A 121896-nucleotide genomic window follows, 5' to 3' on the forward strand; every position below is an offset into this window, starting at 1 on the left:
GAGAAGACCCCATGTGGGTTAGGATGTGGGGAAGGGACCCTTCCCACTGCAATGCAGGGAGCATTGGACACGGGCCTGTTCTGGATCCATCTCATGGTTCGCAATGTGGCTGGTCCAAATCCCCACACGGTTCTGTGTACTGGCACCTTCTCTTTGTCTTTGCTAGTCAGAGATCAGCTGGGCAAATGTGCTTGTTAGGATAAAATCTGTAAGTTAAATGTCGGGGTGAAGTGTGCCTACCATGTAGTGTGTGGCTCTCTGCTGGAAACAGACTTAGGCTTGGGGCGGGGGAGCTGGGAAACAGAGCCTCAGAGAAGCGCACCCATTACAACTCACTCTTGCAGATGCCGGAAACGAAACTGCGCATCACAAAACAGAAATCTGAATGACCTTCAGCAAACTAGTGTTCTTGTAGAAGAAATGAGATCATAGGTGCGGCAGGGAGATGTAATCTTCAGGGAAGAACTTTACATTCTTGCTATTTGTGTTGTCTTTGATTTTAAGAAACTCCAATTAAAAATATTCAAGCTGGAGAGCAATAGGTGGAGATAACTCCACTTAAAACTTTTTCGAAGGCCAATTCTTAAATGCATATACTCTTTCCTTTGCCCTGAAGTGGGAGGTCATAAAAAGGATCCTGTAATCTGAAGCCATGAGCAGAAAGTTCAACCAGCAGTGGGAGCATCTCTTCTGACGTTCTCTGGGTCCTGGAAGCAGACTTGGTTCTGGATGCTTCACAGCATACCTTCTTGTTTAAAATGGAAGAAAGTCATACACAAGAAAGGGAACGTGATTGAACAACAACGACAAAAAGTGTTTTAAGATGTTTAAATACATACAAGTTAGAATACTTCACTAGACTGTCGGTTGTTTTTATTAGTTTTTTTTTTTAATTATGAAGTAATACACATTCATGACAAGTGAGTCAAGCCAGAGGTGACGAAGGAAATATTAGCACTTCTGACCACTCGGTGGCACTGACCTGGGAAGATTTCTATGTCAACGCCATTTTTCTGTGCAGATGTTTTGGTAAAACCATTTTCAAGAAGCTTGGAATATTGACTGGGGCAAACGACTCCCCTAACATCATTATTTCTCCAAGTGTTCTGGGCTAGCTAGAGACTTTATTATTTTGTATTACCATTAAAAGATATTTGGTTCAACATAGGGCATTGGAATTACATTAAGAATGGACTTCACTTTTGTCTTTATACAATTTTAATATATGTATATTAAATAAGTCCATCCCTCAAGCCCACAGATTTGTTTTTATACGTCTCTTCAGTTTAATTTCTTTTAATAATCTTATTTAATTTTCTCTGATGGGCACTATATATATTTTGCTGTGTTTATGCAAATAAATATTGTAGAATTATCTTCAATGACATTGAAGTTAGGACCTTTCTGTTCCCATTTTTACATTTTGTTAGTAAAAAGAAAAGCATTTCATTTTTTTTTTTTTTTTGGATACTTACCTTGTGTCTAGCAAGCTTGCTAAGATTTCTTGATCAATACCAATTAGCATTCAGTTTGGGGAGCTTTAAAGATATGCAATCAACCATGACAATTGAATAGCAAGATAATTTTGTGTTTATTTCAGGTATTTTCTACTTTTAAGTTTAATTTTTATCTTAATAATAAAAGCAAAGCTTTTTAAAACAAACAATACTAAAAGACATAATTGATAACAGCAGATCTTTGCTACAGTCACTTGTTTTTAACTGAGGACTGAGCCCAGAGCCTGTACTTGCAAGGCAAGTGCTCTGCCACTGAGCTCTGAGCTACCCTCCAGCCAGACACCCCGATTTTTGCCACATTCACTTTTGATGTAGCATCCTCAGCTGTAGCCACTTTGACCTCTGTTTGACTATTTCTTTTAACCATTTATTTTATGATGCTATACTTTTTATATGCATATGAGAGAGTGTGTGGGGTGTGTGTGTGTGTGTGTGTGTGTGTGTGTGTGTGTGTGTGTGTGGTGTATGCACATGTGTGTGAGTGTGCATGTGTACTTTCCTATGTGTGCATGCAGAGGCCCGAGGAGGGTGGCAGATGTTCTCCTCTATGACTCTCCAACTTACTCCTTTGAAATAATCTGTCCCTGATCTTAGAGCTCATGTTTTTCAGTGGGGCTGGTGACCAGCAAGTTCTGGCCATCCTCCTGTCTCCACTCCCAGCAGCACCGGACTTACAGGTGTGCGGGTCACACCCACATTGTTGTATCTCACATCCTCAGGGTTGGGTAGTAGGTATTCTAAGCACTGAGCTATGCCTCCAGCCCCCCAACACTCAATGCCTGTGTTACAAGCTTAGACTGACTCTTCTAATTTTAAGTTTAAACATTATGCACTGACCTCCTACAATAAGAATTTAGTTCTCTTACACTGTCCCTCACCCTTGTGCATATTCTATTTCCCTTAACATGGTTTTATCATGTTAAAACAATTTTTATAATCACTTAGTCATGCCTGTGTTGTAACCAGTATCTGTAGCCAAATCATCTGCGCGATGACTAATTGTCTTCCATTCGCTATGTAGATATTCTTCTTGCTGGAATTGAGAATGGCTGTAATCTTTTTGTTTGCCTAGTTTTGTCTGTGGGTAAATATATGTCAATGTTATTTATTGTGTTGTTTGCTTATTCATTAGTATCTCTGAGGGTAGCCCAAGCTCAAAGAGTTTAAGCACGGGTTATATCAACTATCGATTTTCTTTGTTTTGTTTTGTTTTGTTTTGGGGCGGGGGAGGTTGTTGTTGTTTGCTTTTGTTTTTGTTTTTGTTTTGTTTTGTTTTTGGTGGTCCCTTTCCTGTGGCCATGTATCTTCTCACTCCAAGTGGGACCTGCTATTCTGGGAGGCAACAGGGCTGTTATCCTGTGCTTCTTTCTGTTCATGGGAATCATTAGAAACATCCCTGTGCCCATGGGTTGTGTCTTCTTGTTTACTTAATTCCTACCCCTCATAGCCTTTCTTTTTCCTGGTTTATTCCTGTTGTAGTTAGTAAATGAAACAGTGAGAACAGAAGGCTATTCTCCACACTTGTTGGAAAGGTATTCCCATGAAAATAGAAACACAAATGATTATCCCCAGAGAGCAAAAGATAGAGACTGTGGTCACCCAAGATGATGTCATGAGCAGCAGGGAAAGCTAAGGACAGACTGTCTCTGGATTTTAGCAGATATATCATATGGGGTAACTCTTGGTTTACAAACAATTAACAACAGCATCTAAGACAGAAGGTACCCCAAGGTTGTCTGAAGGTTGAATTTATTAGATTTGTCTTCAGGTAGAAAACAGAAACAAATGTACAAGAAGGCCTCAGAAGACCAGCCCATCAATAATAATTCAACTCCAGGATCCAGTAAGCTAAAAATGCAGGAAAAAGAAGAAATCCACCCACCTCACCTGAGAGGTCAGATCAGTACTCATGTTGCTTTTGAGGGCACTTGATCATCCAATTGATTTGCATTTTGGTCTCTGATAGGAAGAGAGTGAGCAAAAGTTCAAAGTGCGATGTATAAGTGACAGTCCAACCTCACATTGTGAGTCTTTGTTAAAGTTTGGATGTAAACTCTCTTCAAGAAGGTTCATGCTGTGAAGACTCGGTCCTCGGCTCCCAACAGTTGAGAGGTAAGTGGAATGTAAGAACTCTGATCTAATCTGTGGATTGATTCATCTGTGGGTTGTTGGATAATTCTGGATGTAGCATTCATTTCCTCGCTGCCTCAACTCTCTCTTGGCAGCCATGAATGAGCAAGTCCCAGAAAAAAAAATGGAGCCAACCAACTAGACTGTAATCTCTGAAACTATGAGCACAAATAAAGCCTTCACCCCTTCAGTTGTTCATTCCGATACTTTTTCACCCCTACAGTGATGACTGAGTGACTAACACAAGCCTAGGGAGTGATGCCTTCAGAGTCTGAGTGAGTAAGTAGTCGTCATCTCCCACCCAAATCAGGAACTTAACAGAAACTGCTTTGGCAGAGCTCTGTGGAGAAGAGCTATGCCACTGAGCCACGTTCCCACCCAAAATACAGAATGGTATTTGAAGCTTTTAAAAAAGAATAGTAAACTATTAAAGCACCATGGGAAACTTGATAGAACCAAATGGAATTGCCAGGAAATAAGCACCATGATCAAACTTTGTAACTCAGTCAACAGTTTTACAAAAGGCAAGACGAAGTCAAAGAAAAAGTTGGGGAATGGAAAGATGGGTCCATAGAAATCATATAGAATGGAGTAGAGATAAAAAACAAAATGAACCAAAATAAAACAGGGCTGGAGAGATGGCTCAGCGGTTAAGAGCACTGGTGGCTCTTCCAGAGGTTCTGAGTTCAATTCTCAGCAACCACATGGTGGCTCACAGTCATCTGTAATAGGATCTCATGCCCTCTACTGGTGTGTTTGAATACAGCAACAATGTACTCATATAAAAGTAAATGAATCTAAAAGGGGGGAATGACTGCCAGTGAAAACCTTGAAGTCTCCTCATCTGTCACCCAAGCAAATAAATGTCCTTAAACAATAATCCAGGGTAACAGAACTATGGAGCTATGGAGGACAGAGTTTAGACAGAAAAGTCCAGCATGTATTAGTGAGAGTCAGAGGAGGGGGGAGAGACTGTGACAATGTCAATATTTGAAGGCCAAATATTTTTGGCCAAACTTTTTCAGAACTGGCAAAAGCTTGGAATACATCCAGGGACGGCGCTCCTTAATAAATCCATAACAAGATTTCTTTGGCTGTCATATCATTGTGGGTGTTTGAAAGACATAAGAAATTTAAAAATTGTATTAAACAAGATCTACCCCACCCCTCCCTGGAGTGTAAATCCAATGCCAATGTGATAAGACACTTCAGGATAAGCCCCACTCAGGGACGGGGGAGGGGGGAAGACCATAACCTGAAGCCCAGCCGACAGGGCGTGGAGGGTGTTCTTGAGTTAGAATCTTTTCAATCTTCCCCAAAGAGGCATGAATTCTCTCTCTCTCTCTCTCTCTCTCTCTCTCTCTCTCTCTCTCTCCTTCCCTCCCTCCTTCCCTCCCCCCTCTCTCTTTCTTTCTCTCTTTCTTCCTGTCTTTCAAGTCAGTATTTTGGTAAAAATGTGTAATTTCCTCAGAGCATGAGAAAGAAAATCCCACACGGTCCTATATCAACAACACGAGCTAAGGCGCCAGAAAAACCTCACATACTCTGTCTTGTCATGAATTACAATCATTGTTCTGGGAATTTTCTCAAGGGTTGGCTTTTCTTCCTTATAAACAAAGCTACATATCATTCTTGAGGCTGTCTGGTCACTGGGATGCAGGCAGTTGCAGCAATTTTATTTTTCAGGCCAAAGAGTGATGCCCAAGTTGTCCCCAGTAGAGCTCTCCTCATCGAAGACCCATACAGACACACATTTCTCTAGTCTGTCCCAGACCTTTTAGGGGTGGACTCAGAAGTCCTCCTTCTCCAGCTCCACAAGACTGTACTTCTCTTTGCCTAAACATATCACAACAACACAGCTAAGGCTTCACAGAGCTATGAGTAGGGACGGAGCTCCTGAGACGCCTGGCTCAAGGACCGGTACGGTCTGTTCCCAGTTTGCAAGTTAGCCCTGCAATGAAGTTTACAAGACAAAGTTTAATGACCTCTTGGATAAAGAGAAGGAGGCTCAGGGACAGCTTAAACAAACCGGACTGAAAAACAAAGGAAATCATTGTTGGCAAGGCTCTGAGTCATCTTCACCCCTGCTTCCCCACCCGTTTCCTTCCTGTTAGTGATAGCCAGGGGATTCAACCTTTCCCATAGGTGGTCTCAACGTCCTACTGCTAAGGTGGGCATATGGTTTAGGTGTGTGCCCCAGGGGCACATATGCTGAGAGCTTGATTCTCCTCAGTATGAGGATGTTAACAGATCAGTAGACAATTCAAACTTGGGGCCTAGCGGGAAGGTCTTAGCACTTTGAAAGCATGCTTTGGGGAAGGGTTAGTGTAGTTACCCTGTATCCTCAACTCCTTCTCAGTCTCTAGAACTGACTTCCTTTTTATCTATCTATCTATCTATCTATCTATCTATCTATCTATCTATCTATCTATCTATTATCTATTCATTTATGCTGCCATGTGTCCTCTCCCTCTCTCATGAGCTCCCACCAAGATGTCATCTGTCCTGTTACAATATAGCCAGATAGCCAGACAGGCCCTGACCAGAACTGAACCTAAGCTGTTTGGACATTCATCATTCAAAGTGAACCAAATAAACATGGCTTTATATACCACCTGGACTCAAGTGTATTTACTACAGCAACAAAAAAAGGACTAATTCTATGACCTGAGCAGAGGCCCTGGCTCCTTTAGAGCATGGTAGGGGAGCTCCACCCCCTTCAGTTTTATTACCAGTTCTGCTGCTGGTGATATTGGGTTATTTCTCCCATGAAGACAAGACTGACCACAGCAGATAAACAGTCTATGACTCACAGGGATTGCCAGCCACCTTGAGAGTCTGCTGTCTACAGTGTCTGGGCTCTCCCCTTTTCTTGCCCTCCCCACCACACACTCTTCCTTGCTCATCAACCTTCAGTGGCTTCTCATTATTTCCAGTCTCAGGACCAGACTCAGTTGGTCTAGTTTTCAAGGCCTTTCTTCATCTAATCCCGATCACAGTCTAACTGGACTCTCAAAATTCATTTTCTCTTCTGGTTCTGAGCCTGGGGTGCCCGAAGGGGTGTTTGGAAATGCGTGCAAGCATTGAGTTGATACAAGGGTGGAGGTGGCAACTGGCACTGGGTGGCAGGGTCCAGGTGTGAGAGTTGCCCTCTGGGGCCCAAGACAATCCCACACACTGATTGCCATCCATGATTCCTGCTGAGGAATGCTGCTTGATACTGGCCAGTCCCGGTCACTTCCCACCCATCAAGCCCATTACATCCACTTCTTGTTGCCATCCCACCCCCATTTCTTTGTGTTCTACCAGTTGTGAAGACCTGCTTGCTGGATGTCCATCTGAAACCACCATCTCCTTCAGGCCTCAAGCCACTGTCGACACGAGAGTCGAGTGGGCAGACCTGAAAGGTATGGATGTTGGACTCATACAAACCCATGTGTGAATCTCACGTTACCATTTTACCCATGTTACCCAGGGAGAGAGCCACTTCCTCCAGCCAACCCTCGCCTCTAAAACAGCCATGGTGACAGTACCTGCCATCATGTGAGAAGGATCCATGAGAGTTGAACATTACAAGGTCAGGTAAAGTGCTTAGCATTACGTAGCACGTGGTCAGAACTCCAGTGAAGCCATTATTTAAAAGACTCCTTTCAAATGAAGTTCGTACTCAATATGCCCCCACAGAGTTGCTGTTTACCCTACTAAGACTTCGAAGTTTCTTTATTCTAGACAAGGACTGCACAGAAAGTGTTATTTCTGTTGTTGTTCTTGTTATTGTTATTTTTGATTCTTTTTAAAATTCATCCACAAAAGCTGCCATCAGATATAAGCTACTAAGAAACTACAAAAGAAGAGTGGTCTCCTTCTGCATGGCCCCTGGAATCCTTCTTGTCAAGGTGCCTGGAGATCATGCTTGGTTATGCTCCACAGGTGCACAGCTCCAAGGAGACCAAAGAGTAGAAAGGTGGCTCTCTACATCTCCTTGAGGGCAGAGACTCCCTCTGAGGAACGGTGCCCGATGAATGCTAAATGTGAGATGTCACATCCTGGCATGGACCGTTCCTTGCCGAGACCCTTCCAGTGTCTTTCTCTTCCTTATCTGCTTCGGCACTAATGGAATTCTGTTGAGTAACACATGGCTGTTCTCCATGGTTTTCAGAAAGGCTATTGTCTGCTCATCAAGGAATGGCTTCATGGCATGTCCCCAAGGCTATGAGGGTCACAGATATGCAAGGATGTATGTGAGTGTTTGGGACTGACTGGCCTGGGCTTACTGGCCACAACCTAAGTCTCTATTTTCTTTGAGCTGGCTCTCAGCCCATATCGAGGGGATGACTGATGAAAGGTAAGGGTGTGACTTTCTCAGCAATCCTTAATGATGAAAGTTGAGGAAATCCCCAGTAAGAGGTGACCAAGAATGATACAGAAAGGAAGGAGGCCCAGTGAACCCTTCTTTATGAGATCCCCAAAGTCTAAAGGGAGGTCTGTAGAGAAGACATCTTCCTCTAAAACTCAAGTTGAAATGGACCAGCCCCTGTGACCACAACAGGAAGTGTTCAGGTCATGAAGCTCTTCGGCTGGAGCAGAGCTGTTGTTATAACAGAGCTGGTTATTAGTAGAGTGAGTTGTTATTTTAATTTTCCACCATATTGTACCCTCTGCCATGAAATGAGGTAGCAAGAAATTCCTCACCAGATGCTGGTGCCTTGATCTTGGACTTCCTAATTTCTAGGGCTGCAGAAACAAGTTTATTTTCTTTATAAATCACCCAGTCTGTAGTATTCTGTTATAGCAACTGAAAATAAAGATACTGGTATTCTAAATGCCCTAGAGAAATAGTTTACATTCAAGGCATTGAATTTTCTTTGTTTCAAGAAAACCTACAGAATCAACTAACCTGGACACATAGGGCCGCACAGACAGTGAACCATGTGGAACCTCTAACAGCAGGAGCAAGGAGCTGTCTCTGACTCAATTGTCTGCCCTTAGATCTCTTTCCCCTAACTGGATGGCCTTGTCTAGCCTCAATAGAAGAATATTTGTCCATTCCAACTACAACTTGATATGCTAGGGGTTTGTTATGCATGGGAGGTCTCCCCTTCTCTGAGAAGAAAGGGGGGCATAGAGAGAGGGGAGGTGAGAGGAAAGAATTGGAAGGAGAGGAGAGAGAGGGAGCTTTGATTGGGATGTAAAGTAAATTAATTAATTAATGGAAGTGAAGAGAATTTTCAGTGTTTGGAGATAAAGAACTGGTACAACCAGAACCAGGTCAATGAATGGGCAGAGTAGCCTAGACCATTCTGGTTGAAGGAACAAGAAACAAACACGAGAAATCACCTTGGGTCCAGCTCTGGTTCTGGCCCTGCGAGGCCAGGGGATTCTGAGTCTCTCACACAGTTGCTCTTGTCCTCTATCTTCTTGCTTCTCCATTGACTAATGGTCAATAAGAGCTAATTCAATGAGTACAATGATCCAGTTAGAAAGTCAATAGTTTTACTCAATGAACTGATAGGTATTTATGATGTTCATGCTGTTAGGTTTGTCTGCTAGCCCTTTCTAGGGAAGATTTTATTTCACCCACCATTCACATCCACCATCCACAAAGTCCTCTTGAGGATATCTAGTACTCCAGGCTTACCCCAGATGTACTGAGGGCTTCCATCTGCTCAGATGTTGCTTACATCCTGGCCCTAGGCTCTAAGCCCTCCTCCTGACTCTTTAGCATCTCCTCTGGCTCATCTCCCAAGCCCAGGGCAGGAGTAGCTCCATCAGAAGTGTGGGTCAGAGGTGCTTCTTTCCAAAAGCCAGCCTCATGTTGGCCGCAATGTTTGCTTCTCTTGTTCCTCTAGGTTAATGGTGCTCAGCCCTCCTAGTGCTGCACCCCTTTAATACAGTTCCTCATGTTGTGATAATCCTCAACCATAAAATTATTTTCATTACTACTTCATAATTGTAATTTTGCTAGTTATAAATCGTAATGTAAATAGCTGTGTTTTCTGACGGTCTTAGGTAAGACTGAAGGTTGAGAACTGCTCGTCTAGGTAATGCCTGCTATTCAGACATAGAAGGAGAGTGAGACTGACCAGGGCCACCTGGAGTTCCTCTTCTCTCGGAGGGGGGTGGTGATGGGGGCTGTAACTGCAATGGCCTTGAACCTAAGAGTCACAGGGAGGTTTTGAGCAGACCTGCATGTGAGCCTACAATGGGTGGCACACCTCACAAAGCAGAATCTCAGAGAGAGCCCTGAACAAAGCTCGTGAACACTGTCACATCCAGAGAAAAGGGTTGGCAGGGACGTCCCTCCCAAAACCAGCACTAGCTTACGACCCTAGAAGCTGGAGAAGGCAGGCTTCCGTGAGGAAAACCACATGCCCTTCTCTAGCTACGCCCAGCCCGAGTAGACAGACATCCCTGCCGGGATCGGCTGTACACTCTCTGCAAGCCCTCTTCTCTGGCATCTCCCCTCAGAGGTTTTACTCCAGCACAAAAATCTTAACAAACCAGTAAATAGGCAAAAAAGTGAAATGTATTATCCAGTCATTCTGTAAGATTGTAGCAATTAGGAATTTAATGGATCACAGTCATACACCGGTCCCTATCACCCCTAATCAATATGACCTAGAGCTCACCATTGACCAAAAAAAAAAAAAAAAAAGCAACCTTAAGATGGTGGCCCTAAGGCCAACAATTCCCAAAGGCATCATGCCAATTGTCCAAGCAAAGTGTCAATGCTGGAGAGGAACACTGTTTTCCAGGCAGAGAACAGACGCACTTGCCTGCCGAGGGCTGCTATCGATGAAGTAACTGGGAACATGTCTCATTTTGGTCTCTGGATTCACTCAAGTAAATGAGATGACTCAATTCTAACCAGTTCTTGAGCATCTTGGGCCTTGCTTGACCATTTTAGTGAAGTGACATTTGTACCCCACACAAAGTATTCATGACCCTGCTTCCTGGCCCAAACCCAGATATTTCAAATCCTCTTTAGAACTGTGGTACCAGTAAAATAAAATATGAACAGAATTCAGCAAAAACTCTACCGAAGGACACGGGGAGGGGACGTATGGAGACTTGGGTTACCCTTCCAGGACGACCCTTTGGAGGCTTGGAGCTGGCGTGGATAATCCCAAATCCTGGTTCTGGCTACCTTCCCGAATCTGAGTGGCACCTGAAGACATTTGGAAGAAAACACCAGTTGGCCAGGGAAAGCGGTAACGAGGGAGGATTTGCGGCCAGGCACTCCAGGGAAAGTAACGGTAATGTTCATCGAGTGACTAGAAGTGGTTTCCCACAGGCTGTCACAGAGACAACTGGCAAAGATTATCTTTCTGTTTTTAAGCACTTTTGACCAAACTCCATCTTCCCCAGAATTCATTAACTCCTCATCTACTTGCTCTTAAAAATCTGGAGGTTTTGGAGGGAAGTAAGCATTATACCCCATTCCGCTAGAATCTCCTGCAGGCACACAGTTTACAATGCATTTGAAAGGAACTGAAGCCAAGCCACAGACCCTGGCTTGGGATGGTCTGTGATAGTGCAGGCTCTGTGTAGTACATACACTGAGTGGGTTCAGGTCCACATCCTGACTCCAGGGGCCCATCCACTAAAAGGACTGATGGGAAGAGTCTAATTGTCAGGAAAGGACACCTTCATGGCTCCTGGGTTTTCCTGGGTGAAACATCTGTTTTGTGGAGACAGGGCCAACTCTCTCAGGGGGCGTTCAGGCATTGGTGGAGCATATTTCCAGGACATGGGAGGTTGAGGCAGGCAAACCTGTGTACTATATTGAAACATATAGTATATGAAACATATCCTGCATTCACTCTCTCAACATGGGCGTTCTATCATATTCACTGACATGACCAGTTAGGGCAACCCAGTGGTGCAGAGCTTAGGTTCCATCCTATCCCTGCTGCGTATGTCTGTAAGCATATACTTGTGGGATGGGGAATCACTAGGTCTACCTGAACCAGATCATTAGATTCCACCATTTGTTCAAGTGAATTGGGAGGCTGGGGGAAAAAAAAAAAAACAACCAACAGACAATACCATGACTTCCTGCAGCAGTGGTCCATGTGCTCTGCCCAATGACTCTGCCTCTTAACAGTCCTAGTACCTTAATTAAGAAGGTAGGAAAATACAACCTGGCATTTGACCAAAAGAGCAGAGAATTAAGGTGTAGGGAACTCTTGTCCACATGTCGCTGATGTGGGTCTGAGATTATGACCCTTCAATGCTAGGCTGAAGGTCACAGATCTAGAAATGGCTATGGCAAGACTTCAGTCTAGGTCTGTGGTACTCAGTATCTTTCTATAGGCCAGAGTCCGAATAGAAGAGGGGAAAAGAGAAGGTGCGAGAAATGAGTCCATTTCTCCCCTTTGCAATGCATTTGGAGACCACAGGGTACTTCCTGCATCCCGAGGACCACCTCCACAAGGGCATCATGTCCCATCTCACCCCTGAGGTTCCTACATTCACTACAAAGCCTCATCTGATGCTAGCAGTGGCAGGTGGATTTTCATCTGATCTCTGACTAGGTAATTACCCTCAGGCTCCTGACCCACTCAGGTTTCCATGGCCCCAGTAACACTGAGGCACACAGACAAAGCATTTCAGCTGCTCCCAAACAGCTCTGCCTACAGTCTCTCCCAGCAGGGCCCCTCTCCCTACAGGAGTCAGGGAGTCAAAGGAAACTCCATTCACTTTTCTTGTAGCCCCCAAACAGGAATCAGTGGTTCTCAACCTGTGGGCCGCCACTCCTTGGGGTCAAACAACCTTTCCACAAGGACCACATATCAGACATCCTGCATATCAGATATTTACATTACAATTCATAGCAGTAGCAAAATTACATTTATGAACTAGCAACAAAAATAATTTTTTTGTGGTTGGGAGTCACCACAGCGTGAGGAATTGTGCTAAAGGGTCACAACCCTAGGAAGGTCACTGCCATAGAGTCTGGCTGGGAGCCGCGAAGGAGATTTGCTGAGGTCTCCTGGTTTCAGACATAGAACTCACATCCTGACACAGCTCCTTAGCTGGATGATGCTAGGGTTGTTGGGCCCAGGCCTGCTCAGGCCTCAGACTCGGAGCCAAAGAGCCAAGTGGGAACTGTTCAGGGGGTATAGGACGATCTATCCTTTCTTTATCTGAGCTACAGCTTGTGCTCATAGCAATAGCTGAGTTAGGGCTTGGACCCACGAAGGGACCCCACAGTACTAGCCCACTAAGAAGGGCTTGGGTCAGGGCTACCCCGCTGGTCATATTCTTTGTCTCTCTTCTGTAATCTGTTCCATTTTTCTGGGAGTACAATAACTTGAGAAGGCCCCAGCACCTCATACCCTAGGTATCTCCCTAGCTTCTCTGATATCCCCCATCTCTCCTACATATTCTTCCTCATTGCTGGTGGGAAATCGGCTGGACAGAGTCAGCCATGGTAGATGGGCATCCTGGTTTGTGGGGAGAGCTAGAACTCTCTGTCGGGAGTTGGGCTACTTTCTTCACTGAGAACAGTGAGGAAGCAGGCCGTGGAAAATGCCTCTCCTGCAATACCCTCTTCCTGATCTTGAAACCCAGATCTCCTGGCATGAGCCTCCCTGCCCACTGTGTCAGCTCATGATTTCTTTAGCTGTCCCTGTGGAGGCACTTCCAGTTCTCCCTTCCCATCCCCCAGTCACTCTGTCCTACAGTGTCTGGCTCCCTGGCCCCAGCGAAATGTGGGTCTGCCTGAGAAACTCACCCGGATGATTAGAGCGTTGCTAAACTTTTGGCAGAGCACATGTTTGCCCACTTAACTATCGTTATTAAGTTTCTCTCCCACTCAGATTTTCAGCCTTACATACTATATTATTTTTGGCTCTCTCCCCCCCACCTCTCTGTGTATGTAAAGGTAAAAATGCCTTTTTTTTTCTGTTTAAGAAATCATACTGTGTACTTAAATGTAAACTTTTCTCCCTGGGATGAAGGCATCCATAGGGCTATCCATAATATTAAGTAAATATTCCTGTCTTGAAACCAGTTTTCTGAAGGAGTTTCCCCGGTTCCTGCCATGTTATCTTTCCCATGCTGCCCTCACTTTTCTCTTGAGTTTAGATAGTTCTTCTTTAAGGAGTAATCTGACATGTCTTTTTGCACATCCAAGATGCTGAATGGACCTCAGAAAGATTAACCCCCTGTTCTTCAAAGTGTCAGCCATTGGCTTTACTCCTGAAATGCATGGATGGATTGACATCTAACTCACAAATCTGTGTTCCCAAAGTCTCATCATCCCACTTCGTTTCAGAGTCCGTGTCTGGAACCATCTCCCCCACTCCATAGGAGCTGCCTTTGCTTAGAGGATCTGTTCAAGCTACTATGGAGGGAAGACAATAAAGCAACTGTGACAGCCACACGGGAAGACTCACAGATGGATCTATGTCCCACCGAATCCAGGATTCACTGGCTCACAGGACTGCTGTCTCCAGGAGAGGACTCATGGAACTACTGTTGAGGAGCCTGTGACTTAAAAAAGATATCTGATGAATCAGTAGAGGGGTAGCCCCAAACCTTTGATGGACCCAAAACAAGTGTCACAGCACTATACTCTAAAACCTAACCAGCAGGGTTCCTCTAAAGACACTTTGCATCAGAACCCCATAGCATTCAGCCAAGTGGAAACCTGGTTAGACAGCATGATTGCTATAATACAGACATAAATTCCTAGGGGCATTCCTAACATCTGAAACCATCACCCATGGGTAGGAGCATCATTTGCAAATGGATTCTGGAGGAGCCCCCAAAGGTGTGACTGAATCTCTGAAGGACCACTCAATGATCAAACCAGCTGACCTCAACCTTGCAAAGGATAGCCCAGAGGTACAAAGGGCATTCACAGACCAACCTCTGCAGACCCACCAAGAGGACTCACAAGGATCAATGTGAACCAATACATGAAGGACTACCAATGGATAGGAGCAGCATCTGTGACCTGACCTTGGAAAAGGACATCCAGAGAGTGACAGGCATCTGGGGGATGGGCAGCAACTCCGAGAGTTGAAACTGGAGCCAGTGATCAGGCAAGACCATTCAGACAGGATACCTGTACCCAGCTCTCTCCTTTCCTAGCCATTCCTCCTTTATGTAAGACACAATGTCAATTGAGTGAACAGCCTGGGTCTTGTTATGTTCTTATCCTTTCTCTCTTTCTCTTTTATTTTCCTCTATTCCTTACCTTTTACTTTATTTTAGAAGGCTTTCCCAAAGAAAGTATCTTTGTCTAGTGTGTAGGGTCTCTGTGGCTCATTTCCTGTGAGCTGTGCCTGTTTAGATGATCTTACTGCATTTCTTTACCTCCCTCATTTCATTCGACTTTCATCCAAAATGGCCTCATCTCTATCCTTGTCCCTACTTCCCCACTTCCAATTGCTTTCCTCTTCCTACTTTTTCTCTGTCAACCCAATACAAATCACCTATCTTACTCTGATTTTTTTCACTCATATTCACAGTAACTAATAGCTTAGCATACACTTACAATTGTGGTTTTATCCCCCCCCCCAAATGGTGGAGTTTAAGGTTGGTTGTGTGCCATTTCTACCTTCAGGGACATAATGGGGACTGAGCCTGATACCCTGGCCACAGTCCAGCAAATAAAACTACTGATTATTTTTCCTGCAAACTCATCCTTTTTAAATGATGAAAACACTTGCACTAAAAGAATAAAGGCTATTTAAAAAACCCAACCAACATCAGACCACAAATGTGCAAGTCCCAGTGTAAAAACAAGTGACACAAAACACAGGAGCAAGATGATTCCTCCCAAATCATTAACCCCACAGCAATGTCTTGCAGTGATAGAGAACTGGATGAAATCCCAGACAAAGAATTCAAAAGAGTAATTATTAATTACGTACAAAGAAATCAGAGGGTACACAAATATTATTGTGAATGACTTACAAAAGAATACAAGGAGCTAAATGAAACAGGGATATGGAAGCAGGCTTCAGTAAAGAGAAAGAAACTCTAAAACAAATGAACTGAAATACTGGAAATGAAAAATTCAACAAGTCAAATACAAAATTCTGTGGAAGGACTTGTCAAAGAGTGGACTATGGAGAGGATGAATATCAGGAACATAAAATAGAACAATTGGAACACACAAACTACAGCAAAAGTAAATTAATAAGAGGATACCAATAGAACATTTGAGATCTCTGAGGACACACACACACACACACACACACATAATGAGCATAAAAGATAATTTTTTATGCCAAAGGCATAGAAAACATATTCAATAAAATCAAAGTAGAACTATTCTGAATTTAGATTATGAGATACCAATATAGGTATGAAAGTCATTGAGAACATGGATCACAAAATAAGAAGAAAGAAAAAAATGAAGGGAGGAAGGAAGAGAGGAAGGGAAGAAGGAAGAAAGGGAGGAAGAAAGGAAGGAGAAAATAAAAATCTATGTATGAAATCTAAAACCATCACCAGAAAACTCTTAGATCTGATAAATATTTTCAGAAAACTGTCAAGATACAAATTTAACATAGAAACCAGCACTTTCCCCATATACTTAGAGTAATCTTCATGATGAACATAGATGCAAAAATTCTCAGTAAAATACTTGCAAACTGAATTTAAGAGCACATCAAAAAGACTGTCCATAATTTCATTGCAGAGATGCTGGGATGGCTTAACAAATGCAAGTCAACGAGTGCAAACATAACGCACAGGACAGAATTAAAATGGCCACCTAAACAGATGCAGAAATGGCTTTGACAAAACCCAGCATCCCTCCCCCCATTATAAACGTTATGAAGAAGCAAGGAAAGAACATGCCTTGACATCACAAACCTATAGCCAACATTATACAAAATGCAGGAGACTCACTGGGACCGTGAACAAGACAAGAGTGTCTACTTTCTAGTCTTATTCAATATAGAATTGAAGTCTTAGCTAAAACAATAAGAAAAGAAAATGAGAGAGATACAGGAGAAGAGGTGAAAATGCCCCATTTACAGGTGATATGGCTCTAAAAATAGGAAAACCTAAAGACTTCACAACACAAAAACTTTCAAATACGGAAAACACTTTTGGCAAAAAGGCCAAGTGAAAATTTAATCTGCAACATCGATAGTCTTCTTATGTGCCAATGACAAAAACATCGAGAGAAAAATGAGAAAGCAAGTCCATTCATAATTGCCTGAAAAATACCTAAGAACAAACCTAATCAAGGAAGTGAGAGGACCACATGATGAAAACGATTAAAATACCGAAGAAGAAATCCCCCAGTTTCCTATGACTCACTCCCTAACTTCTGTGAGTAGTCCTACTTAAGCACACACACTTAAAGATTCAAAGCTGGCATCTACAGGAAACACAGTGTTTGTCTTTCTAGGTCTGTGCTACTTCACTCAGAATTATTGTGTCCAGCTCCACCTTTTCATTCTTTCTTCACAGCTAAATAATATTCTACTGTATATATGTACCACATTTTCATTATCCATCATCAGTTGATGAACATCTAAGGTATTTCCTTTTCCTGCTTATTGTTGATAGAGTGGCAGTGAGCATGGAGGAGCAGGTCTTTATATAGTAGAATATAGAATCATTGGGGTATATGCTCAAGAGTGATACAGAAAGATCTGCTTTTTGGGGGAACCTGCACATAGATTTCCATATTAGCTGCACCAGTTTGCTGACCCACCATCAGTTTTAAATGTTTCCCTTTCTTCACATATACACGGTCATTTGACATTTGTTGTTCTCCTCTTTGTCATTCTGACTAGGGTAAGATGAAGTTTCAAAGTTGCATTTTCTTGATGGGCAAGAGTTATGAACATCTTATTAATGATTACTCAGGTATATGGGTGTTCTGCTTGCATATATCTGAGTAAATTGTGTGCATGCCTGGTTTCTGTGGAGGCCAGAAGAGGGTGTTGGGGTACCTGGAGCTAGAGTTATAGGTGTTTGAAAGACGCCATGTGGGTGCTGGGAACCAAACTTGGGCCCCCTTGTAAAGCTGCAAGTGCTATTCATCACTGAGACGTCTCTCTAGCCTAAATGTCGAGCACCTTAAAAATATGCCTCATCCATTTGTAGTTTTTCTTTCAATAATTCTGTTTAGGTCTCTGCCCTGATTTTTAATTGGGCTATTTGTTTTCTTGGTGTTTAATTTTTCTTTTTCTTTTTCTTCTTTTTCTTTCTTTTTCTTTTTCTTTTTCCTTTTCCTTTCTTTTTCTTTTTCTTTTTCTTTTTCTTTTTCTTTTTCTTTTCTTTGGTTTTTCGAGACAGGGTTTCTCTATGTAGCCCTGGCTGTGCTGGAACTCACTCTGTAGATGAGGTTGGCCTTGAACTCAGAAATCCAACTGCCTCTGCCTCCCAAGTGCTGGAATTAAAGGCATGCGCCACATGCCTGGCGGTGTTTTATTTTTAAGTTCTTTGTATATTCTAAACCTAACCTTCTTATACCCATAGGTTGATGGGGTCCTTAGCTCTAAATGTGACATCTATATCATATCCTCACCCCCAGCACTTAGAAACATCAAGAAAGGGGGTTGGGTTGTGAGAGACAGAGGTAGAGGGTACCTGCAGCAAAACTGTTTTCCAGACATGACAGAGCCATTGCACACATGATCCCACAGCCCTAGGATTGTGCGCACAAGACTTTCTAGAACTTCCCCGAGACTGCTGAGACATTCAATCTTGTAAACTAAACTGCTGGATCTTTGGCCTTCGCACCAGGAAACATTCATCAGGTGACGTCCATTGTTGAACTACTTAAAGCCTGTAAGTCACTCTAATAAATCCCCCTTTACTATGGCAGTTTTGTTCGTCTAGAGAACCTTGACCATTAAAATGTCAGTCTGTCAATTTCTTAAACAAACAAAAAACACTGGTAAAGAAGTTGAAGAAGACATGGGAAGATGGAAAGACTTTCCATGTTCACGGATTTAATGAATTAATGCTACAAAACGCTATACTACCAAAAGCAATCTATAGATTCAATGTAATATCCATTAAAAGTCATTGCTAACTCTTCACATCAAGGGGACAATCTTAAAATTCATTTAGAAGTGTAAAAGACCCAGAGTAGGCAAATTAGAATAACCAAAAAGAATACTGCTAGTAATATCACCATACATGATGGTTTGGTTTTACTACAGAACCATAGTAACAAACCAGAATTTATCAGCACAAGAGCAACCATTATCTCATTAGAATAGAATAGAAGACTTAGCTATAAGCCCACACAACCACAGCTACTTGATTATTATTCAAATATAACACACACACCACACACACACACACACACACACACACACACACACTACACACACACACAGAGAGGAGAAAAGATAGCCTCTTAAAATGGCACTGGTAATGCAAATATTCATCTGTAGAAGAACGAACCAAATCTCTATCTCTCATCTTGTACAAAACTCAACCCTAAATGGATTAATATCTTAATGTAAGATCTGCAACTTTGAAGCTGGCAAAGAATGATGTAAGAAATACACTTCAAGGTACAGGCATAGACAAAGACTATCTGAACAAGACTCTAGTGGCTCAGAAATAAGCCCACAGGTGGCAAATGGGACATCATAAACTTCAAAAGCTTCTGTACAGAAGAAAAGGAAGCAATGGAGTGAGAGAATGGAGTGAGAGACAGCCTATAGAATAGAAGAAAATCTTGGCCAGCTCTATATCTGACAGGAGATTAATATATAGCTGTTGTGAGAATTTTTGCCTTGGAAGGGGGTGACGAAGCAACATCTCTGCTATTCACTGGAGTGGAAGTTTCTGGGTATGTCATGTGATTCAGACTCACGTGATTTTTTTTTTTTTTTTTTTGAGGCAAGACCCGTGGGAGGATATGTAATGTAAACAGGACTCAATGGACAGTGATGGCATGCTTGCATAGCTAGCTTTGCAATGCTTTGTTGATCTTGTGGCTTTGCTTCATTGAGAGAGGGAGGGCAGAGAACTTCTGGGATCCAAGCTGATTGGTGCCGATTTGGTGGAGGCTTGGTCGTTTCTGTTAGATAATGCAAACAATGCTGATTCGTGTTTGCTATCCTGACACTAATGAACTGGACTGCTGGCAGAGATTGGAATTGCCCCCAAAGAACTATTTCTAAACAGGTCCACATTCCCTTGTCCTATTTATCATCTTTTCTCCTCTACCTTTGAATGATGGGCTAGAAGCAGGGTCAAAGCCTTTGAGAACCTTTATCAATAGTTGAAGGAGGCAGTTCTGATAATAAGGTCTTATTCCCCAGTTAATTCTTGATTTATCAGTAAAGAAAGTTGGGAGTCAATTGCTGGACAGAAGGTACAGATGGGACTTCTGGGTCTCAGGAGAAGAAGGAGCAACAGGAAAGAGAGAGAGTGCTTTTCTGCCAGGCTTTGGAGGAAGGAGAATAAAACAATCATATAAGGTCTTGGTGGCAGAGGGGGGAGCTTGGGCCTGTGGCCTCTACTACAGGTGGGTGGCCAAGGATGTTTGGCAGGGTCTAGGTGGGACTAGCCACTAAGTTTGGGACAGATGGAGAGATGGAGATAATAAGTTAGTAATGGCACACTTTTCCAGGCAGGAGATAGTAAAACCCATCAATTGTTCCAAGAAGGCAAATTGTGGAGAGCCGTGCCGTGAGCAATCGCCATTATAAGATGGCGCTGGCTTCCACTGCTCCTAACTAGTAAACAAGCCTTATGCGCAAGTGCAAGAGTAAATTCACGCCCAGTCACTGCCCATCTCGGGGCATAGTAATGGGGTGATGGGCGAGCAACTAATCAGGTGCTGTCACGCCACATCAGGTGCTGAAACGTCACGCTTCGGGCTATATAAGCAGCGCCATTTTCCGGGTTCGGGGTCTTCCTTATGTTGAAGCAATAAAAGCTTTGCCGTAGAAGGATCCGGTTGTCCGAGTGAATTCTTGCCGGCGAGATATTAGCTCGGGCAAGAGCAAATAATAATGGAGTTAACTGTGTGTGTATGTCTTTTATCCAAGGATTCAAGGATCTCAGGTGGGGGCTGGTAGCATGGTCACCTGCTGGAGCTAAAGCAGGTAGAAAGGGGAGCCAGGAGAGGCTAAGGCCGATCCTGGGCAGAGGCAGTAGCATTTTAAAACTACATGTAGCAAAAAGTAGGTTTAAAAAAAAATCTAAGCCTACACTTCAAGCCTAGGTCCCAATGACAAACCAAAGTTCAGTTTCACCAAGTTCCCTCCTGGGGAGCTAATGAGTTTTTAGTCTCCCTTACAAGCCTAGATAAGGGCTGACTGCCAGGAGCATGGGTGGATTTAAAGCAAGCCACCCTGGTAAGACTGTATCCAGCAAGGATAACTTCCCTGTAACTTTAATTTTTTCAATGCCTATTTTTTTAATGACGGCTCTTAAACCTTGTATCCTCCCTTTTAACACACTACTCACCAGAGGTAGTAGAAAAGAAAGGATATGGGGGAAGTAGATCTGATTAGAAAGGTTCCTTGAAGCAACTCCCATCTGTGTTGTCTGGAAATCAGTAGTTCAGGTCACAGGTCAGCAACAGCAGTTTGATCAACTCGTCAACACTTCATGGATGTACCAGCAGCCCAGTCTGGTAGAGCTGGGCTAGCAAACATGAATCAGCAGTGGTAGCACGACCTAGCAGAGTCAGCCAGGCCTCAGCCTTGGCACAAGTCAGCAGGAGGGACCAGGGAGGACCGCCAGGAAAAGTTCTCAACTGTACCTCTCTCAGAAAAACAAAGATCAGCAAAGACACCAGACCAACAAGTGTTACTACAGCTAGCTCTATAAGTAAGCCAAGCTCAGCCCCCATCATGGTCTGTCAAGTCCTTTTTATACTCCCTCCAAACATCACCTTTCCTCCACGGGTCTTGCCTTAGCACACAAGTCTGTCTCAGCTGACATCACTCTGCTGGTCAGCCCAAGTTGGAGGAAATGGCAAGAACTGCAGCACACCACCAAAAGTTTTTCGGTGCATTTCTCTCTATGGAGTCACAACAAATGGAGCTCAACTATACAATGCAAGGCAGACCAATACATGCGTGTCATTAGGGAAGAATCCCTCATCACATGTCCTTTCATGTGCTCACTTTAGCAGAGCCTCCTTTTACTTGTGCCTGTTTCAGCTAAACATTCCTTCAAAGTGTTTGCCCAGCAAAACACCATCTGACTTTCCAAAGAACCGTTGTTTCCATTTCACTTCCCCATGGCTTTGGGAATGGAACCCTGTCCTTTTAGTCTTACCTAGCCTATATAACTTCTTCTGGTGACACTAAGGCCTGTGCAAATGGGGAAGAATTATACATAGCTGGCTGGGAGGGACATGTGGACACTAAGGGGAGAGTCCAGTGGTCCTCCCCACTCTCCTCTTGGGGGATGCCAACAAGCCCAACTAGAGTGACCTCTTGGAAAGCAGCTGGGCTGATGTGATGAAGATGGGAGCAGTTTGGCTTGGAGGATAATCCTGTACAGCACTACAACAGACAAAAAAAATTAGAAACTAAATAATAAATCAACCCAGGCAATAGCTGGGCTCATGAAATAAACAGTCAATTCTCAAAATATGAAACGCAAATAGTCAACAAACATATGAAAGAATTCTCAACTTCCCATGCCCCTGGAGAATTGCATTTCAAAGATGCATTGAGGGCCCACCTCATTCTAGTCAGAATGGAACGGATAAAGACAAATAGTTGATCAGAATTCAGGTCAAAATGAACTCCTATTTACTGCTGATGTAAAGTAGTGCAGCTGTTATGGAAATCAATGTGAATGAGTCTTACAAAAATGAAAACTACATCTACCATATGAGGCAACTATACTATTCTGTCATATTGACTCAATGGACTCACAGAGATATCTACCCATCAGTGCTTTCTGCCTGCAGTGCTGTTCACAAAGCTAAGTCTAGGTGTCTATCAATAGAGGACTGGATAAAAGATATATACACAATGGCATAGTACTTAGCCTTTTAGAGAAATTTTTCCATTCATAAAAATAAGCATGGAACTAGAGACTATTATGGATGAAGGAAGCCAGGAAAAGAAAGATGATAAAAATAAAAGATGATAAAAGATGACACATTTTTAGCTTGATAGTATTTAGAAACATGCATGTAACAATTAGAAAGAGGCCATGGATTTGAAGGAGAACAAGCGGTACATGGGGGGGAGGGATGGTGATAAGGGATAATAATTGGTTTGATTTAATTATTCTATGCTGTGCTTGTGTGTTATAATATTTTGTACCCATAATGATACACAGCTATAATTTAATTTATAATTAAAATACAAACTTTAAAAAATCCAGATAAGCATTCTTTAAATAGGGCATGGGATTGGAAGGGGCAGTTGTGTTATCTCTAGGACAGGGGTCACTTGAACTGATGAGCTGCCCCCCTAACACATAGCTGTCTTTATAACCTTCAATGCAGCAGTAATCCCCAAACTATCAGAGACCTGCTAACATGTCTCTGACAGTGGATGTATGTGGGGCATTGGGCTATACACAGACAGGCTGGTCTCCAGTCCAGCTGAGGTCTGAACCCTGGAGAAACCCAGCGGTGATAATTCACCTACATGGCACACACGGTAGGCGTTCCCTCATGTCTTCTGGAACCCTGGCTCCTGTCGAAGTTACTGCCCCCACAACCTCCACAGGAGAAGCTGTGGCTAGTAGTCATGTAGACAATGTCCCAAGCTTCTGACCTTCAGGCTAGACTCCTCCCAGTTACCTAGCAACAACAAGAAACAGCCCACCATAAGAGGGGCTGCTTGCCCCCCCCCCCTCTCTCTCCTCTCTCCTCTCTGTCTCCTCTTACTCTCTCTCCTCATGCTCTCCTTGTTCTCTCTTACTTTCCTCTCACTCTTTCTCTCTCTTACTCTGTTTCTTAATCTCTAGCCTTTCTTCTCTCTCTGTCCTTTTCTCCCTTCTCTCTTCTTGGCCATGGCCGGTCTCTCTCTTTTACCTTCTCTCTTTCCCCCTGCCTTTCTACAATAAAGCTCTAAAACCATAGACTGTCTCTGTTCATTAAGGCCCGCTGTGCTTGGAGGATGGGATAGGCTTTCTCCTAATGAGACGTTTCTAATCTCCCGATAGAAGGCCTTCTTGTGCTCCAGTCAAGGCCCGGACTAAGGACTCTAGCCTGCGTGGGAACCTCTCTCCCTCTGCCCTCTCTCCTGTAACCCCGGGGTAGAAGGTGTCACCCTAGGGCCCCTGGTATCAGGGGGCTGCCCCTTGTCCACTCCCTGCCGAGTGGAGTCAGTGGCTTAGATGCCCACCTGGGGCTGACTGGAAAGAGTCTGGCAGCCCTCCCGTGTCTGCCTGCCCAGAGCATAGGAGGAACTCTGGCCGGATGTGGGCTCTTTCCCTCCCCCCTCCTTCCCCTACCCCCCATATTTTCCACAGATGTATAAAGTCAGAGTTTTGTAAAGGAATAGAAAGAACTGCTAGAATGAATATATTTATATATCTATCTGTATATATGTATATGAGAGTTCAATAGATAGGTAGATAGATTATATGTATACATTACACACACACACACACACATATATATATATATATATATATATATACATGAATGAGATTTATTAGAGTGCCTTATAGATTGTAGTCCAGGTAGTCCAACAATGGCTGTCTCACAATGGAAAGGTTGGGAATCTGGTAGTTTTTCGAGCCATGAGGTTGATGTGTTAGCAGACCAGATCTGGCATGGAGTCCTGGAAGACTCCCTAAGGTCTGCTGGTCTTCAGTGTACAATGAAATCCTGAAGAAGTTAAATTTAATACCATACATTAGCACAGGATAGATGGACTTGCCAGCTAGAGTGAGGGCAAAGCTTCCTTCATCCATGTCCTTTTGTGTAGGCTGCCACCAGAAGGTGTGGCCCCGATTTAGTTTGGGTTTTCTTGATTTAAATAATCTGATCAAGAAAATTTCTCACAGGATTATGTGGCAGCTTGGGTTTTAGTTAATTCCAGATGTAGTCAAGTTGACAACCAAGTTTAGTCATCACGATGCATGTATTCAATGTTGTGGCAAATTTTCCTCTTGAAAAGCTAGGAATTGGATCATGGTACCCTGACACCATTTCACCATTGAACTATAGACTCTTGGATAGTCAGTAATTCAGTAATCCATATACTCTTGTGACCATAACTCATTTTACACACACACACACACACACACACACACACACACACACACACACAAAACTTCTCTTTTATGTAATTCAATAGAGTACAGATGCTGCTGGGGAGGCAAGGATGGCCCCAAAGAGCAGAGGCTCACACTTTGATAGCTGCCATTCACTAGGCTTACCAGCTGTCATTTGATGGTGCCTGTTGACAGGAGACCTGTGACCATAGTCTAACTGTGGAAACTGAGAACCGGGAGGTTAGAGGACTTATGCATGGCCAAATGACATGACCATAAAAACTGAATGCAGATGCATTTAAAAGCACAGATCCCCAGAGAAGAGCATGAATGGCATCCCCAGATCACAATCCAGCAGACACACCAGCCTTCCTGGAAGTTCTTCCCAGTAGATGCCATCATGGGGGATTCACTTCCCTGTCCCAGGAGCACTCTGCTTTTAAAACAGTTATTGGAAATGAGAGGGAGGAGCCATGACACTGGCTTTCCATCTGGGGACCAACTCTGCTGAGAATACCCTCTTTCAGAGTACTAGCTGGCAGGCTCAGAGTTTCTGATAGATCTCCACCCCCCCCCCCAATTACCATTGAAATAATACTAAAATAGTGCAGTCCAGATTGACATGACACCCTCCTGCCCTGCTTACCTGGGGGCTCTCAAGATGTCTTGCAAGGACAGAGATCCCTTTCTAATAAGAAAAGTCACCCCTTCTTTCGATGTGGGCGCCATGTGTCAAATCCCAGATGGGGCGTTATACTGAATGCATCCAATCTTAGTCCATTTTGCTACTGTAACAAAATTCCATGGAGTAGATAATTTCTTTTAAAAAGTAATTTCTTGCTCACAGATCTGAAGGCTGAGAAGCCCAATAACTGGGCACTGGTTTCTGGTAAGGACCCCAGGTGGAGAACACCATGTGAGAGAACGTTCCAGTAGCAGCTTTACAGCGATCTCCATGTTCCAGGAGACGCCCTGACCCATGTAGGAGAGTGGAGCCCCAGTACTAGTTATTTCTCAAAGATCTCAGGTTCTTGAATTAACACAGTATCAGTCATTAGGAACCCTGGAGGGAGTACTCAAAGCATAACATGCCCTAAAGCTACCCAACCTGGGGTTGTATGGCTGCTTGGACATGTCTCAACCCTGTTGGATGTTGTTGGATGCCACTGGATCAAATGTCTAGTATTTTCTGAGGTGACAAAAGTAGGCTGATGGGTTCATCCAGGAGGCTTTGACATGGCCTCCTGGCTTCAGTCAGGATTATCAAGGAAGAAGAGCTTGGTTTGTTTCCTTGGCCTGTGTTGCTGCAAGTTAGCTTTCCAGCCATTACCTGACTCTTCCTTGGCACCGCTGGCATTGATCCAAACATCTCACACAGCACTGGCAGTGATGCCAGAGTTGGCCAGAAGTCTGTAAGCAGAGACAGCTTACTTCCCTAGAAGCCAAACCAGGATGGTCAGCACCTCAAAGCCCACACCTGGGCCAGGGATGAACAGCTTAGTGATGTCCAGAGACCTGAGATACTGTTCCTTCTTCAGAAGAGTCAGTCCCTGAGAGTAGCTAGGACAGATGGGCACAGGCCACCATCTCACTTCCACTGCTTCCGGTGTGACTTGGAGCCTCTGTGTGCCTCAGTCCAGTGGCTTGAATAGGTTTGGCCTCCATAGATTCATGTATTTGAATGTTTGGCCCACAGAGAGTGGCACTATTAGGAGGTGTGGCCCTATTGGAGTGGGTGTGGCCTTGTTAGAGGAACTGTGTCACTGTGGGAGTGGGCTTTGAGGTCTTCTAGTGCTTAAGCTCTGCCTGGTATGGAATTCCCGTCTCCTCCTGACTGCCTGCAGAAGATAGTCCCCTTCTGCTGCATGAGGATCAAGATGTAGAACCCTCGGCACCTCCAGCGCCATCTCTGCCTGCAGGCCGCCATGCTTCCCACCATGATGATAATGGACTGAACCTCTTATAAGTTCCTTTATAAGAACTGCCTTGGTCATGGTGTCCCTTCACATGAAACCCACTAAGGCACTCAGTTTCCTTTTTAGGGTTAGATGAAACAGAGTAACAGTGAGCCTGTAATGAGCACATTCATGGTCAGTCCGGCTGGGCTGCGCAGCACTGCTGGTCTCCATGATCAGTTGTTTAGGATCAGACAAGGAAACAATGACCTCCCTGCTAAGAGAGGGGCAGAGCTAAAAGTAGTCCTCAGGCCTCACCACTCCCAAGATACCTCTGGGTGGGGCTCATCCCCATGGGCAGGGCTCATCCCCATGGGTGGGGCTCCATCCCCAAGGGCGGGGCTCCATCCCCATGGTTTTCTTTCAGATCCCAACAACTCCAAACTTTGGGAAAAAAGTTTTCCTATAGCCTTGGAGACTACAGCAGTAGTTCTAAACCTTCCTAATGATGCGACCCTTTAGCATAGTTCCTCGTGTTGTGGTGACCACCAATCATAAAATTATTTCCTTGCTACTTTGTAACTGTAATTTTACTATTGAAATACTGTTATGAATTGCAATGTAAATATCTGATATGCAGCCCCCCCCCAAAGAGGTGGTGACCCACATAGGTTGAGAACCATGGCTCTACAGGAAGGAAACAATGTTAAAATGGCATCTGGAAATAACCATGTAGGTTAAGGGGAAAACACAAGAGCCAAACTGATCATCAATCCTCCATGTTCCATCCTCTGTGAGGAGTGTGTGTGTGTGTGTGTGTGTGTGTGTGTGTGTGTGTGCATGTGCACACATGTACATCTGCTTAAAATAAACAAAGCTGTGTCGCAGGCAAGTGAGAGCGAGGGGAAGGGAGTTTCAAGTGTGTCTTGTCAGCTTCCATTTGGTCAACCAGCCAACTTGGGCCACCTATTTACTTTGTTATTAAGTTGTTGGCCTGAGGGGAGAGAGGGTAAGAGGGAGAAGAGACAGAAGAAGGGAGGGAGGGAGGGAGGGAAGGAGAGAGAAGGAAATGAACAAAATCTTTTATTCTTTGGCCTCTTCTGGAGGTGCCAAGGGTTTCCCCTTACTTCAAGTGAAGTCCATATCAAGGCAGGAAAAGTTGAGTCAGATAAAGTGTCACTGTGCGTTGTCCCGCCCTTAGTTCCAGGAAAGGACAAAGCATTTCCCAGCTGCTGCAAATGGGCCAGATGTTTTCCCCATTAGGGCCTTCCTGGGGCAGAAATGATCCTTGCTGTTTAGTGCTCAATTACACTAGTAATCGTCTTGGAAGCCTGGAGTTGCTTGACTTCAATTGCCTTTAGAGACAGAACTTTCAATATGTGCTCTTGTTAATATGTGCTCATCAGCTAGGAAGCACACTTGCCAAGAATGTTTCACCCAACCAGCCTTGCTGCCACTAACCTCTGGTTCACAGGAAATACCAAAGGAGGATAAACAAGCTCAATAGCACAAGAATAAACACAAACCCAGCATGGGGGACATTCTCCAAGACAACTCTTCTGGACTCTTCAATAGATCTGCTCATCCTAAGTCTGTCTGTCTGTCTGTCTGTCTGTCTGTCTGTCTGTCTCTCTCTCTTTCTACTTTTGGGGGAGGGGAGTAAGGAGATCTTGTAGGACAAAAGCTACGCACAATGTATACATTGAAACTAGAACCTGGTTTGATTAATAGACTAATAACATCAAAACAGGATTAATACCATCAAAACAAAAAAGAAATAGTTTTAAGCCAGCTGGAGAAATTTGAACATGGAGAAATTTGATTGTGAAATTATCATCATTTTCTTAGGACTAATACTGGTGCATTTGCTAGATCAAAGAATGTCTTTGTTCTCTGATTGACGTACCATGCTATCCATGACTTTTAAAATAACACAGGAAAGCTGGGGATGCAGTTCAGTGGTGGAGTGCTTGCCTAGAAAATGCAAGGCCGGAGATTAATCCCCACATCCCCAGCACTGGAAACAAACAAAGTTGCTCTGGAAAGGTCCATTTGTGTGCATATGGAGATGGAGCAGTGATGTGAAAATCTTAAGTCACTAGAACTGCATGAAGATGCTCACTGTGCATGAATTTAAAATCAGGGAAAAGAAAAACAAAAAAATAAAGTGAAAGATTTGTCTCTTAACTAAAAGTCACACACCTGAATCTGGGGAAAGATTTTTTTTTTTTAATTAGAGGCCATTCACGTCATGGCACAATGGAGGAAAGGCCACCAGCACGAACCTGGGAAGGGAAAGAGAACAAGAGTGTGGTAAAGGTAAAGACACACAGTGTGGCATCTCAGGAGCAGAAGGGTCAGTGGGAGGCACTCTCTGTATTCCACCTTGGGGGCTGGTGGAAGCTTCATGTGTATAAAGTATAATTAATGAATGAAAAAGCAAAGCTGAAGAGAGCCATGTATGGACTGCTGAGGTGGACTCACAAGTAAGTAAGAGTGCCTATTCCCTGTTGTTTCTGTGGTAACACGACAGACTCCCATATCAGTCTGCAGCCCTGTGGGTGCTGGAGGAAAGAACTGAATTCATTGTTTCCATTTACCCATCTATTCATTCCACATCTACTTACTGGGGGCCTGCTACTGTTTAGGCATATAAAATAGAGAGGGATGTGAACAGATCCACATGGGGAAGTAGGAGGTAGATTCAGACAGAAACAGAATAGACATTTGTGGCTTAGCTTTATGTCAACCTGACATAAGCTAGAGCCATTTGGGAAGGGGACATTTCAATTGAGAAAATGTCTCCATAAGCTTTGCCTATATCTGTGATGCATTTTCTTGATTAACAATTAATGTGGGAAGGTCCAGCTCACTGAGAGCATTGTCACACTGGGAAGGCGGTCCTGGATGGTATAAGAAAGCAAGCCGAGAAAGCTATGAGGAGCACACCACTAAGCAGCATTTCTCCATGGCTTCTGCTTCAGTTTTTGATTGGAGTTTATGCCCAGTCTTCCCTCTGTAATAAAGAGTGACCTGAGAGTTGTAAGATGAGGTAAACTCTTTCTTTCCCAAATTCATTTTGGTCATGGTATTTTATCACAGCAGTAGAAACTCAACTAAGACAACAATATAGATAAACAGGTAGCCAGACAATAAATTCAGATAGAAAAAAATAGATCGTGGGTACTGATGAATGACTGAGAGTAGATACAGATGAAAGATGATTTATAAACACATAATAGATAGGTAGAAGAGAGTTAACAAAGAGACATATTTATCTTCATATAAATAAATTCTGGATATATAAGAGATGCTCTTTAGATGTATATGTAACATACACACATGTTATTGTCTTATTCAGAGTTTCTATTTCTGTGATAAAACACCATGACCAAAAGTAACTTGGGGAGGAAAAACTTTCTTTCCTTTTTTAAAGATTTACTAATTTTATGTATGTGTGTACACTGTAGCTGTCTTCTGACACACCAGAAGAGAGCATTGGATTCTATTACAGATGGTTGTGAGCCACCATGCAGTTGCTGGGAATTGAACTCAGGACCTCTGGGAGAGCAATCAGTGCTCTTAATTGCTGAGCCATCTCTCCAGCACCCGAAAAACTTAATTTCAAGCTTATAGTTCCATATCACAGTTCATCATCTTCAAAGGATGTCAGGGCAGGAACTCAAGGCAGGAGCCTGGAGGCAGGAACTGAAGCAGAGACCATGGAGGAGTGCTGTGCTGTTTACTGGCTTGGCTTTCACAGCTAGCTCATCCTCCTTTCTTACAGTGGCCAGAACCACCAGCCCAGGGATGACATCATAGTTAGCTGAGCCCTCCTGCACCAATCACCAATAAAGAAAACTCCCGTACATATTTGCCTACAGGCAAATAGAATCATTTTCTTCTTTAAGACGCCTTTCCCCCAGACGATCCTAGCTTGTGTCAAATTGACATAAAAGTACCAGCACAATTGACCCCTTGCCCAGTTGTCATGCAAACCCATCAAAGTTAAACCATAACCTTTCTTATCTTGCTATCCCTAGGATGTCCTACTAATATCAATATCACAATATACAACATATTCTGAACTTCAAAAATTCAAATTCTTTAGGAGTTCAGCCCCTTTAAAACATCCAAAAATAACTCAAATACACCAAATTTTATTTAATACTCTAAAGTCTCTTTAAAATACCCAAAAGTTTCTCTAAACTTCCAAAGTATCTTAATTGTGGGTTTCTGAAAAAATAAAATTAAGTTAGATGCTTTCTTATGCCATAGAAAAGAACGAAGGCACAGTTACCTCAGAGTGAACCCCAACTCCAACACTAGAAAGCTCAGTTCGGAGCTTCTGGGACTGTGATTTGCCAAGCTCCCCGGGACTCGCCAGAGGGTAGGCACCATAGGCTCAGGCTGGCTTCTTTCCACAGCTGCTGCTGCTGCTGCTGCTGCTCGTGGTGACTGTACACGGTACTGGTATCTCTGAAATGCTAGAGCCTCTGCTGCAACTGGCCTGCACCTTCACCAATAACCTTTCCCAGGCTTTCTTCAGGGACTCTAACCCTGTCACATGGCGTCACGCCTCAACTTCTCCCCATGAGCTTGAACTCTAGCCGAGATTGCACATTTGCCCATCTACTCCTGTGAACTTTCACAGGGCCAAGCATCAGTTGCTCCATGACCCCTTCATGCCTTCGAAACCAGGACTGCAGGAATGACGCTTGCATATTACCAAGTTCAGCTGCCAACATGAGTGGCAGCCTTGGCCCCCTCTGGACCACAGCTCTCTGTGATGACTCTGAGGAAATACTGGCCAGAAGATTTCCACTCAGTGATGTTGCTCCCTTTTAAATGATCAACATAGCTTCCCCCAGGAAAACAAGTGTTCTGCTTTAGTGGTTCTGGTCTCCTCTTCATCACAGATGACTCTTTAGCTCCAACTGACCAGTACCACAGATTAAAAATTCAAAGTTTAGGGTGGCCCCCATAGAGTCTTTAAGGGACTCTTGAATTTCCCTAAGAACTTCACAAGCCAGGCCTCCATCACCTGTACTGCTGTCAGCATGATCTCCTTAGCTTCCGTAGCAACTCACTAAGCTCGGGGCACTTCCAGCCCAGAGACCAAATGCCATCACCATCCTCCTGAAAACCTAAGGTCATGTCCTTCACACCAATACCCCCACAAACCTGGTACCAATTTCTGTCTTATGGGTTTCTATTCCTGCACTAAAACACCATGACTGAAAGCAACTTGGGGAGGAAAAGGCTTATGTCAAGCCTAAAGTTTCCTACCACAGTCCTCATGACAGGAAGTCAGGACAGGAACTCAAGGCAGGAACCTAGAGGGAGGAACTGAAACAGAGACCAGGGAGGGGTGCTGCTGACTGGATTGCTCTCCGTGGCTTGCTCAGCCTGCTTTCCTGTAGTACACAGGAGTACCTAGAGTGAGTTGGGCCCTCCCAGATTAGTCATGAATCAAAAACATGCCATACAAACTAGCCCACAGGCAATCTGATAAAAGTGTTCTCTCAATTAAGATTCCTTCTTCCCAGATGACCCTTGTGTCAAATTGACACAGAACTAGCCCGCACAGTCATAGATTAAAAGGTCTGCTACACTCCAGGACACACAGACACACACACACAAAATCAAATATTGTGGGAAAATATGTAAAGAATAAGATAGTTGGAAGCACAGAGTCCGATTTTAGGCCAGTGGGACAGGGGACAAGTTCTCTGGGAGGGTGGTCTTAGGGCTGAGCCTGAACAACCATGCAAGGGTGAATTATTACGCACAGGCTCTGTGCTCTAGCAGAGAAACAGCATGTGCAGAGGTTTCAGGGAAGGGGTGCACTGAGTCTGTGGGAACTCATGAGCTCAGAGCACTCTCCTAACATGCTATGGCTCACAAAGAGTTTTTACAACAACCTTAACATACTGGGTGGGTCAGAAGCAATTGGTGAGTTTTGAGTGGAGTGGTGTTTTTAATGTGAAAGCTGAATGGTTATTTTGAAGAGTGGATCAGAACATGATCATACCCATGAAGGATAGTCTATGTTCTAAACACTGAGCAACTTGTGAGACAAAGGTTGGACCAGACAGAACTAGTGCTGGTTCTGGGAGACACCTGGGGTGAAAGAGGAGCCCAACCCCAGTTTAAGTATGGTCTCTGAAGGCCAGGAGGCCGGGGCTGAGCTGGAAGGGGAGCTGGAAGGCTCAGGACATGACAGATTTCCTTGGGGAAGAAGTCAGTACTGTAAACATAGGGATAGATGAAACTGTATCAGTATACAATGACCACAAGAGTAAGTCATGCTTCCACTGAATTGCCAAAGCAGTTCAGGATGAGATGGGAGTTTAAAGATACACAGCCAAGGCTATCAGTGAGGAATTCTACGTCTTCTCCAGCTGCTTTCATCCGTGGAAGGCATCCCTTCATCCATTCATCACAGTTCCACCCACCCACTCCTCACCTTTCCAACCACCCATTCCACCTATCAATTCGTCTGTCCTCTTAGCTATGCATGAAAAAATAAACAGCATTATTGTGTGGTTTCTTAAAGTTTTAAAAACTGTTATGTGTATGAGGGTTTTGCCCACATGGATGCACGATGTCTGCCAAGGTAATAAGAAAATGTCAGATCCCTTGGAACTGGAGTTACATGAATGGAGCTATATGGTCGTGAGCTGCCACAGATATGCTGGGAATCAAAATCCTCTTCAAGAATGTGCGCGTCAAGGCTGAGCCATCTGCAGCCCAGTAAAAGCAATTCTGTTCACTTTTAAAAACCCTCTTATTGCCTTGCTTTTATTTATTTACTTTAAAAGGACACAATCTTGCTCTGTTGTTTAGAAGTTGCTTGTGAACTTGCAACTGTCTTGCTTTAGCCCCAGAGTCCTGGGATCTAGGTGTGTGCCACCATAGCTGCCTGGAGAAATAGCCGGTTTTTGAGCTGCTGGTGTGGGCAAATACCATCTTAATGCTGGGGATCCATCAGTAAAGAGACTAGGCAATGCCAAAGATCCTTGCGGTTTCTATTTTAATGCAGATGATTGGTGAGTGAATAGACATAGCAGGCAAACTTCATCCTGAGAAAAGAAAAGCCTTCCATCATTAGGAGAGAAACGGGAACGCTGGTCATGAAGGCTGCCCACAACAAAGTCACTTTGCAGATGACACCTCGAGCATCCAGGGGTGGCTAGCTCATTACACACTGCTATCATCCAGCCTCCCAGATGTTCCTGAAGCCTCCTGCCTCCAAGGAGAGAGCAGGGCCAACCACAGCAGATTCTAATGCTTCTCCATTTAAGAAACACAGGGCAGAAGGCAGAAGAGAAAATAAAGAACTCCAAGTTTCTAGCCTCAGCATCCTGTTGGCTTCACCACAACAAGGAACTGATAGTATTGTGCAGCCATTGAATAAACCAGGTCAGAACCATGGAGGATGGCTGATACTGCGTTGTGAATAATGCCCTAATGAATTCTGTGACCTCTTTCCAATAGAAATAAAGGGATGGGATCTGGCCAGCCCTTGGGCTTCTCACTAGGGATACATACACCTGCTGCATGTGGGAGCTACTAAAAACCCAATAACAGGGCACTTGGCTGTATCTAGAATGGAACAGGAAGGCACGAAAGGGACTACAGATAACAAGCATGTCCTGTATATTTCAAAACAGCTAGAGGATCTTTGAACGATTTCATCATAAAGAAATACCAAGTGTTTGAGAAGATAAATATGCTAGCCCTGGTTTGGATTGGTAATATATTTATTATGCATGCTTGCATGTAGGTATATATCCAAACATGGAACTTCCAAAATATTCATGTGAGATTTAAAAATTTTTTAAGTCAATGGGCATCAAAATTCTGTAAGTTTCTTGAAGCTGGAAACAAAAACATACTGAACAGACTAAGGGTTCCTGGGTGGCATTCATCTAGGAAGCCCCTCTAAGGAAGGTTGCACACAAAAGCTGGTGGGTGGGATGCTGGACAGAGCGTCGTGGATGAGGGCTCTGACCCCAGAGGCCAAGTGGGGCAAGTCAGGTGACTCGAACTCCTAAAAGGCCCTGTAATTTTCAGGTGACTAAACGGGGGGCTGGGAGGGATCAGTGCGAGAATCACCTTTCAAGTATTTAATTTAATTAGACAAGGAAAATGAGGCTCCTTGGAAATCCATCCTCAGCGCTAACTCCTGTCACAAAGCAGCCCAAGGTAATTGGTGAAAGTGAAGAGGTGCTTTCCAAGGCTTAAGCCGATTTATCACAGCTGCTGCACTTCAACAAAGTGAGGCTCCTGGTGCTAAACCCTGTCAGAGCCACGGGGGCCCCGGAGCATGGATTCCAGGGTTTGCCCAAACCACCTCTAATAAGCCATTGTAATAGGGTGAGCGCATGGTGTGGGGGCATGCATGTTAACAGACATGGCTGGCCAGATGCTCGAGGCTTGCGCTCTTGTCCTGGAGGCCCGCTCGACTGCCATCTGACTTCTCGGAAATGTTAGAATCATACAGTACAAGGTTAATTTCAGATTCCGTAGTGTCTCCTTCTGATTACCGGTCATCAGCAGAGCTGGATTTTAGCCCCGAGACCTAGATACCTATGTCCTGGACCCTTTCTGTCTCCAGCAAAGGAATCAGAGAGCAGCGTGGCTCTGGGAGGGTGTGGCGGCAGCCCTTTAGCTGCAGCCTCCCTGGAACCGGTCCTTTCCAATTCTCTTCTTGGCTCCCACGGTTTGACACTCGGAAGGCTGGCTCCTGATCGCAGGCCTCTTCCAGGATCAGCTGTAGAACATGGGCTACAAATGTGTGGAGAGAGGAGTCTCTCAGGTAATTAAGCAGCCCACAAACCAGAGCTTCTTTTCTTTGACCATAGCCAAGGAAACATCCTAGTGAGGCCTAGATATTTGAGACACGCTGTGCTCTGTGTCGGGACTGAAAACTGAAGGGAAAATCCACCTTGTCCACACAAGTACAACCACGTAGGTAAGATGACCATGCTGGTGAGCATACAGCATATCCCCAGGGCTAATGTATTCAGAGCAGGGTTTCTAAATGACAGCGCACCTGGAAGCAATAGCGGGTGGGACCTAATTGAAGGAAGTAGGTTGCTCAGGGTGTGTCCTGGGGTCTGTATCTTGTCCGATACTCCAGTCTCTGCTTCCTGTCATGAGACCAACAGCTGTCTCTGCCACACCCATTCCATCACAATGGGCAAAACCTTTGAAACCATGAGCAAAATACATAATTCCTCTGCTTTTTTAAATTTTATTTTATTTTATATTTTTACTGTTCATTCGGGTATTCTATCACAACCACATAATTTTTCTTTTGAGGGTATTCTGATTCGTTTTTTGTCATCTTGACACAAACTAAAGTCACCTGGGAAGAGGTACCTCAATTAAAGAATTTGTTTCCATCAGATTGGCCCGTGGGTATGTTTGTGGGCCATTTTCCCGATTAATGACTGATGTGGGAGGAGCCTGCCCACTGTGGGTGGTGCCACCCCTGGATAGGTGGGAGGAGCCTGCCCACTGTGGGTCCTGAGCTGAGTAAGAAAGCAAGCTTGGTGAGCCATGGAGAGAAGGCCAGGAAGCATCACACCTCTCTGGTTTCTGCTTCAAGTTCTTGCCTTGCATCCTTCAGAGATGGACTGTACAAAACTGAAACAAGCCCTCTCCTCCCTGAGTCGCTTTGGCCATGATGTTTATCCCAGCATCAGAAGTTGAATAGGGGAGCAGTGGGTAATGTAAAGATGGACGCTCACAGCAGAGCACACACAGCCACGACTTTAATTCCCACATACACTCATCAGTGTAACTGGCCAGTAACTGTCTAACTAGCAGGGCAGGGACTTGACTATGTTTCTCTTTGGGAAATTGTCCCATTGTGCACGTTAGGAGATATATATGCATGAGAAGAATATATATGCAAGAATGAATAGATATAGATGTACTCTTTTTTTCCAGCTGCTGTATGGGAGGAGCTGGATCTGGTGGGCCAGAAGGCACCCACCCTAGGAACAAGGCTCCAGCTGGGTCTAGACCCTGAATTGTATGCACTGGATTTAAAAGAGACTTTGGGCATCTTCTTTCATTCAAAGTTCTGGTTTTTCACTTTCAAGTAAGAATGATCAACTCATCAACGTGCACAGATTAAACACATGATTTTTTTTCATTTATTTATCTATTCACTTTATATCCTGATCACAGCTCCCATCCTTTCAGCACCCCCCCCAAGTCCTCCCCACACCTCCACTCCCCTTCTTCTCTGAGAAGGGGAGCCTCCCACCCTGGGTATTAACTCCCCCTGGCACATTGATAGCAGGACTAGGCTCATCCTCTCCTACTGGGGCCAGACAAGACAGTCAAGTTAGGGTGATAGAATCCACAGGCGGCAACAGAGTCAAGAAGAGCCACTGCTCCAGTTGTTGTGGGACCTGCATGACGACCAAGGTGCACAGCCACTATATACGTGCAGGGTGGGTGGCCTGGTCTAGCCCCTGCCTACTTTTTGGTTGGTGGTTCAGTCTCTGGGAACTCCCAAGGGTCCAGGTTAGTTGACTCTGTTAGTCTTTTTTGAGGAGCCCCATCAGGTTCTTCAATCCTTCCCCCAACTCTTCCACAAGACTCCCCAAGTTCTGTCTAATGTTTGGCTAAGGGTCTCTGCATCTGTTTCCATTGGCTGCCATGTGGATCCTCTCAGAGGACAGTTGTGCTATACTGTGGGTGTGGTTCCTGATGGCTGAAGGCCTCTGGCATAGCAGGTGTGGACCAGGAGATGGAGCACAGAGGGAATAGGGCAGATGGCCCAGGAAACAGAATGCATCGTTACTTTTTTTTTTTTTTTTTTTAACACAGAGGTTACATCTCAATAAGGAAATAAGGAAAGTTTCTTCATTTTAACAAGCAGATTTCATACAAAGGTTCTTTCTTCTGTATCGGTGGTTCTCAAGAAAGGCTTCCTCAAGAACCAGTGGCTGTACACCAGGCTATCCACATCATGTAGCTGACCTGTGTTTTAAAGCAGGAAATACTAATCTAGTCCCCAAGAAGCCCAGGCTGTATCCACGGGTTGGGCCAGGATGTCAGATGCTATGGTTCCTTCTGACTGCACTGCCTTTAGTCAGGTGAATGCAGCACCGTGTTTTCCATCTGCTGCCAGCACTGGGAACAACACTGGCGATGTTTGCCTCTTAGGGACACGCCATTGGCAGCCTGCTTCCCCAGGAGGAGCCAGGGCACATGCTGGCTGAAGCAACAAGAGTTTCCTCAAACACTCCCCCTCCCCCCGCCCCGAACTAGGCTAGGGCTGTCATTATTGTTTGGCACACATATTTATTTACAAATGACTAAACTAGGCTAAAGAACAATAATAATAGGATAACAGAACTGCATGCTACTGGTTTTGCCTGTGCCCAACTCATTAAGTAGTTGCAAAAAATAATTGGAGACATAAAAGTCTAGACGCGGAGTCAGCTTGTAATGTGGCAGCAGAGATCTGTAGTCTTTGTTAACACAGAGAGCTATTCCAGCTTGGCCTATTTTACATGTGGGTTCTGGGAATCCCTGGAAGTCCCATTGTCCACACCTCATGGGCAAGCATGTAGATCACACCTCATGGGCAAGCATGTAGATCACACCTCATGGGCAAGCATGTAGATCACACCTCATGGGCAAGCATGTAGATCACACCTCATGGGCAAGCATGTAGATCACACCTCACGGGCAAGCATGTAGATCACACCTCACGGGCAAGCATGTAGATCACACCTCACGGGCAAGCATGTAGATCACACCTCATGGGCAAGCATGTAGATCACACCTCATGGGAAACCAAGTAGAGAGTTTCTCTAAGTCTCTTAGAGATGTCTGGACCTGAATTATTTTTGTTTTGTTTTTTTTTCCTTCTGCACTCTGTAAGAGCCTAGATATTCTAATGTATTCTAAGTATGGCACCTGGACCACTGGTACCTACATCACCCTGAGAGCCCAATTGAAATATGTACTGGGCTATAGCTCAGTGCTGGAACACTTGCCTAGCTAGCACACGGTACCAGGCTTGATCCCTGGCATTGACAAAAGAAAACACAACTCAAATCAACAAAGACTGATTATTGGACTTGACCCGAAGCCTGCTGAAAGTCTGGTGGTAGCCACCAGCAATATTTTAATATTTTGCCAAAGGCTCCATGATCTGCCGTGGGCTCACCTGAATTCCCGTGTACTAGGAATACACCAGGAACTTGGAAGACAGACATTCCTTGGCTGCTTCCCATTCTACCTAGCCAACACAGCTCTTCTCTTGCTCATTAGTTAAGTCCCTCTAAATGCCGTCCCTGTTACGTCCTTTAGCACAGTCGCTCAGAAACTAGGTACTGAGCGTGCAACCAAGCTGGACCATTTCCGCATCCTCGAAGAATCTGGTGAGCACTGTCGGGAGAAGACACAATCTCTCATTCGACCTCTAAGTGCACCAGGGACTCCCCTGAGGGTCCCGATTCTCCCGTTTCCAGGGGATAGATTCTGATTTGAGTAAAGTGTGAACCTACGAATCCCACAAAGACAGGATTCTGCTCAGCAAGCCTTTTATTACTTCCCGTTAAAACAGAAGGCGATTAAAGCCCTTTTTAATTTAAAACAATTATTAAATGGAGCAGGAAGCAATGGTATCAGTTAATCTCAGGGTAGCGCTTGTTCTCTTTTTAAGCACCCTAATAGCTTCCTAACCATCAAGAGTTTGCATGAAGCTAGCCAAAGTTACTTAATTATAGGCTCTCGGGCTGTTTCTATGAATTCTCAAAGGAATCACGAGGACCCTTGTATAATATAGGGTTTAGATGTTCCATACCGGAGCCTATATACTAACCCTTTTATCTTAATGCATAAAGGTATCCAGAAGAGGATGCAACGGGGAATTAATCACCCCGGGGAGCCAGCCTGGCTCAGGGATGTGGCAACCAGCTGAACGTGTGATCTCGGTGTCAGCATTCCCACCTTGCCTATCCATGGGCCACAGAAGCGCCACACCAGCTACTCGACGCCTCAGCCCCCCATCCCCCACCCAGGGAACCTGGTCAGCCCCTCAAACAACAGCTTCAGCTCATCATCCAAGATACTTTGCCATGCTATTGCATCTCCTCAGAGCTTGAAAGCCCTCTGCAGAGGACGACTGCTGTCACACAGGAGTGCAAGAAAACAGGACTGAGAAAGGCTAGGGTACAGGAGACAGATGGCCGTATTGGACAGCAGAATCGGTCCAGGTGTCACCACCAGACCCTGGCAGGGCATGTGGACAAGCCTCTAGCCTCTTCCAGTCTCAGGGTCATCTCCTCCCTATTAGACTGCACTGCAAGACTCTTTGAGGCCTCTTTGAGTTTATATACTCTTTCCGTTCCCTAAGACCTTTGTGTCTAAGATGGGACTCGTGGGGAAAATTAACTCAGGAGATGAGAAGAAAGTTGGCCAAGTGTTACAGTTCTAGTCTGAAGCAGTTCCCATCCGCCCCCAGCATGGCGCGCTCTAGGGAGGTAGGTTGCCTGAAGGAGGTGGAGCCTAGTGGGAGGTCCTCCAGACACTGGGAAAGCATCTTCAAAGGGAGTCAAAAGGCCTTGGTCTCTACTTCTCTATTCTGATTCCCACGCAGGGGTGAGTTTTGCTCCCACCATGGTGTACTTTGTCATAGGCTTATAACAACAGGATCAACCAATCAGGGACTAGAACCTCTACAGCCTGAGCCCAAAGAATATATGTATGTTTTAAAATTTATGAGTCAACTGCCACAGGGAAAGCTTACGCAGGGGAGATGGGAAGCAAGGATGCTCTGTGTAACAGCAAGCCTGAGTGTCAGCCAGACAGGGACACGGAGGACCCAGTGGCAAGAGTTGGTGTGCAGCCCACTTTCATCAGAGTCCCTGAGGAACACAAGCTCACATAAGCACCAGGTAGTGGGGCCATGTGGCCTGGTGCATATCTGTGGGAGCAAGGCCAGCTCAGCAGCTTACTGAAGCCTTTCTGGTGAGACGGCAGCTGTGGGGTGGGGGCAGGGGTCTTGCCTTGGCCTCTTCTGTGGAGATGATAAAACTATCTCACGGAGGAGTCGGTGAGAAGCCCAGAGAATGTGAAGCCTCCTTTACAGGGAGGAGGGGAGGAGCAGGTCCTGGGCCCAGTCAAGTTCTGGTTCCCTTTGGCTCTTGACAGGTGTCAGGACTGGTATCAGTACTTTTTGCCTGTGACAATGATCAGGGTTGTTTCAAATTGTTGGGTGGCAAGGCCCTCAGCTGAATAGATTTTGCCTTCTAGAAACATCTGGATGGTAGGTAGAGACAAAACAAATCGGCTTCCTATTTAGAAAGAACTTCAGAGCAACCCTTCCAGCCAGCCCTTTCCCAAAGCCACAGCTTGGGCCAAGGCATGGGATGCTGAAGGCCAAGTGTGGTCTAATAGAAGGCCTTGGAGAGATGGCCCAGGGTCCCCTGGCTGCCATCTTGGGTAGGGCCCCACCACCACTCCTGTGTAAGCAGGATGGGGACAAAGAACTAGCAAGTTCTTCATGAACCAAGTGTCAGTCCCCTCTACCATCTCCTCTGTCTCCCTTTTCTAGAAATGTCTGAGCCCAAATAACAACAAACCTGAACACCTTCAGATGACAACAATCAAAAGGCGGGGGTACATCAACTTCTTAGCTGCCATGAAAGCCAACAGAAAACCAAAACCAACCAAAAAAACCAAACAAAAAAGGCAGACTGCATGGCATGGGCCTGTTGACGCAAGCTCCTATTCTATTATCCAAGCCACATAGCGAATGCTCTACAACGGACTATCCAAAATCCCACTGTCAGGTTTCCCGGGCAGCAAGGGAAATGCACAGTTGTTTCTTCTCAGCAACCCTAGAGGTTTCTCTGTTCGGCTGAAAGTGACGGTGGCACTTGTTAGCACCGCACTAGGGATGTATAAGACTCCATCTCAAAAAAATGTAAATTAAAAAAAATTCTTTTGAGATAGGATCTTATTATGTAGCTATACTTGGCCTATATCTTAGAATATAGATTTGGCTGGCCTTGAAATCACAGAGATCTGCCTGTCTCAATTACTGGGGTTAAAGATGTGTACCACAACACCTGGCTAAAATAAATCCAAAAAAAAAATTAAAGATAGCTATGGCAAAGGCCAAGACTGTCAAAATAGACATTTTTTATGGGCCTTAATCAAAGAAGTGTACTAATGAGACCTTACACTCTATAAACTCTTGCTAACACATATGCCATTCTATTATTCCTCTCTGAACAGTGGCTTGGTCCCTATTCCATGGCAAATACCTGACACAGGCAAAATCAGAGCCCAGTAATTTGTAGAAAGCTGATTAATAAAAGGCTGGGAGGTCTGGCTTCCAGATGCTTCATTCTATGGTAAATACGATAATGGACAAGCCAGATCATCTACACACATACACCACATCCCATCTATGCAATAAACAAAACTATGGAAAGAACTCAAGAGATGGAGACAGAGAGGGCTCCACTGAAGTTGTCATTCCAGTGCCTTGACAACTGGAACCCATAAGGACATCCGAGCCAAGCTGAGATCCCAGAGGGACACTCAGAGTTGGACAGCTAAAGCTTGCACCCTGCATGCATCAGAGACCCAAAGGGCTATGGAAGCTCAGAGAGGGAGATATGCAATACAACTCACCAAGGCCAGGGTCCAGTGGATTCTACAGAAGTTCACAGCCACCAGGAAGCCTACTGCCTGGAACTGAGAAAAAAAGGGGGGCGGGGAGAGTAGGAGCCAGGAGGAACAAAGCCAACATTGATAGGAGTGAGGACTAAATGCACCTGAGATTTGATGAAAAGACTGTGGATGCTGTTACCTACCTGGTCCCGTTTTGTCGAACTGAAGAATAGACACAGTCCAGGAAGCAGTGAATGACCACCACAGCTGAACACAATACTGGAAAATGGAAAAACCGGCAAAGACCCAGGGCACTGAGCGCCAAGAAGCTCTTTGATCAGTGACTCCGAGAAGATGGTTTCTTATAAGCATCAACAGTCACCCAAGAAGACATGGTAGCTGGTCTTCTCCTGTACTACCTAAGAGAGAAGATGGCTGCAGCCCCCGGCCTAATGACCTAATCACTCCTTCCAAATGACACTGAGCTGCATCTTTATTTTGGGAAGGGAGGGAGCCAAGCAGGTTAAGCCTTCCCAACCAACACCCCACTGCAGTTTTCTGAGGGTGAATCCATCCCTTGTGGCCAGCACATAACTCACCCAGGTGTTCAGTTACTGGGACTGAGAAGGAAACCTTCAAGTGTTCCACAACAGTGGATCTCAACTTTCCTAAAGCTGCCATCCTTTAAGACAGTTCTCAGGTTGTGGTGACCCCCAGCCATAAAAATTACTTTTGCCGCTACTTTGAAACTGCAACTCTGCTACTGTTATGAGCCTTCATGGAAATATTTTGTTACTTTTGCCGATACTTTGTAACTGCAATTCTGCTACTGTTATGAGCCTTCATGGAAATATTTTGGGCAATAAGAGTTTGCCAAAGGGGTTGAGACCCGCAGTATGAGAAACACTGCTCTAGAGAAGATGTAGGTAAGAGTCACACTCAGAAGGTCCATCGTCTCCAAGCCCTCTTCAGTCTGGGAAAGAAAAAGAAAACCAAGGAAACCCTGAGCCAGAACTACCAGCGGAAGGAAAGCAACACCAGGTCAGAGTTGAGCTTCGGGACCGAGAGCATTCAGTTTGCCAGAAACAATAGGAAATCTCCAGCTGGATCCCGACTGTGTCAGTCGGAGGTTTAGTCTACTCATGGCATAACCTAGTGTCTCCACCTACCCGGAGGCCACACGCAGCCACTCCACCTGACCTGTAAGAGCTGATTTCACCAAGAAGTGAATCAATCACTTCACTGTTCTCAACATGACTTAGACTACAATTATACTAATTTAAAAGTTCCCTAAGGCAGCACTCGGGAGGCAGAGGCAGGCGGATTTCTGAGTTCGAGGCCAGCCTGATCTACAGAGTGAGTTCCAGACAGCCAGGGCTATACAGAGAAACCCTGTCTCGAAAAACCAAAAAAAAAAAAAAAATCCCTAAAAGGGGGAGGAGAGAGAGAGAGAGAGAGAGAGAGAGAGAGAGAGAGAGAGAGAGAGAGAGAGAGAAAGAATGAATAAGAGATTGAGAGCACATAAATCCCCAGAGGTGATGGCTTGCATCTGAAACTGGGGCCCCGGAGAGGCAGACAAGTGGCTCCCAGGAGTTTGCTGTCCCACCAGGCTAGCCAAAACTTCAAACTCAAGGCCTGAGAGATCCTGCCTCAATACATAAGGTGGGCCGTGATAGAGGACATCCCAGTGCCAATCTCTGGCCTGCATGGATGAGCATAGCTGCATACACACTTGTACACACACACACACACACACACACACACACACACACACGATCATATCTGCATACACACTTGCACATACTACACACACAATCACCAAATGAGATTTTAAAAATCCTAGAACAAGCCTTTATATTACTCATAATTACAAATGACTTTTTCTTCTCTTCCTCTTCTTCACCTTCCTCCTCTCCCTCCTCCTCCTCCTTTTAAATTGAATAGTAGTATTTGGTTTTACCAGAGTCCCTGGACTATCTATCTAGTCTCAGGTTCTTGGTCACCCGCACAGTGTTGGGGATGGGCTTCATTTCATTGAGTGGGGCTTAAGACGTCAGATATTCACTGGATACTTCCACAGACTTTGTGCCACCATTGCACTAGTGTATCTCACAGGCAGAACACCCTTCCTGATCCAAGGATTTATGGCTAGCGTGGTGTTTATGTTAATCTTTTGGTAGCATGCAGAGTTCTTTCCTGTAATAGAGATGCTATAATGTAGAGGTGAACGCTCTACATAGGCTCCAGCTCAATTTTGTCAGATTCAATCAGTGGTGTGTGTGCTGTCTTCACCAATAGGGCCTCGCTGTCTACGTTTGTGGAGAGCAACCTATAGTCTTGGCAACAGCCTGGGTTGTTTCAGGATTCCCTAGGACCCCTTCAGCCAACAATTCAATTAGATGTAACCCAGTCCAGCTACTAGAAGCTTAATTTGGTGACAAGGGATGGCCCAGTTGGCTCTGTCTCCAGAATTATTTGGTTTTGGTAATTTCAGGTAAATAGACTTTCTATATGCATATATTTTAGGAAGGGTCTACTGTATTATACTACTCTAAAATGGCCCTTGATTTTAGCTGTCTCTCCCTGTATTCCTTCCTTCATCCTCCCCTTCCCCCCCCCCCACGTGATCCTCCTCTTTCAGACGCCCTCCCCCATACCCACAAAATCCCATTTGCCTTTCCCAGGGAGAGCTAACTGCACCCCTTAGTCCCTCAGTCTATATCTTACCTCTGTGGTTCTATGGATTGTAGCTTGGCTATCATTGACTTAACAGTTAACATCCTCTTACAAGCAAGTCATACCATAGCTCTCTTTCTAATATAACTCAGTCAGGATAAGTTTTTTTTTCCCCTAGTTCCATCCATCCACCTGTGAATTTCATCATTTCATTTTTAAAAACTGGCTCAGTAATACTCCATTGTGTAGTTGTACCATATATTCTTTACCCATTCCTTTGTTGAGGGACATCTAGGTTGTTTCCAGTTTCTGGCTAATATGAATAGAGCAACAGTGAACATGGTTGAGCAAGTGGCGCTGGGGTAGGATAAAGCATCCTTTGGGTGTATGCCCAGCAGTCGTACATCAGGATCTTGAGGGAGATCCGATTCCCATCCTTCCTGAGGAACTGTCGTCCCACTGATTTCTGTAATGGATGTGCAAGTGTGCACCCCCACCAGTAATGGATGAGTGTTTATTTCACATCCTTGTCAGCATGAGCTGTCATTTGTTTTATTGATTGGTGGGTGTAAGATAAAATCTCAGAGTATCTTTGATTTGCATTTCCCTGATGGATTAAAAAAAAAAAACCCACGTAGCAATAAAATGCCTCTGAATAACATCCTTCTACACTTACACAGCAGTGCCTTGCTCAGTCATCATCAGAGAAGCTTCCTCCTGCAGCCGAAGGAAAAAAGAGACAGCGAGACAGAGACAGACAGAGAGACACAGAGAGAGACCCACAGCCAGACATTACACAGAGAATGAGCGACCTCTGAACAGTCAGCCCTAAAAGAGGTGTCTCCATTAAATCCTTCCCCTCAGGGCTCAGGGAGGCCTGCAGAAAGAGGGTAAGAGGCAGGAAGGTTCAAGGGCATGAAGAAAACAAAGTGTTCTAAACCAACACAGTCAAAGCACACAGGGTCTTCAGGAGGCTTCCCGGTTGGTGTTTTTCTGGGATTCTAGAGTATGAAAGTGAGTGGATTTCTGCTTCTCGTGCTTGTCCTTGGGCTCTTTTCCCTGTTTTGTCCAATACCAATGCATTCGTTTATGTTCTATTTCACTATCCCTTAGAAGCCCATTTGTTTTTTGAGAGACTGAAAGAAGGTAGATTCAGATGGGATGGGAACTGGGGAGGAACTAGAGTAAGAGGGAGAGGGAACCATTATTCAGAGATATTATGGGGGAAAAAATCATAGCCTCGTGGTGGTGGCACACACCTTTAATCCCAGCACTCTGGAAGTGGAGGCAGGAGAATCTTAGTTTAAGGCCAGCCTTATCTCTAGAGTAAGTTCCAGGACAGCCAGAGGGACTCAGAGAAACTGTCTCAAACATCATCATCAACAACAACAACAAAACAACCCCCAAACCCAAAAACAAAACAAACACTTTCAACAAAAGGAAAACAACCACAGACGCCTACTTGTTTTAAAGGTCATGACTTACAACAGAAAACGTTTATTGCTTTAAGGATTAAAAATATATATTTCATAAGTGCGTGCCCGTATGTGCACCAAATGAAAGCCTGGAACGTAAGGTCAAAAGACGTTATCACATCTCCTTAGAACTGGAGTGACAGATGACTGCAAAGTACCATGTGGGTTCTGGGGGACTGCAGCCAGGTTCTCTGCACCAAGAAGTCCTCTTAACTGCTGAGCCCTTTCTCTGGTCCCCAATTTTAATCACATTTTTTACTTCTAATATATTAAATGTCTTCAGGATTGAAAACTGGTTTTGCTTGAAGATGCATACAGAAAACGAACCTTCCCCCACAAAACAAATACACAGGAACACTTGAATAAATGACATGTAGGCGCTTAGTGAAAGAACCATACTTAGAGAACGAACATCCCTCCAAGGTATTGGGGTTCAGGGGTTTACCATGCCACTGACATTCTCTTGTAAGGCACTCATGACCAGCCTCAGGTTTTCCAAATGTGCTGTGGTCTGTGAAGACCACAACTTGTCCCTAGAGAATGAGAACTCTTCTGGAACCTCTTCAACAGAGAAGCAGCTATGCCATGGCCTTCAACAGGGAACCAGAGATATACAGAAACTAATTTGATCCAGTTGACTCCCTTTGCTAACACTTAAGTACACTGACTACTACTGACTACCAGGCAGACGGGGAGTGGCAGCAGACCATAATAGTAAAGAAGCCTCAGGGTGTCCGGTAGGTGTCTCCGTCAGCTGCCCTGTAACCCCAGGATCAGGTAGAGGACGCTTATCCCCATTGTTTTTTTTTTTTTTCTCTAGACTTTTCTTTTTTTTTTCTTCCATTTTTTATTAGGTATTTAGCTCATTTACATTTCCAATGCTATACCAAAAGTCCCCCATACCCCCCCACTCCCCTACCCACCCCCCCCATTGGTTTTTAAGGAAGAGGAAGCTCACTTCTTTAACCCGACACTTGGCAGGCTAAGGCAGGAGGTCGAAGAGTTAGATCCTTGGCCACACAGTGAGACTGTCTCAAAAACATCTAAGTGTGTAAGTGTCATTCCTTCTCGGGTTAAGTTACAGAACCAGGGGGAGGTGACACAAAGCCTTCCTTTCGTCTTGGACACCCAACTACATGGGGTATGGAGGTATTTTTTCGAGCAGATATGTCCCATCGATAGCTAGTAAGCCACTTTCGTGATGGGTCTTTCAGCTGGGAAAACAATACGCCTTCTATCAATCATATCAGAAAAGGAATGTCTCCAAGATTTCTAGGCAACAGAGCTAGTTTTCAAATCTAAATCTCTGTTATCTATTGTAAATGATTTCAAATGTCCCACTCGTGGCCTTGATTTGCAGCAAACCCTGGACAAGCCAGCAAAGCAGTTAATTCTGGCATATCACCGTCCCACATGAGGCACTTCAACAGTCCATCCTTCCTTTCCTTTAGGACGCCATCATTCTTAGGAACTGAAGGTTTCTCTCAGACCCAGCCGCACTTATACTACAGAGGACATTCGGATCTAGGCAACGCTGCTCTCCTGCAGGCTGACACACCACCCAGCTCTGCTGTGTCTGCATTTGCTACTCTGCTTTGTGTGCTGTGGTCTGTACCCACGCCAGTGGTTTGAACGAAGACTTCCTCCACAGTTTATCAATTCTTACTTCCCAGGTAGTGGCACTGTTAGGGGAAGCTTGGGAGGTGAAGTGTAGCCTTGTTGGAGGAAGTGTCACTGGAAGTGAGCTCTGAGTGCTCGAAGGACTTGACCTACTCCCAGTTCTCTCTGTTTCCTGCTTGTGGGTCCAGATGTGAGTTCTCAGCTCGTTGTTCCAGGCACCATACCTGCTGTTCGCTCTCCATGGTGGACTCATCCCTATGGGGACTTATTCCTATGGAACCAACCGTAAGCCTAAATAAACCCTTCCTTCTGTAAGTTGTCCTGGTCATAGTGTTTCATGATAGCAATGGAAAGGCAGCTAGGCACCTGTCTCCTTTGCCAAGATGTGGCAGATAACGAATCTGACTCATGAAGCCTTTGTGCTGGAGTGATACACTCACGACCATGCCCTTTGCTGGCTTGTGTTCACAGAGTGCACTCTATAGGGAGGAGGGGCGGGGTGGGGGTGGGGGGCTCAGCACATGAAGGGCTTGAACCCCATGGTGGGCGGGGCACAGAGCAGCAGAGAATAGACTCCTGCAGGCTTTCCTCTCAGCTCCACAAAGCAGGTAGGTAAATAAACAAATGTAATAAAACACTAAAAAATAAGTAAATAAAAGAGAGTTAAAGAAATGGCTTGAAATGTGCATTGTTTTTGAATAATTTTCTCATCCAGTCACCAGTGACCTAATGTGCTGATGAAAAATACAGCTTTATTCCACTTTACCAAACACCTGGAGTTGTGAAAAAGTTAAGATAGAAGAGAAAGAAAACACAAATTCAGTATTTTTTTTAAACCAGATTTAAGATTTTTTTTTTTAATTCAAATCGACCCAAAGCAAAACTTACGTTACAAAGAAAGAACAGAATATATTATGATACAACACACTGGGAGTTACATGAAAGCTAAATTTGTGGGCAAACAGCCTTGTCCCAATTCCACCCTGGGCTAACAGGTGATTCAGTAGGGAAGTTAGAAACTCTTTCTCATGGTCCACTCTGGCCATTAAGCTACGCTTTCCTGGTGTCTTACGAGGGAGGAGTCTGACAGGTCATGCTAGTCTCCCCCATGCTTTACAAGCGACTCCAGCCACTGCCAGAGTGCTGACCTCTCCAGCAGAATCGTCACTCCAAGCATGACTGGTAATGAATTAAAAAAAAAAAAAACAAACAATCAAGTCACCCAAACTAATAAGCAGGGGTTATTCTGTAGTAAATAGTTTAGAAATATGGGAATTAAATAATCTAAAAAAACACTCTTAACTCTGCTGTACATTTATAAACACAAATATTTACAAAGAAACACCCTTGTTTTCAAAAGATGAGGTTTGCAGTTCGTTAATGATCATATTTTATGAGCTGGTTTCTTTGGTGTATTCGCCAAATGCATTTTATAAAGTTTTAGTAATAGGCTTAAATAATAAATTTCAAAAGAAGCGCAAAAGACTCAGTGTGAATTTTGAGTCAACGGGCTGTGTTATGAGGGGCTGTTTTCTCTCCTAGGGCCACAGACTGCTTCTCTGATAACAAATTCAGGGGCAGACCTGCATGGTCACCACAACCACATCAGCAACTGGACAGCCCTTCCGTTACCATAGAATACAGCACAGGACTGGGGTCTAGTATAAACAAAGGACATTCTCTCAAGCTTCCAGATAAATCAAACCACAAACAATAAATAATGGAATTATACACTTCTTCATTAAATAGAATTTTCAATTCCTGGAAGAGCACTCAGAATTGTTTTTGTTTTTTTGTTTTTTGTTTTTTTTTCTGAAGTCACAGCAGTAAACAGCACAAAGAATTTGCCTTAATATGATCTTTTTATTTGGGATCCCCTGATTCAATTCGATTTCAGTGGCTTAGTTCAGAACCCTCTGAATGGCTGGAAAGTGAATGTCACTTTTAACTTACAAAATAAATTAATTTTCATGTATGATTCCTGTGCAACTGGACACTAATATGGCAGCTCAGAGTCCAGACTCTCAGCTCTCCTCCCACCACTTTCCATGCTGGGCTGGGGCTCTAACACAAGTTACACTCAACTAATTTCTGGTCACTTTGTGTCCCTAAGGCTGGTAGTGTGTCTCCAGCCCTGACCTGGGGCCTGAATAAAGACTGAGAACACAGCTTTGCAGGTGCCTTAGAAGGGGACTCTCCATGGAGGTAACCTTTCAGCCAGGGTCACCACAGCCATCCCTATCTTCCTGGGTCCCAGCTATCACTCTGGCCTCATGCTCTCCCTGAAGGAGGCTATGGGCCACATCAGCAAGTCCCTGAAGCATCCTTTTGCCTGTTCAGGAATCCCTGTGCCACCTAGGCACACGCAAACCCAATGTTCTGCGGTCACAGCTACTCTGGCCAAGACGGCAAGCTTTGGGCTTGAGTGAACAACACTGCTAGCCTGAACTCAGGGAAACCTAATTCTGCTTAATTATGTTAGGAGGGGAAGACTTTACCCTCTATGCCTTCAAACTGGCAATTCTGACAAGAAAGGAGAAGCCCTTATCCTGCAACCTTTTGATAGCAAATTTATTAACAGTTTATAAATATTTAAAAAATTTGTCACAGCACTAAGAATGGCATGGGGAACTTAAAAGGGGGTGTCTTCAAACTAACATAACGTCAAATGAAGCAGTGAGTGTGTGTCCCCAGGAACACCCATGATGCCTAGGGCCTCTGGGCCCTCCCCCTTGTTACTAACACTTTACTACATCCGGGTCTTTCTTGCACATACTTGTCCAACCAACCCAGAAAATTAAAATATTTGTCTTGAAGAGCTTTACTGTACTCACCTTCAAAATAGACAGGAAATACTTAATTAGCGTATCAGCAATTTGCCAGGCTTACAAAAGGGTGCCCATTAGAGACTTTCCCCTTAAAATATATATGTATACATATTACCAGGAAGGCAAAAAAATCCACCAAGAAACCACCCTGAAATATTTAGTCATTAAAGTAGAATGGTTTAGCAAGAATGTGGGCTATTTCTAGGGACCTCTGTCATCACCAGAATATGAAATTTGTTCTTTAAGGTGAAATAAAACACAAAGTTTAAGGTGGAAACTGAGGTGATCCTGGTGGCCTGCTGTGGGATGGAGGTGGTGATGATGGCTCCAAGGGGCACAAGGAAGCCAACTGAAGAACAGGAAGAGCAAACCATCCAGAGACGACACCAAGAGAGTTGCACAAGAGGCACCATTTTTTGTTTTTGTTTTGTTTTTTAAAAAACAGAATACACTGGCTTTAAAAAGTTAATTCCTTTCCCCATTGATTTTGTTTTAAAAGCACAATTCAATAAGAGAGGGGGTGGGGGAGTTGAAACACAATGTTTCAGGGTAGTGTCTTACAGTTGTTAAAAAAAATAATTTAAAAAAAAAGCGCACACCAAAGGAAGCCGAGGTCCTGGGTTGGTTTTTTTCATCGGAAAGCTACATTAATTAGAAGGGAAAAAGGATTTTTAAACAGCTCATCTGTACTCATTAAAAATGAATGAGGCGACAGCATTACTGTAAGTTTCTTCACAGAGAATTTTCCAGCATCACCCAGGATCACAGGAGGTGAGCCTGAGACCTCCAAACTTTAAGAAGTATTCCGTCTACTGGTTCCTAGTACCGTGTTCACCAATGAAACCAGAGCATCAAAAGGGAAAATTCTCTGCTTCAAACCTGTCTATATTGTGCACTTAGGAAAAACAAATTTTCTAAATGCAGTATTGTATAGAAAGGCTTGGACCTCATCGACTTGGACCAAGAAACCAAATTAAGACCTTCAAGCGTGGGGTGTGTATGTGTGAGTGTAGACACACACACACACACACACACACACACACACACACACACAGATCCCTCCCCCAAATGAAATCCAAACAAACATAAACCTAAAAGTGTATACCTGCTTTCTGACTTGACCGCAAATCAGAAATTGCATAGGATATACTTTGTGCAAGGCCTGAAGCCTTTTAAGTATCTGGAATAACTCGTAATCTTGTCCACAGTCCAGGTGTATCAGATATCATCAAATTTGTGTTTTAAGTAGTCTTTCATGACCTTGGCAATTGGTAGCTCATCAAGCAGCTTCAGGTTTTGAAGGCCTATACACTGTCGAATTTTAATTCGGCACAGGTCCTGCAGGGTTCTGGGCTGTCCTAAAATGACAGAGAAAAGAGAACGTTACAGAGGTACAAAGCATTGGAGAGGGAGGGATGTGAGGGAAGGCATTGTCTGAGGAAGGGTCTACTGTGGATCTTACAGTCAAAGGACTGACCGAGATTCTCAAGTGTCATCTGTCCCTTCCTGTGGTGTCTCACCCACTTGGTCTTTTCCAAAACTCTTTACAAGGCGGTAATGTTATGGTCTGAGTATGCAATGGTCCTGTCAGGCACCCGATTAGAATATTCTGTGCCTGAATGATGGTACTGCCTTGGTGAGTGCTGTGGAATCTCCAGGAGGTGGGACATAGCTAGAGGACAGAAGTCAACGAGAGCAGAGCACTGGGAGTTGATTATTATTCCTGGATCCTTTTCTGTGTCCTCTTCTCTAACAGGCAGATGCCTCCATCTCTGCCTTTATATATATGGTCCTGAGGGTGAGAGATTTAAGGATACTGGCAGCTGTCAGATAACCAATTGTAGTTTAGAATGAGACTAAGGATAGTCTCTATGATTCCAAGCCTGGCATTCTTTCTACAAATCAAAGAACTGTGGGTCTGTCCCGATGAGAGTCTAATACAAAGGGGAGCTTCCATGAGCAGGTGGTTTCTCTATGCCTCAGTTTCTCCACAACAAAACATGGCCTGGTTGAGATGCTCTCTGGGGTGGCCTGTTTTGACTCTGAGGCTAGGACACTGCAGCTTCTCTACAGAGCTCTTTGCAAATGACATCCTGCTTGCCTGTTCATTGTCAGCATCTAGGGAGTTTGAAAGCCACCTTAAGCTAGTCTGAATCGCTAGCTCACAACCATGGTTGTCACTGAATCCAAAAGAGAAGCAATAAAATCCAAAGTCTTTTCTCTCAACAGTACTGAATATTATCAACATAAGGAAAACTTGTTCAATAATGGTTCAGTAGGTGTCTGGAGTCACACAGGACATAACGGTATAAAAAGGCTATCCCATATTAAATACTTGCGGCTTCTTGTCCAACAGAAGTGTGTGATATGTCTAGAGTCCTTTTACCGTTTTACAAGTGAGGCATACGTAGCTCCACTCCATTTTACTAGTAGTCTCAGAGACATTAAGCAATGTGCTTCAAAACCCAAGGAGATAGCGTTTTTCAGAAGCCAGCAATCATTTAGTGTCAAATCCCATTATGTCTTTCAAAATTACTGAGGATACGAAAGAACTTTGTTGTGGGCCACATCTTTGGTGATGACCACATCACAAGTTACAACAGAAATTTTATAAATACCTGTAAATCCATTTAAAAGTAATTAAATCAAACCAACTGCATATTGAAATGAACAACATGATAAAAACTGTTTTACAAAACAGTCAAAGGGGTGTGGCACCCCTCACCCCCACCCCATTTGCCATGCTTTGTAACACATGGCTTTCCAGAGAATAGCTAAGCTTTCTTGTGTACATTTGCATTCAGTCTGTTGAAATAAAAACCACACCACATAGTCTCCGGAGAGGAGGAACATGAAGATGGGCAGATAACACCATACTGCTGCTATGAGCTCACGCCAACCTCATAACCTCCCTGGGAGGGTCCCAGGCTGTTCTTGGAGAAGCACCACTCTTCTGAGTACCTCATCTCTTGTTTGCACTGTTTTAATAGTGACAATGCAAAATCAAGTAATTTTTCCTAAGTGGAAAGAACTCCATAAGACTTAGAACTCCTGATCTAGCAATGACGCTTCGTAGAGGGGCACTTCTCTAGTGAGCGCAAGACCTCATCAGATTCAACTCCAAAACAGGAAGGAAGAAGAAAAGACTCTAGAAGGCCTGGGTGAGACCGCTGCTGCTCTCCATCAGTACCTCACCCATGGTCTCCTAGGAGCCTCAGGGCAGGAGAGCTCAGGCTCTCTCTCCATCATACACTGTCAGAGATACCTGCACCATTAGTGCTTAACTGAGTTTACCCAGCACCAAAGCATTTAAGACAACATTCCATTAAGTTCCTTATTTGTTTGCAGTGTTTCAGGGGAGGCTTGACGGGGGATTCTCTGGCAAAATAGTTCACTCACCCAGGGGCTGGTGAGGTAGTGCTGTGGCCACTGGGAGTCTACATGTTCTGGAATGCTCTGTTCAGTGGAGGTCCTAGGCCAACGCATATTGGAATGCTTTTCTCAGTTTCTAATTTTTCCTTTGTTTCTCCTTTAGCGACATGCCATGAATGACATCCTTTAATATTTTGGAAGAATGTGGTCTTTTAAAGCTCTTTTTAACCACATGTAACTCCTTACTGCAGAGCTGCCTTGAATGGTAAGGGCATACTGTAGTGGTTAAACTCAACAATCCTGGAGTCAGGACACATGCTTGGCTCCTAGTCACTCACAACCCACATGGTCCTCGCCAAGGTGTTTAGCCTGGTGCCTTAGTTTCTTCATAACAACACCTACCTCAAAGGTTGTATAAGAAGTAAAAACATTCACTGTGGCAAAGTGGTAAGACCAGTGTAAGGCAAACCGGAAATAACCAGAAAGCAAATTCTAAAAATATTAGTTGCTAAACACTTATAGGGATAGTTCTTCTCATTTTCAGGAAACAAGAAGGCCATTCTTGGAAAGTGGTCTTCATCTTCATGTGGAAAGATGGTAAGAAAGCAAGGCTGGAAAGGGGCAAGTAGTAGCCACTAGCAGGGAACAGTTGGCAAACTGCTGGAAGCCACTGTTATGACTTCAAAGGGCTGAATATGAAGACTTTTGCTGTGTAAAAGGACACACGGTGGCAGGGAGTGGGTGTCACTACCTCCCTGCGCACACCAAGAAGTGAACTCCGTTGGCTTGTCAGCATGCGGAGGCAACAGCAGGCTACTGGCAAAGGGCAGTAAGGGCACTCAGGGCTACTGTGCCTCCACACACATCTCGGGAATCCTTCTGCAGGGACAGCATCTTGGGACTAGGAGATCATGATTACAAGATTAATATTTATTTCTTGTCAACGGACCACAGGAAAGCATCGCCTGAGAACCCACTGCATGCTTACCATGCTTCTCTTCTTACAAAGAAGAGAAGGAAGGAGGAGCAGAGAAGAGGACACAGACGACAAGAGGAGGGACAATCAGCAGACCTGCACACACCACCCACTAGGCATCACAGGCAGCGAGGAAGTGCTGCTCCACAGTGGGCTGTAACAGGGAGGCTGAGGCCAGCTCCCCACAGACTGTAATTTATGGACTCATAAACACTGGAGGATGCAGCAGGAACTACAAGGTCTTCAGACTAATGAATGCCAATGGGATTACACAATAGTTCAAAGAGTTAATCTTTCCTAGTGTGGAGAAGCCTATCATTATTAATAACCAGGCTGGCACAAAATAGGAAATCTGCTGCTGACCGTCCCAGTTTAGAATCAAGAGGAAGCCTGAGGGGATAACTTAGAAAAGTACCTGTCCCAAAGGCCTCCCCACCTCTACACACACCTTGTGGCTTTCGTGAGGGAGGCCTAACTGATTTCTTAGGATAAAGATATCTACACTTGGGCACTAGAAAGATGACTCAGCTGCTAAAAGGGTGTGAGGTGGTCTTCCAATTTCCAGCACCCATGCCAGCTGCTCACCACCACTGATCACTCCAGTTCCAGAGGCTCTAACGCCTCCGGGCTTTGTAGACACCTGTACTCATGTACACAGACACCCATCCATAATTAAAAATAAATCTTTAAAGCATACTAATTACTCATAAAGGTAGACGAAGACCAAACATCTGAAACAGTCAAGGGTAACCACACAGAAGATGAAGTCCTAGGCTTCGCTGTAGAGGGGGACAGTGATACAGAGGGGAGTAGGCCAAGAAACCGAGGGCGCTTGCTGCCCTCCTCCAGACTGCTTCAGGGTCTGTCATTCCCTAGAGGGCCTCTTCATCTCTGCCAGCATCCAGGATGGTCTCCTAATATTTCTGTTTAATTCCAGCTCCCATTTTAAAATTTGACTTTTTATTTTTGAGACAAGGTCTCATTATGTCGCCCCAGCTGACCTGGAACTTATTGTACCAGGTTGGCCTACACTTCACAGAGATCCACTTGCCTTTGCCTTCTGTGTGCTGGGTTAAAGGCATGCCCTGCCACATCTAGCCAATGACACAGTATTCTTTTTGCTCTTGCTTCTAAAGTCCTCTCACTGGGACTAAGTATAAAGTGGGGTAAACAACTCTTGCTTTGTAGGTCCAATGGCCGGTTCTAGCTCCCTTAAAATAAAAATGGCAGTATTGACTTACAGTTCAAACATACAGTATCAGCTTTCTGGCATAAATTTATTGGTTACATTTTCCTCAGGTGGCTGAGCACTGGTGGTCTGAATGAGACGCCCTCCATAATCTTGGGCACAGAAATGCTTGGTCTCCAGTGGGTGGCACTCTTTGGGGTGCCTTAGGAGGTGTGGCCTTGCTGGAGGAAGTATGTCACTGGAGGTGGGCTTTGGGAGTTTAAAGCCATTCCTTTTGCTAGTTCACGCTGCCTGGTGCTTGTGGCTGCTGCTTCCTGTTCCTGCTGCCACGCCTTTGCTCTGCCCTTCAGCCTCTCATCCTTTCTTCTAGACATGCCTTGTCATGGTGTTTTATCACAGTGACTGAGAAGTAACAGAGTCAGGCAAAAGTGATCCGTGGTTTTCTCTCAAATGTCAAGGCATCTATAGGTACCAACCCTGACAGTAGGGATTTATAAACACCTCAAGAAGGTATGGAAGAAGAGCCTTTCAGGTTAGTGAGAAGAGAGGGATTTATTTAAAAGGATGGTCTCTGTGTCAAAGAACCTAAGATGTGGTGTTATCTAAATGACCACAGTGTTCATTTTTAATATGTTAACAGTAGAAACTCCTGTAAGGCTCTAAAGTAGATGATCTGGCAAAAGTTTCCAATTCACTAGGGAAAAAAAAAATGTAAAGACCCTTAGTTAAAACGAGTCACATGAATTCTCCACATAGAGAGTATACTTATAATAGGTCATCCCATAAAATAACAACAGAAGCACTAGGAATGAGCATAGTAGGTCAGGACGGTTGTCATCTAGGCTGTGTGTGTGGTGAAGCCACGGCATACTACTCTGGGCTGAATTTAGCTCAGAAAGCCACAGCCTGTTTGACGTCCTTAAATTTTAAAACACTGAGAGGCCATGCCTTTTGTTAGCCTGCATTTTTAAAAGGTGTGTGTGTGTGTGTGCATGTGTATGTATGACGTGAGGTGTGTGTGTGTCTGTGTTGGTGGTGCCAGGGATTGAACCCAGGGCCCCTTGCACACTAAGCACTTACTCTACTACAGAGCTTCAAAACCAAGTCTCCCCTGGCCCCCAGGCCTCAAAGGGTTTTTTCTCTTTTTTTCTTCATTTTTACTTTTAGTCTCAAGTCTTATTTCTGTAAACATAGTACTTTGTGTGTGTGTTTTAATAACATAGTACTTGACTACTACTGAAATCTAAACAAAAAAATATTTCTGGTTACTTCGATATTTATAAAACAATATTTTTAAACATCTGTGATTAATGTTCCAGCAAGCAACTATCCTAAGCACTTGACAGAGTAAGTCTCCTGTGAAACAGTTTACACAACTCAATTCCCAGCCTCTTCAGCTTTCCCTTTCAGCATTATGAGCTATTTAATTCCTTAAAACACACAAATCCAAATCCCCCGGGCCTGCCTTTTACACAGCACTGAAGGTGTGCTGACAGTGACTCTAGGTTTTGCACGATGCTTCTGAGACACAGGCAACTGCCCCAGTCAATGTCTCAGTGAACCCGCGGACGTCCAGACCAGCCGTGGAGCAGGCCACTGGAAGAAGGCCACGCCAGCAAGGTGATGGGTGGTTCATTTACTCGGGGACCTGGCATGTCTGACATGTTCTGTGCATGACTAGTCTCTGAAAACTGCCTTCAGGATCCAACATACTAAAATTCCCAACTGATAGGATCACTAATCCTGAGTCAGCAAAGCCACAATTTTATAAATGTCAGTCAGGAAGGAGGGGTCTCTCCAGAGCCAAAGCCATACGCAGGCAAGTGTGAGGCAAGCTTTCAACTTACCCAGATTTTTTAATCAAAAATACATTAACGATTCTTCAAATTCTCAAACACCAGGCTGAGAGGATACCTTTAAAACCCCTGAATGTAGGGCTGGCATGTGGCATAGTGATGGTAACCGTGGACCAATTACTGAGTATGCCCACTGCCCTGGCGTTGATCTTTAGCACTGAAAATGTGGAAATTCCACAGTGCTCAGTCGCCTTGCTTAGCTGGCGGATGGATGCCTCTGTACCTTTACAGTGGGAAACTCTCAGAGAACTTTTGCTTCTGCTGATTATACTGCTCTATAGTTACCATACTCAGAAAACTACACATTTCAGAAACATTTTGACTTGCTTAAAAATAACAATGATCAGTTTATCAGCTGACGTAATTTTTATGAAAACAAATAAAAACCAGAGTCACTTTCAGAACAAGGTGGCTGCAAAGAGAGGGCTGTTGCTCCTTTCCTGCAAATGTCTGCCTTCCATCTGCTCTGAACTTCCGAGTGCTAGCCTGGCACACTGTGCTAGCCTGATGCAGTGTGCTAGCCTGGTGCACTGTGCCGGCCTGGCACACTGTGCTAGCCTGATGCAGTGTGCTAGCCCCGAGGCTAGCTTCACTCAAATATGTTGCTAGGAAAGCAAGGAGTACTTAGAACAGCCTTTTCCAGCTAACCTTGGATCCTCTATGAACCTGTCGTAAAATGAGACAAGGAGCTTTTTTCTTTTTCAATTTGATGTGTGTGTGTGTGTGTGTGTGTGTGTGTGTGTGTGTGTGTGTGTGTTGCATACATATGAAGTGCATGTGTGTGCAGAGGCCAGTAGTAAATACTGTCTTCCTCAACTGCTCCTTCACCTTATTTTTTGAGGCAGGGTCTCTCACTAAAGCTGGAGGTCAGCGACTGGCTGGGAGCTGGCCCGGAAGCCCCAGGGATCCTCCTGTCTTCACTCGCCTGCTGCTGGGGTTACAAAAGCATGCTACCATGGCCAGCATGTTATCTGGGTGCTGCTTATCCAAACTGATGTCTCCATGCTTGCTTGGCAAACACTACCAGCTCAGCCGTCTCCCCAGTCCCAACGGTGGCACAGAATCTGAAATACATTGATGAACTTTCTGTACGTTTAGATTATAGTCCATTGGTGTATCTTAAACTTCTAGTGGATCTTTTACCCATGCACACAGTAACATAAACTTGTCATCAGGAACACATGGCACACTAGGTTATGCATGCCTTCAAATTGTTAGCCAATTTCAACATATGATAGCAAAAGAAATCACTTTTCTTAATATTTCCAGTGATCTCAGAAAACCATTACATAGAAGGACTCTCACAATTGTAAATACAAGTTTTTGAAACCCCTCTTTTCAAAGCTCAAGTCTGACTGGTCATCAATACTGTGGTCATTTTCCTTGATGTGACAAGTGAACTTTGCTCGTTTCTAAGAAAATGCCTGCTAAGTGCCCATGATTAAATGGTACAGTTTGGCTGTCAGTCAATCTTTCAAGGAGAAATGGTTCTCCATGAAAAAGCTGCTGGTCCAGCTCAGACAGACCTGCCACTTCCCCACTTGGCCGTCTTCACCCACAGAGCGCTGACAAGGTCTGTGCACAAAGGGACAAGACTCGACTCAGTTACGGTTACGCTTTGTCCAACGCATTTGTAAATGGGCTGCAGTACCCATGACTGAGGCTGCCTGGCAGCGAGGAAAACAGTGATTACCAGTGCCACACCAGCCAGACTGTCACTCTAACCTGGAAGCACAAAGGTCACCTAGTGAAAACTGTGGCTATGCACAGCGTCTGGACCTTACACCCCCTGAAGCCTCCTAGAAGCCCATTCTCTGGAAAATACAACAAACAAATCCCAGGGCTCTATGGTGTGTGCTCTCTCTCTCCCCCTACCCCGTTCTCTCCTTCCTTCTGTCCTTCCCTTCCTCTCTAGTACTAGAAAACCACTGCCTTTAAAAGTAGCTGTTGGCAAGAATTTGGTTCAGCTCCCTCAGTTTTTCAAGGAGGGCACCAAGCTCTGAGGGGTGAGTCTGGGGGCTGAAGAGCTTGCTTGAAGTTACTAGGCACGCTGTTTGTGGTACTCTGCAGCACCCCATTCTGCGGGTTTGATGGCATCTCTGATAACGGGCACCGCTGAGAACCTGTGATGATGTAGAGACAGGAACCAGCTGATCCCAGTGTGCAAAGCACTCACCAGCTCAAAGAACCAAAGCAAGGATGCTTTCACACTTAAAAAAAAAAAAAAAAAAAGGCAACACCAGATGGACAATCCATTCTAACTCTCACAGAGCTTGGACGTCATCACTCCCAAGTGCAAAAGGAAGAAAAATTGCTCAACTTTAAAAACTAAGACTGATCTTGGAGCAAGCAAAAAGACTGAAGCTGCAGGCAGCGCACCTTCTTTGAAAGCTCTGGAGATTATGATTATTAGGCCAGCGTGCCATGACTGAGGCATGCTCATGAGGCATGCTCACCTGAGCAAAAGCCACGGGGCCCAGACACAGAAACACTGGAGGCTGCGGATGGACAGGAAATCAGGAGCCAGTCAAAGGAAGTTCTGCCAGGTCCTCAAAGTGAGGCCGATGAAGCCCCTGATGGCTATGACAGAGGCAGGTGTGTGCAACCAGCACCCCAAACCTCTCTAGAAGTTAAGGCTGCTCTCCAAAGGCAGAGACTCTCACAGAGAATGGACATCTCAGGTTCAGCCCTCTCAGCCTTCCTAGCTCACCTTACAGAACTGGAGGGAAAGCTACCTGAGGGAGAAAGCACGGATGGCCATTCCAGCCTGGGACACAGGCCCACTTACAAGGCTGGAAGTCAATTAGAAGATCATGGGGTTGTGGGGCCCCATCACACCTATAACTATACTAACTGCCCTTCAATGTAGTAGTGGTGGGTTAGACCTGAAAAAGAGTCAAGGGGATGAGGGGGAGGCTGAAGGAGGGGGAGAAACACAGACACAGGAGAACTTGGCCCAGGCAGCCATCTGCAGTCACATAAAACACAGCCCCATGCCAGAAGACGAGGAAGCCTTCCATGCAGGCTGTTAGAGGCAAGGGTATGGTGGCTCAAACCTATAATCCCAGCACCAGGGAAGCACAGGCAGAGAGACTGGCTGCAAGTCTGATGAGAGCCAAGGCCATCTCAAAAGGATCAAAATAGAAGAAAAAAAAAAAAGGGTGCGTGTGTGTGTGTGTGTGTGTGTGTGTGTATGTGTGTGTTATTTATCTGAGTTCTTGCTGCTCTTCACATTATGCCTAGCTTCAGCTTAAAAAAAAAGAAAACAAAAAACAAAAAACAAAAAAAAACCATACCATGCTAGGTAATATAAAAAGAAAGACAGCCAAAGAGATAAAGCTAGTATCAGAAACAGGCTTAGGTGTGACACAGATGTTGCAATTACTATAAGCCAGAGAACCTAGAGTAACCACGGCTATTCATTTAAACCTATGGAAAACATTAGAGTGAGGGATGCCCCGACTAATGCCCTAATAAGGCAGCGGTAGGAAGGGTCCCACAGATCGTGCACATATGGAGGACTCTGGCCAAATGAGGACTAGAGAAACAGACAACCAAGAAGAGCCCGGACTCTACCTGCCTGAACCCAACTTTGACTCTGTCTTCTGAGCAAGCTCCTCTCCTGCCTAAGGGAAAATATTTACATGGAAAGAACTCCGAGGTCCAAGGCTCCTCCAGAATGCAACCTCACCAACCACACGCAGAGGCAGGAAGGACCCTCTCAGGCGCCGTGCTCTAGCTCATTTCCGCACCATAAACACAGGCAACTGCAGCTCACCGACTCTGTTTATTGTGTATTTTGGAGACAGGGTCTTGTGATTGTAGCCTATTCCTATACAGCCTGCCTGGCCTTCAACCCTACATCCTCTTGTCTCAGCCTCCTGAGGTGTGTCCCGCCACACTCAGCTAACAGCCCTTTCCAGTCCTTCCGTCCCGTTCCCTGCAGAAGTGACTGGGCAGACAGAGGCTGCTCTACCCAGTCATCCCGTCTATAATCCAAGCTTGAGCATTGCTAGATGTGCTATTGTCCCAAACTACAGTGTCTCTGTGAATACAATTCCAGGCATGAATTCATACAAATCTCATCTTCTTAACATCCAAGTTCTTGTTAGTTACCACCCAAGGTTATGCCGTGTCATAAAATTTCTCTGTCCTTTGGGAAGATTTTCTATTCTGGGGGTCAGCTTAGCAGCTCTGCTCTTACAGAAGACCTGGGTTCAGTTCCCAGTATCCTCATGGCAGATATCAACTCCTAGAACTCTAGTTCCACAGGACCCAGTGCCTGCTGGCTGTCCTGGATACTATATACACACGGGACACGGGGATATGGGCAGGCAGAACACCAGAACGCACGGAGTGAAAATAAATACCTTCTAAAATATTGCCCACGTTCTAATAACTCTCTAGTCTGAACTTATTGATCAACCACATAACTGTGTACCGTGGTGAAGGGGGGTGCTGACAACAGAAATCTCAGCTAAATTATCACCAGGTCCTCTGGTAGGGTCCACCTTTAGTTAGCCATGTCCTTGGGTTACGCTACGCTTGAATATTTTCACAGAGTTACACACCTGTACTCTTTCAACAATATTTCTTCTGCTTCTCCCCCTTCTTGTATAAATAAGTTCCTCTTTTGGTTTAGGAAAGCATTTCCATAATTTGCTTTCCCCCTCAGCTGTTATGCAACCCCAAAGGCCCAAACACCCCAGACCCTCGAGGCTCCACAATTATGTCCTCGTGGGCACATGGACAAGCGGCTCCACTCTCCCTTGCTCTAGCCGGGCCTAGGGGAAGGGCCGTTCATCTCAGGCCTGCAGCTGTGTGTCCTCACTGCCATGCCACCTGGTCCCTCCACACAGCTCCATGTCCTCCAGGTCTACTGTCCTCTCTGTTTACTTGCTCCACTTCCTGGCTTTTTAAAAACTCAAAACTAAAACTGGCCTCTTATAAATCATAATCAGAAGCCAGCCTTCCTTCTGTAATCAAGATCACGTGGGGAAAGGCATCGAGGCATGGAACAGCACAGCCGGGTTAATCTAAGGCGCTTATAGACGTCAGCCTCCTGGGTCACACGTTACCCTGTGCTACATCACTTAGGTGGTAGGGAAGCCGACAAGAGAAGGTAACAAAGCCCATGCAAACTAACAGCTGCACTCAGAGGACAGCATGGCCATCGGCTGCTGCCGAGTGAGATGAAGTGTCTCTCAGAAGCTGAGCAGACGCTGATGGAAGCCGTGTGGCCTAGGAACCTAGTGTTTTCACAGATCTTCCTTAGCCTCTATTCCTGGGGTGTCTAAATAATCCAGAGTGGCCTTCCTCTCATGTGGAACTTAGTAAGAAAGTACAAAACCGTCTCCATAGCTAAGCAATCTAAGATCCCACCCTCCTTTCTAGTTCTTCCATCTGAACCTGCACAGGCCCAGGCAGGCTATCACTCGGAGCAGGGGAACCACCCTATTCTAACTTTCAGCTCCATCCATTTTGAAAAGTGTCTGTCCTTGACACAAAACTTTACTGTCCCCTTTTATCAACGCAATGGGATTTTGGGTAAATGAGTACTACTTACCAAGCAGGACTTATAAGAATGGTTAGCTCCTAGTCAGCTCAGATTACAGAAATACCTCAAGCAATTCAGAAGGTTCGGATTAAGAGGAAAAGATGCAATAATAGTAGTAATTGTATTACATACTTGTGACGTCTTGTAAGAAATCCAAACACGGCCGACTACTTCCTGAAATACTTATGGAAACGGCCAGTGGAGTCTGACCTTCATAGTTCCTTGTGTTCGTGTCCGCTCCATAGTTATACAGCATCCGTGCGCAGAGCACGTCATCACGGAGGGCAGACAAGTGCAAAGGAGTCTGTCCGTCTTCTAGACGCCCTAAGTTTGTGTCTGCTCCTCTCTGAAGAAACATGCGGCAGTAAGAGTGATTGCTTTTGATCACAGCATAGCGCAGCAGGAATCCGTTCTGGATGTCGATGTTGGCGTTGTGGTCCAGAAGGATCTTCACACAGCTTGACCGCTCTCGGATGATGGCAAGCTGAAGTGGCGTTGTACCTTTATCACTGAGCGGGTCAACTTCAGCCTTGAACTCCAGGAGGAGCCGGACAAATGAGTCCCTACCGTAGTGGGCAGCCACATGGAGGGGAGTCCAGCCATCATTGCTTTTTGCATTAATAATGTCACTCCTGTACTCAGACTCTAACATCAGGCGTGCAATCCGGGCCCGGCCGTGCATGGCAGCGTAATGCAGAGCAGTGAAGCCTCCGATTAAATCCTTAACCGTGGGATCAGCTAGGGTTAAACCAGAATGAAAAGGTCAGTGGCTGCTGAGACAGAGCAAGTCTATCAGGGCAGAGTTATCAGGGACCAGCCGGTTATCCTGGACTGTGAAGGGTTCAATGCGATGGATGATGCTGAGGACTTGCCCAGGCTTAACACAGTATTAAGTGTCTCAGTGGAAAGCACATTCTAGTAGCAAGCTATCAAGCCCAAGTCAACGGGAGGAGGAGGGGGAAGAGCAACACTGTTTAAAGATAGGCCCTGCCAGCAGACCCGCAGCACCTCGCCCCTCCTGCTGGTCAACCTGAGACTTTCAGCCTCCGATCGCAGCCTGAATCACACTTCTCCCCTGTCTCCAGCTATTTTTGTGTTTTTTCCTTGTGCTACTTCTTGGCCTAAAGAGAAGCATGCACAGCAACACTGCTGCTCTGAATTACAGCATCCTACAGTCAGCCAGACTTGTTTTAAAATTTAGTAGGGTGTGTGTGTGTGTGTGTGTGTGTGTGGAGGGGGAGGCAAAGAACCAAGGTGCTGCTGCTATGTTCCATGAAAGAAGCAGGTGAGACCTGTGCTGAATGGCACAGCATGATACAGTCTGTGCACAGGACTGAGACAGGACCTCGAGTTCAGCTACAGACGGTCCTGTGAGCGTATCAGCAAGTGCTTTAGTTGCAAAGACGGGAGAAACCTCAGCACTGTATAAATACTGCTTTTCAAACGACTGTTGTAAAGACTCCTAAACCACAGATCCCTGGGAAGGAAACCTCCCAGGGATCATCTACCCAGCGGCTCTCTGAGCTACAGACCTTCGCCACCTACGCTGCCCTTCCTGTGGCGCCAAAGGTCAGCAAGCTGTGGCTCACATCTCACTGGCGTCCCTGTGTCCCTGGGACAGAGACAAGAATGACCTCCCCTACATGGTGGACCCGACTTCCTGGCAGCAAGTAAACCAGCCGAGGAAGAGCGCCCAGGTGGGCCTAGTGACAAGCATGACAATGCTCCTACATAACTCAGCTGTTATGTACAAAAAAAAAAAAAAAAAAAAATGTTCTTCACAGGCACAAAATGCCTCCAAATCTATGTGATTAAATACTTATGTACTGTTTAATAAGATCTTATTTAGTTCCAGACTACAACAGCTGGAGTCTCTTACAAGAGACTGCGAGGCAGAAAATGGTATGTTGAAATATTAATAATACCGTAGCGGGTGAAAACTGCAGTTAAAGAGTTGTTAGCAAATAGAACCTGTAAAAAGTAAACTATTACTTTAACTCCTTGCAATATTTGACATAATGTGACAGATAACAACAACAATAAAACCACCAACAACAAAAAAGAAGGCCTCGGCAATGGCCTTAACTAAAAGAATATTCAGTATCTAGGACGATGTAACAGGCAAGCCAGAAAGCTGATGTAAAGCACTCTGCTGCCACCTACTGGAAGAGTCTGATCATGCACTACTCATTCATCTTTCGCTACGGGTGACTGAGCTCTCAGACCAAACTGATTTAAAATTAGATTAAGTGATGGCTGGAGAGATGGCTCAGTGGCTGAAACTCTTGCTGCTCTTTCAGAGAACCTGGATTCAGTTCCCGACACAGGTATCAGGCAGCTCATAACCACCTGTTTCTTCAGCTTCAGGGGAACCTATGCCCTCTTCTGGTCTTAGCAGGGACTACATGTATAAACATAAATCCATGCTCGTTCGTTCGTTCATTCATTCATTTTCTCTCTCTCCTCCCCCCTCTCACACACTCACTTTCTCTCTCTCTCTCTCTCTCTCTCTCTCTCTTTCTCACACACACACACACACACACACACACACACACACACACACTACCACAAAATGACAAAAGGTGTCTTTATACCTGGCCACTTATTTCCAGATAATCCCTCTTGATCCTTTAGTGGATCTTGGGAACCCTTCGCTCCGCTCCTCCGACCTTTGAAGGTGCAGTTCTCTTAACCACACCCTACAGCCATGCTAGTTGACAAGTCAAGCTACAATACGGTCAGGAAGTTACACCTGCGTGTCTGGTTCTCACTGTATGCCTAGGTAAGGCTCCGCTTACATTCTAGTGCTACACTGAACTAAGAAAACACAGATTAACACAGAGCAGTGGCCTAACTCATCTCAGCACAACTCATTCAAATAAACTAACCAACCGCTTCCTGCAAGCAAAGGACAGAAGCAAGAACTAGAAGATAATAATGCATAAAAACTATAGCCATTGTCCCCAGGAAAAGGTGATGACATGAAACAGGGCCTGTGAGGGCACAAATTAGTCAGTGGGATGTGGTAAGAGCTCACTTGCAGCTCCAATAAAAACTGCAGGACACTGTCTTAGTGAGAAATGTGTAACACACAGCAAAAACCACCTGACTGGATTTCCTTAAGCTTCTTCATAGGTCTCTGCTGTTTCTCTGTATCAGTGAGATTTCTGAGTGCTCTGCCTAAAGTAACAACCCCACTGAGCTTCTCTGCTTCCTTACTAGATAGCTATCTACCCACCAGTGAGACCCAGTTAAAACAAACAGTAGCATAACATATGGAAACAACAAAGACACATCACTGTGCCGTGTGAGGTCTGTTTACTAAAGGCTTTATCAAGTGGAAGTGTGATTTGTTTATCAAGTACACATAAGCTCCAAGAATTCACAGTCGCATTAACTAAAAGCACTCAACATCCACAACAGGTTTGTTCACCCAAAGTCCCTCCTGCCTTTCACAACCAACATTCTACCTAGATTCTCGGAACCAAGCAGATGGAGGGCACAGCTTGGCTTTCGCAGGCTTTCACTAGGAAGGGGTCAGCTGCAGAAGCTGGCTGACTAACGTCACTTCGCAGGTGCTTCTGAGCAGGACTGGCTTATCTGCAATGGGAGGCTCTGGGAGCGATGCTATCACATACATGTCTGTTTCTGTTTCTCTTTGTAACGGAGGAGGACTGCAGACTCTGATGTTAAGAGTTTAATGGTGTGAGAAGCTTACTGTGCAGCCTGCGGTCAGTGTGTATGTGTGTGTGTGTGTGTGTGTGTGTGTGTGTGTGTGTGTGTGCCTTCTAGAACCCTGCCTTCTGTCCTTGCCAGTGATGCTCCACAGCATCAGAACCACTTTTAAATTTGCCCATTAAAAGGCTAAGTGATGATTTCTGTCCTGTTAATTCACAATTACAGGAACCTAGAGAGCTGGCTTCCCTGTATGCTTTCTTATGGATTATCTGTTGGTGTTCACTCAATTCCGTTGGGATGTCCTATTATGGAGTTATAGAGGCTCTTTGCATATTCTGCATATGGGCCAAACAGAGTATGCTTACTCACGGATTGGTTTTTGCAATGCTGAAGGCTGAACATAGACAAGCACCTACCACTGACCTACACTCGGCTCTCTCTTTAAAGCATTCCCTAAACTACTGCTCTGCTGAAGAAAACTCTGCCCAACACAACATGCCATGTTTCCTGTTCCTCTAGGTATTTTGCACTTTAAACCCTTATGTAGGTCAATGATCTACTGCTAGTTAACATTTATGTATGGTATAAAGTAAGATCAAGGTTCATCATTTGCCATGTGGCTATCTACTTGTTTTGGCACCATTTGTTAAAAATGCTTTCTTTACAAAATGGGGGGGGGGGCAGGTAAAGGTGCTTTGCCAAGAGAACCCGACAACATGAGCTCTAGCCTGGATGTCACTGAGAAAGAAGAACACGGACACCTAAGGAACTAAGGTGTATTCTGATCACATGTACACCTACACACACACACACACACACACACACTATCCCCTCTACTTATACAAACACAAAGAAATATTTTTTCTCAATGATTTATTCTGCCTTTGCTGAAATTCATTTTATCATCTGTGTAGTTTATTTCTGAACTATTCCGTTTATCTAAAAATAGTTCGGTTGGGTAGAGTAGCACAAAATCAAAGGTGGGGGCAGCAGCACAGTGAGTTTGAGACCATCCTGGGAACAGGTTAAAGGGTAGAATAAGTCACACATCAAACCCTATGTCAATCACGCTCCAGGATGCTCAGTGGCAGCAGGCTTATCCAGCATCCGCACGGCCCTTAGTCCAGTCCTATCCAGCATACACACAGAAAAAGATGCAATTAAACAAGACAAGAGTGTTGACATATGCAAATTCCAGTCGGGTTTAACTCTTTTAGCTTTATAGCGTGTTTGGTATCAGGTACTGTTAAGTCCTCCAACCTTTCTAAAACTTATCTCAGCTAATACATTTTCAAAGTACATTGTTAGTTTCTTCATACAAGCCTGACCTAATTTTTACTGTTCTAATTCCACCGACTTTACTGATGGCAAAGTCCCCCAAATTATCTAAATAATACTAATTTTCCCATGTAAGGAACATGAAGAATTCTCTATTTATTTAGGATTTTTCAACCCACCCCACCAATGTTTCAGTATAGACTGTATATTTATTTAATTAAAATTACTATTAAAACCCTTAAATTGTTGCTACTATGAGCTGCTACTTCATCCTCCAGATGATAACTGTTGGTAGAACTTGTATTTTGTTACAATCTAGTTCAATTCATTTTTTTTAGCTTTCGTACATTATGCATGTATAAACGTGTGTATATATATACATACACACACACATATATGTATATACGTAATCATATACATACATACATGTATGTATGTATATTAAGACAGCTTACTTACATATTTGACTTGCTATTATCTAGTGTGTATGACACTGGGGAGACACATATGCCAAGGCATACCTATGGAGGCCAACTGCAGGAGTCAGTTCTTTCCTTCCAATGATCAAACCCAGGGCCCCAGGCTTGCACAGCAAGTGCTTTTGCCCGCTGAGCCACCTCGCTGGCCTGTAATGCTCTTACTTGTTCTGTTGCAACTGGTTTATTGTCCTTTTACTCCACTGGCAACAATGCAAGAGCACATTACATAAACATAGTCAAAGCACACACACCGTTCAACACGGAGTAAGAAGCTAGCTACAGCTCTTCCTGGGTCCCTTCTGAGCTTCAGTCTTGCTTGCTGTCATCTTGAATGGGTAGTACTGTCACAGGCTGGGAAGTGACCCTTTGGCACTTATCTTTGATTCTATTAACTTAGCAAACAGCTAGCCCAAGGGCTGTGGATATTAAACAAACCTTGAATTTCTGAGATAGATGCTACATATCTACGCTGTAACACCCCTTCAGAATGCTACTGGCATTGCATAGAGTGAGTATCTACCTAGAACCTGTGTCAGCTGTCATGAGGCTGTTGCTCTGAAGTTTGTTTTCTGCCCGTGGCTTTGGTTTAGCAGCAGGACGTCATATTGCACAGTGAATTAGGAAGCCCACTTTCCTCTGAAGAATGTATGCAGGATTACTGTTTGTCCCAGCAATACACAGAACTAGCAAAGCCAGCCGGGCCTGTAGCTTTCTTGGTAGACGTCTTAATGAGGAACTCAAATTTTCAACTATCCAGACAGTGACTAAGTCATTCTTTTTCTATGGGTCACATAGAAATGTTGGCAATTTGTGTCTTCCAAGGAATGGAATTCTTCCCATGACGTGAAGCTCGCCACATCCCTTGTCTTTTATATATCTATAGCATCTGGATCAGTCTGCTCCCAGCCCTGACATTGGTTATGGCTGTTCTCATTATCAGCCTGGCTACGGGGTTTTCAATTTTATTGACCTTTTCAAAGAATTATGTTTTTTCTTTTATCTTTATCAATTTTGTTCCCTTTCTATTAGACTAATTTTTGTTTTTCCCTTTTTAAAAATAATTTCCCTTATTTTTAAGATTATCACAAAAAATTTGTCATTTCCCCTTCCTCTAAACTCTTCCATACACCCTCCTTAGTCTCCTTCAAATTTATGGCCTCTCTTTTTATTAATGGTTGCTACACACATGTATATCCCCAAGTCTAACCTGCTCAGTGTGTATATTACTTGTGTGTATGTATTCAGGGCTGTCCCCTTGGCACTAGATAACCAGTTGGTGTGCTCCTCCTGCAGAAGACTCTCCCGATCTCAGCACTCCTTGGTTGCCTGTAGTTCTTTGGGTTGAGGCCTCATGGTTTTCAGTCTACTTTGGTATGTCTGTTGTTGTTCTTAAGCTCATGTTTAGAGTCATGTTAGTGAGATCTTAAGGATGTGGCTTCTGATAATAGTAGGAGACACAATCTTACAGCAAATTCCTGATCCTTTGACTTTTACAATCTTTTCAGCTGCTCTTCCTCGAGATTTACTGAACCATGGATGGGGAAGTCATCCTGGAGATGAGTGCATTGGGAGTGGGGCCTACTACCTGTCTGTCGCAAAGAGAAGCTTCCTTGATGAGGGTGAGGACTATACTTATACTTATCTGTAGGTATGAGAACAAGTGTTGAATGTAGTGAAGGACTACACTGGTCTAATAAAGTGGCAGTTATAGGTTCTCCTCTGAGATCCATAACTTCACTAGGGCTAGTTGCTAGGTTTCCAGTACCCTGCACAGTTTCCCTCTTGTTGAGTGGCCTTTAAGTCCAATTAGAGAGCTATTGATTACCAGCAAGGTGTGCCTGCCACTAGTGCACCCTGAGAGTTATCAAGCCATGCTGGGCAATGTGGTTCACAGACATCAGAGCTGGGTAGGACTGCTGGGTGCTTCCTTTCTTTAGAGGCTTGAATGACACCTTGTACTGCGAGAGCTAGTTCTCAGAGAGGAGGTTTGTGGGTAAGTTCCAGATCAGGGCTTTTGGGTCCTGGTGTCTTCATCAGTAAAACTTACCTTCTACCTCTGAGGAGCAACCAAGAGTAAGAGCAATAGCTTATGATGTTTGGGGAATCTTTTGGAAAACCCTGAAAAACTACTCAAGACATTTCTCATGCCTGGTATCAGGATTTTTGTAGATTAGCTCTTGGAAGGAGTACTGTCAGCTCAGAAGAGAAAACTTCATTTAAAATATCTATACCCATTAATACATACATATATATGTATATATATTATTGTTTTAGATAGACAGCTTGTTTCATTATATCTTTTACAGACATCTGTCCTTATAACTTCCTCTTTCCTTATTTCCCCCTTCTTTCTAATTACAGCCCCTTTCCCTACTTAAACCATTTGTACCCTGCTCCTAATTACAGCCTCCCTCAATATGCAAATCATTTGTATCTGCTCCTAATTAGAGCCCCACCTTTCCCTATTTAAATCATTGTACCCTGCTATCCCCCTAATTCTCATCCACCCCAACTCCCCAGGAATGGCCCCTCTTACTTTCTTGGTTTCTGCATTTATTGCAGGATACATATTCACATATGAAGAGTTAGAGGGAGGAGCCTCCAATAAGAGAGAACATATAACATTTTCCTGTCTGAGTCTGGGTTACCCCACTCAAAATGACGTTTTATAGCTAGCTTCATCTACTTGTAATGTTCATGGCTGCAACTTTCCTTGCATACGAATGACGTTAGACAGGGTATATCTACTACCACACCTTCATTCTCCATTCATGGGCTGAAGACAACTTAGTCTGTTTCCACTTCCTATCTTTGTGAATAAAGCAGTAATGAGCATGACTGCACAAGTCTCTCTAAATACAGTCACGTTTTTAGGGCATACGTCAAGGAATGGAATGGCTAGGTCATAAGGTCGATTTCCTTTTAGCTTTTAAAGAATTCTCCACACTGATTCCCATAATCGCTGCCCCGGTTTGCAAAGTGGTAAATGAGGACTCTTTTCCCCTGTATCCCCTCCAGCATCTGCTGTCTATTGTTCTGTTGATTTTTGCCACTCTGACTGGGGTAAGATGAACCCTCAATGTCATTTGGACATTTCCCTAATTGCTAGGGGCGGTGAGCATTTTTGGAGATATTTCTTAGTTATTTTTGTTTCTTCCTTTGACAATTCTCTGTTCTAGCCTTGGGCACATTTTAAAATAAGCCATTTGATCTTTTTTTTTAATTTATTTTGTGAATTCTTTGTATATTCTGGGTAGTAATCCTCTGTCAGATGTGTAGCTGGCAAAGATTCCATTCTGCAGGTTTCCTGTTCACCTCTTCATTTTGCAGGTCTAACTGAATTCTTCTGCATGTGGACGTCCAGTTTCTCCAAAACCATTTTTGTTCAAGATTCTTTCTCCAGTTTATGTTTTGACATTTTTTTCAAATATTAAATGGCTGAAGGTATGATTTTGTTCCATTGGTCTACATGTCTACTTTTGTGCTAGTGCCATGCTGTTTTTGTTACTGTAGCTCTGTAACATAGTCTTACGGCCTGGCACAGCAATCACTTGTACTTGCTTCCCCCAGGATTCTTTTGGATCTGTGATTCCATATGAAGTTTAGGGCAGTTTTTTCACTTTCTGTGAAAAATGAAATGGGTGTTTTGATAGGGACCGCTTCCATCTGAATCACAATATTAATTTTACTAACCCATGAGCACAGAATAACTTTCATTTTCCAGTCTATCTCTTTAGAGCTGTAAAGTTTTCAATGTTAGAGGTCCTTCGCTTCCTTGGATATTTTATTTTCTTTGAGACTTGTGTGTCCATGATCATGTCAAATGCAAATAGGGATGGTTTGACTTTCTCCCCTCCTTGTATCCCTGTAACTCCCTTTGCTTGCCTCTCAGCTCCAGCTAGTACTTAAAGCACGATGCTGAAACGAGTGAGGGCAGGGGGCCTCCATGTCTCATTCCTGCCTTCAATGGGGTTGCTTCAAGCTTTTCTCAGCTTAGGATGCTGGTTTTCTCATATATAGATATATTAAGGGCCGTTCCCTCTATCCCTGAATCCTCCAGAACTTTAATCAAAAAGCATGTTAGATTTTGACGTAGAAATGCCTATTGAAATGCTCATGTGAATTGTCTGTAAGTCTGTTTTATGTAGTTTATTTATACTAATTAACCTGGCTTATGACGAGCCTTCCTGCATTTCAGGATAAAGCCAGCCTGGACATCTCTGTACTGTTTTCAAGTACGTTATTGAGTTTTATTGAGTCTATGCTCATCGAGGATATGGGTCTCTAGTTGTGTTTGGTGCATCTTTACCTGGTTTGGGTGTTAGAATGATTCTGGCATTTGGAGTGCTCCTTCTATTATTTTAAACAGTTTAAAAAGGATTGGCTGTAGACCTTTGAATGTCTGCCAGAATTCTGCTATAAATCCATTTGGCTCCAGATTTTTTTTTTTTTTTTAAAGCTGGAAGGCGTTTTCTTACATTTCAATCTCCTCATTTGTTACTGGTTTGTCTTCTTGGTCTAATTTTGGTGGTTTGGTTGAATCTAGAAATCCATCCATTTCTTATAGATTTTCCAACTTATGGAATACAGGTTTTAAAAAATATTCTCTGGTAATATTTTAAATTTCTTTTCATATGTTATAATGTCTCCCTGTTCATTTCTGATTCTGTTGATATAGGTTAGCTGGGCCAAGAGTCTGTTAATCTCACTTATCTTCTCTAGGAACAAACTCTTACATAAGGTGGTTATTTCTCTCTCATGGATTCTTATTATTTCTTACCATTAACTGGGTTAGGATTTGGTAATTATTGTTTCCCCAAATTTTTGAGTTGGATTAATCATTTACTTGTGCTCAGACTGTTTTGATGTGCGCACTTCCCTTGGAGGGCAGCTTTACAGAAGTATACACTTCCCTCAGAGGACCACTTTGAATGTGCCTGAGTATGGCTGTGCTGTGCTCTCATGCAGTTCCAGATACTTTTTAACTGCTCTTCTTGATCTCTTCTTTGGCACGACCATCATTCAGTAGTAAGTGGTTTAGCATCGATGAGTGTGTATATTTACAAGAGATTTGCTTGCTGTCAACTTCAAGTCTTATTGTAATGCCATCAGATGAAATACAAGGAGTTATTTCAATCTTTTTGAATTTGTAAAGATTTCTTTTGTGTTCCAGGATGGGGTCTATTTTAGGAAAGTTTCCATGTGTTGTTGAGTAAAATGTGCATTCTTTGGTGTTTAGGTGGAATGCCCTGTGGGTATCTGCTAAGCTCTTTTGATGTATGTGAATAAAGTCTGATGTTTCTGTTTATTTTTGGTTTAGATAACCTTCCCACTTATTGGAGAAATGACATATTAAAATCATTTACTAGTAGTGGGTTCATGCGAATTTTTTAAAATGTTTGTCTTTAAATCTAGTAGTATTTTTTTAAAAAATGAAATTGGGTGCACTAGAGTTTGATGCATGTATATTTAGGATAATACTGTCGTCTTGGTTAGAATGAAGCATCCCTCTTTATCTCTTCTGACCTGTTTTAGTCTGAAGTCTATTTTGTTATTAGGATAACACTCTGTTTGCCTCCTGGTCTCACCTGACCAGAGTCCTTTTGTCCATCCTCTTACTATAAGGTGATGCTTCTCTTCAAAGCTAAGATGTGGGTTTTGTAGAGAGTAAATTGATGGGTTTGTTTTTTGATGCATTTAGTTAAGCCTGTGTCTTTTGATTGGAGACTTGAGGCCATTCATATTTAGAGCTATTATTAAAATGCCTGTTAATTGTAGCCATTGTGTTATTACTTTTGGCATTTTGTTCTCAGTGGTAGCTTGTGGGTTTTATACTGCAAAATGATGGCATTGCATTTCTTTACTATGTTCATTCCTCTCTTCCATCTAAATATTGTTTCCTATTTTTCTTTAGGTTTGGTTTGTTGGATATAAATTTTTATAGTGTGTAAAGTTTGTCTTCCTCCCTCATTTATGGTGGGTGTCTGCTGTCTATCCGTCTAGGCTCGCAGACACAGTCTTGAAGGACTTGTATTGTGTTCTCCAGGCTCTTTGGGCTTTTGAAGTTTCCATTGAGGATCAGCTGTTATTTTGAGTTTTCCTTTATATGTGACTTGAATTTCCTCTTGAAGCTTTCAGTACACTTTCTGTGTTATGTATGCTTAGTTGGTGTTTTAACTATGATAAGCTGTGGGAATTTTCTTCTCTGGTCTTGTCTATTTGGTCTTCTGTATTGGTATGTATTGGTATTGGTATTGTATTGGCTTCTTGTATTGGTATGGCTGTGTCTTTTCCTTAGTTTGGGGATGTTCTCTTTTATGATCTTGTTGAAGGTTTTTCTCCCTCATCTAGGCCTATATTTCAAAGGCTTGGGTTTTTCATGGTGTCCCACATTTCCTGTAGGTTGCTTTTCTGGGTTTTGCTCGTCATGATATGGTGACCTTTGCTTGATTCATCTGACATCCTCAGAGTGTGCAGTCTCTGGTTCCTCAGCGAAGTCCGTTCTCAAGCCCTGGGTTGCACTGGTCATCCCATCAGCCTTCTGTGGTGGTTTCTTTGGGCATCACTCAGATATATTTTCCTTAAGCTGTTTTTTTCTTTTCTCCCCAATTTCACTGCATTGTTTATGGCTTCTTAAAATCCTTGAATTCTCTGATGAAGTGTAAAACTCTTAAATTCTGGGACCTGGTGTTGTTATTGGCAAACATTTCCAATAGACTGTTGGGTTTAGGAGAGAAAATACTTGCTTGACTTTTCATTGTTGGTATTTTTGAGATGAGTCTTGGCATACAGAGTTCTAAGTTTGATAGGACAGGCTGGGGAAGAAGAGAAGATGGACAGGCAGGCTGGGCCTAGAGGCTTGGGTGAAAAGTAGAGAACAGAAGGGACTGAGGTGGTGTTCAGGATAGACCTCCTGGAGTGTGGGGGTAGATCTGGCTGGGTGAAGAGGCTGGACATGGTGTGGAAGTGACCTGTGTGCTGATGGTTAGGTAAGTCCTGGCAGACGACTAGAGATTGCTTATGGTACAGACAAGGATGGCCAGAGTAGGCTGTGGCAATAGATGAAGGACACAAGCTAGATCTGATGCTTGGGGACACGATGGCATGAATGGGACAGTGGCATGATGGGAAGGTGGCACGATGGGAAGGTGGCATGATGGGAAGGTGGCACGATGGGAAGGTGGCACGATGGGAAGGTGGCATGATGGGAAGGTGGCACGATGGGAAGGTGACATGATGGGAAGGTCAGGGAGACTTACCAGCCTAGACTCTGGAGAAGGATATGGCTGGGTGGACAGATTCTGGGGTTTGGTTTGGTTTGTGTTTTCATCCCTACTGTCACTCTGGCTTTAATTCTAATAGCTTAAAAACTATTTTAATATAAATTCCTTCCCGTGTGCTGTGCTGTCAGACACACAAACACATACAAACAGATGGACACACACACATTCTCTACCTCTCTCTCTCTCTCTCTCTCTCTCTCTCTCTCTCTCTCTCTAAAGACAAATAATAGTTTCAAACATCTTGTTTTATGCCATTGCCAATAATGAAATGAGCAAAAGAAGGAAAACAAACAACACACGCACACACACAACACACACACACACACAAAGTGAAAGAGAGGTATAGCATTTTTATGTAGAAAATATTTCCTGCTTTTAAAACTCTATCCTTGGAAAAAACTAATAAAAGTTAGTCAGTAGACAATCAAGTTTAAACTAAAAGGTCTACTGGGCAAAAACATCTCCCACTTTTGAGGGCTTGACACACACTACCAAGCTGCTTTCCATAACCGTCCCTGCTAATCCAATCACATGTGTATTATAACTACACCGGGTCTGTTTGAAAACCTTTCACTTCTACAGCTACACGCAGCTCTTCCCAATGCACCCTGGGTTACATCTTAGAATACGACTCCTCTCTCACTTGTTTCCATGTGTCTATCAAGGGGGCCTGGCAGTGTCCTCTAGATACTTAACTTCTATTACTTCAGTCCAAGGCCTCCACATCAGCTCACAAACTCACTATACCTAAGGATGAGCAAACGCACAATGACAGTTTCTTCATCTTTCTTTCGGAAATGTGCAACACAGTCTTGTAACTTGTAGTAACATTCAATAGGATATGAAAAGTGTGATAAAGGGTTTCTTATAACATCTGCCTTTTCAAGACACTCTTAATCCACGAGTTCCCTCCTAATATCCGACAGAGTGCCACAAGTTTTGACTGATTATTAGTGTGGCCATGTACACATCCCCAGCACACAGGGTGAGAGGAAGCTCTGTGAGTTACTTCTCCCCTCCCACAGATCCTTACACAGATCTGAAGGATAAACAGAGGCTCACAGGTTTGCACGGCAAGTGCCTTCACTGCCGAGCGACCTCACCGGCCCAACTACCAGCATCTGTTCACTGGTATGATAATATACAGCCATTTGTGTTGAAATTTTCAAGTTTTTATACTTTTGAAAACCCCAAGTTGCCATTATTTTGAAGCAGTCAAAATAATTGAACAAAATGTCACTTACCCATGAGGTGACACTCTGCACCTGTGACTACTAAGCCTTAAGCCATGGCCAGTTCTTAAAACTAAGGTTGAAGTCTGTCTCCTTTCACTGAAATGCAACAGCCTCCCATACTACACATAGCACAGGCTTAGTCTCACCCTATCCCCGCTTTTGTGTTATACAACTCAAACACAGTTTTGTTATTTTAAGCAAACTTGGATTCCCTCTCGGCAGTCTAGCAGGTTTCCTCCCAGAGTGACATCACTCCCTTGACTCTCTGTCATGCACGAGCAACATCTTGGTTCTGAGTTTACTAGCTCTGTGTCATCACTGTTGGTTGGTATTACTGCATGGCTATGTGGATTTGATAGATAAAACTGTATTTTCTTTTAACTATGTCTTTTCATGTATGAATATTTAAATAAACAATTTCTGGTTGTGTCAGTGTCTTAGGTTTCGACATCTTCTTTCTTATATGCCACCTGGATACCCCCCTTTTACCTGCTCCCTGGCATAGCTGTGCCATTTCATACAGTGATGAGTTTTCCCTTGCTGCCAGACCTAAAGCCTTGGTTGCTTTTGCTTTTTCTCACAGCACAGCCTTGTATCTTGGGCCCTTCTGATGATCTCTGTAACCAGAGAACGTCCTACAGCCTGGTCTGCTCTTTTCTGTCTTCCCCACCAAGCCCCAACATCCCTAGAACATACCACTGGGCAAGCTCAATCATACTCAACTGTTCCAGTCCCAGTGCTAGCGTCCCACACAAGTAGATCATCCCACACCATGTTTCCAGCTCCTTCCTGCTTCACAACTTTCAAGAACTCTACTCCAGTCCTGCACTCTGGGGAGATTTGGACACACACACCACACCTCACACACAAAGGAGGCCTTGATGTGCACAGCACCTGGCTCTCTTGGGAATTCTAGGCAATATACAGAGAACCAGAGTTTGGATGATGGATTGGAGCCCAGGTCCATGCTCATCACAGTTAAAGACTTGGGGTATTTGAGTTACATTTGCTTCTATGGCTTGTTTTCCAAGGGGAAAATGAAATGTCACCCTCTTAAGAGCTGTGAAGCAAGGTACACTCTCAGTCATCAGGAAATGTTGCGGTTGACCCAGCCACCTGCTGGAGCCCTTCACTACCTGCAGCTGCACTGAAAGCAGGGCCTGGCATACATTATGGCTTGGCAGCATTTCCTGAATATGAGTGAGTGCTTTATCAGGAACCCAATGGCCACCTTATACACCTTGGAGTCCTGACATACATAGGAGGAGTACAGAGTGCAAAGTGAACGAAGCCCTTTTTCCAATTCTTTCCCTTAGCTCCCCTATTTGATGATTTGGAAAAGAAGCTATCATGAATTTAGGTCTAATCCTAACCCAACTTTTTAATTTTTTTTTTTTAAGGAGCAATGAGTCTTGTCTCATGAGGTCAGGAAACTATCGTGTCACTGGGGTTTGTTCTCTTGCTCACTGGGAGCAAACATGTGGATGTGGTTCTTCCTTCAGGGAACTTCATGTGAAGAAGAACTACAGATGCTCAACAGGACACTAGGATCCTTCACCATGCTTATGATTGGTGCTGCAATAAGGTCCAGGGAGCAATATTACACAGGGGAGAGAGCATCCATCATACAGGGCTCAGCATCTAACAGGGACAAAAATAAAGTTCTCACCTGACCTGGTCTTACTTAGGCAGGTGGTGTCTCTGAGAAAGTGTTAAAGACTTAAAAGGGAAGCAGGCCTGTGCAAGGCAGAGTGAACCAAGGAGGAGGGAGCTTACAATGGCCTCTGTGGCTAAACCTCTAAGCTCGGAGAGCCCAACCAAGATGGTAGCACTGCATAGAGTGGGGCTGCAGGGCTCAGAGGCCCACTGCTAGGCTGAGTCCACGACGGACTGAGGATATTCTGTGCAGAGAAATAAGAAGTCCCTGCTGGATTTAATTTCTGTTTCTGCTTAGAAATGTCACATTATTTGGAGACTGGGTGGGAACTGGGCAATACAATGTGAAGACGATCACTCCAGACTTGTTGAGGATAGAGGTTTCCTCCCTAAGGAGTGGGCTGGGGCTCCGTGAAAAGAAGAGGAGAAGAGACAGACAGCTACTAGCAGGAGAGGAAGAATCCAGAAGCTCAAGCTGTGGTCCCATCACAGGTGAGGACAGAAGTGGGTAGCACGCACAGTCTGGAGATTCCCACACGGCACTCCTAGACTGCAGGCCACTCACAGGTGTGCCTGGACATGACGTGGAGGACGTGCTATGCACTGAAGCCTCATGAGAGACCATGGCAGGGGTGAGCGGCTAGGAGTTTCCTTCTTACCTAACCTTTTCAAACTTGTTTTCCAATCTGCCGTGAGGGGGATGAAGAGGTGAATTCTCCAAATCTCTTTTCAGTTGGGTAATGTTCTCTCAGAACAACACAAACAGCATTACCTTGATCCTGGAGCACTAAATGAGATCTCAGAAGTGGAAGCACAAGGTAAAAGCTGTGTGTGTGACCCAACAATGCCCAGCCATGAGGAAAGAAGGGAAGGTTAGGCAACCTTTGTGGGGAAGAGCAATGACACTGTGCATTCTCACACACAAACACCAATTCTGGGTAGACTGGTGATCCAAGTACCACAAAATCTGGAGAAGAAAATGCAGACGAATAATAACCTGCAGTATGAAGTGCTTACTAACCAAGACCAAACAGACACAAACCAGAAGGCTGGAGCAAAATAGAATGTGCCCAGTTTATGGTGAGAGCAATAGGAATGTGAAAATGATACAAGCTAGGAGAAAGGTTTCCACACGGAGCTAACAAAGGTGGGCACCGGAACAAGCCTACAATTGAGAAGGAGAAAGACGAACTCAGTCTTGCTACAGTTTGATATTTATATGTCACCTTGGGAGGGGCAAGCACATCACACAAGGAAGAGCCAGCCACCTGGCAATATGCTGCTGAGAGAAGTGGGGGGAGGGCACTGTCCCACCCAGTCCCAGGAGGCCACAAGAAGCAACTGCAGGCTCTTTGGAAGAAAATGTGTCAGCATCCATAAAATGCTGTTTGACTTGGCAAGTACTTCTAGGAATTAAGGGAGAAACTCTGACAAAGGTTTAAAAAAATGAAAAAAAGAAAAAGGACCAGTCAAGGACACTCCCTGGCCCTAGCAAAAAAAATGCCAACAATTTCAAATGCCCCACACTGAGCTAAGTGCAAATCAATTGCACCCAAACAGTGGAATCTGAGGCTTAACTACATCCTGATAAGGAATTATCTTGACGAAACTGTTACTGACGAAAGTCAAGACACGGAATGTAACATTAAACAGAGGAGTGGGCTAGAAGGAAGAGGCTGGAAACCATGTAGGCTCGATTTCTGCAGCTGCAGAAGAAGCCGACGAAAGCCAGTTTCTGGAAGGAGAGTCTGGTACTGAAGAACAGCTAGTGGCCACCTACAGGCACTGTCAATAGACCACTGACTCTGGGTTTTAAGCAGGTAGATTATACACTACCTTCTCAAAAGTCTGCTAAGAAAATGTTACGCTTTCTAAAACACTAAGATGAACAAAGTTGAAAGAATAGCCAAATAGTAGTATATTTATTTGAGTGACTGCTCTACTGAAGATAACAGGGTAAGACTGAACATATTAGTAACAAAACTCACTGAGATTTCTTTCTGTAGTTGGGTAACTCTACAAATGCACTAAATTGCACTGTGCAGTGTGGATTCAGGAATGGCAGAGTTTGCTGAGCGCATGTGCATACATGCGCGTGTGTGTGTGTGTGTGTGTGTGTGTGTGTGTGTGTACACTTTTCTGAAAAATGTTAAGGCTTGAAAAGGCTTGAACCCTAGGCTTCACTCGGGTTAGACACACTCTAGCACACAGTCCCCTTCAGTGCTGGAAACGATCATCCGAGAGGTGGCGGGGAGTGGTGCTTAGTAGCTGTAGCCCAGAAGTCAATGCAGCTGTGCCACGGATTGTCCTTCTCTCCCGTATCACTCACTGACGTAGACACACAAGCCCGACTAGAGCATAGCCACAGCTGTGACATGCTTTCTATGTCTGCTCACCCACCACAACTGATAGGACAAAAATGTGCCATAAAATTGAGTGAAAAACAACTGTGGTAGAACAGTTGTGTCATATGCAGACTAAAAACTACGTAGAGCACAATTTCTACACGTGTGTGTAGTCAGAGGACTAAGCACGCAGACTCGCTCACACACACAGACCCTTCTGAGTAGTGGCAGGCACGAGCTGGGCAGGTCCAATGGGATTTGATGTCCGTCTGAAACATATCTGCAGATGCGCTCTGTCTTAAGGAGGTAACACTCATGCATTAACTATGTGAGTGTACTCTTCTTTAAGAGAGGATGGCAGAACTGGACGGCAACAGGACTCGGCGAAATAAGCAAATCCTAGCGATCTCAGTCTTACTTGTGCCAGGTAAAATGATGGGCACTCCACTTACATCCCTCATTAACTGCAGAGCCGAGGTCTGTAAGTTAAAAGGTGAAATGACATGGAGGAACGCCATGAGTGAGCATAGGCCAGTGACCGTCTGGACTCTGTACATAGTCAGTGACGTGGGACACATACATCCCATTTCAGGCCACTGACACACACCCTTAGGCTTGGATTTAGCCTTATCTTGGAGTCAGATTATGGTGGCAGCCTTAGCATTCATACAGTCCCATAACTCACATGGCCTCTCTGAGAGCTGTGGAACGTCTATCATCTTCTGTACTTTAGAAGGCAAGCAAGTCTGGCCAGTCTTTTAACAAAGTATACTCCTAGAATGAAACAAATAACTGCTGATGAGCAATCCAGGCCTACAGTGGCCCAAACAAGGGGTTCTACACCCTAATATAATGTATACAGAAGCATTATCTACACACACACACACACACACACACACACACACACTTCACACATGAATGCACACAACCCCCCTCCCCATATATCTTCAGGAAAAGAATGAAGTTGAAATTCACTGGCAAGAGGAGTCAATTGAGAGGATTAGTGTCAAAATCTTATAGAAATGGCCAGCTTTCTGAAGCAGATGTATAAAATGGCAAATGCGGTCACCAGCCAAGTCTGTCTACAGAATCAGACCTCAGCTAAGCAGTCTTCTTGCATATGTAGACACCCTGTAAGTTCTGGAAAAGTCAGGACATCCAAAAAAACAACAAGGGGAAACCATCCAAGAGGCTAAGGAAGGCATGAAGGACAGGAAGGGGCTAGATGTTTAAAGGGACCTGTGCTAGGCTCCTCTGTTTGAGCAATTTCCAAAAGGGGCAACCTGGGCAACTCCCCCATGGGGAACACCACAACCACTTCTGCTTCCGACACCCAACTGGTAACCTGCCCCAATATGGGCTCTTGGCTAAAGTAACCTGGGGTGGCCTGACTGTCTGCAGAAATTACATGTGCCAGGGTAAATAAAGCCCACTCAAGAGTCTGGTTTGGAATAACACTCTGTGTTCTGGTGACAAATATCTTTGCGAAGAGAAGACAAGACACTGGACAGCAACGCAAGCGAAGCATTAAAATCCACATGCAAACGTGCACAAGTGCATTTTCCACAAACGCCAGCCCAGCTTTCTCTCTGCATCCAGTGAACTCACCTCCGTGTTCCAGAAACACTCGAACACACCTCTCCTTTCCTCTTGCTGCAGAGAAATGGAGCAAGGTCCAGCCATTGGCATCTCGGCCATTTGGGGAATAGCCTTGTTCCAACATCTTTCGTACTGTGTGAACATCCCCGGCTGCCACTGCAGCCTGAATCTGCAACTCTTCCTGAAGCTCAGGGTTCCTCCGGCAGTGGTGGTGTAACATCCTAGTGGAGTCTGCTTTTCACCAACCAGACATTAGGTCACGGGAGGCAGCCTTTCGGGAAGGGAGAACATATGCAGTTTAGACTGTGTGGCTCTTCACTCTGTGCTCACTGACCACCACACAGCTCTTCACTTCCTAAATCAGGACAGTAACAGACAGCAGTTCAACAAGACTGGCCAACAGGCATCTGCTTAGCCCTGGACTTCCAATAGCTGCATTAAGGCTATATATTAACTGAAAGAGAAAGCCAGACATAAGCCCCTCCCCCAACAGAAAAATCTTTTCTGTGTCCCTTTGAAAACTTGAAACTACATTTGATCGTAACAGCTGTATTTTAGGTAAAATGGGAGGTGGCATCAGGAAGCTAAGATGGCAGATACAGAGGGGTCGCAGTAGTACCAGTCTTGGGAAGTCTGATTTATATTATTATTTCCTAGTCACTACCGAGGCAGAAGTCACAAACTGCTCTAGGACTTTATCATAGTCTGAGTCAATAAATATGGAGTACCAGAAAAGAGCCCATTAAAGCCCAGAGGAGGAACTGAAAGGCCAACTCTCTGCCCTAATCCACATCAGCATCTTATTTTTAATGCAAGGTAACAAAGCATGGGGGTAGCAGGCTGAGCGAAGTAAGTGGATAGAATAGATTGTATTTACACATGTGAGTGTGTGAGTGTGTGAGTGTGTGAGTGTGTGTGTTTCTTTTTCTCTGTCCTACTACCTTGGGCTATCTGATCATGACGTTTGTCTTCTCTTTTGCTGTCATATTCTTTTAAAACTTTTTTTTTTCTAATTTCGGTACTAGAAGTTTTACTTCATAAATACTCGAAGTAGGATGCTACATATATAAGTCGCCTGTTGATTAACCACATGAAAAAATTACTTCAATGAACAATGGTGCTGAGGATTCTACACGCTCTGTAGTCATGGAGACGCACATGTGTCCTCAAACCCAGGAGACAATGAGCTTGTCCGTGCACATAGCAAAGCCCAAAGGAGAATGGCTACTTCTCATGTGGGGCTACAAGCCTGTCTTCGTGCGTTGAAGCATTTGAGATAAACACAGAAACCCAGACTGACAAGATCTTAGGAAGACATTCCAACTGGGCTGCTTTGTAAGAAGCAATTAGACTAATCTCCTGGTTTGTAGCCTCCTTTTCTATAAGTAAATTTTCTGGAAAGAAAAAAAAAATGTGCTAGAGCTCTTTGAAGATATTCTGTTCTCATATGTAGGTTAGACATCTCAGGATAATTTTGTGACCAATAATTCTTCTTGCAAAATTTCTCATTATGGACTACACACAAGAAAAGTAAGCCCAGCTTGGTGGAGCCCAAACAGGCTAGGAACACAAACATCTGGTGTGCTTTTTTCCATATAATAATGACATCATTATAGTCTCGGCAATTCCACTCAGTGATATAATGTAAAAATATCAAGCTATTACCTCAAATAGCTGTTTCCTCAGAGAAAATGGGAAATGAGAAATTTCTTGATAATCTGTTCTTAATAAGCAAGTTTCCTTGATTCTTCACTTAATTACTTCCTTGAAACTCAGTATCTTGGCTTAGAAATCTGACATAAAAATACCTTTCAGAATGGGTTTCATGTTAGTTTCGGTGCTAGGAGAGACAATATCAAAACTTATCAGCATAGGTCAGTGGAACCCTGTCCTGTGCACGCAGACCACCATCTTTACAAGAACACCTTTGAAACTTTATTTTACAATTTTACTGTTCTTTTTGAGTCAGTCCACCTGGCCTCCCAACTTGCTATGTAGCCCAGGCTGGCCTTGAGCTCTTGGTCCTCGCTTCTCTAGCTCCCAAGTGTTGAGGTCACGGGTATGTATCGCCATGTTGGCTCAGAGTGAGTTCTGCAGTGGTGTTCAGATATTCTGAGGTGTCCTCCGCAGCTCTCTCACCTTACCGTTTTAGAGAGGGTCCCTCACTGAACCTTGGCTTTACCACTTCTGCCAGACTGGCTGTCTATCTAGCCTTCATGATCTTCCTTGTCTCTGCAGTCTGGTGCTGGGGTTGCAAGTGTGCATCCAATGGAACCCCAGGGCAGAGTCCATCCCCGGCTTTTCCATGAGCAGATGGGAATCTAAACTCGATCTTCATGCCTGTGCTGAAGCACTTAACCCGCTAAGCCTCCCCAGGCCCCACGGGGCATTTAAATAGGAAATTCTCTTGGTACTTGAGAGAGGTCTCCTCTATAGGAAAAAGACTGAAACGTCAAAATAAACTTAGGTTTTTTTTTCTTTCAGTGCGCACTACATTAGTTTATTCTTTAAATTGCTATTTTGCCCATTCATTTCTGTGCAACTCTATTCTATTCATGTTAGGGACTGGACCCAGAGCTGAAGCCTGCTAGTTGCGTACACTATTACTGATCTACAGACCCTGGGTCGTCTTACCTTACAGAAGAATGTCTCTTCTCTCGGTAGACAGCTTGTCTAATAACCATGGCGTGCATGCAGCATGGCGGGAAGGGCTCCCAGTGTGCGCCGGCCTTCTTCACCTACGAACAAACCCCAGCACATCAAGGGACTTTCCTGAAAGAGCAGAGCAGCCCAGCTGACTGCAGTCTACTTTCTGATGAGTTTATGTTTCAAGAGTTTATGACAAGTCAACAGAGAGAACTCAGAGAAGGCTTTGGAGAAAAGGATCTTGTTGCTTTACAACAATCTCCAAGATGTAATCAAATATGATTTATTTTTCACATTCTACGCCCTTTACCCCCACCCCCAGCTTCTTGAAAAACAGTAAATAAAGAAAATAACAAATCCCACATTTGGAATTTGGTTACAAGCTAAGAATCTTATTTTTTCTGCTAAGAATGTCTCTTCAGGCCTGCTTCCTTTACTTTTTAAGGATACCATCAGTCACCTGCTCTTTTTAAAAAGAATCAAAAGAAGAAGAAGAAGAAAATGTGTACATTCAATACAGCAGCTGCCCGGGGCCAAGCGTAAAGTGTGACAAGTAAATGGGGCCCATGCCTTTGAATGTGCCTCTTCCCATGTCTTAAAGGCACCCAGTAATAACATTTTCATACACACAACAAGCCAGTTAAAACATTAACTAGGCAGAGGTTTTACTACCTTCTCTGCGTGAATTCTTAAAGAACAAAACAATAAAAACCCAACCTCCTTTTCTCTCTACAATTAAAAAAAAAGAACAAACCAACAAAAACCTCTTTCCTCTTTCCACCTGAGTCCCTGATATATACATCCCATTCAGAGTAAGGGCATAAGAGACTCCCCTACAATATTACATGGAAATCTTCTAGCAATTAACCTACCAGGAGAGCCCCCTTCTGGAGGTGGGGGCTGAGCCTTTAGAACTTAAAGGTTCAGACAAGGAAATGGACAGGCCATCTGCCAAGCTGAGCTGCACAGGTGAAGAGTGGCAGCGGGGCTTGCTGGCTGTGCAAGGGGACATTAGAATGATCCCTGTCTGCCTTTTATGCTCTTCATGTCTTATTTTTCCTTGTCTGAAGCCTTTAAGACAGGCAAAAATGTTGGCCTGCACACGGAGCTGAAGTCTGAGTGCAAACTGTGCCTATTATTTCCAAATAAATGGAGAAGACATAGTCAGAACAACTCCTTCAAAGCCAAGTATAAATACCACAGAAGAATCCTTGCAGAAATTAAGACTGAGGAGGAAGGCTACAGTGTGAACCTGGAGCATCTTAAGTGCCCGAAGGCAAGGAAGTGCTGAAAGAAAGCCACAGCTACAGGGACAAAGGAGCCAACTTCACAGCTCTCAAGGACCAGAGACCACTGATCACTTCGTACCACGATGGCATCTACATGTCAAGAGTAAACAGCATCATGTGGTACCCAGCTCTAAGCCCACCAGTTGCCAGGCAGGGGTCACACAGACAATCCTGGTTAAAATCATTGTGGGGGAAGAAACTGGCAGGCAGGATCAGGGTGGGTGATGAGAGTTAAACAGAAAATATATGGGTATGAAGTTGTCAAAAAACAAACTTAATTTCTAAAAATGAAAACCAAAATCAAACACCTTACTTCGAAGTGTGTCTTCAGTATTTTCTGCCTCCCTAGGGTCATGACAATGTCCCAATGTGGTTTCAAGCCTTTAAGAAAATGTCCCAATGTGGCTTCAAAGCCTTTAAGATTCCTTGCAGATTTCCAAACGCCCATCAGCACTTCCACAGAGACAGCTGGGCATGGCAGAGATGTGAGGGGTGGGAGATGGAGAAAGCATGAAATAGTATTCACTAATATAAGGAAAAGGCAGGGTGTTAAGAGATAAAAGGATCAAATTATTTCTCCCTGCAAGAAAGGTAATAATGTCACAATTCCCTGTAAGTGACTTAAATGGGACAAGGAGACAGCCCCTAAGTGCCTAATGTGTGCTCAGCACAGCTCACAGCTTCCTAAAATACAGTCCCGTATATTTAAAATGACATTTAAAAGTATTTTTAATTTTTAAAAGAATTTTTTTTTGTTTATATCTGAGTGCCTACATGTAAGCAGGACCACCACATGCATGCCTGGTGCTAGAGGAGACCAGAAGATGACTTCGGATCCTCTGGAACCTTCAAGCAGTTGTGTGTAACCCTGGGAGTGCTGAGAACTGAATCAGGTCCTCTAACAAGAGAAAGAGGTTTCTCTGACAGCCTCTTAAAATGACACTTTTAAGGATATAAGATATTTTAGGATATTTTTTCCTCTTCTGATAATACCAAGGACTTATAGATCTTTGAAAGTAAAGTCACTCCTTGCGTGCATGTGCTCCATGGCATCATAGGGGAAAACACATGTGTGTGAACCCTGCACACATAGTCTCTGCTGTCTGCATCACTATCAATTAGACAGGTGATGATTAAAGTAGCCCCAAAGTCCAAGGCATCAGACTAGCAGTGAATCTTCTCTTGGTGTTACTCAGGTGCATATAAAATAAAGAGAAAAGAAAAGGAAAAAAAAAAAAAAAAGGCACCATGGTCCTGGAGAACAAATACAACCTCACCAGCAAAGAAACTATTAAAAAAAAAAAAAAAAAAAAAAAAAAAAAAAAAGGAAAAGCCACAGATGGGAATGAAAAAGGCCTAGCTTCCTGCAGGGAATGCAACTTCAAAACTGACGGCTCTCAGGAATCACCTATAAAACAGGACTCTTGACAAAGGAGACATTTCTTAAACAATACACAATCAACAGGAGGTTCTCTTAAATTAATGATGGTTGGAGACTCCAGCAACTACTGATACCAGACCCATGAGAAATTACATTCTGGGTTTTTGTCAGAAAAAAAGTAAATAGTAAACAAGTATGGAAGACTTTAGAGGTATAAGAAGGGCTCACGTCACAGGTTTGTCTCACTCTCTTAAGTGGCCTTAGATCTTAATGCTAATACTATGCTTACAGCTTGCCAAATTATTTTCCCCACTGTAATGAAGTCAAAGATAATAACTAGGTCTCTGAGCTTTTATACGGTTGACCACATTGGATAGTACTGCCTAATTTCTTTTCAAGTGAAATCCATTCAGTTAAGCCCCAGATTTCCATTATACAGTTAAGAGAAAATCTACATTGAGATAACAGACTGAAGCAGAAGGTACCCATAAGTCAAGGGATGCTTGAAATTTGCCCAAGAATACACAGCCTTCAACAAGTCTGAAGTCTAACGTCGCTACAATTTCCTTTAGCACAAAACTAGATATAAATGACTTTTCCTATTACTTTCTTCCATGTAGTTCTTGTTTAGTTTTGTTGAGTTGAGATCCCAGACCTTTGGTGAAGTGCAAGCTAACCAGCAACCAGGGATCTTCCTGCCTCCGCCTCCCAAGAGTTAAGATTGCAGGCCTGCTGCCTGATTCTGCGTTTTTTCCGGCAGAAATATAAATGAGAACTGTTTCCTGGTCTCAAACCAACAAGAAAGAAGGTAATGGTTTCACAAGAAACAAAGTAACGGTTCCGGGCTCAAGACTTAGTTTGTAGAGCAGTCCAGGATAGGAAAAGAAAATCGCAACTTTGAAGATACTGCCTCTGAAGACAAAATCTAAAAATCTACTGATGGCTCACACCTCCCTGAGCAAAACCATATACGGGCCAGGCGTGGTGGCGCACGCCTTTTACTCCCAGCACTTGGGAGGCAGAGGCAGGCGGATTTCTGAGTTCAAGGCCAGCCTGGTCTACAAAGTGAGTTCCAGGACAGCCAGGGATACACAGAGAAACCCTGTCTCGAAAGGAAAATAAAAAAACAAAACACATATACGAAACCTACTGTGCCCAATCACAGTATAGGACATGACCAACAGGCCTGCTGCTGGGCTCCACTTACACTATCAAGAGCCTGACACCAAAAATAAGGCAGGTAGTATTTTAGTACCACGCAACTTACCATAGTGATTATGTCCCTAAAGAAGGATATTGTATTTCCTCCAAATGACTGGACCTCTACGTGTCACAAAGATTTGTTATCAAGTAGAACTATGAATCACATAGATTCTAGAAGAAAACCCAATGATCTTCACAAAATGTGGATGAGGTGAGGTGACTGAGGAAAGTTTAGAATTATTTATGCAGACCCAACTCAAAGCTTAAAACCACAGGTATTAGAAACACTTTGTCAATAGTGTTCTATTAACACAGGCATGTCAAGTCAAAGTTAGCAGCCTCAGGCTAGTGCCTCAGAAATTTGCAAGAACATTGCACCAAGGGAGTGAATTCAAATGAAAATGAAAAGACAGAAGGTCAGGTTTCAGATAGACAAACTGAATCTGACTTTATTTACCCACTTGAGGAATGGTATCACTAAGGCTAAATGTTGACACCGTAAAGAGTGCACATATATACTCAAGTCTGTGCTCTCACATAAACCCACAGAAACAAAATAAGACATTATCTATTTTACTTATATATAATGTATAACAGGATTAACTGTGAATCACATCGTTTTAGGTATAAAGGACAGAAGTAGTCATAATATGCTAAAGACCTAGCACTGAGTGACCCCAAATAATCTCCCTTTGTGATATGAATTTGGTTTTGGTTACCAAATAATCAGGTAAGTATTCTCCCATGTCACTTACAATAGAATTAATACTAAGTTGACTGTCAGATATAGAAATATAATCTATTGAGCTGGTCATATTGTTGAGTGAATGTCCAAACTAAATAAAGTGTTAAATGTTAAATTACCTAGACTAAACATTCTCAATTATGCTAATTATTACAACCTCCCCACAGCCTTCTGTGTGTGTGTGTGTGTGTGTGTGTGTGTGTGTGTGTGTGTGTTTATACATCTCTGTCTCAATCTTAGGAAACCCACTGTCAGCTGAGCAAATCCTTGTACTCTGACTTAAGCAGCAATAATGACCTGGCTGGGAACCAGAATACTGCTCTGTCTTTACAAATCTGACCAGTGATCCTCATTTATCATCTCAGGTGAAAAGAACCCTCACTCAGGAGCCCTAGCAAATCAGGTTAACTCTAAAGCAGAAAAATACCCTCCGCCCCACTGAGAAGGCTAGGCACAAAATACATACTGCATTTTATCTCTGAAATACACTCCAAATATTTTATTACCATTTTTTAAAGTTATACAGTACTCTGAAGGTATCATAGTGCTGATCCATATTTAACCGCTGAGCCACCTCTCCAGCCCTGAGCTCTGTATTTTAATAGCAGCCACCCCTCAACTTGAGACTCTGCCTTGATTCATATTCATACACACACACACACACACACACACACACACACACACACACGCACATATATATGAATGCTACCCTAAATTTTTACACACACACATATATGAATACTACCCTAAATTTTCTCCATAGTACAGTCACTGGTGAATTTTTTTTTCTCTTTCTTTCATTTGGTTCTTTAAAACCCTGTTTCACTCTATAGCTGGCCCAGGTTGGCTTTAAATTCTCCATCCTCCTGCCTCAAGATTCCCACTCCTCAGCCTGGAAAGAACAGCAATTACAGTCAGGTACAAGCCTTTGATCCCAGCACTCAGGAGGCAGAGTCAGGCAGATCTGAGTTCAAGGCTATCCTGATCTACAGGGAGTTTCTGGACAGCCAAAGCTACACAGAGAAGCCCTGTCTCAAAGCACCAGAAATTAAAAAGAAGAAGAAAAGGAGGAGGAGGAGGAAGAGGAGGAAGAGGAGGAGGAGGAGGAGGAGGAGGAAAATATAGCAATTACAGTGAGAAAAGAGAGCTGATATATAGTATTTTAAAATTTTATTCAGGACATACTTTCTTTGGCGTGTAGTTTCAAGTCTTAAAAATGTGCAAGCCACCAGAGCCCCTTAAAATTATCTTTATGTCTTAAAGATCAGTAGAATCAAAACATATTATTTGTGTTTGTGTGTGCAAGCACACACACACACTGGCAGACAAGACAGAAAATCTAAAGGAATAAAAGCCTACCATTTTGAATACTTCTTTGTACTGAAAATTTCAAAAAACAGTTGAGATATTAAAATAAATGAGTCACTTTTTATACGTGATAACAAATATTATAGTTATTCATTAGGCAGTCTCTAGGTTGTCCTTGTATAATCTCTCCCTATGGTTTATTTGTATACATTCTCTCTTTATATTAATGTTCTAAACTTACCTTTTGGGCATTTTCGGAGGCAGCAGAAATCTGAGCACATGACCTAGGTGCTTATATTTCAATCTAGTAAATTCTCTGTAAGGGTTTTAAAATGAGAAAACAAGAATGACCACTGCCAAAACCAAGCAGCAGATAGCTAAACATACCAAAACAATACTTTGTTTCAAAATTCCTGACTGTGCCACTATTGTCAAGGAGATACATTGTAAATTTTTATAAGTTCACCTAGAACACCAGAGATGTAACAAATACTATGTATCACTTCATAACAACTCCTGGTGTCCATCCACTTTTCTCACACAAACACACAAGAACACCCATAGTAAACTATATACTTTGTTTCCGGGGCTAATAGTGCTTTTATACAGTTCCTATACTGTTCCCATTCTTAAGCTACACACATTCACTTGTTCCAGGAAAACCAAATCCAATTATTTTCTTCAAAACCTGTAAGTTTCAGTCCTCCTGTTCACCTTCTGCTACTAAGTCATTATCAGTTAGGTAACTCTGAAGCTTTCCTGATGGAGGCATAGAGAGAAAAAAATGTACATGGGCAAAACAGTAAACTGTGGTTTAATTAAAAGCAGAATCATTCAGAATTAACAAGCAATTAACATGGAATTGAAGAATTCCTATGAGAGTATGTAAGGCGGGGAACTACAAAAAGGTCTCCAAGCCTCCGAGCAGAGTACATGACACAGTATACCAAAAGATAATGCAAAACACGGAAACGCTCTGATCAGGTCCCAGAAGACGTTTCTGGGCTAGAGAAGTTACTGGGGTGTTAAGGACCAGGCATGGGCAGTGCTTCTGGTTTTGCTAGGAAACTAGGATCTAAGAAAGCTTGCATTCCCAGGCAACCACCCTGGAAATAAAGCGTTACTTAATGAGGTAGGGGCCAGGAGTAAACAATGGGGGAAGGGAGGTCTGCCTCTTTACCTTTCAAGAGGATGCTGGTCCAAAGCACTCTGTTTATTGCTCCTCTGGTGGGTGGCCAGACCCCTTCTACTCGCGAGTGTCCTCCAGCAAGCTCAAACCTGGAAAACAGAAACCGATCAGTGGTGCAGTGATCCAGGGGCGAGGAGAGGGCTCTGAGGATGGGGGAGCTTAGCAAAGGCTGGAGGGTGGCAAGGGCAGGCAGGCTAGAGCAGGGCTTCTCCCCCAACCCCCACCCAGCCAGCCCCCTCCCCTCAAGGGAGGAAGAAACTGACTTTACCTGTGTCCTCAGTTGCAGCTCCTCTCTCTCCTTTCAGCCTCCTGCACATTCACCAACTTCTCCATTGAAGAAACACCCCAGGCAGGGCCGGACACCGTGTTCCTGATCCTCCTGGGTGCTTCACGGCCCCAACCCAGAGAGCATCCAGATAGTCGATCAGGCTGGGGGTGGCGGTCTTGGCCTCGGAGCAGCCTCCGGGAAGGGGCGCTGGGAGGAAGTGCCGGCTGGGTGGGGGGGGGGGGGGGCAGTCCCGGTCCAGGGGCTCAGACCAAGGGTCTGCCGCGCGCCGGGCCGGAGGCTTTCAGCTACCGAGGGACTCAAGAGGTCTGGGGACAGAGAGACCCTAAGTCATACCAGGTCCGAAGTGTCAGCAGCAGGGTGTCCCGACAGGGGGCTTTCGGGATGCACTTTGCACTGGGCCACCCCCGCCCCCTCCTTCCAGCACTTTGGGGTCACTGGGATGGGACCAAGCCTTCGACAGCCAATCAGCTGCCGCACTGGAGCCTGCGCTCCAAGCCGTAAACCAGATCCGCGGTGGGTGGGGGTTGGGGTAGGGGGTGGGGGCGACTTGGTTGGTTGGTTGCTTCCTTCTCCTCACACAGATGCCCCCACCCCCTGGCTGTCGTAAAGCTGCCCGCGGATTCGCGACAGTTAGAGGAGGCGGGCTAATAGAGGCTGGGACTTGTCTCCGATTGGTCGCTCTCCCTTCGTCCCCTCCGCTTCCCCGCAGCGGTTCTCCAGGCTCCACCCCCAGCCTGGAGACTCTAAGCGGTTGCTAAGAGACACTGTACTACGAATGGGGCTTCTACGCCTGCTGAGGGAGGGGCCGGCAAGGCCTTCCGTGGAGTACGGTGGCCTGGAGTAGGCAGCTGTGGGCACGAGTGGCCGGGCGATGGCTGCGTGGCCCGGCGGGATGGCAGCCAGGTAAGCAGGAGCCCAGGTTGAGCTGGGTGGCTGGAGCGACACGTGCGTGGCAGGCTGAGCGACGGGGGAGGCGACAGGGCCGAGAGCAGGCGATGAGGGCCCCTACTCGTCGTCGCTCTGCGGTGCTTCTTGGAAGCGAGTGGCGATGTTTGGTGCATCTGTCGGTCTCTGAGACCCGGTTAGCTTCCAGGCTGCCTCGCCCAGCCTGCGAGAGAGCACGCTCTTTGGGATCGCGAGGCTGGTTCAAGGGCTTGCCTGCGAGGATAGCGACCCTAGTGGTTTCTTGTGAATGAAAAGAGCCGGGGGAGGGGGGCGCAGAGTGGGCACATTGATACATTGTTTAAATGCATTGATTCTTTTAGCAAGTGTCTACTGGGTTGACACTACTCTAGTTGTTGGGGAGACTTTGTGAACTTTTCTTTCCTTTCTTTCTTTTCTTTCTTTTTTTTTCTTTTATCTTAACAAGAGAAGATGAAACTGCAGAATGATTAGGGAAAAAAAAAAACCCACAAAGTAATGGAATACAGTTTGACTAGGATGCGCTAGACTCTTAGATTGTGAGCCAGGTCTCCCAGAGAATGACATTTATGCTCTGTGAATGACAAAAAAAACTAGCCAACAAAGATCTGAGGGAAGGCCTTTACAAGCAGTTAATCTGAAGTGCAAAGCCTTTGGTACTTTAATAAGTTTAGGGGAACTGTGACTGAGTAAGGGGAAGAAAGATGGAAATGAGATTAGGGGGTGTGGGCAGACTGCAGATTTTGCAGGAATGTATAGGTCATGCCAGAATGATTCCCGTTTCTATGTTTTGCATTGATCACATAATAGAGAAAGCTGTTATGGGAATTGGATTCCTGGGGATGATGTAACCTATTGCGATATTTTGTTGCAGGTGGGAGTCAGTGTTCGATTTGCCTCTGGGTCTTTTTTTTTCTAGGCTGATACTCGTAGAAAAAGTATTCCTTTGATGTCTTCCACAGGAGTAACTTCTTTTTTTTTTTTTTTTTTTTTTTTGGGATTATTCAGACTTAAAAAGAGATTCTTTTTTTTTTATTTTTTTCATTTTTTATTAGGTATTTAGCTCATTTACATTTCCAATGCTATACCAAAAGTCCCCCATACCCACCCACCCCCACTCCCCTACCCACCCACTCCCCCTAGGAGTAACTTCTTATGTGGACAGACTAACTTCGCTAATTCCTAGAAAAGGTTATAAGTAAGAATAAGGGTTTGATGTGGTACCAAAACTGAAATATCTTGAAGACAATAATACTATGGCTTTGACAGGGAGTTTTGGGCTGGGCTGTCTATTCCTGACTTGAATATATACAAGAGTAGATAAAAGACAACGGAATATGATTTCCTCAGAAAAGGGGTTAGTGAAAGCCCAAGTTATCTTCTAATTGAAGAAGTCTTTGGGGGCCTCAGAGAAAGCATACAGATTATTAGCTTGTGGGCACAGAAGTAAAAAGACCCCAAAAGGCAGATCTTAAATGCCCTGCAAGGCCATGTGTTTTTGGAGTTTGGGACATCATCCTAAGAAAAATAGAAAGATTTTTCAGAATGTGGATGGGTGTATTGTAAGCCAAGATACAACTACTTAGGAAGGGATCTGTCCATGTCAAGGGTAGATAGAAATGGTTCACTGTAACTGATATGGACTGTAGTCACTGAGCTGAGGAGAGAGAGGTACAGGAAAAAGTGAGTTTGAAGGGCATGGAATGAGTTGAGTTGATGTTCAGGGATAAATGTTTATGGGTCTTCCCTCTCCAGGTGGAGTCCTGTAGGAGGCATGTGGGTTCTTCCTTACAGACTCACTGTTAGTATTCAGTGGAAGCCAAACACTACATTTTGAAATGTAATTTTTTCCCCTCTGTACTGACTGGTTTTGTGTGTCAACTTGACACAGGCTGGAGTTATCACAAAGAAAGGAGCTTCAGTTGGGGAAGTGCCTCCATGAGATCCAGCTGTGGGGCACTTTCTCAGTTGGTGTTCAAGGGGTGGAGGGCTCATTGTGGATGGTGGCATCCCTGGGCTGGTAGTCTTGGGTTCTATGAGAGAGCAAGAGGGGAAGCAAGCCAGTAAGTAACACTCCCTCCATGGCCTCTGCATCAGCTCCTGTATCCTGACCTGCTTGAGTTCCAGTCCTGACTTCCTTTAGTGATGAACAGCAATGTGGAAGTGTAAGCTGAATAAACCCTTTCCTCCCCAACTTGCTTCTTGGTCATGATGTTTGTGCAGGAATAGAAACCCTGACTAAGACAGCCTTTTTCTCACGACGCTGGGCAGTGGCAGCCAGCCATAGCTGGCAAGCAGCTGCACTATCAGGACAAACTATCCAGGATTTGTTGGTATATTGTGTTTTTACATCCCCTCATGTCTATAGAAGGCTTCACTATGTCTACTCTACACATACAGCTATGGTTTCTCACAGCATTTAGTAATGGACATGAGAGACTCTGTACTTTAATAAAATAGGTTTGTACTAAATGAACTTTGCCCACCTGTAAGCTAATGTGAGTGTTGTATACATGGTCAGTAAATTAGGTTACAATAAGTAGCTTTTCTGCTTATGGTGTGCTTATGGGAACGTAGCCCCATGATAAGTCAATGAGTATCTGTACATAGCCCAGAAAAGAACTAAACCCTAACTTGCAAAAGTAAAATTGAGGACATAAAAGTTCATGGAATTATTCTGCAAGGGAAATGGGGAGGGCTGAACTCTGAAAAGTCCTGACAGTGAGAGCCCAGGAGAGAAAGTGGACCCAGAGAGGTTGATGAAGAAGGCCTCTCTGGACATGGAGAAGCCTTGTGTGTGCTTTTAGAAAAGGCAGGTATTTTTAAAATGGAAAAACTGCAGTTATTACCTATATGAATTAGGCCTACATTTTCTTTAGAGAATCTGTCCCTTTGGCCAGAAGTCCAAATAATAAAATTTTAAGCAGAAAGAAAGAATGAAACTTCTAGAGGAGAGAAGGTTAGTTTTAACATATGCACCCCTGGCATGAAGGCGTGTGTCCAATGTAGGTAAGTGATTAAGTTACCATTGTTTCTAGTGAGCTCCACAGGTTTCTCTCCCTCTGTCAATATAACCTTTTCAGAAAATATACGTTCTTAGAACATCTTTAAATTTTTACACTTATATATTTAATGTGTATGCGCGGGAATGTGCATCACCATTGTGCACATGTGAAGGTCAGAAGACAGCTTGCAGCCTGTTCTCTCCTTCCACTATGTGGGTTCCAGGGGTTGAACTCAGGCCGCCAGGCTTGGCAGCAGGCTCCTTTACCCACTGAGCCATCTTGTCAGCCAGGAGAACGTCTTTAATAACTGTTTACTTAGATTAGAAAATACGCAAGTTTAGTTTCCCTAAGAAGCAGGTTGTTCTACAAGAAGTTTCCAGACACTTCTGGCTATTAATTTAGATCAAATATATGTAGAACCTAGCACTCTATAACTGCATATTCAGAGGAATAGGTGTGACTCTGCAAGCAGGTTCAGAATCTAACAACAAGCAAACAGAAAACCTTGCAACAAACAATTTGGAAGGATTCCACATATTTTCCAAAGCTTTTAAATCATCAGTGTCATCCTCAGTACCAGCTACCAGTTATCCTCTTATGAATTCAAATCTTGACATGTCTCTTTAAGATGGATGCCTGACTTACAGTTAGAACCCAGCTATGTCAGGGACTGATTAATGGTATGTTTTGGTAACTTTTGATCTTTTCACTCCACAGTGATTTACGGTAAAAACAAAGGATTGTCCCAGACTGCTTGCAGGACAGAGCACCTTGCCTTTCAGTGCTTTGAAAACACCAACAGCACACTTATAAGTTAGTCTGGGATTAGTCTGGGATTTTTGCCTAAAGTGACTCTAACTGAAGTAGTTTTCCATAAGGTCTTGCACAAGGTCCTCTGTGCTCTCGGGGTCTGAGGATTTGAAAATGAAGAGAAACACTTGAGTCCCGTTCCAGAGGCCTTTACTTTCTACCAGGCCCATCCGACCAACCCAGCTAAACCAGAGCAGCCAGTTATACTAAGTATCAGCAATCAAATTGAACTACATCAGGGTCCACTGTGCTTGAGCCAGCATGGAAGGATGTCCTGTCATTCCTGGATAGACACTGAGTCGGAAGCGAGCATCCTTTTATACTCCGCTTTGGTTGTTCTGCCTATAGCACACACTACCCAACTCCTTAGTATCTTCTTTATATCTTTATGTGATGTCTGGAGTTTGGCTCAAGGCTAGAGTACTTGCCTTAGCATGTGCAACACATTGAGCTTAATCCTGTGCACTACAGGAAAAAGAAAAGGGGGAAAGAGAATTCAAAGAGATGTTACCTAATATATGAGCCATTGGTTAAAAAAATATTTTAGATCTTTACATGCATTAAAGTGTTTTTTTTTTAACCATTCAGATGTAATTTACAAGTTAGTTTTAGAACATTGGCTAAGAATAAAACCAGGCAGTTTCAAAGTTCACAAAGAAGGAAAAGAAGGAGAGAGAGGAAGAAAGGACTCCGTGGCTAAGAGAGGGAGAGCACAGCTTCGGAGCACACACAACTCAGGCCCGATGCTGCCTCTGCCTCTGAGACTGGGAGATCTGGCCGCACCTGTGTGAGGGCCACTGTGCTCTCTCCGCATGGCCAGCTCGGCCATCTGCCAGTTAGAACTCCATATCTGAGTTCCAACAGTTTTTCAAGCAATGCAGAGATAACAGGAGGAACATCAGATAGCCAGAGTTTCACAGAGTGTGCTACTAGAGAGCCCCGACTTGCTTTATTGACTTTGGCTATCAGATTTTAATTCTTACATTGGAATTCTTTGACTTGAAAGGCAGTTTAGAGTGTGGGGCTTTGGAGCGGTTGGAGGTTGTTTGTCTTTGGTCTGCTTTTGTTGCATTGGGGATCAAACCCATCACTGAACTACACCCCAGCCTTGGACTGAAGAATATTATTTATTTATTTAAGAAATATTTTAAAATTTTGCTCAAATGACCAAAGGCTAAATGTTAACAAAAGTGAAAACTATTAGCATTCTATTACAAAGAGTGAATTTAAATTAGCCAGTGCCATGCATATTCTCAGTTAAGCTTCTATACAAATAACCTTTTTTTTTTTTTTTTTTTTTTTTTTTTTACCATTTTGTATATATGAGGATAAGGGCAGTATTTGCATACAAATGTAATACAAAGATTCTGACCCCAAAAATCAGACTACAAATAATTTCAAAATTTAAAAACACTAATTTAATTTCATGATTGTTTTATCTTACCATACCATTGTGGGTTTTTAGTTTAAAAAATGCTTTTTTATATTTAATTATTTATTTTGTGTATGTACGCATGCGTACGGAAGTCAGAGGATAACCTTTGACAGTTGGTTCTCTCTCCGCCTGGCAGGCCTCAGGGATAAACTCAGGCAGCTAACCTTTGGAGGAAAGGTTCACCCACTGAGCTGTCTTGCCAGCCCATTTTAACTTTACTTTTTAATATAAGAGATACTGGTATTATAACACATTGGCTTATTGTAACACTTTATATTTTATACTGTGGGCAAAATATTTTAATGTTGATTATTTACTGTGTTTTAAACTTTCAAGATTTTTTTAAACATAAAATAGCTGCATATATTTGTTTTATTTGAAAAATAAAAAGTAATAATTGGTCTTTCTAGTTCCAAATAGTAAGCCCTGTCTTATTTTTTAGTTTAAGTAGTATTCTTACACAGGATCATATTAGGCCCAGTTTTTAAATAGCTGAATGGGTCCTACATGCAGCGAAGGCAGACAGCCTTCCTGGAGCACTTTATCTCACTGATGTGAAAGCCGTGCTTTAAGATGTTTTCTTACTTTGATGGAAAAAGTAGGTAGGGTTTCAGAATAGTACTTTTTCTTCTAAGATCTGTTTCTGCCTTGTGGGAATAAGTGTTTGTCTGCATGTATGTCTGTGCTGGTGCCTGAGGAGGCCAGAAGAAGGTGCCAGACACCCGGGAACTGGATTAGAGTGGTGTGAACCACCACGTGGGTACTGAATTTAGGTTCCTCTCAAGAACATCAAGTGTGCTTAACCCCAGGGCCGTTTTTCCAGCCTGGACTGTGAAATGGCGTTAGTAAGAGGACTCATTTTTGCTCCTTTTCATCATTCACAGTTTTCAGAAGTGACTTTCTTTTGGGAACGGGACAGTCCAGGGATGTGGGAGGAACACAGTGCTCTTCGGTAGGAGATGTCTCCTGATGCAGATGTGCTAAAGAGGCTTCTACATCCTTGGCTGTGTTACCGGTAAGCTGGCTTTCCTATTTCTGTAACCCAGGAAGTTGTTGCTTTAAAATCTTGTTTCTGTGATTGTTCAGACCACCACCTGTCGTTTATTATTCAAAGCCAATTTAAACAAGATTACATATTTTAAAGATTTATTTATTATTACATGTAAGTATACTGTAGCTGTCTTTTTTTTTTTTTTTTTTTTTTTTTTAAGACAGGGTTTCTCTGTGTAGCCCTGGCTGTCCTGGAACTCACTTTGTAGACCAGGCTGGTCTCGAACTCAGAAATCCGCCTGCCTCTGCCTCCCAAGTGATGGGATTAAAGGCATACACCACCACTGCCCGGCAAGATTACATATTTTAAAATTTGTTTTTAAATGATGACTTCACTGGGGACAGCATGTCTACACAGCAGCCAAGTCAGGCATGTTGTTCTCCCTGCAGACTGTTAGCTGAAGTAGGGAGGCAACCCAGGATCTTCCTTCAGCAGATAAGCCACAAGTCCACTGCACTGACCTCCAGTTCCTGCTGAACAAAACCTAGGCTGTTGTTTCTTGGTCCTGAGAAACTTCATGAGAAACCTCACCATGATATCTTTGGCTTTCTGTCTTTCAAACAGTGACAACAGGAACCAACAGCTTTATTTGACTATCCTTGTGTAATCTTTCAGTCAGGTGGCCTGCAGAAGTCAGTTTGGGGTGTGTGTGTGTGTGTGTGTGTGTGTGTGTGTGTGTACATACATGTATATGTGATTATACATGTGTGGGTTTATACCATGTGCTCATGTGGATGAAAGCCAGAGGACAACCTTGGGTTTCAGAAACAACATCGTTCTCATTTGAGTCAGGATCCTTCATTGGCTTGAAGCTCACCAGTTAGGCTAGGCTGGCTGGCCAGTGTACCTCAGAAATCCTCCTATCTTTGTCTCCCCTGTCCTGGGGTTACAAGCATATACAACCCCATCCTTACCCCAACCCCTGCCCCTACCCCAGCTTTCTCCTCAACTACACACAGTGTTCCTTAAAGGACCCAAGTTGAGTCCCTTGCACTCACATTAAGTGGTTCACAACTACCTCTGATGTCAATTCCATGAGAGCTGATATTCTCTTCTGACCTCTGCAGGCTCCTGGTGAACACATGTGGCAGATGCATGTGCACACACAAATCTCTGTGTGTGTGTGTGTGTGTGTGTGTGTGTGTGCATACTGTTTGGTTTATTCATTATAAAGCAACATGGGTTTTTTTTTTAATTTGTTTTCAATGGCTAGATACACAAATAAATCTTAATAACTCACTGGAGGAAGGAAGTTCCAACCCCAAACATAGCAACTATGATTTGGTTGGTCTCTATAGAATCTAGGTCTTGGGAATTTTTCCTAGTAATTTGTGGTGTCTTCCCTGTATGACCACTGCTCTGTAAGCCATACTTGGCCTCTAAAGCAGTTGATAGTAGAGGAAATACTAGCTTGTGCTCTGGGTGATGAGGGGCACCGTTCTGGATAGGACTGTGTAGGGACCTGGGAATGATGAATCGGGCCACATTAGACACAGATGCTCTCAGTGACACCCTCGTAGCTGTAGTCCAGCCAGCAGAAAGAGGGGTAGGGATAAGTAGAGAGGCCGCATTGTAGATCCTGGTCTCACTGGCCCGGCGAACAGGATGCTGAGGTAAGGGACACTCACAGGACATGTGGTGTTAAAGAGCAATGAATCTTTCCCATTAAGATTGATTCCTGAAGGACTGCTTAATCACTTCAGCAATTAAAAGTAGAAGACCGACACTTTTAATATTAATAAAATGCTCCACTTGTAGAAAATGCTTAGCTCAATGTGATATGAAGCCAGAGAACTCAGCTTTCTCACCAGTGAAATCAATAGATTGTGCAGAAAGTTTTAGTGTCATCTTTGATCCAATTCTTAGTTCTTCCCAGATGCACAGAATCAGAATCTGGGGCAGAGGCGTGAGCATGTTGCCCACATTCTAGCAAGCCTTCCAGGGAATTCTGATGCTGGAATTTGAGAACATTGTCTAGATCATATTCAAGATTCTTCTAGTACTAAAATGAGGGGTGGTGGTCCTGGGGCTAGAACCCAGGATCTCACATGGGGTTACAACTCAGGATCTCATACCTACCAGACAAATGTTCTACCTCTGAGCTATATTCTAGTTCAAAAACTGTTCTAACGCCCATTCTAAATCTGTGTGGTGCATAAGAAAAGTTGGGCTTTGGAGGGGTCTAACAGCAGCTATCCTGGAAAGTTCACATCTGTAGTAAATGCTGCAGGCCTCCTGACTCCAGCTCCTGACAACCAAACTGCCATTCAGGGCTCTTTCATAGGGACTGACTGGGAGTCAGTATAGCCTCCTGGTCCTGTCAGGACAGCTCAAGATTGCTCCTTTCCACAGTGGCCCCCTGACCATACTACCTATGGACTTCTCTTGGGGTGTTGTTGTTGTTGTGTTAAGATTTATTTATTATTATATGTAAGTACACTGCAGCTGTCTATAGACACACCAGAAGAAGGCATCAAATCTCGTTATGGATGGTTGTGAGCCACCATGTGGTTGCTGGCATTTGAACTCAGGACCTTCAGAAGAGCAGTCAGTGCTCTTACCCACTGAGCCATCTCTACAGCCCAGACTTCTGTTGTTGAGATGACCCCTCCTCCTCCTGAGCCAGAGAGCAGTAGTTCCATTTTCAGCGTCCCACTATAGGCAGTGTGGTTGGCACATGGATTTTGACAGTTTTGAATGATGTGTTCTATTTGGCAGCAGTTGTAACAGCCCGGTGTAATGAACATAGGCTTTAGCATGCAGGATCTGACTGTGACAGGAGGGTCCTGGGGCCGCCCTGACATAGGCATGGTTTGTGCACAGGATCTGACTGTGATAGGAGGGTCCTGGGGCCACCCTGACATAGGCACAGTCTGTGCACAGGATCTGACTGTGATAGGAGGGTCCTGGGGCCACCCTGACATAGGCCTGGTCTATGAATGCTCTCATGGACTGGGCCTGTTTGTCACATCATCTCTTCCTTGGTCCCTGAGGCCTCATCCTAACTTTAAATATCTTAAAGGAAAGCCAGTACCTAGTAAGGTGAGACAAGAGGAGTTTTTGTCATATATTCAAGGAAGCTTGGCTGACAAAATGGACTTTGAGAATGGCAAAGCCTTTGAGACTCCCTCCATCCAAGGTACTCATGGCCAATCTGGAATGAAGCAAGGCCGAGTTCTCAGTGGGCCTGTTTTGCTTCTTTCAACTTGGTGTAATTAGTAGGCCTTCTTGCGGCCAGCCTTTTCATACCTTCTATTAAGCATGGACACAGGTAATTATGACTCCTCTGTCTAGATACTTATCTTGATAAGTTCAATTTGGGTCTCTTTGAACACTGCATCTTCCCTGGGAATGGCTTCCATAGTGTCTTAGTTTGGTTTCTATTGCTGTGATAAGCACCGTGACCAAAAGCAACTTGGGGAGGAAAGGGTTTCTTTCACTCTTATCATGACGGGAAGTCAGGAGACCACAAAGGAATGCTGCTTCCTGCCTTGCTTTCCATGGGTAGCTCAACTTGCTTTTTCTTTTTTTTTCTTTTTGGAAACAGGGTTTCTCTGTGCAGTCCTGGCTGTCCTAGAACTCACTCTGTAGACCAGGCTGACCTTGAACTCAGAGATCTACCTGTCTCTGCCTCCCAAGTACTGAAATTACAGGCATGTGCCACCACTGCCCGGCCAACCTGCTTTCTTTTATACTCCAGGACCACCTGCCCATGGTGGCCTCGCCCATTCTGAGCTCTCTCCTCCATCAATCAATCAGGATAGCACTCCACAGAGTTGCCTACAGGCCATCCCTATAGAAGTCTTTTCTTAATTGAAACTCCTTTTCCCCCCATGACTCTAGCCTACTCCGAGTTGGCAGAAAATCTAACTAGTGCAAGGGTTATAGGCATGTGCCTCACTGACCCATTTCTTGGCCATGAGCAAATTCCTCATGTATAGAAGGCAGTTTATCGATTATCTGAAATTCTTTAATGGAGTAGAGAGGTCTTGATTAAAAGAGCTGTTCAATTTCTATGTGGGTAAGGTCAGGCACGGGGGAAGGGACCATGGACTCTGATGGTTCTCAGTTCCATGTTGGCTACCTTGCAGAAAGGATATAGGCCTTCTCTGTCCAGTGGGAGAGATTTATTTCCTAAAGGTATTCCTGGGAGATGGGGGGGGGGGGGTGACTAAGGATATAGGGGAGAGTCTCTTGGGAAGGTGGGTTTGGAGAGTGATCAGTAGGATTAGGTGGGACATCTCCTGGTCTTCTGAGGACCCCAAAACCTGGCCATATTTGCAGTTGGAAAGGGGGAGCTGGACATGGGGACATGAAATCATCTCCGTAGGCTGTAAGAGAGCAGGGCAAATAGAGAACAGTGCTGCAGTTGATGGTACTGGTTAGAGGCTTTGTTTGCCTCTCCATCTTAGGACCAAGCCATGAGACAAAAGAACACATGTTTTCAGAGTCTAGGGATCAAATTTTTCTCCAGTTTTTTTCAGATGAACCTTACCCTACCCCCACCCCCATGAGGGTGAGTCTGAAGGGAAAGGAGGTGACTGTCTCATACTGAGACTGGAGATCAGCTCCCGAGTCTCTAACAGACATCTTTCTAGAGGACAAAGGGCCCTAGGTTCAAGGCATTTGATGTGTAACTTTTAAAAGGGATAGAGCACCTTACTAAAGGACTTGCTGAGAGATGGTGACCACAAAAGCCATGAAAGCAGCAGAAGGCTCCTCCTTCCCACCCCAGTCTTTGGCTACCACAGTAAAATGTCCTACAGAGCTGTTCAAAATGGTGACTCCTGTCAAAAATGGCTGCACCACAAAATCTCCTCAGCCTGCACCCCTCACAGGTCTTGTCCAAGGTGGTGCACAGCCTTTCTAGCCCCTCAAGGGCTGTCCATGGTGTCAACACCTACCACACCTTTCCTGCCTTAGCTTACAGCTTTCATGAGACACCATTACAGGAGCTGTCCCATAGAAGCTGTCCACAGTGGCAGCACCTCCTCTGTAGAATTTTTCTCCCTTCCCTACCCCCAACAGCCCCACAGAAATGGCTCCTCTGCAAAAGCTGGCTGCAGCCAGGAAGGACTTCCCACCTTAACCCATGGACCTGATACAAGGACTTCCCACCTTAACCCATGGACCTGATACAAGGACTTCCCACCTTAACCCATGGGCCCGATGCAGGGAAAAGTGGGTGAAAAAAAGCCACCAATCCCTGAGCAGGAAAACCCACCAATCTCTGAGCTTCTCACAAAACCTCACCAATCCTTAAGCTTCCCCAAGGTCAGGACTTCAAATCCCACCAATCATAACTCTAGAAACCTCTGCCCTGAGAAGCTCCACCCACTGAGAAATCCTATATAAGCACTGCCCCTTTGGATCCCCTGGTGTCTGCTCCCGGGAGCAGAGGGTAGCCATCCCTGGATACATCCCTACACATCCTGGACCTTCCAATAAAGCTTTCATGAGATTTCCTGCCTGGGAGACTCATTGGAAGAAGGCAAGAAGAAAAGCAGTGATAAAGAGAAGAGGAGTGTGTCTGAGGCCCCTGAGCTCCTCAGCTCAGCTGGGGATCCCCTCCCCTGGGAGCTGCAACACCTCTGCTGAGGAGGCCTCCCTCAGAGCTATGTGGTTCCTGGGCTCCTGTGTCTCGGGAGTCCCTTCACCGGGACACTGTCCCACCTCAGAGCTGTGTAGCTCCTGAGCCCTCAGTCTCAGAATGCCCTTCCACTGGAACACCTTCTCCCCTCTGAGCTGATGGTTCCTGGGCTTCCGAGTCCCAGGATACACTTCCATACAGGCAGAAACACTTAGTGTCCGCAAGAGACCTGAGGTTCAGATGTCAGAGAGAACATTAACTTACTTAAAGGACATCTTGGCACTGGAACCAACAGTTACGGTGAGGGACACTGGTTACATGATCCAGAATCTGCAGTCATCCTCAGGGGGAGGGCAGTCAGAAAAGATGGAACAAGAAACAACCGGGCCTTGGGAGGTAGTCACCACAATGGTGGGGAGAACTGGGCATTAAAAGAGGCAGGAAACAGTCCTTTCTTTCTTACAAACTAAGCAGAAGGCCTTAGATCCCACCAGAGTTGTCTTCAGTTGGTGACTGTTAGGAAGTCCTTCTGTTTAGAGGGGTAACATAGCACTGGTTCCCCACTACTGTAGGGCTATGGAGTTTGAGAGAAGGGAGGCCTTTGCTCCACAAGGAACTGGTTTCAGCCAGGAATCTTTAGCTGTCCTCATTCTTCAGTGGAGAACTACAAAGGCCCTGGGGCAGAGACAGAACTCCCAGAGGAACTGTACCCTCTCACCCCCAAGGACAGAGGTGAGCGTGCCCTAAAGGGAGGAAACCTGGCCCTACGGGGAAGTTGTCCCGAGGAGAGGCTTTCCGACTCTCTAAGCTCTTCCGCATTTAGCATACCGAGGGTCCCTAGAGGTGGAAGCTGTAGTTGATGTACCCCAGAGTCCATGCCAACAGATGCAATATGAGTCAGATTCGTCGGTGGTGAAAAGAATTCACCACTTAATATCAGAGTAGAAAAGAGGAAAAACACTTCAAGGGAGCAGTGGGCTGGGCAAGAACAGAACTGTCTGCAGCAGGGTGGTGGACTGTGGTATGCAATGAAGGCAGTTGTGATTGGTCGAGGTTCAGCCTGGCTAATTTGGTAAACCACTAATCCTTGCTTCTTTCCCACAGCGTATGATGTCTCAGTGGGTTAGGAGCCAGAATCTTGGAGGACAACCTTTGTTTGGAGTGCTTCAGGTTCTGCATTGAGTATCATAGACAGCATCTGAGCTATGTAACTGCTCGGGCGGAAACTAAAGTCAAACCATTGTTGACTTAAGCTGAGGCTCACTCCTGAATCTCTTGGCAAACTCTAGCCGCCAATTTGTATAAAGTTGGTCTTTTATTTTTAATAGCATTGGTTGTACAAATACACATGGGCAGTTCTTTAGTGATCACATTTTCTAACGAAGGCTTCAGAGTTCTATCATGTCCTAGGAAACTTCGGGTTTTTGCATCAGAGTCGACTATAACCAAGGTTGACCTCAAACTTACAGTGTACCAAAGTTGATCTTTGTGTCATTGTTAGTATTGTTAAAATATTTATGTAGAGACAAGGCCTGGCTGTGTAAAAAGCCCAGGCTGACCTTAAACCACTTTGTACAAATTCATTTGATTGTGTGTACACTCTTGCACATGTGCAGATTGAAGGAAACTCCTACGCATTGGTTCTTTTTCACCATGTGGGCTCCAGGGGTCAGACTCAGGACATTGGGCCTTGATTAGCTGAGCCATCTCACTGGCCCCAAGGATGTTAGGACTCCTCTGCCCCCATGTCCGTCTACGCCTTCACCAGGCTCCAAGAGCTGGGGTATATACATGAACTCCCGTGCTCATATTGTTGATTATTTTACTTATTGCTTTATTCGTTTTTTAGAGAGGGTCTCACTACGTAGCCCTGGCTGGTCTGAAACTCACTGTGTGGACAGACCAGACAGGTCTCAAACTCACAAGAGATCTTCCTGCTTCTGCCTTCCAGATTCTAGGAATAAAAGTGTGGACCACTATGCCCAGCTAGTTTCTAGAAATATTTTAAATGTACTTTCTAGTACAGTTCTGTCCAGTTTTTGGTGTAGAGACTTTAAGAATCAGGGTCTTTAGTATGTTTGGGCATGGTAACTTAATCTTATACCCCAGCAGTCAGGAACTTTAACAAGAGAACCATGAGTTTGAGGCTGCCCTAGGCTACAAAGTGACTATAACCCTTCCCAAAATTAAGGCGTTTTGTCTGATTATTTTTATAGTTCTGAAAGTTGATACCAGGCAAGCATTCTACTATTGAGCTTCATCTCCAGTCTTCCCTCCCTCCTGCTTTTGATGCAGGGCCACCCTAAGTTTCCCAGAGAGGCCTTGAACTCCACCTTCCCGCCTCAGCCTTCTGAGAATGAGATTATAGGCATGTGCTGTTTTATTCAGCTAAAATTTTTGGTTTCTTTTAATATATACGTTTTCTTTGAGGTCATTGTAGAGTCATGAGCAGTTTGAAGAAAGATGCAGCAAGACCCTATGTAGCTTTTTCCTGATTTTTCCCAAGGGCATCATCTTGCTCAACACAACAAAATCTTAATTGATACAACCTACCTGCCTCCCTCCGATTTCCCTCTTTATCTGTGCACATTTATTTGAATGTTTGCCTAGCTCTGTGTGATTTTTGTTAGCACTGGCATGCCCCCTGTTATCCTTCATAGCCCCACCCTCTAAGGAGGTGGAGCCCTCAGCCGGAGGCTGACTTCCATCTGTATTACATTGCCCATTTACTCTTCAGGAATAGAAATAATACACAGCTTCTACGATTGCCCCTTTCCCCCACATAATCCCTGTGAGAGCCATCTAAGGCCGCTCAGGTAGTAATAGGGTTTTGTTGATGATGAAAAGTTACTTCATGGTGTGGCTCCACCGCTTTGTTTCCACACACCCAGTGAAGGGCATCTTGTGCAAGCTTTTGTGTGCATGACTTTATTTTTCTGGCATGAATGCCAACTTCCCAGTTGCTGGGTCATCTGGTAACTAAATGTGCAGCTTTGAAGAGACTGCCAGATTAATTTACAGAATAGCTGTTATAGCAGGATTTAGTTTCTATACATCTTTGCCAACATCAGCTGCCTCTGGTTGTTATTGCAGCTATTCTAAGAATGGTATTCTTTTTAGTTATTTTTGTTTCCTGTTGTGGTAGGAGAATAGTCACTTGCCAATGGCAGCTAGTACGGAGGACACTTAAAAATGATACCCCGACATTTACAACAAATAAAATACTTGAAATTCTAAAAAAAAAAAAAAAAAAAAAAAATGATAGCCCTGGGTTATAGAGACCTCAGCTTTTTTGGAATACTCTCACCTTAGATGGCATTTTTCTATAATTGCTGACCTAGGGGCAGGTGGATGATCTCTTTAGTGAACACTTTCAGTGACTCGGGTTAAAAGATCAGGTAAAACACTAGGGGTGACAGCCATGCTGGCCCAGAAAGAGGCGTTGGTGCGCACTGTCGTCCTCCAGGAAGGCTTCTCCAGTGCTTCCTGAAGCTTTTTGCTCAGGGATAATCTTCGGTGTGTAAATGTGCAAAACAAGTCTCTGCAGTATGCATGGGGTTCCTCAGGGTTGTCTTCCCCTTCAAAATCAGCTTCTGCCTGGCTCTTCTCTTCTGCATCGCAACCGCATTTCCCCCTCTATTCTTCAGAGAGAGCTCAGCACTGGTGAGTAAGTGAGGGGATTGAGGAAGCAAGTGGCTGCTGAGGGCAGACAGACAGACAGACAGACACTGCAGTCCACAGTGTTCTTCATGCAGCAAATCCCAGCTCTACACTCATAACTAGGTGACACCTTGGGGACCACGGGCAGCAGCCCCCATGCGGTACCCTCTGAATCTAAACTGACTTATTTATCCCTCTGGCCTCTGCAGATTCCAAGATAGGTGAGCTCCATCGAATTTCTGATTCCCATTTGCCGGGGGAGGTAAGGTTGCTAGGGACCACCTTCTGTTTCTGCGTAACTGGTAACACCCAATGGCAGTTTCTTTGAGGACTGTTAGTTATGAACTGACTTCAGAAAGTCAGTTCTTGGCTCAACAGAGCCATGTGGTTGCATTAGAAGAATTATAGAATTAGAATCAGTTCTGATTTTGTGTTTTTATGGTACTAAGTCTTTGTACCTGTGGTGGTTTGAATATGCTTGGCTCAGGGAGTGACACTATTAGCAGGTGTGACCTTGTTTCAGGAAGTGTGTCTCTGTAGGGGTAGGCTTTGAGCCTCTCCTTTTAGCTGCCTGGAAGTCAGTCTTCTTCTGGTTGCCTACAGATGAAGATGTAGAACATAAGGGTCCTCCAGCACCAGGCCTGCCTGGATGCTGCCATGCTTCCCACCATGATGATAATGGACTGAATCTCTGAATCTGTAAGCCAGCCCCAATTAGATGTCCCGTATAAGAGTTGCCTTGGTCATGGTGTCTCTTCACAGCAATGAAACTCTAACTAAGACAAGTACCTTTGCTTTTTTTCTTTCTTTCTTTCTTTCTTTCTTTCTTTCTCTCTCTCTCTCTCTCTCTCTCTCTCTCTCTCTCTCTCTCTCTCTCTCTCTCTCTCTCTCTCTTTCTTTTTCCCTCTACCAGGGATTGAACCTAGAACCTCATGAATATTGATCATGGACTCTACCACTGAGCAACAGTCTCAGCTTCATAGGATTTTTTTTTGTTTTTTTGTTTTTTGTTTTTTGTTTTTTTTTTTTTTTTTCGAGAGAGGGTTTCTCTGTATAGTCCTGGCTGTCCTGGAGCTCACTTTGTAGACCAGGCCGGCCTCGAACTCAGAAATCCGCCTGCCTCTGCCTCCCGAGTGCTGGGATTAAAGGCATGCGCCACCACACCTGGCAGGATTTTTTAGAAAGCAAATATTTTAATTTTGTTTGAGTCTAGCGCTTCAAAATCTGCTTTATATACCATGTTTCCGGAAGAGGTTGTTGGAAGATGTTTTGTGTACTGTGTATTTTTTGACAAGAGGTCAAAGCTTTGTATTACTTTTTTTTTTCTAAAAGGATAATTTTTTACATCAGAAAAAATGTAACATCATGTAAGGATTAATTTCAGATTTTATGTCCATGTCCTGATTAGACATCTCCAATATTCTTTTTCCAGAGTGGGTGTCCTCCCTTGTGCGCTCCATAGAGGTGTTGAAAATGCTCCTTTTTCCACTGGATGGTTTTAGCTCCTTTGAGAAAGATCAAGTTGACCATAGGTGTGTGTGTGGGTTCAGTTCTGGGTCTTCAATTCTATTCCATTGATCTACCTGTCTGTCATTGTACCAGTACCATGCAGTTTTTATCACAATTGCTCACAAATGTATAGCTTGAGGTCAGGGATGATGATTCCATCATAGGTTCATTTATTGTTGAGAATAGTTTTTGCTATCCTAGGTAAAAATTTTGATTTACCCCAGTGGATTTAAACTGGGGCATCTAACAACGTCTGCAGGCATTTCTAGTCGCCGGAATCTGGTACCTGATGCTATGGTGTTTTGGCTGGGAGATGGCAGAGGTTTGAGAAAGACTGGGTGAGGGCAGGGGTTGCTTACCAGTCTGGAGTGTGCTTGCAGCTCCCCATATAAAGGAGTCTGGCTCCCCGTTCAACAGTACCATGATGGAGAATTGAGGCAGCCATCATGAAGTGTTACAGGAAAGCTGGTGTTTTTCACCTGGGCCTGGTGATACCAGCCCATGGTCCCAGATACCTGGGTGTCTGATGCAAGAGGATCATAAGTTCAAGGCTTCCTGAGCTAGAGTAAGATCAAGGCCAGCCTACTACTGCAGGCAGCTTACAGAGTTCCCCCTCCAAACAAAAATTAAAAGACAAGTCTAGGGATGAAGCTCAGAAGCCTAGCATGCATAAGCACACTCATGCACAAGCACAAATGTACTCACACCCTTTTGCACACACACCCCCAAACAACACTATAAAGAGTTTTATGTTCTGATATTTACATGTAAAGTGTGCATTTCGTCATTGTGATTTTAAAGTGTTAGAATAATTTCCAATCGAGGAGTCCAACAACTACTGTTATCTCTAACTTGAGACTTCCGAAGTGAACACAGTCTTGTTTCACTTGTAATACAGCTTTAACACCCATAATTATAAATTACCTTTTCTGTTTCAGGCTTCACTGAGGAAACATCTTAGAGATCCATTGTATTTCTAAGTCTTCAATATTTACTCCTGTGGCTGTTGACTCTCTTATGAGATACATTTTGGATATCAAAATGGAAATAGTCCAAGAAATTTTGGATCAATTATACAGGAAAGTACTTCTTGGAACCACTCTTGAAGATGACGTCCATGGTTACATCTTCTATCTCAACCCAGATCTCTCAGAACAAGATGGCTGTCCAGCCTTCCCTGTAGCTCAGTCTAATGCCAGTGGTGTGCTTGATGGCATGGCAGGCCAGCATGGGCCATCCTCCCACGAGGTGGCCACCCTTCCTGGAGCACAGGAGTGTCCCAAGAGACAGCTTCAGATGGACAGAACCCGGGAGATGAAGCTCCTTCAGTTAACAGTGATTGACACGATGCTGAGCCAGGTACTGTCTGATGAAACGGAGACCCACGCAAAGGAGGGGTACAGAGAGCTAACTGAAGTCCTTTTGCAGTCTGTTGAACTCGATTCCAAATTGGTGAGCCATTTTTAAAAAGATTAAGATACTAAGTAAAGTTGCTAAGGCTTCAGCAGTGTGGCGAACGGTGTTTGTTTTGCTATAGATGCGCATGCTCCAGAATTCTGACAAGTTGTTGTCCCACATGGCTGCGAAGTGCCTCGCCTCGCTACTGTATTTCCAGCTGAGAGAGAAGGTCAGAAGCCAGCACGTTAGTTATTTCTCTTGAGTGTTTTAAAGTTCACATATTTGAGTTAATAAGATACTTTCACCCACAGTAAAATGCAAATCCAAAAATGTAGGAATGAAATAAGATCCCCCAAAAATAAAGAAGAAAATGCTTTCGGAGGCCACCTGAGGCCACCTTGTGCACTTGCACACACACGTACCTGTGCTTGCAAACACACGCAGATCCAAGCATCTATTGTCTTCCTGCTCCAATTGCTTTTTTCTTAAAATAACACTTTGAATATGCAAGGTGTTTATGGTAGAATATTTAGATAGTAGAATGGAGAATAAAGAAAAGAAAGACATTGTGTATCATTACTAAATGACATGTGGATATTTTCATAGTTGTTTTTGATCCTTCACTTCTATCCTGTGTTGCCTTTCCTGCCTTAAAGAGTATTAGAATATTTTCCTTCTTTGTTTTGTCAGAGCATACTTTTTTCAAGCAAACAAGTAAACAACATTTTGTATGTTGTGTGATAGTTTTTTATTACAAACAAAATAATAACTACCCCTTTTCCCCTCATTTGTAGAAAATGTTAAGTAATTCCTGGGTCACTTTCTGCCAGAAGCATCTCTCGGAGTCCTCTGAGAGTGGTGAAGCAGTGCGTTGCCTCTGGATCCTTACAGCTGTGATAAAAGAGATCCTTAAAGACACACATTCACAGAGAGCAGGTAGAGATGGCCTGTCCACAAAGGATTACCACCTCAGGGGCTGGGCATTTATAATGAAGAGTAAGACTCATGTTATACTCATCTCTCTTGAAGTATGGAAAAATCTACGATCTTGCCCGATTTTTTTATTGAACATAACCTTGGAGTGGCGTGTGGTGTATGTATTGGGTGTATGAACGTATGCGTGTGGATATGTGTGTGCTTGTAGAGGCTAGAAGTCAATCTTCGGTGTCTTCCTCGATGCCTTTCCCATATATTTATTGAGCTAAGATCTCTCAGTGAGCCCAGAGCTCATGCGCTGAGCCAGGATGGCTGCCAGTGAGCTCCAGCTCTACCTCCCAGCACGGGTGTTACAGTTGTGTGCCACCATATCTGACTTTTCTGTGACTGCTAGCCATCCTAACTCAGTAAGCATGCTTACGCAGCAAGCACTTTACCAGATGAACTATCTCTCGAGGTAACCTTTTAAAAAAGAAATGAAAACTTAATCATCAACCATCTCTTGTAAAGTCTGCCCATATTCATAAAGCATGCATTAAGTTTTAGTAATTAGCTGTTAATCTGTGTATTCTCAGTTGGTCTTATTAGAGGTAACTAGTCTTAAACCTATTTTTTTTATCTTACAACGTTATTTACACACACACACAGATTAAATTGTAAACTTTTGTTTTAAGAAAGCTTTTGTTCTTCCTGTTGCTTATAACTCCTGTTTTATAATTACAGAAAGTCTAAAGCAGCTCTTGACTCCTTTTGACATTACTTTTGAAGTGTTCTACAATTCCTTATTTTCCCAGCATTTTGGAGACTTCCAGAGCCCCTCTAACTTAGCCAGCAGCCTGATGTGCTTTCTGGAGCTGCTTGAGCTTCTCGTAGCCTCCAGAATCCACCTGAAACTGCACTTCAGGAGCCAGAGGATGCTATTTTTGAAACCCCATGCTCTAGATATTCTTGCCTGGCCTATTCCAGCTTTTATAAAAAGGAAGTTGGTTATACTCGTCAAAAAGTGCCTTCTCTGTAAAGTGGGCGAAGACCTCTGCCGGGAACCTGCGCCCTCCCTGATGTCACCAGATCACCTTCTGGACAGTGACATGCTCACTTTAGCTGACACACTTCTGCACGCTGTACATGTGGGGTTGTGGAAGGCACTGGCTGTTTCTGGAAAGCCTTCCTGCTTTGGAGGGGATGAAGTTCAACCTGGATGCAGACTCAGGACTGGTCCTGATCACGTGACCCTGAGAGCAGCAAGCTTAATTACAGTGAAGTCCTTAGAAATCAAGTCCCAGAATTGCACCTCAGCAGCTGAGATGAAAGGTATTCTCTAGGCTCCTTTTATTCAAAATTCTATACAATTCAGTTTTCACTTACGAAGAGGACTCATGACTATTGAGTACTGAGGCTAGTATCAGTTCAGTAATTTAGCTGTGTTTTCCTGGCTAAACTTAGGAAATACTTTTTAAAGGTAAAGGGGGTTGTAAGGGACTGGAATTTCAAGAAGCATGTGAGCTTTTTTATACAATTAACATGCATTGGATAATGAGTACAAAAATAGTTGCTTTTTGAATCACTACTAAGCAAATGGAAGTCAGCTCATATTTAATTATATTATTCATAAAAGCACCCAGACTATTCATATTGATTACTGATAATCAGAAGTTATGTTGACACTATTGGGAAGTTCTGTTGATAAAGGAATTGTTGCACATTACTTGAAAGTGACAGTCCGGGTTGAGAGTGCCTGGAAGAGTAGTTTTCAATGTGGTGTTGAAGAGGACATGTCTTCCATGGCACCAGGGAAGTGAACAGTGCAGGTCTCCAGGCAGGCTGCCTGCAGTTACTAGGAGAGAGCATTGATTTTTCAGCTATGGTGACCTCTCAGGATGATCTAGGGATCCTAGGATGTTTTAATTAGCACGATTACAGTTTATAACACTAGGTGGCATCTGTTACATAATTCAGAGGTTTGAGTTGCAGTTAAACTCCCAGAAGTCTAGATTTTTGCCATACTTGTACTTTCTTTTGGTTCTTAAACAAACAAAAGGAAGGAAGGAAGGAAGATTTTTCTGTCGTTTTGAAGCTATTTCTTTTTATGACTTAGCAGTCTATAGTTAGCAGAAAGCTGTGGTCACCAAGGAAGAGGCCTTTGCCCACTCAGTTTTACACCCTGCTGTCATCGTGAGATCACATAGTTATCTCTTAGACAAACAGTGACTCGATTTTGGCAGGTAGATGCCCAGACCGTACCTTTTAAACGTGTGTCCTTCCATAAGTCACCTTTGCTGTCCTCATTTCTCCATTGTGGATCAGATAATACCTCGTCTAGGGCTTTCTGAGAGTGTGGATTACAGTAATGCATACACAAATTTGCATATGGACAAGATGGTATTTGTGTGTTTATAAGCAAGCATTCCCTGAACTTCGACATTTCTGTCATTTGAAGTTGCCTTGCAGACGTTCATGTCCGAGCTACTGGCCTTCTTAAAGCCTCACCTCCAGCCCTCTCTACAGCCACACAACCCATGCGAGTGGCTGTCCAGGGTCTTCATAGAGCAGGACGATGACATGCTGGAGGCTGCCAAAGCCTCCCTGAGCATCTACCTCCAGCTGACCAGGTCTGTGTATTTCTAATAACTTGGGCTAGAAACACACACATCAGAAAGTGGGTTTCTATCTGGTGCATTATTCTTTTCCCTACTGGGGTAGACTCTCTTGTGATTTCCTCCTGCTTCAGCTCTGCCTTGCATGAAAATGGATGCGATTTGCATTATACTCAGGTATTGCTTGTGTGAGCAGGGGAAGCCAGTACCAGCTCTGAACCTCAGCTGGTGGTTAACATTGTTTTTAAACCTCCAAAACTACTTGTCTGAATTAAGCTTCTATCTGCTGTGTTTTGCCTTGTCAAAGCGACTGCAAATATAGAGAATCAGAGGAGCTTTTCCAAACTGGCATTTCATACACTGACACCTGGGCTGTTCCCCCTGGAGGCACATTGCTGGGACACTGGCACCCAATTGTGTTTCTGCTCTATCCTTGCAGCAGTGTGAGAATTGTTTCTGAAGCTGACAGTGCTGATCCTTTCCATTATTTCAGCCCTGCTTCATTTCCCTCTCCCTTGGCCTGGGAGAAGGGCTTTCACACTAATGATTGGCAATGCAGCCTGTGCTTGCTACATTAGGACCCGCTGGCAATAGCTCTCTGTTTCTTTCTCTCTCTCTCTCTCTGTGTGTGTGTGTGTGTGTGTGTGTGTGTGTGTGTGTGTGTGTGTGTGTGTATGTGTATAGTGTGTGCATGTATGTAGTGTATATGTGTGTGGTGTGTGTGTGTGTGTGTGTGTGTGTGTGTGTGTGTGTGATTAATTTGCTGAGGGCAGCAATACTGCTTTCCATCTGTGAGTGGGGCCAGTTTCAAAGGTGTCACTCAAGTGCAACACTCAAAGTATTTCAAAGGTTCTACTCAAGAAACAGAAGTCCTGGTAGTGTATCAACTCCTGATGGAAAGTTCAAGAGTGGATCTTGATTGCATTGGGCACTGCCCTTTTACTCCTCCTCTGGTTTATGTGAGTCTCATTGCTTTCGCTTTGGTTCACAGTGTGGAGAGAGGGAGATTTCCACGCCTTGGGTATGAAAATGTCACCATGCTAAGGTTTTCTTGTTTGTAAATGACAGAGACCAATTCAAATTGTTTTAAACAAAAATAGAAAAATTTTTGAGGCCTGGTTGAGAGCTCTAAGGGCATCAAATTGGCATCAGGTAAAACTGTGTATATGTGTGTGTCCGCATGTGTGTGTACACATCTGTCTGTCTCTTGTGTCTGTCTGTGTCTCTCTGTGGTTGGATGTCTATATATGTGTGGTTGTTTCTGTGTGTGTGTGTGTGTGTGTGAGAGAGAGAGAGAGAGAGAGAGAGAGAGAGAGAGAGAGAGAGAGAGAGAAATCATGCTAGCCATTATTTTTCCTGATTATGATCTCACAGACTGACTCCTCCTCGGGTCTGGCCGCCAGCAGCTTCTAGCTTCCTTTTTATCAGTCTTAAAGTTGTAATGTTTCTTAGCTGTAGAGATATCTCTGGGAGGATCTGATTAACTGTGGATCTAGAGGCCATGTTCTGACTGGTCAGTCTGGGGTCACACGTCTACCCCTGATGAGATAGTTTGGTGTTGCATTTTAAACATGGACTAAGTCGTCCTGGAGAGGGGGCTTCTGATGTAGAAGAAAGGACAGAAGGCTTTTGTGCAGACAGAAACTAAAACTGGTCAGTGGTGAGCAGATTCAGTTTTGATTTGTTTCCTTTTAAAGCGATATGCAAGTAAGTGTGCAAACATGTTTGTAAAGACCTGTGAGCCTGAGCCCTCCCTTGTCTGCATTTTCAGAGAGTGGGATGCTTCGGCAAGTCTGACCCAAGAAAAGGAAGCATGGATCCGCTCCACACATGGACATGGCTGTAACCCTCACTGTGTTTTCTTATTCTTCTTGAAGAATGTAGCATTCGATTCTACTGTTCTTCTCGACTTCTTGATATCCTCAGAGACCTGTTTCCTTGAATATTTTGTTAAATATTTAAAACTGCTGCAGAAAGACTGGGCCCACTTTCTGTCCATCTGCAAGTTCTTTGCTGCAGTGGAATCACAATGTGGAATGCTTGTTCATGATCCTGTCCCCTCACCTGCCCGTGGCAGAAGCACCAGCCTCACAGTGCCTCATGCTCCGGCTTCTCCAGTTGGAGAGAACACTTGCCCCTGGCTCCCCTGGGCTTCTGATGCCTCCTCCGAATCCCAGAGCCAGGTCATGATGCCCAAGGAAACTCTCCCAGTGCCAGCTAATGGCCCACCTTCCCGGACACCGCAGAGTCTGGTAGATTATGACAGCTCCGAAGCTTCTGAGGAGGAAACCACAAGTGAGCATTTAGCAAACAGCAAACAGACATCTTTATGTCAAGAAAGGTCTGAGGAGATCCAGGGCCTGCCTAGGACATGGGAGGAGCAAAAGGAACATAGCCTGGAGCCTTTGCTCTCTGCAGAGTCCAGTTCTCCCTTCTCTGCCAAGGGTAGAGTTGCTGCAGACGGGACTGTCTGGCAAGTGGGATTGTTTCTTCGTACAGTGAAATGCCTTGAGGAGCTACAGGGAGCAATTTACCGTTTGCAGGAGAAAAATCTCTTTCCATATAACCCAGCGGCACTTCTGAAGTTGTTGAAAGGTGTGGAGGCCAAGTGTGTTAACGTCTGAGCCCTGGGTAACACAGCAGCATCTGTCCTCGGCTTTGTTCTCCTTGATAGAAAGCGTCTACCTAAGATAAATAAAAACAAGCAAGAACTGCAAACATGCGTGTCTGGGTCTTTGCCTTATGGAGCATAGTAGTGTTTGAGAAAGGACCATCCCATGACAGGTCAACTGGCCCAGCTTGCTACAGCTGAGAGTTTATGCTAGTTCAGACTACACGGAATTCGCCATGACAAATGACTGCATATTCTGTAGCCCAAACTAAGTAAGATTTATCTTCTGAGCTCAAGAGGCCAGAAGCTTAAAATCAAGATGTGCAGTGTAATGTCCTGGGACGCTGCACATCTTATCCATGATGCATCTCCATCTCTGCACGCTCTGCATCGTTTGCTACCATGGTTATTTTCTCTTCTGTTTTGAGCATAGCTTTCCAGCTGGAGTAACATTGTCTCGTTGTAGCTTTGATTTGCCCTGCCCTGATCGGAGACATCCACTACTCCTCCTTGTCCAAAGATCCAGTTTCAAGTTGAGGAAGAAACCCTGTCTTAAGGCAGAAAAGCCTAGTCAAATAGAAGTGTGGATGTCAAAACGGTTAGGGAGACATGTTGGTGAGGCTGTGTGTTGTCAGTGTGTACTTGAATTTTTAACCTTGATTTGTCTTAGTCACAGGCCTTGCAATGTTGAGGAAAGCTTTGGACTGCAGGGCTTGGTAGCCGTTCCTGCTTCCTTTCTCTTTGCCGTTGGCTTGTTCTCAAACTCCTGTGTGCAGCCCTCTTGCCTCAGCTTCCCCTTGGCAGCTCACTACTGTCTGTAATGCCTCAGGGGAGTTGACACCTTTACACAGATATTCATGCAGATAAAACACCAATGTACTGAGATAGAAGTAAATAAAAATGTAAAACTAGGATTGTACGTTGTAAAAGACAAGACTAGGCATTTCATTGGAATATTACAGACCTGTAAAGAAGAATGCATTGTGTTCATGCTGTGGATATGAAACTTCTCCACTCAAAACTGAAAAGAATATACTGGGCTTCCATTTGTTTAAGAAAAGTATTGGGCAGGAGCAGAGACATTTACATCCTCGTGTACTTATATATATAATTACCTTTTGGTATCCAGAGGCATGGCTTCCAGGACCCATCGCTACCCCTATCATGAAACCAAAATCTACTGACAGTCTCTTTATAAAACAGCATGCGATCTTCATACAGCCTACATACATCCACCTAGATTCACTTACACTCACACAAGATAAGTTCTGGTTGCACTGTAACATTTAATTTTTTTATTCACTTTACATCCCAATCACAGCCCCTCCCTTCTCTCCCCTCAGTCACACCCTTACAAGTCCCTCCCCAGCGCCCCTTACGTTCTCCTCAGAGAAGGGGAGCCCCCCTGGCTACCACCTACCCTGGGACACCTGGTCCCAGCAGGACTAGGCACAACCTCTCACTGAGACCTAACCAGGCAGTCCAGTTAGAGGAAGGGAAACCAGTAAGAAAGAGGAGACAGTCCCTGCCCCAGTTGTTAGGGGACCCACATGAAAACCAAGCTGCACATTTGCTACAAGTGTGTAGGGGGCCTAGGTCCAGCCTCTGAAAGCTCCCTGGTTGTGGCCCAGGCTCCATAACATCCATGGTCCCAGGTTAGTTGACTGTAGGTCTCATGGTGTCCTTGACCCCTCCAACTTGCTCACTTCTATCTCCAACTTTTCCACAAGAGTCCCAGATCTCTGCCTGGTGATTGGCTATGGGTCTCTGCATCTGCCTCCCTCCGATGCTGGATGAAGCTCTCAGGAGACAGTCGTGCTAGGTTCCTGTCTGCAAGCATAGCAGGATATTAATAGTGTTAGGGGTTGACTCTTTCCCATGGAATGAATGGGTCTCAGCCAATGAGGCAGTTGCTGGTGGCTGTTCCCTCTGTCTCTCCTCCATCTTTATCCCTGCACGTCTTGTAAGCAGGACAGATTTTGTGTTGACGACTTTGTGGGTGGATTGATGTCCCCCTCCCTCCTCTGGAAGTCCTGCCTGGCTACAGGAGGTGGCCTCTTCAGTCTCTTTATCCCCGTCTGGTAGGAATCTCAGTTAGGGTCACCCCCATAGACTCCCAGTATCATCTCCTGTCCCAGGCCCAGCTAATCACTAGTGACCCCCCCATTTCCATTCTCACTCCCAGCCTTCTGCAGCCCCCCACCTCTTGCCACACCTGATTGACATGATTGCTTCCCTCCTCACGCCGTCTTCTCTCTTCATCCACCTCCAGTGGCTATCTATTTCCCCCTTCTGAGTGAGATTTACACATCATTCCTTGGGACCTACTTTATTACCCAGTATCTTTGGGTCTGTGAATTGAAGCATGGTTATCCTTCACTTTATGGCGAATGTCTACTTATAAATGAGTATATATCATCTGTCTTGCTGGCTCCGGGGTACCTCACTCAGGATGATATTCTCAAGTTCCATCCATTTGCCTCAAAATTTTATGATGTTTTTGTTTTTAATAGTTGAATAGTATTCCACTGTGTAGATGTAACAAATTTTCTTTATTCTTTATTTCTGTTGTTTGTAGTTTCTGACTATTATGAATAAAGCTGCTATGAGCATAGATGAGCAAGTGTCCTTGTGATATAGTGGGGTATTTTGGGGGTATAACTGGATCTTGAGGAAGAACTATTCCTGGTTTTCTTAGAAAATGCCAAGTGATTTCAAAGTGGTTGTACAAGTTTGCACTCTCACCAGCAATAGGGGAGTGTTCTCTTGCTCCACATCCTCACCAGAATGTTCTATCAATTGGGTTTTTGATCTTAACCATTCTGATTGGTGTAAGGTGGAATCTCGGGTTCATTTTGATTTGCATGTC

At 44.2% G+C, this 121896-nt stretch overlaps 2 protein-coding genes across 18 annotated transcripts; one reads left to right on the plus strand and one right to left on the minus strand.

The window, feature by feature from the left end:
• Positions 1-48951: 48951 nt before the first annotated feature.
• Asb7 (ankyrin repeat and SOCS box-containing 7) lies at positions 48952-94266 on the minus strand. 5 transcript variants are annotated; one of them, NR_003961.1, is made up of 8 exons: positions 93487-93948; positions 93210-93307; positions 92271-92345; positions 86092-86195; positions 83467-83728; positions 82544-82632; positions 64037-64642; positions 48952-52312 (listed from the first exon to the last, which is right to left on the minus strand). NR_003961.1 is itself a non-coding variant. In XM_006540568.4 (7 exons), exons 5-7 carry the CDS (start codon positions 82575-82577, stop codon positions 52173-52175), a joined length of 780 nt encoding a protein of 259 aa, XP_006540631.1. In that variant the 5' UTR covers positions 82578-82632; positions 83467-83728; positions 86092-86195; positions 93210-93307; positions 93487-94266; the 3' UTR covers positions 48952-52172. The 5 variants fall into 5 exon arrangements, 4 of the variants coding, with proteins under 4 accessions (XP_006540631.1, XP_006540630.1, XP_011249081.1 ...); XM_006540568.4 differs by lacking the exon at positions 92271-92345 and having other exon boundaries at positions 93487-94266; XM_006540567.4 differs by lacking the exon at positions 82544-82632 and having other exon boundaries at positions 93487-94266.
• Lins1 (lines homolog 1) lies at positions 94204-121643 on the plus strand. Of its 13 annotated transcripts, none has more exons than XM_006541217.4 (9): positions 94320-94410; positions 100563-100693; positions 111412-111511; positions 112427-112940; positions 113026-113115; positions 113681-113822; positions 114546-115133; positions 116260-116431; positions 118188-119939. In XM_006541217.4, exons 4-9 carry the CDS (start codon positions 112506-112508, stop codon positions 119038-119040), a joined length of 2280 nt encoding a protein of 759 aa, XP_006541280.1. In that variant the 5' UTR covers positions 94320-94410; positions 100563-100693; positions 111412-111511; positions 112427-112505; the 3' UTR covers positions 119041-119939. The 13 variants fall into 13 exon arrangements, 12 of the variants coding, with proteins under 12 accessions (XP_006541282.1, NP_690028.2, NP_001177930.1 ...); XM_011250905.3 differs by having other exon boundaries at positions 114617-115133; NR_034030.1 differs by lacking the exon at positions 111412-111511 and having other exon boundaries at positions 94276-94410; positions 114617-115133; positions 118188-121643.
• The last annotated feature ends 253 nt before the right edge of the window (positions 121644-121896 follow it).

Source organism: Mus musculus, chromosome 7 (genome assembly GCF_000001635.26).
Source record: "Mus musculus strain C57BL/6J chromosome 7, GRCm38.p6 C57BL/6J".
NCBI classification, from domain to species: Eukaryota; Metazoa; Chordata; class Mammalia; order Rodentia; family Muridae; genus Mus; species Mus musculus.

What these genes read in the sequence shown, in the direction of transcription:
- Lins1 (NM_152815.2), top strand. Translation starts at nt 112,506, where the DNA reads ATGAGATACATTTTGGATATCAAAATGGAAATAGTCCAAGAAATTTTG. An exon ending in CACACATTCACAGAGAGCAG is followed by an intron (nt 113,823 to 114,545) that starts GTAGAGATGGCC and finishes TTATAATTACAG; the next exon opens with AAAGTCTAAAGCAGCTCTTG. An exon ending in ATCTACCTCCAGCTGACCAG is followed by an intron (nt 116,432 to 118,187) that starts GTCTGTGTATTT and finishes CTGCATTTTCAG; the next exon opens with AGAGTGGGATGCTTCGGCAA.
- Asb7 (XM_006540567.4), bottom strand. Translation starts at nt 83,677, where the DNA reads ATGTTACACCACCACTGCCGGAGGAACCCTGAGCTTCAGGAAGAGTTG. An exon ending in AGTGTTTCTGGAACACGGAG is followed by an intron (nt 64,643 to 83,466) that starts GTGAGTTCACTG and finishes GTTTAACCCTAG; the next exon opens with CTGATCCCACGGTTAAGGAT. An exon ending in TTTCTTACAAGACGTCACAA is followed by an intron (nt 52,313 to 64,036) that starts GTATGTAATACA and finishes CTGTCATTTTAG; the next exon opens with GACAGCCCAGAACCCTGCAG.